Genomic DNA, 121,896 nt, shown 5'->3' with positions numbered 1-121,896 from the left:
TTATTGAACATATATCATGGCAGGCATTGTGTGCAGTCCTGGAATATAAAGATAAATAGAACAAAGTCTCCATCAGGTGGACACATGTAGAAATGTATAATAATACCGTGATGGACTATTGTGGAATGAGAGTGAAATAGGGTAAGGACATGATAGTTGGGAACACGGGCTCTGGAGCCAGACTCCCTGGGTCCACTGTGCCACTTATTATTTACTTAAGACATTTCTTATCCTCTCTGTCTCTCCATTTCCTCATCTGTAAAATGGAGAGAATATTTGGAAGATCGAATTGAGCTAATACACATAAAACACTTGACTAGCACTCGGTAAGTGTTCGCTGTTGCTACCGTGACTATGTACGAAACCCCAGATGACAAGGGGACACACAAGGCCACCTGCGATTCCTGTGGGGCACAGGGCAAGAGAAAAGGGAGTAACTCTTTTTTTTTTTAATCCATACCCAGGGCCTTTTTCCCATTGCTTTTCAGAGAGATTGGAAGAGGGAGAGAGAGAGAGAGAAAGAAACATCGATGTGTCATTGATTAGTTTTTCTCCCACATGTGCCCCAACTGGGGCTGGGGATCGAGCCTGCAACCCAGGTACATGCCCTTGGCCAGAATCGAACCCCGGACCCTTCAGTCCACAGGCTGATGCTCTAACCACGGAGCCAAACTGGCCAGGGCTGGGGAGTAACTTTAAGCTGATCCTTAGAAGGCGAGCTGGTGAGGCAGCCAAGGAAGCGGCACGCGGGGAGGGTGCGAGGCGCCGAGGGGGGCGCCCGGGACGGCAGTTCTCGGCAGCCTCTTGGCCTGTGGGTTGCATGTGGGTGACTTCTGGAGATGTGACTATAAAAATACGCAGAGGCTAGATCCTAAAAGGTCTAGTGTGCTTTGCTAAACAGTGTTTGTGTTAGTATTAGGTAGGATAACATTTTTTTTGCAAATGACAGAATACCCACCCACCTCAAAAAAGCTTAAGTAAAAATGGCATTTAATGAAAAGTCCAAACGAAGAGATGGCTGCAGATATGTGTAGATCAGGGTTCACAGGATGACTCCAGGACCTGTCTCCCACCTCCCTTATCTCTGTTTCTTTGCCTCACCTGTCCTCGGCTCCATTCGCAGATAACACTATGCTTTGTGATGGCAGGATGGCTGACCGAGGTTCACAGGCTCAAGTCCAGTCGAAAAGAATGAGACTCTCTTCTATAAAAGTCCCAGCAAAGTCTCCCCGGCTCCGATCGAGTCACCTGAGCCAGTCATTTTGGAGACTGGGTGCTCTGCCCTGCTAGATCAGGCCTGAGGGTTACGTATGGCGGGAGTCAACGCCAGTTAGAGGCCCAGAGGCGCAGCGTGTGCAGGAGGGTGGGCCTTCAGGGGGAGTGGGGGACGCGTGCCAGGGAAGCAGATATGGAAACCGGGCTCCATGGAAAAGCCCGGGGAAGTCCTGGGCACCTTTTTCAGTGTAGGCACTGGAGGACCCCTGCTGGCTTTCAAACCGTGGCGTGACATGACCAGATTAGCACGTTAGAAGGACAGATCCAGCCTAATGTGCGGTGTGGACTGGAGGGCTGTGGCTGAAGGCGAAGGTCAGCCAAAAGGTTTTTTACTAGTCCAGGGAAGGGATGCTGAGTATGAATGAAACCTCGGGATTGGGGGCAGAAAGGTGCAGTGATTCAGAAATGTCCACGTAGGGTCTAGGGACATAAGGATTTTATGCTGAATGAATTCGGTGGGGAAGGGAAGGAAGGCTTCTAGAATGGGCTTTAGGTTCTGCTTTGGGGACAGTGTGGGTAGGGATGCCGTTTACAGAAAGTGGAGCTACCGAAGGCGAAAGAGAGGAAGAGAGGAAGGTATAAAACAACAGATAGCTGACATCTAAAGTGAAGTTATGTCCACGATCATTTTCACAGGGTGGCAGAGAAAAAGTATATTCAGAATTTATGGAAACTTTCGCACCATAAATAATGTGATTCACATGATAAATGATCTGGACACGCCCTTGGCGTGGACAGGTACAAGGAAACACATGTGTCCTATAAGTGTGTAACACAGGTACGTGTGCTCCTGTACACGCAGCTTTGTATTAGCCTTGCTCTTTCCTTTTTTAGCTTTGTGCTGCTAATGTATTCTTCCCGTCTTTTGTCTATTTTTGTAGGTGGCTTTAGATCATTCTGGAATGAGGTGGCATCTAGTCAATAAATGTTTCTTAATGCATATCCATTGCAAGTCAGCCCTTACAAAGAATGATCGGAATGAGGCTTGGAACGTTTTAAACCAAAATTGCTCTCCTGTTTCCTTTCCACAAATATCCATAAATGTGGATAAATTCTATTCATTCTTTTTTTTTTAAGGAGTAAAAGACACCTGCATTTGCTTAAAAGTTTATCACTTTAATATTAAAATAGCTTTTCATTTTTCATGTTAGTGCTCTGAGCCCCGTCACCATCATATCGGGTACTTCAAAATGAAACTTATCTCTGGGCTTAGAACCAACTAGTTTTTAGTTTTAAAAGCTACTCAAAATAGGCTTTATAATGAAAGACACATGTAAAAGTTAAGCAAGTAAACAATGTCCCAAAAATAAATGCATCAATGGATCATGATAAAAAAATTTAATTGCATAATAATTGTATGGGTCATGACTATCAACAAAAACTTCTCCATTGCCAGTTTCTCCAGCAAATTCCACAGTCTTCAAGCGGCCCATGTTTCCACGCTCCCCAGATTGGCTTCTTCTGTTGGCTGTTTTTCATGTTTTCTAGCCTGGAATTCCAGGTTCAGGTGCTATCAGAGGCTGGTGACTACCTCAGAGCACCTTTGCTCAGTGCTCTGTCTCAGGGTTATTGCCCTTGGTCTGCCAGACCCATGTCTTGACTCAGAAAGAGAGGAACCAGTGGACAAAGGAGAAGAGGCAGAAGCAGGTGCTGGAAGCAAGACAGGCCTGGGAGGCGGGAGAAGCAAGCGTGGCCCTTGCACACAGCTCCTTGGTAATTCTGGATTCCACCTCTGGTCGTGGCGCCCGGCTCTGGAGCACACAGAGGCTCCACACTCTCTCAGGAATAAAGTCCCCAACCCTCAGGTTGGTGTTCAAGGTTCTTACAAATATGGCCCATGGGTTCCTTTCCTGGGTCTCTGTCCTCACTTTCACAATTTGTCCCATGATTACCTCTGTCTAAAGTGCCCTTTCCCTCATTTTGGCCACTGCAAGTCTCACCCATGACTTCAGGCCCAGGGAACAGAGAATTCCCCAGCTCTCCTCTCCTCCGAATTTGGGAGTAACCCCCCCCCCCTCCCAGCCAATTCCTTCCACAGCATTGTCTCTATCTCCAGGTTAGCACTTGGCATATTTTAGCAAGTTTGCTTTCAGAATTCTAGGTGTCTTGTGTGTGTGAGCATGTGTGTGTGTGTGTGCGCATGTGTGTATGTGCATGTGTGCACGTGCATACCATTGCCTTTCTTGTCTCCTTTCAAATTGTCTCCTTTCAAAGTTGACAGCAGGGCCTGTGCCATATTCGCACTGATGTTCCTTCGCCTTCAAAGAACGCGCCGCGGTGACCCACACATAGGAAGCACTAGGAGCTTTATTGAATGAATGATCAGAGAGAGGAACGCCTGGGAGGAGGCTGGAAGACACCAAAAGGGAGAGGATCTGGGAGCACTGTGACTACCAGCCAAGGGAGCGGCGATGACAGAGTTATGGGCGAGTCAGCCGAGGGACTGCAGTTCACTGGGGAACAGGGGGCTGACACTAAGAGCGTGTGGGACTAGGGAGGTGGGAGACTTGGGAGAGACAGACGCCTGGTCTCTCCCTCTCTCTTGTTCACTTCTCCCATCAGCTCACTCGTGAATCAGTGGGCATGTGCTTTGCTTTATCTGCATTCGATACCTAGACAATCCACCAGCCACAGTGTCCTTACCATAGTGTAAAGTAGTTTCCTTATTTGGGAAAGCTGAGAGGACAAATATTTGTCTTGGGAAACTATCAAGCGGACGGATTTAGGAGAACGACCTACTGGTCGGCCTCAGTAACTCGATTCTTTTTATTGCCATTTGGCCTCCCAGGCTCCTCTCTCTCCAGGTTTTCAGCCCTTCCTGATTGCAAATATCAGTGTGTTTTGAAGATGGTCGGGCAGAAAGCCACCCCTGAATTCTTTGTTTTCTTTGCATATCTCCCATCTGCTTAAAGACACACACCTTAGCACACGTCACATTTGTCCATGTTCTCTGGCCCCACTGAGCCAGTCTGTTTGCCTTGGTGCTCAGTGCTCTGAATGGGGACACTATACACTGGCCTGTATGAGGGGAGGGACTTGGTCTGAACTCATTAAACCCGAGCCAGCATCATAGTGTCTGGTTTACACAGGCTTCATTAAAGAGTGGTTGAATAAATATACAAGGTAGGGCAAAAGTAGGCTTATAGTTGTATCGACTTTTGAATACAATAATTAATAAATACATGACATACAAGAATAAACTTTGAGTTTCACGTGCAAGCACGAAGGAAGAAATAATAAAAAAAATTATGACTTCACTTTAACTTGCTTGGAATTACTCAGCATCACTTACCTTTGGTTTCTGACTAACTGCAGCCTTTTGAGAATTATCAAAGACTTTGTCTGGGAAGTTATGATTCTTTTAAATAATAGGCAAAAATGTAATTTCATAAAGATTTAATGAGACAATATCATTGCTGGCTAGTTTTATCACTCAGGGAATTTAATAAAAAAAATTGTTAACGTTGTCTTGACTTTGTTTAAATATTTATGAACACTGCTTTCAAGAGAATTCATATCTGGGGTTATTGTTTTATATAATTCACCTTGGTGTGGTTTCAACAGTTTGCTGTCTCATCTTGTTTTAATCGATGTTGCTAGAACTGCCTGTAAATACTCTGGAATCTGAGTGGTAGTGTCTTTGGATCTTGTTTCTGTGTGTTCCACCTTCCAGGGCCCCCAGATTAAATCAAAGAGTCTCCCAAAGGGTTTTGGCACATGCTGGTCAGCTGTCCTGGTCACAGCTCGTCGTCTTCTGATATGGAATCCAGATAATCTGTGTCAACGTATAGGAGAAACCCGGAGAACAAGCTGTCCGCCCAGCCTGGGTCCGAGAAGAGGCCGTTCTGGTCAGTGAAAAAGATCTCCAGCCAGACTTCATCTTCTGGCTGTAGATAGATGACCGTGGACCCAGAAGCCACGTCGTGGTTCCCTGTGTTGGCATCGAAGGTCTTTATCCGGTACTGCCCATTGTGTACCAGCCCGATCGCCAGGTGCTTGTTTGCCAATGTGATATCATAAGAAAAGTAATAGATCCCTGGGAAGGCGCAGATGAACTTCCCCGTGGCAGGGTTGTAGTGCTCTCCCTCATTGAAGAGGACCTTGTTGAATATAATCGGTAGCCTTTCTTCTGGGTAGCTGGTTGTGATGCCAACAGAAAAGGCAGATTTGAGCACGATGCTTCCACATCTACAAACTCCAGGCAGCCCTGGGTCTCCTTGTTCTCCTCTGTCTCCCTTCTGTCCAGGAGGCCCAGCTGGACCAACTTCTCCTTTCTCTCCCTCTGGTCCCATGGGTCCTTTCTTTCCAGTTTCTCCTCGGTCCCCTTTCTCTCCAGCAAGGCCCAGTGGTCCAGTCTTACCTTTCAAGCCTTTAAGAGAGAGTTTGCAGTTTAATGAACAGCTCTTCTAAATACAGAGTGACTAACAGCCCACATAGTCCCAGCATGCCCAAAATTTGTCTTTTCAGACAACTTTCAACTGTGTACTACTAAACAATGAATCTTTTACGTAAACACTGATACACTAAAATATGGAAATAGGAAATTTTCATCAGAATTGCAAGTAAATTTTCCAGAGTATGTGAGAAATCATTTAATCCTGACTAATTTAAAATAATTAACTATCATTCTGACGATGGATCTCCTGTCACTAACTTAGTTACAAACAGGTAGTCATTCCTACAGAAAGAACTGAAGGGGAGTGATGTTGGTATCATTCCCCAGAGTGGGGTCATGGGAGCAGACAGAACCAGGCGTGTCCTTAGAGGCTGTTTAATCTCATGCCCCATTTTTTTTTTTTTTTAAAATCCTCATCAGAGGATATTTTTTCCATTGATTTTTAGAGAGAGGGGAAGGGAGGGAAGAGGGGAATAGAGAGAGAGAAAGAGAGAAACATAGACATGAGAGACACATCGATTGGTTGCCTCTGGCATGTACATGCCCTCAAAGGGAATTGAACCTGAGACCCTTCGGTCCAAGGGCCAACTCTCTAACCACTGAATCAAACTGGCCAGGGCTCATGCCTCATTCTACTATTAGTTTTAATAATAAAAGAATTAATCAAAATGAGATTAGCTCATACTTATTGAATATTTACTATGTACCGGGAACAGCATTTTATTTACGTACATTACCTTCTTTAAGTTTTGCAACTAGGAATTATTATTACTTCCATTGTAGATGAAGAAACTGAGCCATGGAGAAGTTCTTTGCTCAAGGAGACAGAGCTAGTGAGGGATGGAGCTGTGATCTGAACTCGCGTCTGCCTGACTCTGGAGCCTGGGCATTTCTGGGCAGTGGCTACAGTGTAAATTGGAAAGGGCTCCTGGCACCTCGTGAGGGCTCAATATGCTCCGATATCCCAATAACAGTGACTGTTACCACTGCGCAGTCAGTCTTTTTTGGAGGAGAAAACTGAGCCCTGGAGAGGTGGAGCAAGGCCAGGACTGGAATCCAAGTCTCAGCTAATGATGCTTCCCCGTCATCAAAATCTCTCTCACCTTTGGGGCTGGAATCAAGAATCCTAAATTCTGTCTGGCTCTGCAGCTAAGTAGGCTGTATCATTTTTGGCAAGTCCCTTAATTTCTCTGGGTCTCCTTACATACAGAAAAGACATAATAGCTGTGAAAAGATTTCAACAAATTCAAAATCACCATAGTGGAATATTTTCTGTTTGTCCAATTTTTTATGTCTACAGATCAACCATAGGCTAACTGCAGAGAAATAGTGATAGTGACTCGAAAGCGATAAACAACATCTATTTAATTTTTAAATCAACTGTGTAACAGCAATGACTTAGTAGCATAAAAAAGGTCATTCAATTTCATGGCCAAATCCATTCCGTAAATAGTGCCTGTGTAATGGTACATTCTCAAAAATCTCCAAGTTATTGGTCATTTGTAATGTACTTTTGTAGTCAGGGAAAATATATTGTTGATATATGGTGCAGTTTATTCTCAGAAACTTTTATTAAGCAAAGCCTTTTTACCTTGACAGTGCTTTGATATCATCTGTTTGAATATATTACATGTGCATTGGTGTATGAGTTTGATAATTTTTCATTTATTTGGCAAATTTAGCAATAGAATGCTCTGGATAATGTACATTAGAAAAGAATTAGAGCTTTATTCTTAAGACATCAAATGTTTTGTTTCTATAATTTTGGAAAGACACTGTTTGACAATTAATGCTGCATAAAAGATGCTAGTAATGAAAGCAAATATTTTTTGGCAACTAAGATCAGCATTATTACTGCTTATAGAACTGTTCTCTAGCTGTAGACGACATTTGTTCTTTTCTTTCTTTTTAAAAATTCTCACCCAAGGATATGATTTTATTGATTTTAGAGAGGAAGGGGGAGAGAAAAACATTGATGCGAGAGAGACACATCTATCAGTGGCCTCCTGTATGCACCCTGGTAGGGAATCAAACCTGCCATCTTTGGGTGCACGGGACAGCACTCCAACAAACTGAGCCACACCAGCCAGGGTGACATTTGTTCTTAAACTGAAATTCCACTGACTCCAGCCAGAGCACAATCTGGTATTTATTTCTTGAAATAAGGTGATAATAGTCTGACCTCTTAATGATTGCTTTTTTTTTTTTTTTGATAGAAGTATAATATAAATATCATTTTGCTAATAAGTTAATTGTTGAATCAAAGTCAACAACTTCTAAATTGTCATTTTATCTTCAATAGGAGCTTAACTTTTGCCGTCTTCACCGGTTGACTTTTGATGCATCAATTTAAAAAAAGACATTTGGCATCAGTAATAATTTGACCATTAAGTTTCATTATGTACTCAAATCCCTTTGCCTCTGTGACTTTGGGAAAGTCAATTCTTGTCTGAATTTCAACTGCCCCATTTGTACTATGAAGAAATTGGATCCAAATCCACTCCAAATCTGGTGGGAAAAGCAGTAAACAGTGACTCAGCAGGCCAGGGAGAAGAGCCTCGTCCAGCCAGGAGTGAGGAGGATCTGACAGAGGGGCTTCATCTCTCCGGCTTCAGTTTCCCAGAACTGAAAATTCTTTGAGATCGAAGCATAAGTACTAAGGTGCAATTTTACAATGAGAAGGTCTTCACAATTTCAGCGTTTGGATTTCCTGTAGCTGTTTACTATTCTTCCTGCTGGGAGTTAGGTAATCGGGGACTAGCTGTAATAATTTAGTGAGTCTCCCTGCTGGGAGTTAGGTAATCGGGGACTAGCTGTAATAATTTACAGCGAGTCTTCCTGTTTGTGTCACAGATTTTCCCTGTGCTAAGGACTCATGAATAAAGAATAGAAAGAAGGGACAGATCATTCTCTCTCCCCACTCAGTCAGAAATATGACTGTGTAGAGAGAATTAGGGAGATAATATTACCTACGCTTAAGTACTGAAGCTTGGAGAGAAAGTATTTCTTCTTAACTCTCCGTGAGATGGGCTTACAAAGATTTTTTTTCAGTGCCATTTCTTTCTTGCATCCCACCCACCCATGGAGGACTTACGAATGCCTGCATGCACCTGGACCATCTAATGTTGACTGACCATCGCCACAGGCCAGGCACTGTACTAGGGGCTAAGTGAGACCTTGACATGAATGACACCTTGCCCCGCCTTCGAGTTGGCTGTCATTGTGTATTAGACTGTCATCTGCAAATACGGGTCTTAGCTAAGTTCATAAGTATCCAAAGCCATAGAATAAACCAGCATTATCTACTTCATGAGGGGCCTCTAGTGTTATTTGAAGATATTCATGCGGATGTGTATTCAGATTAAATTAAATGTTAATAATATGACACAACAGTAATTGCCATAGACCAGTAAAGGAGACACATATTTTAATGTAAAATGTATAATTCAGTATAATAAGTTCTGTACTTGTAATTTGGGAAAGTGGGCGAAAGTCATGCTTGATCCTGCGTGCACTCGGTAGGGGTAATTGTGGCAAAGAAGACCTTCGTGGGGTAGCAAACGCGGGAGGAGGGAAGAGAAGCTGCCAGCTCCGTTGTGTCCTGCTCCGGCCACTTTGAAAGCATGTCCCCAGAGCCCCAGGGCCTGTTCCTGCAGCGTGTCCGTGAGGTGTGCTTCCCTTCACCCATCACAAGGCATCTCTACTTTTCCTTCCTTACTGGCATATATCCTTACGTATGTGTATGTGGATATTGATTTAAACAATCTCAGGTTGGGAAAGTCATTTTAGTTTTAAATCTCCATTTTTTTTCATTTGTGACATTGTTATTGCTGATTATAATAATTGCCAATAGGGTTACAGTGGACAATGAGTATTAGTGTAAAATTTCTGATCATAGGTGTAGTGAGTTCTTAATAAATGGCTATGATGATGACATACAGGGTGGGGCAAAAGTAGGTCTACAGTTGTTTGTATGGAAAACAATGCAATAATTAATAAATTATACTACAAGAATAAACTGTGTTTTGCATACTCACAACTGTAGACCTACTTTTGCCCCACCCTGTATTGTGACTGTATTTTTCTGTCTTGGCCTCCCCCACCCAGTGCTTGCTTATGAAGGCAAGGCCAGGCCTTATTCAGGCTTGTGTTCTCAGGATCTAGAACCAGAAGCAATTTTGCATCGCCCACCGAGGGAGAGTTGGCAACATCTGGAGACGTTTCTGGTTATCACAATAGGCAGGTTGTCACTGGTATGTAGTGGGACACTGCTGAATGCCTCACAATGCACAGGATGGTCATCCCACAGTAGATAAGTTTTCAGCCCAAAAGGTCATCAGTGTGGAGGTTGTGAAACACTGGTCTAGAACAATCCTGGTAGCCATAGGTGTGCAAAAAGCTTATGGAATGAATTATACACCAGTTGGATGGGTGAGTAAGTGGGTTGATGGGTACGGGGTATAGCTGGCCTCATACGTGGTTAAAATTGTAGCAATCATGAACATTTGATGTAATCTGAATGCACACCCATAAACACATCTTTAAATAACCCTAGAACTAGCTTGTAAAACAGAGCACTCATTTCTAGTTCATTATGTAGCTTTGGATATTCACGAACTTAGCCATGACTCACATTTGCAGATCACAATGCCGTGGTAAGAGCAGCTAGCATTTACTGAATGCTTAGCACATGGCGCTCATTCTAGTGCATGTTTTACATGTATTATTGTCCTTAATCTTCACAACCACCCTTACTACCCCCTGTTTACAAATGAGGACACTGAGACTCAAAGAGGCTATTTGCCCAATGATACTAAGTAGTAATGGAAGGAGCCAAGATTTCAGCCTAAGTCTTTCTGACTCCAATGCATGCTAGTTTAATCACTATATCATTGCTCCCAGGCCTAGCAAACGAACAGGGTTGGCAAGACCTAACTATGACCCTCGTGTTGCGATGGTATCTCAAGGCCATTCACGATCATGACACAGCCGTACGTTGTGTTCACAGGTACTGCTTATAGAAGGATCTGAAAGGTAAGATTTAAGCTCCAATGAATGGTTTTTTACCTGATGTTGAACTTCCACCTAAAGATTCTTTATCTAATGTTGAACAGCATTCACGCATTTGGTAGCTACTGATTTGCCAAGTATTTTCAGCACGGCAAATTCAGAAATGAATTATTAGCCAATAATTTGCATATATATATATTGTTTCATATACTAGCACTAAATGAGGTGCAATGACTAGAGAGATTCACATTTCTTACATCTCTTGACATTGTCTGCCTATCTTTTGTCCCAGTTTTTACATTCAGACACGTGTTTTTGAAGATTGATTCTAAATCACTCCCTTTCAGGGTTAACACCGCCTCTCTAGAATTTTAATCTGTTTTACTCCGAAGGGTCACAGAATCTGGCAAGCTTCCCGGGCCAACTTGTTGTGGGAAAGAAGTGAAAATTACTGAAAGGCTGGGGGGCGTTGTGTTGCTGTAAAGAGCAACATGAAATCTAGTTTTTCTAGCTTTTACGGGACAGGTGTGAGAGTGGGAACCAGGAAAGGAGGCTACACAGTACTTTCGCCATTTCATCTTTGAAGAAGAAAACCTAGAGCCCCCTTTTTGTGTCTTTGTTCAGGATTAGTGCAGAACAGGATGCTTTGGGCCCCTAATCCTGCCTCCGCTTCATCTCCCCCCGTCCACCCGTCTGTCCACCCATCGCGCCCTCCCGCGGGCAGCCTGCCTGCCGATGGCCCAGCCCAGGGCGCACTGGCATCCGAGCTGGGCCCAGCTCTGCCAGGCACTAGCAGCGCCCGCCCTCGGCGGTAACCCATTTGGTCCTGGCGCCGCTCAGTGTCCCCATCTGTGAAACGCGATGGCTTCCACCTGGAGGGCTTGTTGTTTCAATAAAACGAGAGCCCACGAGCAGAGTCAGAGCAGCGTCTGAAGCAGCCCAGGTGCAGTCAGTCCTTATGATCGAGGAGGGTGAGCAGGGGAGGGTCTCAAGGGACAGTTCCCACAGGAAAAAGCCTCAAAGAAAGGGAGTTTCAGGTGGAGGGAAGGAGGGGTTACGGAACCCGTCGTTCGTTACCTGCAGCCCCCTTCTCGCCTTTCTCGCCTTTCCTGCCATCTCTCCCGTCTCGTCCTGGAAGGCCGATCCGACCGTGGGGCCCCGGGGAACCGCTCGCTCCAGGGGGGCCCGGAGGCCCGGGTAAGCCAGGGATGCTACAGATATATCTCGGGGAGTAGCTGTCTCCTTTGAACTGGTTACCTCGAGGTTGTCCACTTGCACAAATGGCAAAACTTGTGACATAGAGCAAGACAAACATCTTTGGCTCTGCAAGAAAAGCACACAGACATGAATGCAGCCTCTCAGGTGGGGCTTTAGTGTAACTGAACATGAGAACGGGCATTTACAGGCAGCCACTGCAGTGCTCACCTTTCCATGGATGTAAAAAATCACTGCTCACCCTCATAATTCCATTAGAAACGATTAACCAGTTACTGATCAAGTTCTCAGTGCCCCACACAGGGTTGGCGAAAGATTGATTTTAAAAGTTTCAAAATAATCCCTTTGTTGCATATTTTCTGCAGGAATCAATGATGGACTTTGCTAAAATGTTTTCTTTTTGCCAAAGTAATGCATGGTTTTTGCAAATTGGAGATACCAATGAATAAGCTAAACATGAATATATTCTCACCACCCTAAGATAATTACTCTTTACATTAAAAAAAATTATCTTTATTGTTGAAAGTATTACAGATGTCCTCTTTATTTCCGCATTGACCCCTCTACCCTGCACTCACCCCCTACCCAGCCTTCACCACACTATGGTCTGTGTCCATGGGTTGTGCATATACTCATATAAATTCTTAGGTTAATCTCTCCCTCCCTCCCGCCCCCCCACCTTCCCTCTGAGATTCGTCAGTCTGTTCCATGCTTCCATGTCACTGAGTCTGTTTTGATACCTACATCCTTCCAGTCCTTTTTCTATGCCATAGAGAAAAGTGATAGCGTGTCATTCCTGCCATTCTTCAACTTTTTCCACTTAACAAGATATCACGAGCATCTTGCCACGTCAAAACTGATTCATAACATTAAAAATTGTTGGATTGTCTCTGCTACCCTTTATGTACAGAATTCCCCACCATGGACATTTGTTTCCAGCTTTCTGCCAATATAAACACCACGCTAGAATCCTTCCATCGAGTCTTTGCATGCATCCCTGGTTGTTTTCGTAGAATTTCTGGGCTTTTTAAAGCAGGAGAAAGAGGTATTTTCAGGAAAACCATGTTTTTCACCAAATAATCACGTGCAATGCCAATTAGTGTTAATTGGGGTACTCTGCATGTCCTGAGGGGGGTCTCAGACTTTAATTTAAAATCTGCAGGATATAATGCCCTGCTGTCCCATTAAAGCTGTGAGCACCGGGACTCAATTAAAGAGCTGAGTGAAATCAAAGCATGCTTAGTGCCACGTGCTCTGAGTGAAGCAGGCGACAGGTCTCTTCAGCTGTGATCTGATAGGACTTGATTTTTCCCTCCATAAAGCCTGGCAGCTGAGAATGATGGATCATTTATTGATTGATTTATTTAAATGTCTTTATTGATTTCACAGAGAGGAAGGGAGAGGGAGAGAGAGATAAAAACATCAATGATGAGAGAGTCATTGATCGGCTGCCTCCTGCACACCCTCTACTGGGAATCCATCGAGCCCGCAACCCAGGCATGTGCCCTGACCGGGAATCTAACCTCCATCTCCTGGATCATAGGTCCACGCTCAACTGCTGAGCCATGCTGGTGGGGCTGATGGACCATTTATTACCATGACATTTGGCATATGGTCTGAGGGGTGGCCAGTGTAGGCTGGGGACACCTGATTTTCTATGCTAAATGGTCTTTAGCATCAGCAGAGTCTTGGATGGGAGAATGTATACATGTCATTCTGGGGCATGAATAAGTAGTTTTTAGGTAGTTGGGCCTCTGCTTTAATAGGAAATCTGTACAATGCTTGATATAGATGCCTGATCTATACTTACCCAAAGGAAAAAATTATACAATGTGGGAACAGCAATCAGATAAAGCTTCTTTGTTTTTTTTTTGATAGTCACATTGGAAAATTAACCAGGCACACTATACCACTTTTATGGTACCCATGGGGAATTTGAAACATCTTGGAATTAGACCCAGAAATTTGCCAGAACAAAGGAATGACAAACTGAGAAAAACAGTGTGCACATATGGTTTGAAACAGATCTGATTCCTAGAAATCTTATTAGTAAAAAACTGAAGCAACTTATCCAAACATAGGCTCTATGTCCTTGACCAAATCTCCATGTTACCAGTGGGCCCTCCCCCCAGCATCAAGGAGAATATCCTTGCCATACCCTGTCTGTTTGATTTGTCATGTGGCACAAACTCAAAATTACTGATCCAACTGGGATTAAGTCACTTTCTGAAAAGCCTAGAGGATCTGATAAAAATGTAGTCCTTTCAAACATGTCTCAGATGAAGGAAATGGAAAGAGCCTTCTAACCCCCCCCCCCTTGCCACAATTAAAACAAGATGCAATAATTACATTGCTAGTTCTTCTTTCTTGTAAAAAACAGATCAGAGGAGGCTTTGAGAAGGGTTTTGAGAAGATGCTCATACAAGACAGTCATAAAAAGGCCTTTCAACCAGACATTTGATGGGATGCTGTAGCTCCTAGGAGCTGGTTCTAAGAGGGACTTGACATTATCTGGAGAGAAGTCGCTTTGGGCAGTGGAATCTCAGACACTCTGATGAAGCTGACATCACAAGTTAGGGGCAAGTCTATGAGGAAGCGCGTGGTGAGGTCTAGGTTATGGTGGATGGAGAAAGCAGAAATTTTAGATGTACTTGGAAGAAAGGGTATTAATATTTCCAATAGCCAGACACCAAAGTGCTCAAAAGAGGAGTAAAAACAATGTAAACAAATGCATTCATGGAACAAATGGGCTGCTTTCATTGACAAGTGCACTAGGATATTTTCTGTCTAGTAGTCTAAATGCTGGAAGAATCCTCGGTTAGAGTTTTCTGAAAGGCACTCAGAGTGATTATCCATGAACAGTCCTCATCAGAAATGAGGAACAATGGGTTGTGGTGCCTGATGCGTGATGATGGCATGGTTATGAGTGGCCGATAGAGTCTTGGGACTCAGTTTGTCAGGATGACAAAGGGGTATGGATTATAATGGGAAACTACAGTGGCATCACCCTGTAATGGTTCTTTATTTCACTTAGAAGTCAATAGCCTCATGGTAGATGGTCTACAAGGCCCTACTTGGCCTGGCACTGTACCTCCCTCTTCCCTGAATTTATCTTCTATTCTCCTTCCCACTTTCTCAGCTCCAGTCACACTGACTTTCTTGATGTCCCTCAAATAGACCAGGAATGCCTTGCCTTAGGGTCTGCACACTGTCCTTCCTCTCTCTAGAACTCTGTTCTCCAGATGTCCATATGTCTCCCTCTCTTATGTCCCTCCTCAAGTCTTTGCTGAAATGCCACCCTCTCATTAAAGCCAACTCTTACCACCTTATTGAACATTGAAATCCACCTCCTCCTACCTCCTGACCCTCCCTCATTCTGCTGATTTTTTATCTTCTCTATTGTACTTGTCCTCTAACTCATTAGATTATTTTTTATCCTTAGTGTTCTTTTTCACACCATGTACTTTATCTGCTAGAATGTAAGCTCTGTGAGGGCAGGATCTTCGCGTCTTTAACGTCTCCAATCATCTAATACAGTGTTTGGCACAATCTCAACTCAGGCTGGGGGCAGAGGAGAAGATATTTTTGGTGGAAGATATGACTTTTGTGAGAAAAAAAATGAAACAAAAAACAAAACAAAAAAAACAACCAGAGAGAATGGGATATGATAGTATCACAAGAGAAGAAGAAAAGAGAGGGTTTAAGGAGACATTCCTGAAGTCTACGGGTCCCTTCTCCAGAGTTTGAGAAATGCAAATAAAAGACTTGAATTATTTTAATTTTTTATAATCTAAAGCATTTAAAATATTTTCAATATGTATTTTTGTATAGGTAGAACATGCACATTCATAAATTTAAAAAATAGAGTATGTAATGAAAGATAAACTTCTCCTTCCTTCCAGCCTCCCAGCCCTGCAGTTTCCTTTTCTCGAGGCAGCCGCCGTTGCTAGTTTCTCGTGAGCCCTCCTTCCCCATGTTGGCCTACGGTACGCAACTTTCTGTACTTTGGTTTTCCACATGGCGGGGATCTTTTTGTTATCAGTGTGTATAGTGTTGCTGTTTTGTTTCTGTTTTTTAGTGGCTGTGGAATATTCATCGTATGAATGTGTCGTATTTAACTAATAGTACACTGATAAATATTTGGGATATTTTCGTTCTTGTACTGTTACTAACAGTGCAATAGTGCAATAACTATCTCTGTACAGTGCAATGGGTATTTCCATATATATATTCTTTACACATTGTTTATGACATGAGCATGAAGAAGCTTTGCCTAGTTTGCCTTTTATTTTGTTCATGTATTTAAAAAAACATTTTTATTGTGAAACCACATTTTTGAGGTTCAATTTATTGTGTTTAAAAGACCCCCCTTACTTAAAAATAACAAAGAGAATCCTCCCACTTTTCTTTCAGTTCTTTTATTGTTTTATTTGTTCATATTTAAAATTTGATCCATTAGATTTTTTTTCTGATGAAATGTATAAGATAGGGATCCAACTTCAGATTTCAATTTATGTGGAATAATTCCTCCTTCACCCACTGCCCCACTGGTTTGCAATGAACAGGTTATTTTTGGTGGGACTGACCTTTGTGTGTCATGGCTTTATAAAGATCACAATACTTTTTAACAGCTTTATTGAGATTTAATTTACACAGCATAAAACTGACCAACTTAAAGTATACAACTCAATGTACATCACAATCTAATTTTAGCACATTTTCAGAAAGACTCCTTATTCGCATTAGCAGCCACTTCTCATACAAAATGCTTTGAGAGATTGCATTGAATTATGCAAATTGATAGACAATGTGCTAAAATGTATTTTTCCCACCATTGTGCTTCTTTGGAGTTAGAAAATCAAAGCTCTGCAGACATTGGCCTTCTTGAACAGATCTGTCCTTGATGTTAACTGTAAATGACCTTCTAGTCTACTTTTCTGTGGAGATTACAAAGTAACAGGTTTTTAGTTTTTTAAAAGCATATCGAAAAAAATTACTTCGTGGTACTGTGGATTTCAGAACCTTCATGTTGATGTGTGTTTTGAATCTGTAAGACAGGAATGCAGTATACAATGTTTTGTAGATATTTTTTAGTGATGAGACCCTTTGTTCTTGCTAAGCTAGCCATGGAAAACACTTGGAGAAATATTGAATAAGTCAGTGCAAAAATTGAACTTCTAGGAAATGTGTCCACAGATAGAGATACTTCTGTAAACAGCATTTCTTCCATTTATTTAAAAAATAAAACAAACCCACGCATGTAGAGTCAACTAATATTTGACAAGGGAGCCTAGAATACTCAGTGGGGAAAGGGTAGTCTCTTCAGTAAACAGTGGTAGGAAAATGATATTCACATGCGAAAGGATGAAACTGGGCCCCTAACTTAAACCACTCAAAAAGGTAACTAGAAATAGACTAAAGACTTCAGTGTAAGACCCGAAACTGTAAAACCTCTAGATGAGAACAGGAAAAAGAAATCCTTGACCTTGGTTTTGGCAACAATTTTTTTAACATAGCATGAGAAACACAGCCACGAAAGCAAAAATAAACGAGCGGGGCTACAGCAAACTAAAAAGCTTCCACACAGCAAAAGAAACAATCAACAAGATGAAAAGGCAGCTTACAGAATGGGAGAAAATACTTGTAAACCATGTATCAGGTAGGGCATGACTATCCAACATATGTGAGGAACTCATACAACTCAACAGCAAAAAACAAGTAATCGGATTGAAAATGGGCAAAAGATCTGAACAGACATTATCCCAAAGAAGACATACAACCTGCCAACAAGCACATGAGGAGATGCTCGGCGTCACCAACTGTCGGGGAGATGCAGATGGGAACCACACGCGGTATCACCTCGCACCTCTCAGGGTGGCTCTTATCAAAATAGATGTGAGAACGAGTGTTGGTGATGTGTGGAGAAAAGGAAGCCTCATGCATTGGTAGAGCCACTGCGGAACACAGTAGGACAACTCAAAAACTATTCAAAAAGTTAAAAATAGAGCCCTCACATGACTCAGCCAGGCTGCTTCTGGAATGAAGTGAAAACAGAATATTGAAGAGGTATCTGTGCTCCGTGTTCAGAGCAGTATTATTCACAGAGGCCCAGGTGTGGAAGCAACCTAGGTGTCTATCGACAGACAAATGCGTGAAGAAATGTAGTATATACATACACAGGAATGCTCTTCAGCCAGAGAAAGAGGAAAATCCTGCCATTTGTGACAAAACAGATGAATCTGGAAGGCAGTATACTAAGTGAAATAAATCATACAGAAAGACAACTACTGTATGATGTCACTTATATGTGGAATCTAAAAAGCTGAACTCAAAGAAACAAAGTAAAATGGTGTTGCCAGGGGCTGGAGGAAGGTATTGGTCAAACGGGCAAACCTCCAGTTATAAAATGAATCTGTTTTGGGGATCTAATGTACAGCATGGTGTCTATTATTAACAATCCTGTATTATATACTTGAAAGTTGCTTAGAGGGTCAATCTTTTTTTAAAAATATGTCTTTATTGACTTTAGAGAGAGGAAGGGAAAGGGAGAGAGAGAGAGAGAGAGAAACATCAATGATGAGAGAGTCATTGATCGGCTGCCTCCTGCACCCCCCCGGGGATCGAGCCTGCAACCCAGGCACCTGCCCTGATGGGGAATCGAACCTCCATCTGCTGGATCCCAGGTCGACGCTCAACTGCTGAGCCACACCCAGACGGATGAGAGTCAATCTTAATTGTTCTCACTATACACACAAAATGATAATTATTGGAGGTGATTTGATGAATGTGTTAACTAATCTGATTGTGGTAATCATTTCCCAATAACCAGGATTATAAATCCACAAGAGACTGTATCAAATCTTCACATTGTTCCTGTTACACTTACACAATGTTATATGTCAGTTATATCTCAGTAAAGCTGGAGAAAAACCTGTAGTTGGTAGATATGTACAAGGGCACAGCTGCTGTGCAAAACAGTATGGTGATTCTCGCAAAAATTTCATCTAGAATTACCTAGTTAAGACCCTGCAAATCCCCTTCTGGGTATTACCCCAAAGAAGTAAAAACGGGGACTCCTCAAAAAGATATCTGCACACCCATGTTCATACCAGTGTTATTCACAACAGCCAAGAGCTGAAAGCAACCCAAGGGCTACCAACAGATGAATGGATACACAGAATATGGTACATGCAAAACAATGGAACATTATTCCACCTTTAAAAGGAAACAAATTTTCACACATACTGCAACATGAAGGAATCTTTTGTAAAACTGAATTTATTGGGGTGACACTGGTTAACAAAACTATACAGGTTTCATGTGCACAATTCTGCAGCACATCATCTGTACACTGTATTGTGTGTTCACCATCCCAAGTCAAATCTCGGTCCATCACCATTTATCTCCCCCATCCCCTCCTCCCCTCCCCTCCCCACTCCCCCTGGCAATTGCCACACTGTGGTCCTTGTCCATGGGCTCTTTCTCTATTTTCTTATTTTTTTGCTCAATCCCTCCAGCCCCCTCAGCCTCCCTCCACCCTGCCTGCTCTCTATCTATGAGTCTGTCTCTCCTCTGAGGAAGAATTTTGAAGACTTTATGCTAAGACAAATGTTGTATGTTTCTACCTACATGATGTAACTTGAACAGTCAAAATTGTAGAGACCGGAAGCAGGGTAATGATCGCCCGGTGGTGGGGGAGGAGGGAGGGAGGGGTCAGTGTTGAAAGAGTATGGAGCTCTAGTTGGGAAAGAAGAACAGGTTCTGGGGATGGACGGTGCTGTGATGGTTGTACAGCACTGTGAATGCCCTTAATGCCACAGAACTGAACACTTACATGGCAAATGCTCTGTTCTGCATATTTTACCACAATTAAAGATACTAAATAAGAAATATTGGGGGGGTGGAGAAAACATACTGGTTTTCTTCTTACTGTGCTAGGTGTTTTAGAGACAACATATTCATAATCCCAGCACCACTTTCATTTTACAAATAAGAAAGTGGAGACTAAGAGCTCAAGTCCACACGGCCATAGACGCGGCCCAGGCAGGATCCCAAACTGAGCTCTTTCTGTTTCCTAGCACTTGAGTTCTGGCCTATATCACGTGAGGGAAACTGTAGCATTGCTTCACGACAACGGGCTGGACTTGATTATTAATTCAAGTTGAAAATGTGTTTTGTCTGGAAGTTGTTAGGAAGAGGAAAGGTAACCAGGGGCAGCCAAAATGAGACGTATCCTTGGCCTGCAGAGAGAGAGACTTCACAATAGCAGGCTTTTCCTTCTCTAGCTGCATGGGGGGTGGCCCTGGGAGAGAGCCAGGGTCGGGGCCTTAGGTGTTTGTGCCCTTCGGCCTTGTGGTCCCTCATCTCCGATTGCGAGGCTCCCGCTTTCCTCTCCGGAGCTGCTCCTCCTGTTGGCCACGCACCACCTCCCCTTGCCCTGTCACCACGCCTCCTGCAAGACCACTCACCACACTGTTGTGGCTCTTTACCTGCTTTTTCTCCACCCACATATCAACTCTGTATCACCAACCTCTAGGACAAAGACTGGCCTAGAGTAGAGGCTCCACAAAGGTTGAATGAAGAAAAATATTCATCAGCATTTATTTTTATCAACAGCGTTGGCTGCTTTATGTAAAGAGCCATGATGACACACACGGCAGTGATAAATATTGACATCTGCCCAACATATTGTAGTCAACAGAGCAACATTAAGTCCATATCATCTTCCCAAAGACCCTTTTGTGGTGGATTGGACAGGGAGCTGATGTCCAGGGAAGTCAGGTCACTTCCTTACGGTCCTAAAGCCAGTGTCAGACCATAGATTTGAACTCAGGTCTTCAGTTTCATGGCTTCCTCTTACAGAGCTGTCTGTTAAATACACTCAGAAGCTCCCATATGACACGGGCATGGTACCTACATTTGCAGAAATTCCCAAAGAAAGGACAAGCACCATACCTTGCGCTGGGATGGTGGGTCGCTCCAAGATTCTAAATCCACAGGAGACCGAGGATCTTTCATGAGAGCTCAGCGAGAAACTTGCTCTGGTACCAGACAGAAAAACAGATCCAAGTTCTCAGAGGTTTCCAAATAGTTGTGCTAAAAATAATGTTCTCCTTTAGTCCCAAAGAGTCAGAGGCCCTGGAAGTCATTCATCAAGGGAGGTGCAGCCCAGGGTTGGTTAAAACTACGGCTTTGTTTGACATAAATCTTGAGTGCCTGCTTTTGTTGACCAAGTTGAGAGGCGCCTTCATTGCTGTGTGCAGGGGCCCCCTGTTCAGATTTGTTTACCTAATTTTCCCAGCTCTTCATTTGTTTTCCACTGAGTGGATGTTTCAGGAAAAACATTACTCACTGACTGGAAATTAGTCATTAACTTAGAAAAAAAAGAGTCATTTTCTATTTGAGAATTTTCAAGGTAGGACCTTCAGACCCTGGGCGTGGGGCGGTGTCTCGGGCAGTAACAAGGAGAGGTGTCCCTATTCTGGTAAACGTGGCAGGAACATGGCCCTCGCTCTACATGCTGCAAAGTGAAGCAAAGTTATGAGCACGGTGCTGATGTTTTCTTTGTTCTCTGCTGAATGGAGAAATAATCGGGTGCTCTTAGCAGACTAACACGTCTTTGTTCCCCTAGAGAGCTGATCGGTACAACTCCCAGGCAGGCTGGTGCCTCAGATCCTTTGCCGACTTGTCCCTGATGCCCTCGATTTCTTCGTTTCCTTCTGATCGGTACTGAGAGCTCCTTAGCCGCAGCGCTACGTAATCCATGATGTCATTTATGGAAGTGAAGTGAATGAAAAATCTTGTTTTTATCTTGCTTTTCCCACCACTTTTTCTCAAGCAATTGAGAATGCTAATTGGGAGAAATATTCCCAAAGTTGGGGAAGTGGACACGGGCCGCAAATTTGACCCCGAAGCTTGGTGGGCTCCCCATTCCCACGAGCTTCATTTCCTTGGCTGTCCACCCTCCCCCTGGAGGAAACGGCCTCATGAATTTGTGGGCCGACCGCAATCTGAAGGCCATCACAGGGTGGCAAAAACAACCCCTTAAACACAGAAGAGAGGCACAGGTTTCTGCCAACTTAGAGTAAGGTCTTTTTTATTTCTTAATTAAATATATTTGACATGTAGCCTTATATATGTTTAAGGTGTGCAGACTGTCACCTTGAGAAAAATTTATATATTGTCACACGGTTGCCATTGTAGGCTGTTTATCACGTTACGCAATTACAGGACATCATTATTGTCGACATTCCTTATGCTGTGCATCAGATCCCTACGGCTTACTTACTACTCATTACAAGTTTGTGCCCTTCAACCCCATCCACTCATCTTCGCCCCTCACCCCCTGGTAACCACCATTTTACAGAGTAGGACCCTAATCCGAAAGAGCCCTTGGTGTGTTTCCTCATTGTCAAAATACAATGGCTGTCCTTGATTATGTCCAGCTTCCCTCACAGCTCTGAATATTCTCTAACAGAGCGCTTGTGCCTGATGCGGTAGGATTTAGGAAACGGAGGCACCGGTCTCCTGGAAGGAGATTTTTGTTGTTATTGAGAGAAATCCCTCCAGTGAGTTCTCGTGAAAAGCCCACCCCTGGAGTTTGATGTCTTATGTGATCACAGAAACTGGAGAAGTCTGAAGGCAGAGGGCTGCCTGGAGAAGGGGAGCGGCGTAGGGTCAGCTGGTGGAGAGACGCGGATGCATAAGTTTCCCCAAGAGGCAGGTGGCACCGAGGCTGGCAGCTGGGGTTGGGCCGTTTATGGGAACCTGTTGAGCCAAGAGGGAGTCTTTCCAGGGTAAGAAAGCCAGTAAGAAGCCACTGAGTACATCACTGAGTACGGAAGCTGAAGCTGGTGTGGGGACAATGCAAGGTGTCAAGGAGTGACTCACCCATGTCAGGAAACTGTGCAGGGCGGAGGTCCCCCAGAAAGCCCCTCATGACCCTGGGAATGTGTTCGACCAGAGAGAGCCAGCATTTAAAGATCTGGGGCACACAGCAGGCATCGGCAGCCAGGGGAGAGCCGTGCAAAGAGCAGCTATTCAGTAAAAGTACTTTGGTGATGTGTTTCTAATTCTCCTACCCCCATCTGACTCTAGACATGCACCAAGTGGAAGGAGGGTGGGAGAAGGTGAGCATGAAAAGCGCAGCACAGCCTGAGCTGAAGACATGAAAAAACAAAAACAACAACAGGCTTTGCACTGGATGTGTAACTGAAGTCTCAGCTTAGATTTATCGTTTTTAAATATCTGAAAATAAGTCACAGTTGACTAATACGATTGTTCATGTGCCTGAAAGCGACTAGATAGTAAGGAATTTGCCCAAGATCTCATGAAAAGGCAGGAAAGAAAGATCCAACCGAATTTGACCAGAAGATTGATAGGAGAAAAATGAAGTTGTTTCTTACTTACATCCTATGAGACCATCTGATAAATTCAGTAAACTCTGGAGAGTGTACTAAGGAAAAGCAAAGGGTGTTATGCGAGCATTTAGCAGGAAGACTTAGTTGAGACTATGGGTCCAGCTTGCCTAAAGAAAGGACATCTGACCTGAAACAAGAAAGAGGAGCAGGCGTTAGCCAGGAAGAGGGGTGGGAAAACGCCTCCAGGCTGCGGAAATGCCACACGCAAAGGCCCTGAGGTAGAATGGTTTTGAAAGAAGGCCATTCATTGAAAGGAACAAAAGAGAACATGTGCCTGGACCAGGCAAGGCTCTTCTCGCCATGGGAGGTTCTGGTTTTGATCCTGGGGGTAGTAGTGATACTACTGTAATTAACCAACTTATTAATTAATTAAGAAGAAAGGAGCAAATAGAGGCATACCATTTGTGCCAGAAAGCTGCAGTTTAACACTCCCAGGTCTGTTCCCTGCAGATCTGGGGGAAGGGCCTGGACGAAGGAATAATAGACACATGCCCGGTAATGAAGTTTAAAGGACCCAAAGAAGGTGCTTGTCTGTCAGTCAGTCCCACCTGGGAATGGGTCATTGGCTAGAACAGGTGTCGCCACTGCAAAGGTGCAAAATCTGAGATACATAAGCTCCTAAACCAAAGGAATTTCCTCTCTAGACCCTCTTGCTCCCTTGGGTCTCTTGTCGCAGGGGGTGGCTCTCACACTCGGCACCTGCCCACATGCCCACAGCCATGTGGACCCCCGTACAATGGGCTAATGGATTACAACTAGCCTGAAGCTCTGCCAGACTCAGCTTCACCATGGCAGGGGAACTGGACACGGGCTTTGCTTTTAGCTCTGCTGGATCCCCAGCTGCACCTTTTCCAGAACTGGTTTAAGGGAAATGGGACTTTGGAAACTGAGGGATATAACCCTACACAAATAAAAATCACCCATTCTCCAGTGCAAGTCTTAAAAAATTCTTTTTCTCAAGATATTGTATGAACCCCACTCCCATTAGCAACAGATAAATCCCACCCCTGCAATTCTCTGATCACAGAAGGAGCCCCTGAAAAGCTGTAAGTGAGGTTTTACGGGTCATGCTATCAACTCCCCCTTAACCCTAGTTCAGTTACAATAATGAAGGTATAAGTAGAGGTGATGCCTGTTTCCACTTTCCTGGCTTTTCAAGGTGAGTTAAAAAAGATATAAAGACACAGTGTGGTTTCTGAACGGAATCTGCTTTCATTGTAGGGGAAGATGTGAGTCCTTATGAGAAAAGCAGTTTGCATATTTAGAAAAGAAACTTCACCCATTCTTCCAATGAACAAATGTCACAGCCCTGCCATGTGCCAGGTCTGCCCCAGGCCCTGGAGATGAGTCGCTCCTCGAGGAGGACAGACTCCCCAGGCGCCTGGAGCTCACGTCCCGGGGGGATTTCACATCATTAGGGAAGGAGGAAGGCTCCGAGGTCATCGGCCTGATGTCCCCATTTTGTAGATAGGGAAACAGATTCAGTGAGAAATGATTTGCTCCAAGGTCACTTTTATACACAAGGCCATAGGTAGGTCTTGGGTCTCTTGTATTATTTATTTCTAAGATTCCTCTGCAGAGCAGAGCAGAGCAGAGCCTCTCCCCAAGACCCGATTCCTAACTTCACACGGACAAGACACCACAGTATCTATTTAAAGACATAAATATCCATTATTGTGTGCAGTTGGGAATTAACAGTATAGCATCATCCCAGATATAATACTCGATCTTTGTCTTTGTGCCCAAAACATCACTTCTCATATTTTATCTCATAAGAAATTTTTAAAAATTACAGACAATTTCAAACATATATCAAAATAGAGATCAAATGAACGGTGGGTTCCCATGAACCTCCCACCCAGCTTAGCAGTCCCCCACGGGAAGTCGTGTTTCATGGACGCGCCCATTTACTGGTCTTCCCTTTCCCCTCAAATCCCACACATCGTATCATTTATTCCGTAACTATTTTGGGAAAACCTAGACATTTTATCATCTTGGATAATAACAGAATGATGGACACCATCCATCTCTGACGGCCCTTGAGGCCTTTTAACCAAAACGATGGGCATACTTTTCAGATCAGTAAAAAAATGCCTTAAAAGCACTTTAACACAAGCTGCTATATTGTGCACTAAATGCTCCAAAATGTAATTTTATGTGGCTGTCAAGATGTGTCAGTGAAGTTTCCAGAGAGCAGGGGGAGCTCTCCAATGGCTTGTTGCAGAAATTCCAAGAAGACCCGGGTGCTGGGCAAGAGGCTGCGGAGAGGCCCTCAAGGTCGCCCTGTGAAGATGGGGCGTGGGCCCGGCGCTCCGGCTGTGGGCTCACCAACAAACCTGCCTCGCCGCCAAGGTTCTTCAGGAAACACTGCAGGACCGGGGCTTCTTCAAACTCCTAGGCAATCCTGGAGTCTTAGAATCAGAAAGCTAGCAGGAGCATTTTCCTGAGAAATGTTTGGCACTTGAGAGATAACTTTGTTTTGCATGTGTGTGTTCTTTATTTTTTAAAAAAGAGAGAGATAACCGACCTATCACATTATATTAGTTTTGGGTGTACAGCCTCTTGGGTTGATTTTGTGTACGCTGCGAAATGATCACCACAGTAAGTCTAGTTCCCATCTATCGCCTCGCATAGTTACGATTTTTTTTCTTGTGAGGAGGATTTTAAGATTTACCTTCCTGACAACTTGCAAATATGCAATACAGTCTTATTACCTATAGTCACCATCCCGTGCATTATGTCCCAATGATTTTTATAATTGGAAATATGTTTCCTTTGACCACCTTCACCCATTTTACCCCACTCCCTCAGCCCTCCCTCTGGCAACCATCCATCTGATCTCTGAGCTTGGTTTTTGATTTTTAAAAAAGATTAAAGATTTCGCATGTAAGTGAGATCATATTGTATTTGCCTGTGTTTGACATTTCACATAGCATAACGCTCACAAGGTCTATCCGTGTAGTCACAGATGGCAAGATTTTATCTTTTTTATTCAGACATCTATTGAGGGACTCTAAGGCTGTTTCTGAGTTGCTGCATTTTTTTTTATTTTTATTTTTGAGTTGCTGCATTTTTGAAGGATGAAAAATAAAAAGTAGTTAACATTCATCAAGGGTTTATCATGGCGAGACACTTTCCATGCATTTCTTCTTTATTTTTACCATGAGCCTATGAGGTAGCTGCTACTGACACAGTTGTAATTAGCTAATTATTAATAACAGGAAAAGAGCAAAGGGAAGGCCAGACATTACAGGCATGTTCCCTGCAAAACACTGGAGGAAGGGGACTGGACAAAGGGAAGATAGACACATGCCCAGTCAAGTTGGGATGACTGGGGATAGTGTTCGCTGTCAGGCACACCTGGGAACAGAGGTCATTGGCCAGGATGGGCTTGGCCACGGCAGAGAAGTAGAAATTTGGGATATATAATCTCCTGAACAAAGAGTTCTCTCTTGTTTCCTCTTGATATGCTTGGCTCATGGCTCACACTTGGTTTCTTGCCATTCTCCTGTGTGGCCCACGGCCATGTGGACCCCCTCCCCCCACAATCCACTAACGGACTGAACTAGCCTGATGCTGAACTGGACCCGTCTCCAACCTGGAAAAAAACTCTGGACCCTGGCTTTGCTTCTAGCTGTACTGAAACCCCAGCTACACTTCTATGACTGGCCTAAGGGAAATGGGACTTTAGAAATCCAGAGATTTAATCCCACACAAACCAAAATCATTCGTTCTTCTGTGTGAGTCTCAGAAAATTCTTTTTCTTGGGATATTGTAAGAAGTCCACCCCCAGCAGCACCCAGTGGGATCAAGGACCCCCGCCCCTTACCACCACTTTGTCCGATATCACTATGACTTCTCCATGATAAGTGAGGGGTCTGAGGTTAGGGACAGGTTGGCACCACAGGTAAGGGCAGAGGTGGACTCCAAAACCCTAGTTTTAGTTTATTTTTTCTGTCATTTTTTGTTCTCTCTGTGTGTGTACATAGATCTGTTGTTCAAATATTTGTAATGTTGCTCATATACGGTTGCTGTTTGCTTTTTCTTTCTTTTTTAAAAATTGAAATATATTGATACATAATAGCGTGCAATTTAAGGTATACAACACGTTGATTTGATATTTATGTATTACAATATGATTGCCACTGTAGCAATAGGGCCTCTATTACATAATTACCATTTCTTTTTTGTAGTGAGAATAATTAAGTTCTAGTCTCTTAGCAAGTTTGCTGATATAATACAAGACTGTTGTCTATATTTACTAAACTGGGCATTAGATCTCAAGGACTTATTTAATTAGTTGGAAGTTTGTACCCTTAAATAACATCTCTCCTCTTCTCACAACTCCAGACACTGGTAACCACCACTCTACTCTCTGTGTGTTTTTGGCTTTTTAAAATAGTCCTCATATATGTGATATCATGCACCATTTATCTTTCTCTGCCTGACTTATCTCACTTAGCATAATGCCCTCAAGGTCCTTCCATATTGTCACAAATGGCAGGATGGCCTTCTTTCTCAAGGCTGAATACTGTTCCATTACAGAGACCACCTCTTCTTTACCCATTCAACCGCTGATGGGCACTTAGGTTGTTTCCACATCTTGGCTATTGTGAATAGTGCTGCAGTTGACATGGGGGTGCAACTATCTCTTCAATACCCTATTTTCATTTCATTCAGATATATACTCAGAAGTGGAATTGTTGGATCATCTGCTTGCTTTTTTTTTTTAACCTAATATTACTTCATAAGCATTTCTCCTCTGTTATCTTCTGGAACCATGAATGGCCAAACAATATATCAATGTACTATAATTTATTTAATCTCTTTCACTCTTAGTTTTGGACAATTAAGCTATTGTCATTTTTTTCCTATTATAAATGAGATTACATTGAAAATTTTTGTGCATAAGCCTTTATTCCTATTTAGGATTATCTCCTTAGGATAAATTCCCAGAAATGGAATTACTAGGTCAAAAGATGTGGATATTTTATGTCTCTCTCGGTACATGCTGCCAGACTGCTTTCCAAAAAGCTGCATTTACACTGCCCATCCTGTGTGAAAACAGAATCTAGGGGCAAGTAAGCTTCGCAATAGGCAACAAGTAAGCTCCGCAATAGTCAGCCACATCCCGTGGCTCTAGAACACAGACAGAGCCACGGGATGTGTGGTCTGGAAGTAACTTCAGAGGTCGATGAAGCTGACCTCCACTGATGCTTGACCACAGATGTGTGTTTTGTGGAGTAAACATCAAAACTTGTTCCCAGAAGTATCGCCAATTGTACTGCCTCTGGGTTGGGTGGCTCCAAATTCTCTGCACACCCTCAGCCAGAGGTTGAGCCCTGTTCATTGGTAATTTCACAGAACTAGTTCTGTGCTAGGAACATTAAGGTGCTCAACCTACCTTGTCAGATTGGAGATAGGTGATGAGACACCCTGCCTGGGTTGAAGTAATCTCATCGTGTCCCTGGGTAGACAGCTCAGGAGGACACGAGAGGCAGCTTGGTGTTGGGACAAAACTATCACCCCCTGGTGTGGCTGGGGCTCAAGGGCACCAGAGACCCTCTGTCATCAGGCTCCTCTTCTATGGGATCTTCGAAGTGTGGAACATTATTTTTTCCCCCCTTACTATGTTTTTTGGTTTGTTTTTTATTCGATAAGTATTCTTTTTCCCCCCTCAGTTGATGGGTTTATTAAGATTTTTTAAAAATTTATTTTATTGTTGAGAGATCTATAGATGTCCCCATGAGTGGATAAAAAAGCTGTGGGATATTTATACCATGGAATACTATGCAGCTATAAAAAAGAAGAATCTCTTACCCTTTGGGACAGCATGAATGGACCTGGATAATATTATGCTAAGTGAAATAAGTCAGTCCGAGAAAGGCAAATTTCACATGATCTCACTTATATGTGGAATCTAAGGAACAAAATAAATTGATAAGCCAGATAGGAACACAGACATGACAGCGTGAAACAGATTGACAGATCTCAGAGGGAAGGCGGGAAGAAGGGAGGAAAGAGATTGACCAAAGAAAATGGGGGACATTCTTAAAAAGCTTTCCAGGAGTCCTTACTCAAGGATCAAAGAATCACATGACCAAGGAGGTGGTAGAATCCATTTCTATCTCTTCCACACCCAAGGTGTCAGCCCTACTAGTCCTCCAGTCAAGGCTCTGCACTGACCCAGGCCTACTGGTCACCTTTTCCCTGGACATTTGTTGCAGTCTGAACTTAGGCTGTCTAGGACCTACCACTTCTCCAGGTCCAGCTGAAAGCCAGTTCTGCTAACTCTAGGTGGTCTATTCATTCCATGCAGGTCTATCCAGCATCTCCCTGTCCCAGGCACTGACCAGGCGTGGAGGCCCAGAGTTAGATAAGATCATTCTGGTCCTCACACCTACTTCATTTTCTAGGAGCTCTGTGACTTTGCATGTTGTTGCTCTCTTTCAACCTGCAAGATCTTTCTCTCTGTTTCTTCACCTGGTTCAACCCCACACTCATTTATAAAATCACCATTAATCTTCGACTGTGTGCCCAGGCATTAGCCAACACCTTTGAGCAGACTCGACGAGGCCTCTGAGTCTGCAGTGGGCTAGGGAGCTAGACAGCAGTCAGGATTTTCACTATTATTAGTTTTGTTTTATACACAGAAAAAACTGAGGCACAAAGAGTATCTGTCTGAGACCACACAGTGTTAGACTCTTAACCACAACATTTTATGACCTCTTTTCATTAATTTTATACACACAAAAGACAGCAAGTTCTACAAAGAAAAAGAAGAGGGGTTGGAGACAGAGACTAAAAAGGGGGACCTAGTTTAATTTCAGGAATCTGGGAAGGCCACTCAAAGGAAGGGGCATTTAATGGGATTCCCTAGGATGACTTAGCCAGGTGAAGACAGCAGAGGAGCTCTCCAAGAAGGGAGAACAGAGCAACATGTGTAAAGGTCCTGGGGCAGGGGAGGGCTTTGGGAATTCTAGAAAATGAAAAGACAGTGGGTTGGCACTTTAGTATAAGGCGATCAGCAGAGGAGGTCAGAGAAGTAGGCGAGGTAAAATCACTTCAGTGCTTTGAAGAATGTAGATTTTATTTTAAGAGCAATGGGAAAGGAAATCATCATCTTTATGCTTAAAATGGTGGCTTTGGCTGGAGCACGGAGAATGGGCTGGGGAGGCTGATGCAGCCAAGCAGGCAAGAGATGATCATGGTTGTTCACTGGTGGCAGGAGATAAACAGAGACAGAGAGATTTTGAACATATTTTTGTTTAAGCTCTGATGGATCAGATAGTTTCCTATGGGAAGCCCCTTCTACACTCATCAACGCCAGCCACCTCGAGAGCACCTTCTCTCTGTTCTTGTGGCCTCCCACCTTAGATCTTATGGGTGACAATCTCCATTTATCTCGTCTGCTTCCTCTCCAAAGCAACCTCTTATGAGGTTTCATCCCCATTTTGCAGATGAAGAAACAAAGGCATGAAGGGCCAGTTGCCTTTATCTCACTCATGTAACTATAATATGCTAGACCTCTGGCTTGAATCCAGTTCCAAAACATTTTCATTATCCCCAAAGGAAACCCTGTACCCATTAATCTGTCCCTCCCCATTTGTCACTCCCACCGCCAAGCCTTGGCAACTACCAGTCTGCTTTCTGCTGGTGACAAAAGACTGAGGGAGAACACCCAGCTACGCTTTCTGTCTGCACCTCCTACCAGCTTGCACATTAGAGGAGCAGGGCCGCAGTGTGGATCATCACCGAGTTTAAAATCCTGGCACAATGCAGGCAGAGCAGGTGTGCAGGGAACTGCACCAAGCCGTCAGACGGCGGGACAGACAATGGGATGCTGTTCCGCCAGGAAAACAAACAGGGTGCTGATGCAAACTGCAGCATGGACCTCGAAAATGTTATTCTGAGCGAAGGAAGCCGGACACAAAGGCCACGCAGCGCAGGAGTCCATCCGTGTGAAATGCCCGCAGTCGGCGGATTGGCAGAGACAGGAGGCAGGCTGGTAGCTGCTGAGACTGGCGGCCGTGGGATGAGCAACGGGAGGGCCTGCTCCACGGGCCCGGCTTTTCCCTGGGGCTGAGGACAGTGTTTCTGAACCTGATGGGCGTGGTGGTTGTTCAACATTGTTAATGTGCCAAATGCCACTGCAGAATATTCACTTTAAGATGGTGAATCTTCTGTTATGCGAGTTTCACCTCAATAAAAAGTAAAGCATTGGAATGAGCTGCACTAGCTTCAGATTAGTGTTTGAGGAGAAAGGAAAGGGTCAGTATGGAATTTTAGCTAAGCCTATAATTTTTTATTTCTTTATAAATAAATAAATAAATAAATAAATAAATATTTTAAAATTTCTTTATAAAAGATCACAAGCAAGTCCCCCAAACCTACCATTACTTGGATTATCGCTGAAAATTCTCTGTACAGAGAAAGGTAGCTAAGACAGGATAGGGCGCAATCGCTGAGCGTGAAGGCCAAGTTGGCCAAATTTCAGCCTAATTCTCCTTCCACTAGAGCCTGTGATGTTAAAAGGAGGGGCTTCAAAGTCGTGAGAGCAGATGCGCTGTGCTGTGGCCACCCTTCCTGTCTTAGAAGGAACGCCACGTCAGGGTGAGCTCTAAGAAGCCGCAGGAATCAGCTTCTCATAATCAGTCTCTCTTCCCTCAGATGGAAAGGATGCGCCTGAGACGCCGGCGCCCCCCAGGGTGGAGGGGGGGCCCCCAGCTGAGGCTGAACTGAATGCCGTGGGAAGAGCTGGGCTGTGATGGGGGAGTTGCCCAGGCTTGCGGGGAAGTGGAGCTCAGGCACCAGCGCTTACCGAGAGGCCCCTGGACCCTCCCCTGTGCACCTGTCCAGGCAGCTAACTTTCCGAATCGCCTCTTGGGTGCGTGTGTTGTAGCTGAGAAAATAGAGGCTCAGGTGAGGAACATGGCCAAGGCCACAGAGGGACCAAGACAGAACTGGGACTCCAACCTGGCTTGCCTGGCGCCAGAGCCTGTGCTCACTGCGGCGCCTGCAGCCCGAGGACAGACCGTGGCACATAGAACGTGCTGGGTAAGCACCTGCTCAATGAATAAATGAATGTAGCGAAGTGAAATAATCCTTTAATGGCTCTGTAGTTGGGTAAAGATACACAGAATTCAAACCAGGTAGGGGGCAGGCATGTTCCCAGGTTATTTGTGCAAACACAAAGTGACACAATCTTTTAGCAGTGCACAATTTATATTGACAAATACGTATGAAGAGTCTGAAAATTGCGCAAGCCCTTTGTCTCAACAATTCCACTCTTATAATTTAATTTGAAGAAAATAAAAAGAATTGTAGGCAAAGCTACATACACAATGGTGATCACAGCATAACCTACCTTTTATTTTTCCCTTATAAATGATTTGTTCTATATAGACTGGTTAACTCAATGGCACATCAACTGAAGGACTATTTTACAGCCATTAAAATTTATATTCTGTAAGAACAGTTAATGATGAAGGCAAATGTTTATAATATATTAAAGAATAAAAGTAGGCTACCAAACAGTGTCTCTAGTGCTGGAACATTCATTCCGGCTTAAAAAATAATAGATGTATCAAAAAGATGAGAAGCCTCAATACCAAAATATCAATGTGGCTATATCACCATGTGAAGCGTTATGGATCATTTATATTTTCTACTTTCATTTCTATTGCTTTTCAATTTTCTGCCAGGGGCAATAAGCATTTTTCTTTGGGGTTCGAAAAGTCAACAAATGCTACATAAAAACAAACAAACAAAAACAACCTTCGCTCTACCCACCCAATGGACAATATCCTGTGTAAATGAAAAAATACCCTTTTTCTCAGAAGATAAAGCACTGATAATATAAAAGATCATTTTGTGGATATGTATCTCAGTGTATTTTCTCTCTCTTTCTTCCCCTTTCTTTCTTTCTTTGTTTGTTCTCCAATGTATAGTTTTAGCTCCCCTCTTCCTGTAGCCAGATTTAAGCATTTGGTGAGAGTCCCACATTTCTCCCCTCCCCCTTCTCATTAAGGAATCTGAAAGCTAATGGTCTTGGATTGTAGACGTCTGGGAATGGCCACAGCTTTGAATTTGTTTTGTGAAAAGATGTATTTGTTCAGTTGAGCGAGTGTGAAGCAAATGCTTTCAGCGTGTCTATTAATCTTAGTGGCCTGAGTGATGTAAGGCTATGCTCGCTCATGTTTTATGATGTTTGGTTTCATGAAAATATGTTTGGTTTCAAGGCATTGGCCCCTGTTCTCTGTTGACGGGAAACGAATTTGGAGTATGGAAGGCATCTTGATTTTTGCCCAAACCGCGTTTGGTTTTTAATCATCAACTGGAACTCTGTGATGGTTATGACTAATACATTTTGTGAGTTCATGAAAACATTTATTTTAATCAAAAAACCCCAATAGAGCAGCATTAGAACCGGAATGTTCGACACTATGTTTTGCCAAAAGACTCCCCCTGGAGGGTGTTAGGGATAGATTTGGACGCCTGTTGCTGCTTATCACTGAGGAGAGGTGGAGGCATCTCCATTTAGGCCGCAGATCTAAGGGGTAAAGGAGGGAAAACTAGGGGAGATTCTAGCAGAGCCGGGGAACGGAAGGCTGGTTTATAATGGCTGAGACGCAGGTGGAATTCTCTTGGAATTACACCAGAGTTGAGGTTACTAATGTGCATAAGGATATAAAATTTGTTTGTATCCCCAAGAGTCATGTTAGAACATTCTTTATCTTCAATCGGCTTCAGAAATATGAGATGGGGCAAAGCTCGTGTTACAGTGTTTAGTGAAAACGTCCTAACACACAAATATGCTCACAGGATTTTGTAAGGAGAAAAATTAAAAGAAAACACACACACAAAGAAGATCAGAGAGACATGTAATAAAATATTTTGTTGTATGATCATAAAAAATATTTGTTGCTCTCTACCTTTCTCTATTTTCTGAAATTTTAATAATCACGCACCCTTTTTTATAATAAAGGACTCGTTCATTCATCCAACAGGCAGGTGCCAATCCCTAAGGTTAGAGATTAAAAGTTGATTAAGCCCCTTATCTGCCATGAAGAAGCTTTTATTGCTCTTGGGGAGAAAGACAAATAGATAAGAAGTGAATGGTTACCGGGGTGGGGGGAGAGGTATATTTGAGGTCAAAGCGTGAATCACAAAAAGCAGTGGCCATTCTACTTATGTGCAGAGACAAAACTTAAAAATAATTAAGTACACATGACCATCATGACAAGGTCCTGTGCGCCTGAAAGAATATCATCCCTTGGAGTCTGGGTTGTTCTCTTTAGTTACGTGTGTTTCAGAGGATGCGACCTAAGACTGAAGATGACCCATTTTGTGGGGGGCTGAGGGAGGAGCCTCAGTTTCCTCGGCTCTGTTTCTCAGGCAAGCGCCCAGAAATGTGGTCCTTCAGCCCCCTGAAGCCTTTCTCCCTCTGCAGCGGCTGTCATTTCGCCCACCACTCCCTGGGTTCTGTGGTGTTGATGCAGTTACCTCGCCCCCGCAAATCATGTTTTAGGTGATCCTCCTTTGCAATCTTCACTATAGCTGAAGGCTGTCCCTAATGGGAGGAAGCTGAGTGATAAAGGACCAACAAATTGCTTAGAAGAGAGAAGAGGGATCTGGGCTGGGCCTCCAGGGGTCTTCCAAAGAGAGAGTGCATTCGCTTGGACTTAGAGTTGTTTATTTTGGATGGTGAGAAGTCTTTTTGGGGTGTTTGTTCATTTTCAGCATTCCATCCATCTTGTAAGCGGTTGATTTTGCTCACATGGGTTATCTCCGGGTTAAAGGCGTGCTCTTCGTTTCTTACACAAACATTTATTTAGTCTCTACTATGTCCCTGGCCTGTTCTCAGGGCCGGAGGGATAGCAGTCCACAGCAGATAAGGTCCTACCTTCGTGGAGAGATGGATGATAACTCCCTAGGGAAACCAGTGATAAGGTGCTGTGAAAGGGGTGGTGACGGAGGGGCTGCATGCGGAGGCCGCCTCCTCTTACTGTAAGTCCCCAGTGCTGCTGCTGCTCGTTTTCACCCGTTTTGGTGTCTGTTGTCTGGGTAGGTGGACACCTGGGCTTTGGAGTCAGAGCCACCTGGGTCCTAATCACAGGCCTGGTGCCCACCAGCATTGCTGTGTGACCTCAAGAGTGTCACATAACTAATCTGAGCCTCAGTTTCCTCATCTGTTTTTCGGGCAAGCATGCCCCCTGCCAGGTTAGCTGTGATGGTGAAATGAGTTCAGGTGGGTAAAGTATGTGGAACACATCAGGTACTCAAAACTAAGGGGGGTTGGTACTTTTTTTAAAAATGCTGTTTCCGTTTCCTATTGCTGGCTCTGTGGGGACTGCTGGGATTCTAAATATATCAGCTTTCTCCTCCTGTATTATCTCTAGGAAAGTAGCCATACAGGTACACAGTGTCTTTGCAAGCTGTCTTACAGCTTTATTCACGTCCAGGCACGGTAAGCTGAAGAGTGTCCACGGCCTAACCCCCAGCGTCGGTGAATATGTTACCTTGCGCTGCAAAGGGGCTTTGCAGATGCAGTTAAGGTAAAGATCTTAAGATAGGGAGACTCTCCTGGCTTATTCAGGTGGCACCCTGATCTTATAAGAGGGAGACGGGGGTCAGAATTATAGAGAGAACGTGATGTGAGGGCAGGGGCAGAGGGAAACAGAATCAGAGAGAGAAGATGCTACCTGATGGTTTGAGTGTGGAGGAACGGCCCGTGAGGCAAGCAATCTAGGCCCCCTCCACAAGGCAGAACAGGCAGGGAAACAGCTTCTCCCGAGGGAACCCAGCCCTGTCACCCATGTTAGTCTTCTGACCTCCAGAACTGTAGGCTAAGAACTGTGTTGTGGTAAGCCACTGTGTTTGTGGTGATTTGTTACAGCAGCGATAGGAAACTAACAGGTGAAACCAGGAGACCCTGCCTGAGCCCCAGGTGACAGTAAAAACGAGGGTGGGGGGATCTCTGGGGCTGGTTAACAATGATTTCTAGGTTGGTAGCCCTACTCTCCCACTTACTAATTGTTGATCTTGAGAAAATGACACTCTCTCTGTGCCTCAGTGTGTCTTCTATAAAATGGGATGAAAGTTAGCATACGTTTAGGATATATTAGGAAATTGTCATGTGGTAAGTGCTCAAGGAATATACATTGTTATTAATAGAAATGAGTTCTGGCTGAAACGAATTACCTTCTCCCTGGAGTAATGCGAGATGAATGAATTATTGCCATCAACTTGCTGGTAGAAACTTACCAGATAGTGGCTGAGCGAGATCAAAGGACTGTTTTAGTTAGTATACATGTTCATTTCCATGGAGACTTTCTTTTCATGGGGACCAATAGCAGTTTCTTTCCCTTCCTGTTCACATGTGGAAAAATATGCAAATTGGGTGACAGCCACAGATGCTTCTCAAAACTCTGTTTCGTCTCTTGGTTATAATTCAAAATTGATGTTGAAGCTGTAGCAGCCAAGTAGATGGTGTCCTTTGAACTTTCTGTAATTCTGTTCATCCCTGTTAGAGCACAAGCCGCCTTGTTGCTGCTTTGCTAAAAGTTATTCCCCTGATAATTCTGAAAACCAGGGATAAAGCATGTTCACGTGAAATCTTTATGACTTCTCTCAGTTTATCTGGTTAGGGCAAGACTGTTCTCTAATATAATTTTACATTTGAAAACCAGAAAAATTGCCATTGTGTGAATTTGGCCTAAGGATATAGTTTTTAATTCCACAAAAATATCTACATACAAAGACGTTCATTGCAAGATTATTAAAAACAGCAAAAAAAAAAAAAAAAAAAAATTTGGAATAAATAAAAATGTTAGAAAATAGGGAAACTGTTAAATATATTGCAGAACTGTCACTCAGTGGTTATAATTACTTTACTATAATAGGGAAAATATTTGCAATATACTTTTAAGAGAAATTGAGAGACAAAATTGTGTTCATTGTAAATATAATGCTTATAATGTTTATAACTCACATGTTAACAGACCAGCAGAAAGTATACCAAAATATGGACACCCATTGGGTTAAGATGGTAGAATTATGATTTTTCCCCTATTTTCCAAATATTTTGTAATGTACTGTTGTTATTTATATATCTAAGGAAAAATAGTTTAAGAAATATAAAGCAATAAGCCAAAGCTTCAGAATAGTGTGGAAAAGGTCCAAGAAAATTATGAATGCATCATTTACAACTTAAATGAAACTGCCTAAGGAATTCTAATTTCCTAGATCCATGCTAAAGCCAAGAAAATCAGGGTGGGAGATCTTGGCCATTAGTACTTAGCAGGGCATGTGGAGACCTTTTTAGCACATGTGCTTTCTTGCTTTAAGTTAACTGATTTGGCTTCATGAAATAAAGAGGAGTTTTGCTTTCCAAAATAACTCAGTTCTGATGGTATCAGTGACCTCCATCCCAGCACAGGGACTATTACGGAGGGAAATAAACACCCAGAATAATATTTATTATTTATTGACCGCTCGCTCTGTGCCGAGCTCTGTGCTAAGCGCTCTACATTTATTGTCTTCTTTCATCCTCACAGGTCTGTTAGGCAGGTCTTACTGTGTGAATTTTACAGACAAGAGATACTCAGAAAAGTGAACACTAGTTGTTGGGGGCAGAGCAGCTTCAGGGCCTGGGCTGTCCGACTCCACTGCTCATTATTGCAGCTGGACCTCTAGCTCGCTGGGCTGCCCGAGGCCCTCAGCTGACTCTCCATAACGCTCTATTTTAGGAGATCCAACAATATGTCACTATATTTGTAGCTGCCTACTATGGCTGTGCATGGGGAATTTTTAAGTTTAGGTTAGTTGTAAATACGCAGTACAGAGTGGTGTTTGAAAACGTCATATAATAAAAAGCATATTACTCTATAAATCTTTCTTTCACATCCACCCATCATTCCTCAGTCTGTCTTCCCTCAGAAAACCCACTGTAAATGGGGATCCATTCTCAAGTTTTAATGATGTAGAATCTCCTAGGTTTCCCCCGGAACCTGGACTTTTAACAAGCTTCCCAGATAAATTGGAGGCAGGCGTGGGGCTGAGGACCATTTGTTCAGTGATGCCCAGCTGAATTAAGAAAACACACCCAGGAGATTCATTTTGTTTATGTGAACAGTATCTCAGTCAGCCTTTCTGGAATATAAATGTTTAATGCGGAAGTTTACCTTTTCTTGGTTTTGTAAAATCAAACAGTTTTGGAAAGTGGCACATTTTAGTTGAAAATGTTTGTAAGCAGAAGTGGAATTGAAAATCAATCTGAAAATTCCATGTGTCCTTGGGCCCCAACTGGTGAACTGGAACGAGCGCTGGCCTGGGGGAGACAGGGTATCTTAGCTTGGGCTGCTATAACTAAACATCATAGACTGGGTGGTGCAAACAGCACACAGTTATTTCTCACAGTTCTGGAGGCTGGAAGTCTAAGATCAAGGTGGCAGACAATTGGGTTCCTGGTGAGAGTGTTCCTCCTGGCTTGTAGATGGCTGCCTTTTAGTTATATTGTCCCATGTGGAGAGACTCAGCTTTGGTATCTCTTCCTTTTTTTATATAGACACTAATTCCATCATGGGGACTCCACCCTCATGACTCATTTTAACTTAATTGCCTCTTAAAGGCCCCACCTTCAAATACCATCACATTGGGGGTTAGAGCTTCAACGTATGAATTTGGGGGGAACTTGTTCAGTCCATAACACTGGGCTTCTTGTCCACTCTGCCAATGTCCAGCTGAGTGCTCTTCGGTAAGTTATTTCAACTGTTGGGCTTTAATTTCTCCATATAAAAGGTAAGCTGGTTGGATCAGCTCAAGAGTATTCAAAGTGTTCCCAAGGAGATCCTAGAGCTCTCTTTGGGGCTGAGATGGAGTGAAGTGTTGGCGATTGAGCAATCAGGTTTCTACCTCAATAGGCCAGTTCCCTCCTCACCATCATCATTTCACAAGAGAAGCTTCTATCTATCTATCTATCTATCTATCTATCTATCTATCTATCTATCTATCTATCTATCATCTATCTATCTATCTATCTATCTATCTATCTATCTATCTATCATCTATCTCTATCTATCTATCATCATTGATCATCTATCTAATCTATCTGCTTACCCATCTATCATTATCTATCATCTATTTATCTATCTATCAATCAACATTTTAGTATTCAATTCCAGACTGTCTAGATTTATCAGCTTTTCCACTAGTGCTCTTTGCCTGTTCCAGGACCCAATCTAGGAGACCACATTGTATCTAGTGTCTTATTTGACTTTGTCTCTGGTTAAAATGTTGTTCAAGCCAATGGTTCCAGAACAACAACAAAAGTATATGTTTGATATCCACTGGGTTAATTGCTTGCTAGATGTTTTCCACTTGCTTGGGCTTGAGGCTGACATTTTATGCGAGGGTTAACTGTGGTGCGGAGGATAAGCAAGGTCTTCAGAGTCAGGCAGGGCTGGTCTAACTTTTACTTTCTGGAGGATATCAGACAAGCCACGGAGACTCCCTGAACTTCAGGGTTCTCGTCTGTGAAATGGGAAAGGAATATCTAAGTTGCATGTTCTGAAGATACAGTGTGTTTGACAGAAGGCGTTTGCTTTCTGGCTATGGTGATGGTTTCCTAGGTCCATATGGTGTCAATGGCCCTCAACTGAAGGGCTTCCTAGGCCACCCAATGGCTGTATCAATGGTACTGGCTTCCCAACACTCTTGCCCCATGCCTGGTTGAGCTTTTTAAACATTTGCATGTGCCTGGAGTGAAATTTAACAGCAGCCTGCTCTTCTGCTCCAAGGAAGGACCCTCTGATATGTAGTGTTTTGATCATACTGTTGAGATGGAATTTAAAACACACATCACAATTTAATTATTCCAAATTGGAAAAAAGACTACACTATTAATAATGCATGCTATTCATAAGAAAAATTAGACTATATGGATGACAAAAGGAAGAAAATAAAAACCGGCTGTAATCAGACCACCTACAAATAACCCTGTTATCATTTTGGGATCTACATTTGGAAGGGTGCGCATCTTCTCTGTTTCTTTCTTTTGAAATTGCACTATCCTATGAGTTACTGTTTTTGGATCTTATTGTCATTACTATGTACGTGATCATGTTTCCATGTAATAAAATACAATTCTGCAATGTAATTTTTAAATTGCATTATATAGATGTATTGAAATTATCTTAACTAATTCCCCATTGTAGGACGGTTGGGCTGTTTTTAATTTTTGCTTTTGCCAATAACATTGCAATAGGAATCCCACCGGTGAAATCTTCGTGCACCATTCTCCAGTTTGGAAGCCGGCAGCTGGCAGCTGGCAGCCGTCACAGTCTGCCCACACCTTCTTTCCCTCTCCCTTCTCCTTACAGAAATCCTGTATTCTTCTGGCTTCCTGCATGTGCCATGTTCCCAGGTGGACTGTGTGCTCCTTTGAGTGAGCACACGTTGTTTATCCAAATCTCTTCTTCAATACATAGCACCGTGAGGGGCCCTCTGTGTTTCTGCTCTCAGCCTGTTACCCTGAGCTTGCACCCCTGGTGCTAGTTCTGCTTGGATATTTGACATTTGGTTTCCTAACTCTGGTCCATACCTCAGTCACTCAACAGAGATCTACTGGGCACCTCTGACATGCAAAGCGAGGATCCAAGCACTGGGGAAACAGAGAGCAAGTAAGAGAGAAATTAGTCCTGTCCTCAGGGACTGGTGTTGTAGAGTGACGGGCAGACATCCACCAAGAGAACAAATGCAGAGATAATTTCCAGTGAAGGTAAGTGCCAGGAAGACTGGAAAGCAGTTAGGTTAGAGGGATGGCGAATCTTGGGGAGGAGATGAGAGGAGGTTCCTCAAAGGAGGTGTGACCAGGGAGGGAGGAGAGGTCCCTGCGTAGGAGTGGCTGCTGTAAGGACACTGCGGCTGGAACAAGCCCTGGAACAATCTGGCTGTTTCCAAAGCAGCAAGAAGGGGATGAGTGGGCCAGGGGGGAGAGGGGGAGAGGGAGTGGGAGCAAGGGCGAAGGTCTTAGGATGAACCCTGAGGGGCTGGAGAGGGGCTAGATCGCGCTGGGTCTCTGAAGCCATGGAGAGGAGTTTAAATGTTATTTGAAGTTCAATGGGAAGCTCTTAAAGGAAGCAGGAGAGAAACATGATCTCATTTTCATTTTTTTAAAAGACCACTCTGCTCAGATTTTATCCTGAACCCAAATTAGCCGGATGATAAACTCTCATCGGGGAAAGTGGTAGCCTCTCAACAGATATAGGCTGGGAGGAAGGAACATGGTTTCTGAATTTTAGTTTCCTGAACTTTTCACGTTTCTTTATGCAGCAGATACTGTTATTAAATCAATACCCATTCCCCTCTACCTTTGCTGCCAGAATTCCGATTTTGTCAGGTGGCATTATTATATGCCCACTTCCCAGCAACCTTTGCAGGTGGCCTGGGGAGGCCTGTGGCATAATTTTAGCCAACCAGGTATAAGAAAACATTACGTGGAGAATTCTGGAAAGGCTCTGGCTTTCCCGATGAAGGGACACAGACAACTGGCTGACAGAGGTGCTGTCTCAAAGCACAGGGCCATCTTGCTATCCTTTGGTGACAAGCATGAGGATGAAAGATAAAGCGCTAAGGGTGAGACAGTGCGAGGAGAGAAGCAGCCTGGGCCTCTCGTGGTGTAGTGAGCAGGGGGACCAACGTCAGCCACCCCCTGACATTCTGTTATGTGTAGAAATAAAAAGCCTGTTAGTTTAGGCGGCTATTGCTCAGGCATTCTGTTGATTGCAGCCAAAGCATTCTTAACCAATGTGTTTATCACAGAGGAAAAGTGGGAACTGACTCCATTAGCAATTCCACAGAATATTAGGCAAATCCTAAAAATTCTGACAATCTCAGTGTATTTTTAAATTGAAATGATTACTGAACCCAACTTGGGAAGCCTGTGTGTTGTGGATTAGAGCTCATGATCTCAATGCTATGGGGACGTGCTATTAAATGGTCACGTGATATAGGAAAGATTTCTATAGTGCTCTGCACACATGCTTTACCTGAGAGGTGAGTCCTGCCAAAGGTTTTGCTGCAAAGACGACTGGGCTTTCTTTCTCTCTCAGATTGCTTGGTTCCCATTATCTCAGTTCCCATGAAAGATGGAATGACACCCCTGCTTCAGGCACCTGCCCTGACTGTGCCAATTTAAAGTCCCAAGTGCATACCTGAGATCAGAGAACACACTGCTAAGTGATCCTGATCACTGGTTCATTCCAATACCTTCGAGTCTCAGCCATCCCCTCTTCCGTGATCAAATTACTGAAGTGGGTCCCCTGGATAATCCATCTAAAGTATAACTTTTGATATGAGCATCATAAACACCTACTATAGTCTAGGCAATTTATGAAGCACTTTATAAACATTATCTCTAAAATCATTTAATCTTTGCTATGATTTTCAGGCTAGAGAAGATTTTCCTGGTAAAAATCAACACTTACAAAAGTTGTCATTTGCCCCAACTCATATAGCTAAGTAAGTGGACAAAAAGAGCTTGAACTCAGATAGACCTGGCTCCAAAGCCTGTGCTCGTTAGAGATTCTTGGGCCCTATGCATTGTGTGAAACCCTCATCTAGGGGGCTTCTCAGTGCTTCCATGAACCACAGAAGCAGCACATGGTCTTGGTTTTCACATCACTCAGAAAGCATTTATAGGGGGTTGAATGGTGGCTCCCAAAAGACATGTCCACCCAAAATCCATGAGTATGGAAAAGGGGTTTTGAAAATGTAATTAAGTGAAGGATCTTCAGGTGAGATTGTCCTGGATTAGGGCAGTCCTGAAGCCCAATGTGTCCTTAGAAGAGAAGGGGAGAAGAGGGTGGAGGCGGAGATTGGAGGGATGCGTCTACAAGCCAGGGACTGCTGGTGGCCACCAGAGGTTGGGAGAGAGTCATAGGAGGGATTCTCCCTCAGAGCTTCCAGGAGGAACCAAATCAAGCCCAAACCTTGATTTTGGACTTCTGGTCACTGGAACTGTGAGAGAATAAATTTCTGTTGTTTTAAGCACGAAGGTTGTGGTGATTAGTTAAGGCAGCCACAGGAATAGAAAACCACACTACTTGTGTAAGAGGGTGAGACAGGATGAGGCCAACACTCAGCATCTGAAGTGAGAAACTCAGAGCTGAACTGTTGCTCACTACAGTAAGGAAGAGCTCTGCTGGCTCTTTCCAAGCGGAGAGGACTGCTAGTCTTATATAGGGTTTGGAGGACTCATGGAGCTAAGAAAGAGGTATCTGTAGATGCCTCCTTACGTGGTTGAAACTGCGGCAATCTTGTGAAAATGTGTGTGCTTTTTACAAAAATTTCAGAAAAATTTCAGGAGAGCAAAGGAAAAGCAAAGCAAAACAAAACTTCCATCTCTCAGAAACTATTTTGCTGACATTGATGAACATCACCCCACACTTCCCTCTAGGCACATATTTAGCTAGAAGCCTTGGTAGATGTAATTTTACAAAAATAGATTTAGGCTATGCGTACTATTTTTTATAAGAATTATTAAACATAAGTTTACTTGAATTTACCAGAATCGAAAGAACTGGAGTCAAACTGAAGGAATTGTTGAACGTCGGATATTTGTTTTTAACAAGAGATATTGGTTCCTAAGAGATGTTTCTAAGGTTAAAAGGCAATTATGAAACAAATATTAAGAGTTTGGCAGTATTTCACTTTTAAAAAACTCTGTTTTTGCTTAATACGATATGCGTTTACTTTCTGTCATAAAAAAGGATTTTATGCGCTTTCTTTTTCCTTCCACCCCAGCCTCCCAAGTTTTGCTAGTTACATTATTATTTTTGGATTGCCTGGAATTAGAACATTTATATTCTGTTCTGTCAGCTCTTTCCCACTGTTACTCAGTCTCCGTTCCGTGTTTAAATGGATCCAGCGCTTACTGCTGTCCTTTGTGGTGAGGTCTCCATTGCTGGGTGTTGAATTTTGATTTATGTCTTATTATACTGGATTTTATCATCAAATGTTTTTGACGAAGGGCTTTGTTACCACGGTCTCTTTCACAGTCGCAGTACAATTTAGCCGAGTGGAAGGCTCTTGGGTCACCCTTTCCTCCCTTGGAACCTGGCCGATGCTCTTGTCTCCTAGTGAGGAGTGTTGCAGCGAGGCAGGGGGACCCGGCGACCCTCGGCCCTGCACCGATGGCCTCGATATCGCCCCTTGAGTTTCAGTGTCCTCACGGCACGTTTACTAAAGTTGCCAACTTCGCTTGTTTTTCCTGGGATACGGCGTGTCCTTTAAATGCAGAGGTGTCTGGCTTTCTTTACTCCTAGAAACTGCTTTGGGTTGTCTTGTTTCCTCCTGTCCCCTTCTGCTCCTCTGTGCAGGGCCCCGATCCGTGTGGGCCGCGGCCTCTCCTGCGGCGACGTGGTCTCTCTGTCGTCGCCTCTATCTCACGGTTCCTCCCGTCTCCTTTCCTGTGATTTGTAAGCTCGGCACGTGCTTCCAGCAGGATTTACCTGTTCTCTGTTGCTTCCGAGTTGACTTTCATCTCTATAACTGCTTTTTTATAATCTTTTGTTTCTTTCCTGAGCTCTGCCAGTCTACTTCTCAACGGCTTTGTCTTTATTAGTTTTTTGATCCCATATTTCTTCTTTGCCCTTTTCTGCAAAGCCATGTTGCTGATTCGCTTAGGGGCGGCGAGACTGATCTCTGTGCTCTCAGGAACGGGTCATGTGTGACCTGTATGTTCTGCGCTCTGCTGGAGGCATTTCTTTCCCTCCCTGTTTGCCTGCTGCTATAACCCACGCTGGGGCCCTTGGGGCCGGGTGTATTATTTCACCACGAGCAGGTGCATCCAGCTGTTTGACCAACAGCAGTCCGGGGGGGGGGGGGGGGCAGAGAGGCTGCTTAATTGGGCTCCAATTAGCTGGTGGTCCCTGCCCTCCTATTCAACCCCGAAATACCTCCCTCAGGATTTGGCCTCCAGGGGCTCAGTGTGGCTGAAACCCATGAGGTTATGGGTTCTATCTCCCCAGCCCTATAGATCCCTTTTTCCACCAGACAGGTTCACCCAACCAGAGACTGTTCCTAAAACACAAACAAGCCGTGTCTCCCTGCTTCCTCCCGGTTCATTTGCCACTCCCGCCCCCAGCTCTCTGCAGTGTGGAAACAGGCTTTTACAGGGATAGCCCGACTTGTCCTATGTGAGACGCACAGCACTGGTGTCCGCCAGTGTTTCTGGTTCGAGCCTCTTCTGACACCTGCCCACCTTCCTCAGCAACTGTGGGTGGAAGTAGCCTGAGGAACCTGCCTGCTCTCTTCCCTTTCCGCGGGAGCAAGGCAGCCTCGTGGAATGACGGTGGCGCAGGAAGCTGGCAAAGTCGGCCAGGTTCCTGAGCGCCAACTCTATTGTCCCACGTTAAGCATGTTACAATGACAATATTGTAGCAACAGCAGTAGGTAGCAGTGATAATAATAAACAGTGCATAAACTTGTGCTGTTTTAAGCCACTGAGAGTTGGGATTTGCCTGTACTTCTGCTTAGCTTAGCTTCTTTGACTAGTATAAGGCAAGAAAAGCCAACTCTTTCCGTTTGAAACGTGAAGCAGCCTGGATATGAAGGCGATCGGAGGGCTGGCTGGAAGGTGTGCCTCAGGGCAGACCACCGATCGCCCGTGTGGGAAACGGACTGGCTTCAATGGCTTCCCTGAATGTCGGAGGGGAAACCTTGTAGAATCTGCAAAGTGAAGGCGCCTTGTTGCATCTTCTCTTGCATCAAATTGAGTGCTGTTGACAGCATCAGTTTCTACTTCTGAACAAGCTCTGCTCCTTTCCGATGGGCTTCACTGATCATATACCCTTCAAAGAGCCTTGGGAGCTGCTGCCTTCAGGGCCTCTTGTGATTTACAGCCCAGAAATGTTTTCTCTTTTTGAGTTATTTCTTTTCTCTATAATTAAAAAAAAATGTGTGCACAATCCTGCACATTTTCTAAGCGTAAAACCTTACATCTTTGATTTGCTGTTCGACCTCACGACAGCAGAAGATGGCCCAGCTCTGGTCTGGTTTTCCTAAGACCCAGCATGCGTATTAGCAACAGGGGCGTTTCCTTCCCAGAACCCGACAATCCAGGCTCAAATCCCTGCCTTGCCAGTCTCTAATGGCAATGGCCCTGGAAAAAACTGCATAAACTATCTGAGCTCATTTTCTCATCTGTGAAAATGTGATAACAGCGGTAGACGGTTTAATTCCACAGGGTTGTTGAGAGCAGCAGACAAACTAATGCATGGGGACGCCTCTGGAGCAGTGCCTGCTCCCACATGAGCCCTCAGTTCATGTTACTTGTGAGCACCTTGGGACTCTTGCAAGTGACATATCAGTTAATTTATCCATGAGCTTAACACCTACGTAGTTAACTATAGTTACGCAAGACATATATAAGGAGGTGAGAGTGAAATGAAGGGAACAGTTGGAATAAGTGTCACCTATATCCTGAGATGACAGTAATTCACATCTGAGTTCTCACTATGTGCTCAAGCACAGGGCTAAGTTTTTACATGGGCCACCTCGTTTAATCCATGCAACAGCTCTACATGTGTTATAGCATTACCAGTGCTCTCAAGAGAAGGAAACAGGCCTGAGCTGTGAAGGACCTGGCCCAGGTCACAGAGCACAGAGCTGGAAGGGGCACTTCAGGCAGCGTGACCCAGAGAGTATGTGATCGACCCTCATGTAGGGTGCCTCTGGAGATACTCACAGGGGCTGGGAGCAGGCTGCTGCCTCAGGATGGGTGGTGAAGAAGAACTTTTGGAGGAAAGGATGCCTGAGCTCAGTCCAGACATTTGAGTAGGGGTCCCACTCACAGGAGAACTGAGCATGAGCACAGATCCGCACAGAACAGCCATGCTGCAAGCAGCCTGTGAGGGTCAGCGTCAGAGGCAAGGCTGGAGTCCGATCAAGAGGCTTAGGGGCCAAATACAGGAGCCTGGACCAATGAGTGATGTTAAGCATTAGTCTGATATGATTGGGTGCAGGTTTCTTAGCTAAGGCCCTTTGGGTACCTTGGGTAAGAAAGTGCCAGAGCCAGTTTTATGGTTCATGATCCATGAACTTCCCCACAGTCCCACCTCTCATCCTTGAAATGTGAAATTTGGATCAACACATATTTTGTATTTTTTTAAAATGATAAAATAGATATATTTGCTGTAGAAATTAAAAATGATATAGAAGTGTGGAAAGCAAAATGAGTCCCTCTTCGCAAACTTCCTCCTTTGAACTTGAGATTTGGAGTCAGTCAGACCTTATCTTAATTTGATTCCTTTATGCTTCGGTTTTAAATCCAGAAAATAAAAATGGGGAAAAGAATACCTTCAAATCCTGCTGATTTTGAGGCCCAGTAACAATAGTTAATATGTACAGAACCCTTTGTGGACGCCTAGCGAGTTACCTGTATTAACACGTAATCCTCACAATTTTCCTGTGAGGCAGGCACCATTATTATTCCACTTTACAGATGAGGAAACTGAGACAGCGAGAGGTTTAATAATTTGCCCAAGGTCACGCAACTAGTAAGGAACACACCTGTAACTCTCACTACTCTTACCTCAATTCATTCTCAACAGATGGGAATTCCGAATATACAAGGGATCACCTGCCTTGACTATGTTAACAGAACAGAACAAATCTCTCTTTCCATGTGGGTAGCTTTGCCCGAATGGTGGGACTGTTCCCTGCTTGTTTTCTTTCTTCCTCTTTGCAGTGCAAACTCAAGCCTCACCTTAATAATAAAGCTATAATCATAGTAAATAACATAATGCTTATTATTTATAAGGCACATTTGCATATGTCTCATTTGATTTTTTAAAAAAATTATCTTTATTGTTGAAAGTATTACAGATGTCCCCTTTTTTCCCCCCATTGATCCCCTTCACCCCACATCCACCCCACCCTCAGGCCTTCCCCATACCAATGTCTGTGTCCATGGGTTACACTTATAGACAAAAAAGTTCTTTGATTACTTTCTCCCCACCCACTCCCCCACCCCCACCTTTCCTCTGTGATCCCTCAGTCTGTTCCATGCTTCTGTGTCTCTGGATCTATTTTGTTCATCAGTTTATTTTGTTTATTATATTCCACATATGATTGAGATCATGTGGTACTTGTCTTTCTTTGACTGGCTTATTTTGCTTAGCATAATACTCTCCAGTTCCATCCATGCTGTCCCAAAGGTAAGTGATCCTTCCTTTTCACAGCTGCATAGTATTCCATGTTGTAAATGTCCCACAGCTTTTTTATCCACTCATCTACTGATGTGCACTTGAGAAGAATGTATATTCTGCAGCTTTGGGGTGGAATGTTCTATAAATGTCAATTAAATCCATCTGATCTAGTGTGTCACTTAGGATCATTGTTTCCTTGTTGATTTTTTGTCTGGAAGGCCTATCCAGTGAAATCAGTGGGGTGTTTAAATCCCCTAGTATGACTGTGTTGCTATTGATGTCTCCCTTAAATTCCTCTAGAGGTTTTTAAAATAAATTTAGGTGCTTCTGTATTGGGTGCACATATGTTTATCAGGGTTATATCTTCTTGTTGGATTGATCCCTTTAGTATTATGTAGTGACCTTTCTTGCCTTTTGTTATGGTCTTCATTTTGAAGTCATTTTGTCTGATATGAGTATTGCTACCCCAGCTTTTTTTCATTTCCATTTGCATGGAAAATTTTTTTCCATCCCTTTACTCTCAGCCTGTGTGAGTCTTTTGTTCTGAGGTGGTCTCTTGTAGACAGCATATATTTGGGTCATGTTTTCTTATCCATTCAGCCACCCTATGTGTTTTTATTGGAGCATTTAATTCATTTACATTTAAGGTCATTATTGATAGATACTTAACTATTGCTATTTTAATTCTTTATGCCTATGTTTCTCTTTCTCTCTATTTCTGCTTCTAATTACAGCAGTCCCTTTAACATTTCCTGCAATGCTGGTTTGGTAGTGATAAACTCCATTAGCCTTTTTTTGTCTAGGAAGCTCTTTATTTCACCATCTATTTTGAATGATAGCCTTGCTGGATAGAGTAGTCTTGGTTTCAGATCCTTGCTTTTCATTACCTTGAATACTTCATGCCATTCCCTCTTGGCCTGTAGAGTTTCTGATGAGAAGTCAGCTGACAGTCTTATGGGAGCTCCTTTGTAGGTAACAGATTGCTTTTTCTAGCTGCCTTTAATAGTCTCTCTTTGTCTTGAATTCTTGGCATTTTAATTATGATGTGTCTGGGCGTAGGCCTCTTTGGATTCTTCTTTCTTGGGACTCTCTGTGCCTCCCAAACTTGTGTGACTTTTTCCTTCACCAGGTTAGGGAAGTTTTCTGCCATTATTTCCTCAAACAGGTTCTCTAACACTTGCTTACTTTCGACCTCTTCTGGCACTCCTATAATGCAAATATTGTTACATTTCATGTTGTCACACAGCTTCCTTAGACTGTCCTCCTGTTTTTTAATTGGTTTTTCTTTTTGGATCTCTGATTGAGTGATTTTTTTTCTACCCTGTCTTCTAATTTGCTGATCCAATCTTCAGTTTCCTCTAATCTGCTGTTTATTCCTTCTAATGTACTCTTTATTTCTGCTATGTCATTCTTAATTTCCTTCATAGTTTCCATATCTTTTTTCATGCTGTTGAGCATTCTTACATCAGTATTCTGAACTCTATATCTGATAGACTGCTTATTTCCATTTCATTTAGTTCTTTTACTGAAGACTTCTCCTGTTGTTTCATTTGGGGCTTTTTTTTTTTTTTTTGCTCTCCTCATTTTGGCTGCCTGTTTGGGTTTGTTTCTATGTATTAGGTAGATATGCTAGGACTCTCAGTCTTTTTGGAGGGTCTCTGGTACAGGCCAATGTCAGATGCAGTTTGTGATTGGCCCTGAGTACCATTTGGAGCTATCAACAACCCAAGGCTTGAGGTCCCCTCTATTGGGGCTGGGTGCATTTGGACAGGACCAAGACGCACACCAAAGTCTTCTTTTTCAAGGCCCAGTTCCAGAAGCAGATCAGGCAAAGACTCAAAGCACTCTGAGGTCTACCTCTGCCTGCAGGCTGATTAATCTGATTCTCTTAATGAGCCTCAGGCTGTAGAAACTCCACAGGGTGGGGCGGCTGGTTGTTATCAGTCTCTTAATGAGCCTCAGGCTATAGAAACTCCTCTGGGCAGGGCAAGAGGTTTTCCCCAGGATGGGGCAATTGCTTCCTGCCTCAGGCAAAAGCAGTAAATTGTCTGCCTGAGAAAGATGTCCTCTGCAGTATGGGGGAATGACTTGGCACAGGAATCCAGACGGTGCCTTCTGATCTCAATCTCCAGAGCCCACAAGCCTAGGTTCTCCTCACGCAGCTCCAGTCCACTCTACCCTCCCTCTGCTGGAGCCCAAGGTGAGTGGCTACACATGACACTTTGTGGGTTAGCTCTTTAAGAGGGTTTCTGCATTTCCAGCCATCTCTTCCTGGCAGACAGAAACCCAGCTGCTTTTCACAGCCAGATGTTATGTGGGCACCTTTCTCAGTTCTGGTGCTCTTGGCTCAGAGGCCCAGCCTGGGGTTTAGGCCCCAGAGTCCTCAGTGGGAACCCCCCACAGCTGAGATATCCCTCTGGACCTTCAGCTGCTGCTTGTGGGACCCAGCCAGTCCTCTCGCGCCTCCCCATGTCCTACCAGTCTCTATGGGGTCTCCACTTTTCCTCCTTGGTTATGAGAGTGCTCTCCAGTTCGTCTTCAGTTGCAGTTGATTATTCAGGATGGTTTTTCTATATTTTAGTTGTAATTCCGGTTTTGTCCTGGGAGAGTGTCAGTGTAGCTGTCACTCAGTGCGCTGCCATCTTTAATCTCTCCTATCTCATTTGATTTTTAATAATATTTGTTGTAGCCATGAGACAGACATGCTAAGTTTTGTTATTAGCCCCTCTTTACAGATGGGGAAACTGAGCCCTGAAGTTAGGACAGGACACCAGATGGGAGTCTCAGTGCTATTCTGACCTGTACTAGTTTCTCGACCTTGAGTTGGGATGTTCCTGTAAAGGCCCTGACTTTTGTTGTCTACTCAATAGCTATTCCTGCTTCTGGAATAGCGTCTTGGGGATCTTTTCTTTCCTCTTCTTAGAACTTGTGGGTCAGGTGGGGTCTCCCCAGCCATGCTCCAGGCTCTTGAGGTTACCAGATGGTTCTGATCACAAGGATTCTTTCATGGAAGAGCTAGTGACTTAAATGAGTCCACTGAAACTTAACCCTGAAACTTTTCTGCTCCAGGATATACGCCTGGAGCTGTTGGTGACCTCTGCCAATGTAAGGAGATACCTGACTAACAGTGAAGCCAGCTCAGAGAAGAGCAGAACCAAGAGATATAGGAAGACAAGAGTTCAGAATATATTCTTAGAGTACCTGGAGCCAATACAACCTGAAGCCAGCTCTATCCTAGACTTTACTTCTATGTATTAATGAATCCCCTCCCCACATACCACCTTGGTTTTTTTCTTTGCTTTGAAGCATCTTGAGTTGCTTTCAGTGGAAAGAATGGAAACTGATGGACTCCCTAAATGGGCTGCCTCTTGGGGAGGAGAAGGAAATGTGGCTATTTTTTTTTCTATTTTTATTAGAATGCTAATTAGGTGTCCATAAATATTTGTGAATTCATTAATCATGGATTCAGCAGAATTAGGATGGAATAGTTATTGGGAATTTTGAACTATTATTTAAGAATCCTTGCACACTGGACAGATATCTTCTTTCTTGAAACATGCAGGGAAGTTTGGAATAACTTTTCTTTGGGGTTATTTCCAACTTGCTTTACTTTCCACTGAGACCAACTGTAATTCACATGGACTTGCACTGGAGAAAGTCATATTTTATTTTTAGTACTGTCTGCTGGAGTTCTCTTCGAACTTTGACCACGTAAGCATGACCTGGTCTTACTGAGACTCAAGGTGAACCATCTTCCTCCTTTCTCTATAAAGTTCCATGGGTTCCTCCTTGCTCCTAAAAGGAACTCCCAGTTATGGATCTTCAGGTTTTAGGGAATATGCTGACGTGATCAGTTTTATGTATCAACTCAAATTTTATGTATCAGTCCCCAGTTTTTCACCAAGCACTCATCTAGGTTTTTGCCTAGAAGGTATTTTTTAGATGTGATTATAGTCTATAACCATTTGATTTTAAGTAAGGGAGGTTTTTGTAGAAACTCTGAGTGGGCACAATTTAATCAGCTTAAAGGTCCAGGAGAGCTGAGGCCCCCCTAATAAAGAAGAACCACCTATGCCCTTTGGCATTAGCTCATGCCTAAGAGTTCCAGTCTGTCCTTCCTGGAGGTCTCCCTGCCGATTTCAAGCTCTCTAGATAATCTTAAATTGCACAGTCCAATTCCTTACAATACATCTCTTAATGTGTATTATCTCCCACTGGTTCTGTTTCCCTGGTTGAACACTGACAACTGACAACTTCCTAACTCCCTGAACTGTAGACACAAAAGATATGAAGGGAATAGAAAGAGACCACAATCTTCATGGTTCCCCCCAGGCCCCTGTCCCAGCTCAAAGTCTAAGAACCCTGGTGTGTTGGGTGAAGGCTGAGGTCTTGAACACGATTCTCCATAACCTGCCTCCTACCCCATCCTGACCACCCCACCTGGCCCCTTCGTCCCACTTACAACCTCAACACCACCCTCTGCCTGGAGAGCATCCGGGGAATCTCATGACGCCCTTCACGTCCTTCAAGCTCGCAGGTTATCGTGCATCCTGTGGACTCTCATCCCTGTGGCCCCTTCCCTGGCCCATCTCCCGCCCCTTCCTGATTCCAGAAGTCCTTCCCTGGTGTCCCTTAAAACTCAAGGTCACTCATCAGCAGAGTGCTCTGCATCTTCACCCTTCTTCCCAGATGTTCTCCCACTCTTTTGTTCTGACTGAAGCCTGGCTGTCCCCAGAGGACCTCTCTGTCCCTGCAGCCCACTCAGGTGGTGGCTCTCCTCACTCCCTGGGGGATGCCTCTGTGGTTGCCAGGAAAGGCAGGTCCAGGGAGAACAAGCACTAATAGACAGCTTTCTTTCTTTGCCTTCCTTTTCTCTTTGCTTTCCAGGTCTGGTTTTGAACACAGCAGTCTGGTATTTGAGCTTTCTGGCTGGTGAAATAGAATGCCACAAATAGAAATGTTAGACCAATTGATTACATTTTATTGCTGTGCTGGGATGGGGTTGGTCTGTCTTCAAGCTGAGCCGCGGAATGTGAAATATAAACTGTAAAACTGATTGTCGTCAGACTTTTATGTATGTCCCTCTAATTCCACAAGCGGGTTCTTTATCACGTGAGCCTGCTATTGTTGTTGAAACAATAATAGGCCTGGCAAGCCTACTGAGAGCTAAGCCTTGCCTCTCGACAGTCCATTTTCCAAACAGCAGTCGGAGTGGTCTTTCAGAATTAGAGTCAGAACCTGTCAGTCACTCTCTTGCTCAAAACCCTGCAATAACCTCCAACATCTCTCGGGGTAAATCTCAGAGCCCTTGCAAGGCCCGAGATGTGCTGATGCCCACTCCCTTCTGACATCCTGCCCCATGCGTGCACTCCAGCCCCCGGCCAGCCTCCTGTTCCTGCGGCCGGCCCAGCACCGTCAGTCCTGCTTGTTACTGCTCAGCCCAGAGTGCTCTTCTCCCAGACGCCTATGTGGCTCATTCCTCTCCACTTTCAAAGGCCAGCTCAAATGTTGGCTTTCCGTGGCCCCAGCCTTCTCTGACCCACCTGTCTAAAGTGCACCTGCCCTCGCTTACCCCACTTCCTTCTTCATGGCCCTCCTCTCCACCCGACACACACATCTTTGGGTTGTCTTCATTGGTCTACCTCGCAACTGGACTGGAGGGGCCTGGCAGGAGAGAGTTTGTCTGCTTTGATCACAGCTGTGTCGCAAGAGCCTAGAATAGTGCCAGGTACTTTGTAGGTACTTAATCCTGGCTCCCTATGACTGTACAGGTGCTGTGGGTGACCAGAATTCCTAAGAAACAAACCAAAGAGACCCATATTTACATACAAGAACAGAGAGAGAGAGAGAGAGAGAGAGAGAGAGAGAGAATCAGTGTTCAAGAAATCCCAAACTCCAACCCCTTGTTCTTGCACAAGAACTCTCCTCTTGGGAGCCCCAAAGCACTGGTTGAGCCTGGACCTGGTCCATCCATGTTCATGGTCAAGGGCAAGGAGAGGCCTGAGCTTTCCCCAGAGGCCACTACCTGCTGTGGTCTGTCTGCCAGCTGCTCTCAAGTCTGAGCATAAAACAAACTGACCCTTATGATTTCAAACAAAGGAAGACAGGCTAAATCTGAACCATTTGCAAGCTAAGATCTTGATTTAGCCCAGGAAACCTGATGGTTATTAAAATCTTCAAAGGCAGTCCCAAACAATCCATGTTTTAGATTATCTCCCTAACATTTGTCGTGTCTGGAACCATTCTCACAACACTGAAATCAAAAGCTCCAAGAGTTCAGTGTTCTTCCGGCACACACCTCTTCGCTGGCGAGGTCCCAGAGCATTCTCCAGGCCTGTGGGTCATGGAAGGAGCTCTGTGTGGTCAGAGGGCTTCTCTGACAGTTGGCACCTGGGCCAAGTTATTTTCAAAACTGAGAAGAGTTTAGAGAGGTCATTATAGTTCTGGGTTTAAATTAAGAGTTTCAGGAAGGCTTCTATGTTTCATTTACGCAAAATATATGGTTGGTGTCATGGTGGCTAATTTTATATGAGATCTCTTAGAGATAAACATTTGCTACAAATGGCAGTCTTTCAAGGGGGAAAGAAGCGAATATAATTTTTTTCTAGTGTTTATGACAAAAACTGTGCTGGGTGCTTGCAGCACGTGCTTCATCAGCTCACTCTCCTTATCTTAAGCAATCTTGCTGTCTCAATCTCCTAGACAAAACCAGAGAGCGTCATCATGACCCCCTCAATTTCCCTACCATCCCTGATTTATTCACATTTCCATCCATCATCACTTGCTTCCTACCCATCTCAATGAACAGAGGCGCGAGTAAGAACCCAAGCTCTTTCAAGACCAAGCACTCTCCTTGGTGGTTGTTTTGAGCAACCTCTTTTCTCTCCTAGGTTACCTGACTTGTTGATGACTAATTGCTCTCAATCGGTACAAATGTTCAGGTCTTTTCCATTCCTAAGTAACCTTGACTTGGCTCCCTTGACCCACCTTTAACTACTATGCATCTCTGACCTTCCAAAGAAAGTGGACCTGGTAGGTTAAGGCATCTTGGAGAACCAGTAAGGGGTGAAGGAAACAAGGCAGCTTTTCCCAGGGATGCTTCAGAAGCCACTGCCATCCCTGACAGCATTTAGCTGTGCCAGGCCACTCTGTGCTTGGGAGTAGATGCTCATAACTATGTCCAATCTATACTGATTTAAAGAATTTTATTGAATTTATTGGGGTGACATTGGTTAATAAAATTATATAGGTTTCAGGTGTACAGTTGTTTAATACATTATTTATTTGTATATTGTATTGTGTGTTCACCACCCCAAATCAAGTCTCCTTTGATCAACATTTATCCCCCCCCCCCCCCCCACCCTCTTTTACTTTCCTCACCCCCCTTTCCCTCTGGTAATCTCTGTACTGTTATCTGTGTCTGTGGGTTTGTTTGTTTTTCTTTGCTTAATCCCTTCACCTTTTTCACCCAGCCTCCCAATCCCCCCTCCCCTCTGACAGCTGTCAGTCTGTTCCCTGTCTCTATGAGTCTGTTTCTATTTTGTTTGTTAGTTTATTTTGTTCATTAGATTCTACATATAAGTGGAATCATACGGTGTTTGTCTTTCTCTGACTGGCTTACTTCACTTAGCGTGTAATGCTCTCCGGGTCCGTCCACGCTGTTGCAAAGGGGAAGGTTTCCTTCTTTTTTATGGCCGAGTAGTTTTCCATGGTGTAAATGTCCCACAGCTTTTTTATCCACTCATCTACTGATGGGCACTTGGGCTGCTTCCAGATCTTGGCTATTGTAAATAACACTGCAATGAACATAGGGGTGCATAGATTCTTTTGAATTAGTGTTTCAGGTTTCTTTGGATATAGTCCCAGAAGTGGAATTGCTGGGTCATAAGGCAGTTCTATTTTAATTTTTTGAGGTAACTCCATACTGCTTTCCACAGTAGCTGCACCACCCAGAATTCCCACCAACAGTGCACGAGGGGTCCCTTTTCTCCACACCCTCGACAGTGCTTGGTGTTTGTTGATCTATTGCTGACAGCCCTCTGACAGGTGTGGGGTGACATCTCGTTGTGGTTTTGGTTTGCATTTCTCTGATGATTGGTGATGTTGAGCATCTTTACATATGTCTGTTGGCCATCTGTATGTCCTCTTTGGAGAAGTGTCTACTCAGGTCCTTTGCCCATTTTTTTAATGGGTTGTTTGTTTTTTTGGTGTTGAGTTGTTTTTTTTAAATTTTGGAAATTAACCCCCTGTTGGGTGTATCATTGGTGAATATGTTCTCTTGTTCAGTGAGTTTTTGCTTTGTTGTCTTTTCATTTTGTTGATGGTTTCCTTTGCTGTGCAAAAACGTTTTAGTTTGATGTCGTCCAATTTGTTTATTTCTTCTTTTGTTTCCCTTGCCTGAGGCAATATATCAGAAAAAATATTGCTATGAAAAACGTCTGAGATATTACTGCCTATGTTTTCTTCTAGGATTTTTATGATTTTGAATATTGCTTTTAAGTCTTTAATATATTTGAGTTTATTCTTGTGTATGGTGTAAGTTGTTGGTCTCGTTTTACTTTTTGCATGTACATGTCCAATTTTCCCAACACCGTTTCTTGAATAGACTATCTTTACTTCATTGTATGTTTTTGCCTGCTTTGTCAAATATTCATTGACCATAAATGGGACAAAACTTTAGATAAATTGACTAGATTTTATTGGTTTCTACAGTGTTCTATCTAAAGCCAGCTAAAAGTTGGAGCTTGACTGTTAAAGGTGAGAGGCGTGAGGGCAGGTATCTGAATGGTTAAGGGGATAGATAAGGAACAGTCAGTAGAAAGTATAAAATTGTCTCTATTCTCTGGCCAGGGACTGATTTTAAGTCTTTATAAAGAGAGTTGTTAATGTCAGATGCTAAAAGGAATTTTTCCGGGAAAACTTTTCAGGAAGACATTTCCAGTCAAGACTTGAGTCTCCGGGGAGAACACAACTACTTTGGGGCCAAGTGACTTGACATGGGGCGATGGCTTTCTCTCTATCTCTGTCTGGAACTTAGCAACACTCTGGCTGCTTAAAGATCAACTTTGGGGAAGACAGGAGAATACATCCTTTATGGGAATGTTACCGTTCCCAAGAAGGACACCATTCAGGTCCATGATTTGCACAGAGGACTAGGATTGGACCATGATTTACATAGTGACTGTTGCATAAAAATTCATGAACACGGGTGGGCACAGCGTAAAAACACTTGGGGGATCTCAGTGATAGGAGGGAGCATGACACTGGTGTGTTGATGTTTGGGTGTCCATATCAGTATGCCCAGGCTGGTGAGGCCAGAGGGCAGAAATGTAATCTCCAGGAGGGCAGGGATTTTCGTCTGTTTGGATTACTCCTGATCCAATAAAATGTATGCTCAATGACCTTGAAATGAGTCTGGCTGCATTCGTGTCTGGAAAAGGTGACACAAATTCAGTCCTGCAGAGAACTGAATATTTAGTCTCAACAGCTAGAATTGGGTAGAACGCAGGAAGAATTGGCTAAATTCAGATGAAGGGCGTGGAAGAGAGAAGGAAGGAAGAGCTATGGATTCTTGTCAAGATAGTTTGGCTGTAAAACTAAGGTGAGAGTTCAGATGGAAGTCTGAGTAGGTTTGGAGATTCATCATGTGGTATAGCACGGTACAAACTGCACTGTCATCAAGGGGAAAATCCAAAATAAGTTTGAGTGTAGAATTCGTTATTTTGAGTGGTGCATCTAGTACATTATCTCAATGACCTTCCTATCAACCAGGTGAAGTGGGAGGGGCAGGTGTGTGCATTCCTTCTTCCAGGTGAGTATAGAAAGAATTAGGTTCAAAAGGTTGCTGAAGGTCACAGAATTCAAGCATGAACAAGAACTGGTGGCTTTGCATTGCAGCCCGTCATTTTTTCCCGCCTTACCATTGTGAACAAATGAGATTTTGGCTGATGGGTAGATTTGGACTCTGCAAATCTGTGGACTCTTTTTGGTTTGTTGTATTTCCTCAGACTTTGCAATGGTGACACTGAGGTTAAGCTTTAAACATCTGTCTTTGACTAGAAAGGTCAGAGGGGCATGGGGAGCTCATGAAAATGGAAAGAAACCCAATTTAAAACCTGGCTTCAGGGGTTAAGATGAAGATCACGTCTTGAAACAGCTGAAAGTCCCTGCGTAGGCTTCATTTCACATCTCAACAACATAGAACAAATTGCACAAATTCTAGGAATTATATCTCTTGGTAACAAACACTGAAGTCACTTTGTAAGATGTCACCAAATGGCTCTGCTGATTCTGTTTTGTAACAAGTCACAAGCAGATGGCACTTTGAAGCGCACGATGCAGTTTGGAAAACAAGATCGCTTGGACATTTTCGTCTGGCTTGCTAAGATAATGTGCTGAGGCCCCAGATGAAAGGTTCTTGGCGTGCGCTGATACAGAAACTACACACCATTCAGAGAGTTTGTTCTAACTCTTTTGCAGTCAAAGAGCTGATTCCTCTATTGTTGGCTCTGGCTGAGTTGGGTTTCATGAAGATTTATGCACTTGCTGGCTAAAAGGTGCAAAGCAAGGAAAAAGAGAGCTACTATTTCTTGAATACCTATTATGTGTGAGACTCTTTCCATGTTATTTAATTCTAATGCAATTCTATGGTAGCCCTATTACCCCTATTTTAAGTATAAAGAAATTGAGGTCCGGAGACATTCCACACTTAATTAGGTCTAGAGCTGGAATTCGGACCTTGATCTGACATCCGGGTCCATTTCTTTCCACTACCCTGTGGTACTACAGCTAGAATGCTGTCCCTAACTACCTCTTATTACTTGATTTAAAAATATTTGTCTGCTCACAATTAAATATTAAAATAGATGCAGTTAGCAAAGGTCTATGTAAAATAGTCTATGTACGTATCAAATTCCAAATGTATTGCTTTCATATTGGAATCTATTGCACATTTTGACAAGTACTGTAGATTCACTCACCCCAAACTCATTCCAATCTACTTTTCCCCTGCCCTTTTTTATATTAAAGACTGCCAAGTAGAATACACAAACTCCCAGATTCCCTTGCAGCTAGGGGTGGCCATGGGACACAGTTTGACCAATAAGTTGCACATGAGAAGTCCCAGAAAAGGGCTTCCCTTCTCCACCCCCAACCCCCAGGCCCCCAAAAAGAAAAGTTTGACAAGGAGAAAGATTTTGCCTTCCTACTTGGAATATGGATTCAGCACCTGGAGGTGCAACAGCTGTCTTGTCACAATAAGGATAAAAGCCACATGCCAATCCTGGTGGAGCAGGAAGATAGGAAAGTCCAGCTCTCTGGTGACATCTTTGAATAGATACACCATCTTTGGATCACCTACCTCTGGGCTTCTTGTCATGGGAGAAAAAGAGACCCCTTAGATGTGAAGGAAACTAGGCTTTCTGATCAGATCAGTGCAACCCTAACTGTTCCACACAATAGCCAGAATAAAAAAAAAATTCCATTTGTGTGCTGTTTTGTTCCCAATATATAGTTCTGCAACATTGGAAGTACACTCACCAAATTAGATAAGAGTCATTGGAATAGAATTCCTTTGGTTGGGCACACACTGGCACAGAGTTGAGCCCCCCTTCCTGGTTGTGGGCCAAATGGCCAGCAGAGCTTGCGATCTGAGTGACTATGGATCTTCCATGAAGTCTGGACATCCCTTCAGCCAGAGTGATCAGCACGGAGTTGGGAGGGAGAGTAGAATAGCCGGGTTTGACACGTCACCACCAAGCTGCCTGGATGTAGACTTGGTCTTTGGTTGGAAGAATGAGAAAGGAACTTGAGGAATCATTTTGTCTATCTTTTCACCCTGGGGGGGACAACGCTGAAGTCATACTAGATGTATATAATAACCGACCTGGTTTAAATAGACCTCCAAAGAAGACATTTCACAGCTTCTTCTCTCAGGAGGCTATTTCAACATTTAGAAACTTGCAGTAGATTATTTGTTTTTAACTTAAATAGAATGTCTATTATATGTGAAAAAGAGAAAACAAGCCTACTATCTTTCTAAGGTAGAGTGGAACATTTATAGGTAGAGGAGTAGGGCAGTCCTGGGTTCAAGTTGCAGTTCAGGCATTTCCTAACTGCAGAACTTCACTGTTACTTAACTGCACTGAGCCTCAGTTGCTCATCTGTAAAATAAGCAGAGTAATAGGTATACTACACTTGGGTGTGGCGAGGAGCTAATGTCTTTAAAATGCCGGGAATATTATTTGCCATAAAAGTAAGTGAAGTGCACAAAAAATTCTCATTCTGGGTTGTGGATCCATCATTGAGGTTTACACTATGGTGATAAAGGCAACATGGAAGAGTAAGACCATTATCTGGATCGTTACAGTCAAGAATATTCTGACCACACATATGTGCCTGATTGAAAGACAAAGAGACCTCTGGTACAAGTTATCTGCTTTATGACCCTAACGTTGGATAGATGCTGTCTCAGACCCAAGTGATGTCTGCTGCACCATTTTAAGAAAGGAAACATTTCAGACCATGGATTGCCTCCTGAGAGAAGAAGCTGGATTGTTTTTTTAAGCCATACGCATGAATCTTGGCTAATAGAGTGTTGGATCGGCTGACTTTGGCAGCTTTGCCTGTTGGCTCCACTAACATATAAACAATTTCAGACTCGAAGCCACACATGAAGTCATTGTGAGGCTGCACAGATCATCCTAAACATCTGCTGTGTGGTGGTTCTTGTCTTCTCCAACAGTGTCGTCTCTAGGAGTTGTGATGATTTGGGCTCTTAAGGAACTATTCATTAATCTTCCTTTGCTTATAACCTAACTTATCTTTGATGAGGAAGAATATTTTGAAAACAATCCAGAAAATGGAATAAAAGAATAAAATAAATGCAGTACAGTTTGGTTCAGAGATGATTTTTTCTTCTTTACATATAATTATGCATAGCATAAGATGCTGAGCCGAGGAAAGAAATCACAGGCATAAAGGGAGCCCCACAGATTCACTCCAGCTCTCTGGTTTTGAGGGGATAAAACTGAGACCTAAAAAGTTTCAATGGCTAGTCTAGTGTCCATGGTTAGTTGCTTGACCATGGCTTTTGTAGTTTTCTTCTTGTGACTCAAGTCTGTGCTAAATACCACTTCCTCAATGAGCTAGTCCCTGACCACCTTAGCTGAAGAAGTGTCCCCTCCCCACACCTGCCAGTTGCTCTATCTCATTACCATATTTTATTTTCCTCCAGGCACATGTCAGTCTCCAAAGTTACATTCTGGTTTATGATTCTGTTGTCTTCCCCTTTAGAGGTCTGATGGCAGAGACTTTGGCTCTTGCTCACTGCTATCTCTAGAATAATGCCTGGCACATAGTAGGAGCTCAATAAATATTTGTGGCTTGAATGCTGAGTTGTTTAGAGAAGTAAGCACCATATCAGGGCCTTGCAGTTAGAAGTGGGGAAGCCAGTACTCAAAGCCAGGGGTATTCCACTTGGAATCTTGACATCTGACACCACAAGAGATTGTTTTCGGCATTCAATGGTTCCTATTCCACTACGCCCTCCATGACCTCTTTCCAAGGCATCTAGAGTTTCCAGTACATTTTTGGCATCTTCCTGCTGGCTCATAACCTATCTCTGTTGTGGTAATTCTTCAGAGAAGTCAATCTGATTACATTTTATTCAGCACAGTAAAGACTGCATTGCTGGTTTCTCTTTGTAAAATTAGTTGAGTACATTTCTCATATTACAGATATCATCCATGTTACTCTAATATGGTGATGAATTCTACACAGTTGTACTGATTCACACTAAAAAGCCTACAAAGGGAAAGAAATCTACCCATCTACTGATCATTGAAGCCTGATGCAATCAAAGGGGCTGATGTCAAAAAGTTCAGATGGCCAATGGGCTTAGAAATTGACATGTGCCAAAAGATGAGGAAAGCCCTGGGATATAAACAAGACAGCAAAATATCCAAAACAGCGTCGACTCTGACCACAGGGTAATCCAAAAATTACAATTGGGGTAAACGCCCAATCTCCTGTCTTTAACAAAATTTTCACTTTTTTCAGGTGAAGGTCAGATGGGATACAGCAATCCACATTTTCCTGGATTGCGGAATAGGCTGAGGAGAGTGACGGTCAAACTTGGATGCACATCTCAATCCTCTGGAGCATTATTAACAAAGGGGCGGGGGCTTGGGGCCAAGCGCTGAGGGCTTCATTGGCGGTGAGCATTATCAGCCTTCACTAGCTCACCCTGCCCTGCAGGGGGCAGGATGGGCCTGGCCCTTTCAAGAGCATGGAGTCAGGAAAAGAGCACTGGACTTGGGTTTTGAAAACCTGCGCTTAGCTCTCAGCGCTGCTAATTTCTAGGTGTGTGACTTTGGGTGAGTTAGTTCACGTCTTTGAGCTTCAGTTTTCTTGCCTGAAACCTTCATGGTCACTGGTCAGTAGCATTACCTAGAAGGCCACTGTGAAAACTCGGTAAAAGGATGCATGTGAGAGACTCAATACCAGGGAAGGAGGCGGTGGTTTAAAATGTGTACTTTTTCTGTTATGTTAAAGCCAGACCTTTTACTTCCAGATCCCACCCTGCCATCACCTGTGTGGCCATGGGGAAGTTACTGGGTCCTTGACAGCCTCAGTTTCATGAGAGAGATAAGAACCCTTTATCTATGTTAACTTTCATGCTTCACACGAGTCCTGCTGTCATTGTCTTTATTTCATAGTAAGGAAACTGAGGCACACAGGAGTGAAGTCATCAACCCTGAATCACAGAAGGACCATCTAGGACGTGTCCCCAGGTGCTCTGGCTGCAGAGCCACCACCTCTAACCAGTGAGTCACCAGCTCTGAAGACCCTATAAGACACAGGCAGTAGAGGGCTGAGCCCATGGCCGGCGCTCAGTAACGCTTCCTAGCATTTGAACAAGTTCCTTTCACGTTCCAAACGTGCGTCCCTCCGATCTATGATCCATTGCACCGCCTGTGCCCAAGAGCCAGCGCCCAGACTCATGTCATTGTTGCCCATGAAAAGGAAAGCTCGCGTGGGCTGCGTAAACTACAGACACATTTACGCTGGGGGGGGGGGGAGAGGGGGGACATTGTGTCACATTGGTTTTTACTGCTTTCAGAGCATTGGACATATATATTTGTTAAATAAACGGTAGGGTCACCTGAGTCTAAAACTAGAGATGGCTCGATTAATGGAGGGCTGCATAGGACACAGGCTGTGATGAGATTCTAATAACTAACATCCCTTCCTGCCTAAGGCCTCCTGGCCCTCGGAAGCACCTTACATGTGGGCTGACCATCACCCACCCATCGCGAACAAGACCAGTCCTATCCTCACAGGACGTTAAAGTGCAAACCAAAGTTATTCAAGAGAAGAGAGGAAGTCAAATGTCAACTAGAGTTCAGGGCAATATTCTTGTCATTTTGGGAGCTGTCTAAGGTCTCAGGAGAATACATCCCAGCCCGAGGAGACCGGGCCTTCGTATTCAAACCAGGAACCAGGCCATATTGGGAGAGGCATAGTCTGATGACAGGCAGAGTGTGGGATCTTGGGACACAAGTTTCCTGCAGCCTTAGGGCTCCTGATGAAGGACCCTGGAAAAGGGCACTCAAGTTCCTTGGCAAGATTTAGGGTTTCACAGAACAAAACTTGATCAAAACAAAACCATTTCCTTCAAATTAGCTATATTTCCACAATTACTCCCTAGTCCTAAACCAATGATTTGAAATACCTGTGAAAGAAACATCCTCTAGCAGAATGCATTGTTTATGCAATTCATTCATATAATTACAGTTAATACAAACCCAATTAATACAAACACATCTAGGCTGTGTTTTAGCAGCACAGCCTAGATGTTTACCATCCTACACTGCAAGGAATGCGTTTCACCCCCACAGCCATGTGGAGTGATCAGTACACTTGTTTTTAAAAATAAACAGTAAATGAATCAGCACCCTTAACCCAAAATAAACTGAGCCTGAGATTTATACTACAACAGGGAAATCTCCAAGGAACAGCATTAGTTGCAATGTGTTCTTTCCCTCTGTTAAAATCCTGCAGCCTATCAACTTGAAAGCAACACCTTAAATTTGAATTATGTAGGTGCAGACTTGATGACAATTCTGTTTTTCTGGGTGAGGCTACCGAGCCACTTCTGTTTGCTCCCACAAGTGTCCCTGTCAGCCCTGCACTCTTGAATATAGATTTATAGCCATGAAGGAGCCTAATCACCCAGGGTTGTTTTCAAATCTATCTCTTCCCAGCAAGGCCCATGCTGAAGACTTTCGCTTTCAGGGGAGACATTTCGTTGAGTAAATCCCGGTCAGTAAACACCCCCAAACCTCATAGAAGAACAGAGAAAGAGTAACACCAACCTGGGCCAAAAGACTCATCTCCGGGAGAAGAGAAGCCCGAAGAAGTTCACTTCAATCGGGACGGCGCTCTCTTTCCTATTTGCTTGCAAGACCTTCCAACAGCTGGAACCCTTGAACAGCTGTGGAGCTTTCGCTTGAAATCCCCTTCCCTTTTGGCAGCAAGGCGAGCTCATAACTCTTTGGGGCTTCAGACTGATAAGTAATTTCCTGATTTGTTTCAAAAGCATTCTCCCAGGCTTTGAGCAATGGCAGGGAGAGAGGGAGCACGCAAGGCCCACAACCTGCAATGACGCTGAGGCCTACACAGACCTCCTATTTGTTTGATGGAGTCCCAAAGAAGTATTTTTGATCTCAGGAGCAAAAATAAATATCCTGCTCTATCTGTTGGCTCGTTCCCCAGATCATATTTGAAAAATAACACGAAGAATCTGGATAATATTTGTTCTAAGTATGAAATTCAAGTTGGACGTTTTCTCAATTTTCCTGTTGTTGGGGGAAATCGGGGCACCTTTGGTCTTGAAGGCACATTGTGATTGCTTTCTTACCAGTCAACGGACAGAATGTTCCTAAAGACCCTGCAGTTTAGCCCCTCCCGTTTATGGTGCATGGAAATGAAGCCCAGGGTTTCTGGCCTTGACCAGGCTCACACAGGAAGTGAAAGGAAGGGTAGGAACCGAAGAGTCTCCTGGTGGTCAAACCAGAGTTCCATCCCCTACAGGGAAGGCAGAGACGGACACAAAAGCCTGAGATCCGGCTCTCGATCTTTAGGAAACATGTCATTAGATGAGGTCCCTAATATTTCAGTTCTCACAGCTGCAAAATGGGGATTATAATAAGTTTCCCCTGCTTGGTCATACAATGTGGTGATTGATGAGGAAGAGCTTCATCGAGGGCGAAACCAATTATGTCATGCGAAGGAATTTTTTCAATGGGTCCCAATTTACATCTTCTCTTTTCAGACTTTCACATTCCACTTAATCTCTTTTTTTTTTTTTTGTTTCCTGCAAGAAGCCATCAGGTGACTTTGGGGGAAAAGAAGAATATTGGTCAGGGAATGGGATGGGACATGGGTAAAACTTCAACCTTGGAAAACCAGATCAAGATCAGATGAAAAGGTATGTTTTGGCATTTGGCATGGAAAGGACACTGGGTCTGAAATCAGAAAATCAAGGCTTACCACTGCCCCTAACACCAGCCAAGGGAACCCTGTGTAAACACCCAAACCCATAGTGTCCTCACTGGGGGCTAGTCCCTGCCTGCTGTGCTTCGCTCATTCTGCCCGAGTGAGGTTCCAATGAGGTCTTAATTGAGATCACGCTTGTCAACAATGACAGGCTTTGAAACTGTGAAGTGGCACTTTCCAGCATCCAGTACAGAATTTCACACAGAAAACATTGTTGATGGCATGTGCCAGGACCATTTTCCATTTCATCTGTGGCGCTGGTTTACACCCCTCAGTGCCAGGGCTCCTGGGTTCTTGGCCTTCTTGCCCCCTCTTTTAAAGGAGTATTTTTCACCTTCCTTCCCTCTCATCCCAGCTCTTAGCACTTGTCTCCCAACACTAGTCTTCTTTCTTAGAGTTTAAATGTCCTTCTGTTCCTCATGCAACAGTAAAATGAAAAAAAGGAAGGAAACATTTGCTCAACCACACAGAAAAGCATCAGTAGAGTTTTGACACAGACGGGCTGTCTTTACCCTGGAAGTAGCCACAACCAACACCAAGTGTTTGAGAATGCTCACGCTCCAAATTCAGCACATATTTAATTATTCCATTCACTTCCTTTGCCCTTTTACAAATTCATCATTCAATTGTCATTGCAGTTAAGATTTGCACTTTGTTATCTATATGAGCAGTTATCTAATTCAGTCTTGTCTTAGTCGGCTTGGGTTGCTATAACAAAATACAGATTATGGGTTGAACAACAGTCCCAGGAAGCTGCCCTGGCTGCACTAGCTTAGTCTATCTAATTAAAGGAAAGTAAATTTGTAGGAAAATATTAGGTAAATACATGGCTCAGGTGATACTGTGCAATGACAAAAAAAATATGAAAGTGATGTGAATGGTGATATTTGGGAAACCCAAATGTAGTGCAAGTACCAAGTAAGGACCCTGATTTATAGATGGAAACCTTGCCGCGAGGGAGCAAACTGATTTGTCTCCAAAGTGGAGTTAGTTCTTTAGGACTTTTAATTAGGGCAATAAAATGCACATCACTCTCAAAGGTATCTTTCAGAAGACTCTGCTTTCCCCAGTGACAGCACTCCCTTGAGGACTATAAATTGTCTTCTTTCAATTTTTATTTTAAGATTTTGATAGAAAACATTCAAATGTAAGCCTGGCTTCAAAGCATAGTTTGTAACCAAAAAGGATTTTCTGGTTTACATTGCTGAATTAATAATGATATTGATTCAAAAGAAGAAAGAGTTTCCTAATCTCAAGAATTTTTATTTTTAGTAAATGCAACCTCTGTGTAAACAGTTAAACCAAAATGTCCCTCGAAAGAACTCAGTCTCAGGCTCTTCCAAGCTCTACTCTCCTCATTCCACAGTCATCATCTTTTTTGCCCCCACCCTCCCCAGTTTTTCATTCTTTCGTTCAGCATCATGACCGTGCAGTCTTAGGGACACCACCGTCATTGCACATGCATTTCTTATCTTAATCAACAATTAAGTTTCCACTTATTTGGTAGATTATGCAGGATAAGTGTATTTACCGAAGCCGGCTTGTTTTAGTCAAACAACACATAATAGCTCCTTGGAAGACCACAGAGGAGATCTAAGTCAGATGTTATTTGAAAGGTAAACATGTTGCCAAAGAAGAAAGTAGAGAAAAAAAGAAGAAAATGGAAGGAAGATTAAAAAAAGGAAGGAAGGGAGGGAGGGAGGGAGGGAGGGAGGGAGGGAGGGAGGGAGGGAGGGAGGAAGGAAGGAAGGAAGGAAGGAAGGAAGGAAGGAAGGAAGGAAGGAAGGAAGGAAGGAAGGAAGGAAGGAAGGAAGGAAGGAAGGAAAACAAAGAAAGCAGGGGAAAGGCAAAGCAAAGGGACAGATCCTGTAACTGCAAATGAAACAGGTGGCCTGTGCGTTTTCCACGGACTCCGTGGTTTTGGATGCACCATTCCACACCATCCTTCCATGGAGGCAGCGACTCAAAAACTGACTTAACAAGACCTCAGCTGCAGCTAAGATCTACACTTAGAAGTGCCATCTTTGGGCAGGGTGACCAGCTGTCCTTGTGTGTCTGGGACTGAGAACATTCCCCAGATGTGGAACTTTCGGTTTTAAAACTCGGACAGTTCAGACAAACCAAGATGATTTGCTTGCGACTGAGGAGTTTTCCAGGGCTTGATTTATAGCGCTAACACCAAGAAAGTCCTGGGCAAACTGAGAAAAGTCGGTTGTGTTATCTTTGCGTGGAACAGTAAATCTGATCTCTTACGTTTGAGTATCGTGTAAGATTCCAGCTAATTTTAGCACATCTTCTGTGGGCCAGAATCTGTGTTGACTGTTGTACACAATGTAGTAAACATTTTTTTTCCTGCCTGCCTACCACCCTGATATTCTTCGGGTAACTCTCTCCCTATCTTATGTGGTTCTAATTAGTCTTTCATGTGTAGTGCCCTTTATTTCTGCCACCTCCCCTTAGGTGAGAAAGGCACCCAGGCTGGGGCAAGCATAGTAGGCCATCTGATCCCTCTGGAAACAGTGAGTATTTGAGGGGTGAGCATGTAGCCCAAGAAAGACAGGCTTCGGGAAAGAAATGTCTATTTTGCTTCTAGTGAAGACTGTCATGGGTCACCTAGTTCATCATGTATGACAAAGTCAACAGACACAGAAAGAAGTAAGTGGGTGGGTGGGAGGGAGGAAGAGAGAGAGAGGTGCATCCTTTGAGCCCAGGATCCTGCCATGAGGAAGCTAACACCATTCATAGACTAGCAGTCACATGGGCTAATGCATTCCTCGTTTTCTTAAGCTATCTTGAGTTTGGTGTCTGTCATGTGCAACAAATGAGTTGTGACCAGCAGATATACACGGGCTTAGTCTTCTGTTTCTGAATTCAGTCCTGTGAAACAGAGATAGGTTGAGCCATATAAGATCAACAATGTTCAACTTCTTTTGACTTCATATATGGCAATTTCACTGGGTTCAACTTAAGTGTTATTTCCAGTTTACAGGTGAGGAGAAAGCTCTGGGGATAAGCAGTGTGCCTAGTGATGCTCATTTATCAGATAGCAGACCTGGGAATCAAATCCACGCCTGTTTGATTCTAAGGAATGCAAACACGTTGTCCACTGTTCATGCCGCCTGAAAAGCAGAAATCTCTTGAGAGCTATCTTTTGCTATCTGACAAATGCCTTGAAAAGACACTAGATTGTGACTCACACCCTATGTATAAACTTACATGTGGTGCCAAACACCTGCTTGTTGCTCCCCAAATTCCCGTTTCACTGGATGTCTCATGAAAAGAAGTCAGATACATGAGTGTGTCAATCAAGATGGGAAGCTGCCCTCTACTCTGGTGAGTATTGAAAGTTGGGTAGGGGTCAAGCTCCAGGTGACCAGGTGTCAGCTTTCTAAATTTACTCCAGCTTTAGTTTTTACTGGCAATCAAAGGATGTGATTTTTGCCTTACAAGGGAAAGATCCTTGACTCATTCTGTTCTTGGTACAGGAAGATTGTTCAGTTGTCCCCATAACTCAAACCTAATGCATTTATAATGCAGCTGTGTTGGCCAGATAAGCATTTGGGCTATTTTCTGTTATCATCACCATCCCACGTGCTTGCCCACTGATGAAAGAAAATGATACTTGGCCAGAAAACATTTATTTTCCATGGTGGTGTTCCATACATGCTCTAAACCCCTCAGAGTATGATTTGGGGAGATTTGTGGGTTTTTTTGTTGTTTTTTTTAGTATTTATTGTGAGGTTATTAAAATTTAAGATTGTAAATTTTGGTGCATGCTGGAGAAACAATGTGCTTTCCTACAGCATGGATGCTCCTCTGTCGTCAATGCCTTGGCATTATCTGCTGAGCATTTCTTTTCCGTGAATTTCCCTCCCCAGGACATGATGACAGGCTGTAGCCATCGGCTATTGCAGCTCTAATACTGCACCACAGTAATAAAAACTCAAATCTCAGTGGCTTGAATACCAAACATTTCTTTTTTTCTTTTTAAATATATCTTTATTGATTTCAGAGAGAGGAAAGGAGAGGGAGAGAGAGAGATAGACACATCAGTGATGAGAGAGTCATTGATGGGCCGCCTCCTGCCCAAACATTTCTTTTTCTCACGCAGGACAGGTTATGAAACTTGCCTAAGCTCACAGAGCTGGTGAACAGTGAGGCCAAGGTTCATTCATTCACTAGATATCACTGAGCTCCTACTAAGTGCAAAGCATTATAAAAAGGCTGATAAACCACCAAACCAAAGACTATTTAGGTTTTAGCTGATGAAGGTAAAAGTGAGAACAATTTCACTATAGCTTTGAAGAGTCCATGGAAAAGAAAGAACACATCAAGCAGGAAAGACCTGGCGGGATCTTGCAAAGTCTGCAGCGCTGTGTGTGCCATGGGTTGGAAGGGTATGGACAGAGAAGTAGCCACAATTATTAGATCATGACAAGATTAATTAGACAATATACACAGTAAGGCATTCTCAGTGAAGGCTGGTGTTGCTTCTCTAATTTCATTTGAGAGAGAAGACAAGGAGAGGGGAGACGTTTGAAACCATGTTGGGGCATCCTCTCTGTGCCAGGCAGTGGCCCATGAGAAGAATCCACATAGGAACCTTCTGAGAAAAGCACATCTCGTTTCACACTTTACAATTCTCTGGACAGCATTTTCTTTATGTCTAATGCATGGGAAGTGTGATTTCTTCCTTAGCGTGTCTCAGTTCATGCCTAACACACTGCAGGCCTCAGTGAGCAGCAGTTCTCTTGGCAGATGCTGCTGTTTCCCGATATCATTTTGTCCTATCTTACTAATAGAGGCCTCGTTTGTTTGGGGAGCCCCTGTGACCAGGTAAATAGCTACCTTCCCTGACTCCCTGTGGCCAGGGAAGGCCATGCGACCCCCAGTCTGGACAATAATATTTAAGCAGAGGTCGAATGAAGAGGTTGCTGCGGAAACTTCCTACAGGGGAAAGACAGCTGGTGTCTGTCACCTGTTCAGATTTTGTTCTTTGTATTTTGCTGTTCACCCAGAATGCAGTCTGGGCATTAATGTGGCACAGACATCTTGTGATCACCATAAGGAGAGCTACACACCAAGACTAAAGAGCAGAAAGGTAGAGGAACCTGGGTCTCTGGTGACACTGTGAAGCAATTGCACCCACCCGTCACTGCATAACTCCAACCAACTTTTTTTTAGATGAGAAATACCCATCTTGGTTTGGCCAGCTCACTGAAGCTGGGTTTCTGTCTCATGAATTAAACACATCCACCGACAGCTACCCCACATCTCCATCCTGGTCTCAATATGGCAGACTTTCAGATTTGTATATATTAATACTTCACTGTTGCAAAAGGTTTGGCTTCTTTCTGAACAAAATTTCTAAAAATACTCCATTTTTCTTACTAGATGTAATATAGCAAAGTTCTGCTTGAAAGAAAACACCAATTAAACATATCTTTAAAAAAAAAAAAAATCGACCAACACACAGTCATTACAACCTTCAGGAACAGCTTCAACCTTGCGGCCTGACTGCCGGGCTCCATTGTATCAACCATGCCAACACCAGAGGAAACAGAAAAATCAAAGCTTAAAATGAAAAGAAAATTCCAGTGGAAGTGATGCAAGCAAAGAATGAATGAGGCTTCTTTTAAGGTCTGCACTCTTTAATCCTATAGCTTTAGAAGTGACATTGGGTGGGAAAAGCACAGAATTTCAAGGCAGAGACTCCAAGTTCAAATCCCCACAGAGTCACTTACCAGAGGCATAATCCTGGGTAAGTCTTTTTATCTGTGTAGGTTTTAGTTTTTCACAACAAATTTATGATAATAACAGCACCAATAATGATAAAACCTACTTACAGAGTTGACGTGAAGAGTAAATAAGGTGACATGTATAAGGGACCTGTGAATATTAAAATATCACACAAGCTGTCATTGCTATCGAGAAGTAAAGAGACAAGTGAAATGTGAAATAGAGCAAGTTTGTCTAGTGACCGTCTGGCCAAGATGCATGGTCTAGAGGTGTGAGACTGAGAGGCTGAAAGATATGCAGATTGTAAGGTCTCTGCTGAAGGTGGGCAATGAAGGCCTTTCGTGTACTCTCAGAAGGATGAAAGTCTCCCTAATCCCAGGTTAAGGAGACTGAGCTCTGTTTATCTGGAGGGAAAAAGGGAATGGAACTTCTGGCCATTGAGACCGACATCAGCTCTTCATAGACACACCTCTCAGCTAACAATGAGGGGGAACATTTTGCCGTGTGGCTGGCATTGTACTAAACACTTCAAGTTATTAACTTATTCATCCCTCACAACAACCTTAAGCAAGTTCTATGATTTTCCCCACTTTACAGATGAGAAAACCGAGGAACAGAGAGGTTAAGCAACTTGCCCACAGTCATCCAGTTGGACTGGAATGGAGGCATCCTGGCCTCAGGGCTCTGCATTTGCGATGATGCGATTTCACCCTTCGAGGGGACAAGTAAATAAAACGGAACATCTGTCAGACAGCTGGGCTGTGGCTCTCGAGAACTCAGCTCCTGGAGAAACTCAGAAGAGCTCATGTGTTTTCTTCATGGAAGAAAGGCTGCAGCCCAGCCCAGAGATCCTTTTGGTGTTTCAGTGAATTAAAACGTAACCATCTACCCATAAATAGCAATGTCTCTCCTATCCTAACGGGGGATTTAGGGATTTGGGAAGACATCTGGAATCTATTTATGCCATTTGGGTTTTAAAATTTAATATTAAATTTTTATAATGAAAAAGACAAAGAAGTCAGAGTAGATCATATGTATTAGCGAAATCTGACTACACAGGGCTTATGTTTGCAAACCGGGCTTTAATGTCTAGTAAAATATTGCTCCCAACACCCTGGGTCATGCCTCTCAAAAGGGAATCATTTTGCGCCTCTGTATGTAAGACAATGGAAAGGACTATATATCAGGGCTCTTTTCTCCCCCAGATATTGTTGTAAATAGCATAAGTGACTAACTTGCCTGAGATTAAATATGGTACAGAGATCTTACGATGACAGTCCCAGTTTGTCACTGTGATCCTGGGGGCGACATCATGGGTTTCAGGGACAGATGGACTGGTTTTGCCATTTTGTGATCTGTGTAATTTTAGACAATCGCCCTGATCCCATTTCTAAACTGAGAGGACATCTCAAGTAGAAGTGGGGAAGCAGTGACACAAATCTGGGGAATTTCCGAAAGTTCATCATGGCCAAAGTGGAAAGTGCTTGCGAGGACTAGTAGAGAGGAAACCCAAGAGGGTAAGATTGTAAAATGTCTAGTTTCCCAAGCCAGGGTGTATGGACTCTTCCCTGAGAGCAATAGGGAACTACCAAAGGGTTGTTTTAATTTTAATTTTTTAAGCACCAAACAGAATCATTTTTCCATATTACTAATGTAATGGTTTATTGTAGGAAAAAATTGATAAAGAAGCAGGAAAACACTTGAAACAGACTCACCCTTTGAGAGCTTTTGTTAACCTCTTGAGAATGTTGTTCTTTCTTGCGGACAGATGTTTTAATAAAAAGTCTAGTCAGGTTGTGCCCACTCTTTGATAATCTTTGTTTGCATTCCGATTATGGAAATACCTATGGGAGTCAATGTAGACTCGTGTATTGTCATTTTAATGGCCACCTAGTATTTAGTGGCTGTATGGATGTGCTGTCATTTCTTTAATAGGGCTTCATTCTTGGATGTTTTGATTGCTTCCACATGTTGGAATTATAAAGAATCCAGCGATGAACATTCTCCTAACTAAATCTTAGCGTGATTATTTCCTTAGAATATGTTGATATGTGGAGGGATGTCCTTACTTTCAGGAATTTCAGGTACATTGCCAAATTAACCCCCAGTGAAGTTGTGTAAATTAACTGTCCTACCAGCTGATTTTGAAGCTACTTATTTTATTCCAGAGCCTAAGCAGAAGGTGGCAGTTAATTTCTGATAGATTAGAACATTGTTCCAAGAAAGCGACAGAGACAGTGGAATTATGAGGAATGGGGATGTCACTTATGGGCAATTGCCATCTTGGAGGAGGGGATGGGTAGGACCTCAAATATTTGAGAGACCACCACGTGGAAGAAGGGCTGACCTTGTTCTGTATCATCCCCAAGGATACAGCTCGGATCAATGAGTGCACGTTCCAGAAACAGAGTCTGCCTTCCTATCAACTTAATGCTAAAATATGAAAGTTACCAATCTCGGAAAGTTGTCTCTGTTTGGGATCTGTGTCCTTTTGAGGGGAAAAAACCCAGCTCTCGAATAAAACATTTTATTTTCTTTGACAACCATGGTGTCCCCTGGGCTAGTTAATACTTGTGGTTTTTAGATATAAATGAAGATGGTATGCATTGACTGGAGCCCTTACAGACCGTGTTTAAGTGCCAATGTTGGGTCTGATACATAAGTGTGTGAATGACTTTTGGATGCAGTCAGTGCTTGTCATTTGCAGATTCTGTATTTGCAAATTCAACCACTTTGTGAAACTTATTTGCAGCCCCCAAATCAATATTCATGGTGCCTTCTGCTCATTGGAAGATGTGCACAGGACTGTAAAAAATCTGGGTAGTCGCCGTGCACAATCCCAGTTGAGGTTAAACAAGGCAACGCTTTGCCTTCTTCCAGCTCTCATAGTATAAACAAGTATCCTTTTTACAGTCTGCTTAGTGCCACGTGTTTTGCATTGGTTGGGTTTTGTTGGCAATTTTGCTGTTAAAATAGCCCCAACCAAAGAAGTGGTGTCTAGAGTTCCTAAGTGGGTGTGGCCGTGTGCTGTGCCTCATGGAGAAAATACACGTGTTAGATAAGCTTTGTTCAGGTACCGACCAGTTCTAGTGCTGCTGGCTATGAGTTCAGTGCTAATGAGTCAACAATATGCATGAAATAAAAGTGTCTTTAAATAGAAACACATGTAAAACAAGGTTATATAGTGATCGATTGTTGAAAATGTTGTCACCAGAGGCTTGCAGGACCCCAGTCCTGTGCTTTCCTTACAAGCAATGGTTCAGTGTTGCTTATTCAGTCTTGAGAATGACTTTAAAGAAAACGTAGCTACCGCGAATAGCAAGAATTGACTAAATGTGCCTTTAAACTCCTTACTGTGAGTGCGATCCTGTCATCGATATAATTTCACCTGATCCTCGAGGTTTTATTACTGTTCTGCAGCTGAATGAATTTACTCACGTGAACTGAGATTCAGTTGAGTTCTCCAGCCCCTTTTCTACGTGGCCTTCTGGAATTTCTACAACCTGTAAACTGTTACCCCCACCAAAAGGCCTGGTTAGGACATTCCTCAGGCACTGACCTCTGAAGATTGCTCTGATGAAAGCAAGAATCCGGGGGTGCAGGTGGGGGTACTGAGCAGGGGCAGGGGGAGGTGGCGCTATTTCTATGGAAAATCCTTTAAGTACTAGCAAAGTCCAAGTGAGCCCTTCACATTCTGACGTTTCTGCTTGGGAGCTACTGTTGAATTTTGAGTCCCACAGGATGGGAACAATTCCTTAAGAGGCAATCACACTCATTCCCACAGTGGCACCCTCTCCATCTCCTGCTTCCTAAGGCCAGTATGCTTGTAGGGGGCGCTCCTTCTTTGGATGGGTGTCACTCTCTGCTGAAAGAGTTCTTGGAATTCACTCACTGTCAGGACATTTCACACCAAAGGCCACAGGACTTACGCCATTCAAAGTGAGTCCATTAGGTAGAGTACAAGCAGCCGAAAGACGCCCCTTCATCCCAACAGGACCCGGCAGAGCCCAAGTGGCACACAGGACGTGGCCCAGCCATGGCCTTCCGGACGTCCTGGAGTTCCCCCGAGGAAAGCCCCCCAGCTGGCCTCCCCCCTCCAGTCCCTCCCCCACACTTGGTCAGCGCCATCCTCGTGAAACTGTTTCCACCTGGCTCCACTCCAAAGCCTTCGATGGCTTCCCCTTTCCCTGAGAAGAAAGCCAAACGACCTCCCCTGTATCCTGAGTTCTTCCCAGCTTGAACCGGTATCCAGCCCTCATCTAACTTTTTATCTCACTGCTTTCCTTCCAGAGCGGTCTTCTCTGGGCAAGCGGGGGATCCTTGGCCTTCACTGAGGACCCTCTGCGAGTCTTTTTCCCTGTTCTCCACTGGATGTGGGTCCTGTCATTCCTTCGAGACCCTGTCCAAGCTTCTCTCCTTTGAAGCTGGAACCTTCTGGGCCACGTTCTCCCTGGGGGAAGGGGGGATTTGGCTGAAGATTGGCACAGGCACATAACCAGAGCTCCACAAACTGCTGTGAGGAGGGGCGCCGATGCTCCCGAGACCCACCGATGTAGGGGTGCACCTTGACTGAAGTGTTAGGCTCGCAGGAAACCTCAGCTTCCAACTTCCAAGGGTGGAATGGACAGGGGTCCACAGAGTCCTGGAAGAATCTGTTTCTTCTTTTGTTATGTTCCAGGATTCATTTGTTCATGGAATCAAACAGGTTTGGACAGAAAATAGTTTTAGCCACACTCGCCGACCCGTGTCGCACCCCGACTTTGCCCTGTTGTCTCACTCGGTGCCCTCAGCCTCTCTTCCTTTCCGCTGAGTGGAGATGATACCCCTCAAGGGGTGATGAAAGGACTGAGTGAGATCGTGTGTGTCCAGCCCCTAGTTAGGATGGATGGCACATGGCAGACACAGTGGGCATCCAGCAAACACACCACTGTTCCTTTCTTCTGGTGACTTCTGTGACCAATTAGAGCCACATAGGCAGGGGTCTTGTCTGAGTCACTGCAAACTCCCTGGACCGTTTGGGTCTGAGATATAAATTCTCTTTAAGGTGTTCCTGTCCTATCAGTGCATCACATGGCTTCTTTCAAATGTCTGTGTGACTAAATTTTGAAGAAAACCTGAGAGTAAGAGCTGAAAGAAAAGTTCTCAGCTGGTCCCCCTTTTTATGGGCATGTTGGCAATTTGTCCGTCCAAACTAAACAGTCTCTGGCATGGCCTTACCCAAGTTTATTCTCAAAGAATCTAAAACTTGTCCTGGAATGAACTTGCTGGCCAGCTTCTTTTAAGATACATTATTCAAATATTTTCTCAAGAGGCAACACAAAATGTCACTGGCTCTTTCACGCAGACATTACATCAGCAGGTTCCAGGCTTTCTGACTGGCAGGGAAAGCCGTGTCTTTCTCACTCCCTTATCTGAATGCAAAGAGAAACTAGTAATAATATCTACAGATGGCAGCCCAAATGGAAACCATCTCTTTGACACAGATTATATAGCTATTTGTCACTCATTTTAATGTTTTTATTAGATTTCACTCTCCTTTAAGCTAATATCCAGGAATCAAAGTAGCCCTCTGGACCATGTGTGCTAGGAGGAAAGCATGCTTGCAAATGGGTCTGAATCCGTTTTCAGGGGTCATCAAGGGACGTGGGGAATCAGTCTAAGGAAGAGAAGACCGCCAAGGGAGCTGACACTGGTCGGATGACTGGTCAGGCAGGAGTCAGCAAGGCCCCGTGCCCGGGGAAGGAGGGAGGAGTGGGCCCATGGCGGAGAGGAGCAGTGCTGAGAGTGGCCGGTCCCGTCCAAACCCCACTGCGCCTGGGCGTGCAGCTCAGGACGCTGCGTTTTCGGATTAGTGTCAGCTGTGGACAATCCCGATTCTGGCTGCCCCTCCACCACCTTCCTGGCCATCGGTGTCCATGATGACAAAGGCCTCATGCCCACCCCTTTCAAAAATGCTCTGCACCTGGCTCAAGCCCTTGCAACCAAAGCTGGAGCAGCAGCCTTTGAAACTTTTGTACTTTTTCATTCATTTCATATTTGAGGCCCTGGTGCTGGGACGAGACCCTCCAGGGCAGTTTTTGTCGTTTGGTAGGTTTCGATGGAAGCACAGAGCTCTCCAAGGACTCGATTGTGCTTTCTCTGGACGCACGTGGCAGGGGTAAAAGACCGTGGGTTTGGGGCCATTCAGGTCCAGGTCTGAATCCTGGTTTTGCCGGGACTGACTCTGGGCAAACCACCGAACCTCTGTACAGTTCATCTCATCTGAAAAGTCTCCTTGTCCATTTTATAGGATTTTGTGAGGATTAAGAGAGGGAATCGAGTGACATATTTGACACAACAGAAAATATAATAAATGGCAGTTAAACTAAAATGATCAGTGACGTATAAAACAGAGGCAGTGTTTGGTCAAGATACTGTGATGGACCTGACAGCATCGAGACGAAATGTGCGGGACCAAGGAAACACTTTTTCACTAATTTCCAACATTGAAATTGCAAGTACACAAGGTACGGCAGACTCGCCTTTGGGTGGAGCATGCTCAGGTCTCCCACGTCCTAAAACTCGATTACTGGGCTTTCGCTAAGCCCTCAGGCTGCCTCCTCACTGTCCCCCGCAGGCTCCAGGTTTGTGAAGCGTCAGCCATGCCCGCTGTGGCCGTGTCCTAACCATCCAGCCCTTCCTTCCACAGCCTAATTTCTGTTTCACAGGTCTCCTGAAAGTCCTTCTAGAGCAGCGATTTTCAACCGGTGTGTCTCAAGAATTGTTAAAACATGCAACACCTGACTCTTTAGTCAGGGGCACCGGCCTCTTTTCCCTGAGATTGTCAAATAAAAAAATGACAACAGCCAACACAATAGCCATCCGGTGGGAATGAATAAAGAAATTACACCTTTTTTTTTTTTTTTTTTGGTCAGATGGGCAAAAAATATAATATAGTTTTTGGTGTATTGCAGAATTTTAGTAATTAGTTTATGGGCCATGAGATGGAAAAGGTTGAAAATCGCTGCTCTAGAGTCAAGAAAGCCACGGAGGTGCTCACGCTGCGCATACGGCCTTGTCAACCCTGTGGCTTTTCACCCCGTCAGCCCCCACTTCCTCTACAACACTGATCTCAGGGGTTCGACAGAATTATTTACGCCTGGATCCCACCGCCAGAGAGTCTGATGTAATAGTCTTGGGTGCAGCCTGGGCTCTGGGATTTTTCAAAGCTCCCTCGTTGCTAAGGAGCAGCTAAGTTGAGAACCACCTCTAAACTCTCTCTCCCTGATTTATATGCTGTGGCATCGCTGCCTCTCCCGCTCGCCAAGCCTTCTGCATCTCTTTCCGGGGTCTCACTCGGACCCTGTGTCGAGTGCGGTCCTGTGCAGTAGAGAGTGCAGATGCTGGGTTAAGGCGCCTTAGAGTTGGAGCTGTTGCTGCGCTATCGTTAGGGAATTCCGCAGCTTGGTGGATGGGAGAGCTTACCGAGTGTCGGCTCAAGGTCAGCTGGCTGGCTGGGTGTGGGAGAAGGGGGAAGGCAGGCAGGGGGCAGGCGGGGGGAGGGACAGAGGGGCTCATGCTGTGTGCTCCCAACAGCTAAATAACCTTGTGTGTCTGATGCGTTCTCTTGTATTGTATTTCATTAGAAGTATCAGGAATATTAATCTTAGTGATGGTTGATTGAGCACCACATTCTAGCCTCACGTGGACGGACCACATGCATGCACAGCTTTAATGAGATGGGAACTCTTAGCCTTGTTTTACAAGAAATGGAGATGGGGAGAGCTAGTTGTCCAAGGACACAAGCCTGGAAAATGACAGAGCTGCGGTTTTAACTCAGGTCATATCCTCTCTGGATTAGAATCTTAAGTAATTGATGCCAAATGTTGGGGAATTGCTCAAGAAGCCCTACTTGAGGGAGATATTCAAATACTCGAAATCAATCTTGCCTCTACCGTCAGTGTTCCCCTCTCTGGGCAGGACCCTGCGATCTTTCTTCCTGTGCTTTGGTTTTAATGCTTCTCAACTTCTGGTTGCCTGGGCCACCCTTAGGTCAGCTTGACAATGGCCCTATTGGCATGGGTGTCCAGAGTGAGATGACAGCGAGGGTCTTAGGCACTGTCCAGTTATCAAGTGCGTTCTGGGAAAATGGCCAGGTCGGTAACAAAACTAAATTTGTGATGGTGGTTAGATTTCTCCGTTCAGGAGAAAGTGTTGGAAATAAAGCACTAAGTTTTCACTGGGAAGGAGTGTCCAGGGATGGAGATGTGGGTTTCTCTGCAGGCCTCAGAGGGAAGGCGATGGTGACGGGAAGAGGGAAGAGCGCAGTGTGAGGAAAGCGGAGGAAAATGGGCAACTCTAGGGGAACATAGAACAGGATTTAAAAAACCCTTTCCTTTCTCCCTCCCGCCTTTCTTTCCCTTATCTGATACCTTTCTCCCAGAACCACCCGGCTGTCACTTGAGCCTGCATTCAGCAAGCTTTCTGATTAATCAAAAATTTCAGATGTCCTCGAACAACACCATAGCCACAGCAACTGAAAATTGCCTTAATGATAAGATCTGCATTCTTCACTACACAAAATGACACTCTAAATAGGATCTGGGTGAGATTTTCATGCAGCACTGGATAGCCAGGGGGAGATCAGCACGGTGCTGAAGAGCACACTGTCAGACCGGGGGAACCAGTTGTTCAGGGCAGGACCTGGTCAGGGCGACAGCGAAGGAATCCAGTTCCTGCCCTCTGGCCCTTCACCCTGAGCTCAGCAGAGAGCCCCCGGGTCACTGTAGGTCTGAAGAGGCTCCGGGGTCTGGCTGCTGGAGGTGAAATTTCATGCTCAATCGCAGCCACCCGGCGGGGCCTTGTGCTTCACATATTTTGTTCTTCCTCGGTCTCATGGCTTTGATAGTTTTCCTTCCACTTCCACCGCTTCATCTTGAGCATTTCTCTGACCTTGCCTGGAACTGCGTGCGGAGGGGCCCCCAGCATTCTCGGGGCTCCTGCTGTGGGGCGGGCACTGCGCTCCAGCTCTCGGGGCGTGTGCACCGCAGGGTAGAGGGTGTCAGGACAGAGAGGGAGTTTCAACTTGAGGGGTCTCAGTGGAGAAGGAAGGGAGAGGGAAAGGCTTCGGAGGAGACGATGGTTTGGAAGGAAGGAGTCGGGAAGAGAAAGCAGAGGAAGAGAGGAAGGAGGCTCTGCGAACAGAGGGGCTCATGGACAGTGAGAAAGGAGGCGTTGTGGAGAATGGTACGAAGAGTGGGGTGAAAGGAGGGAAGTGGCTGAATGAGGGGGACCTGGGAGGTGAAGACTAAGGGCGAAGTTTGGAAAAGAGAAGAAGGCAGGAGGGGCTGATTCTCCATAGAAGGGATCTGGGGTGTTATGGACACTTAACTGTGCCCCCCCCCATTCATATGGTGAAGCCCTAGCCCTCAATATGACTCTCTTTGGAGATAGGACCTTTCAGGAGGTAATTGAAGTTAAATAAAGTCATGAGGGTGGTGCCCTATCCAAAAGGACTGGTGTCCTATAAGAGAAAGAAACGCCAGATCTCTCCTGGCCCCCCTACCCCCCAGGTATAGCTAGAAGGTGGCATCTGCAAGGCAAGAAAAGGGTTTTCACTAGGAACCAATCTACCGGCACCTTGATCTTGGACTTACACCCTCAGAACAGTGAACAGATTAATTTCTGTACTTAAACCACCCAGCGTGTGGTTATTACTTTGTTATGACAGCCTGAGTGAACTAGTACAAGGGATATGAAGATTTCCAGTGACCCAAAGCGTCCAGAAGGATCGATGTTCTACCGCTCGCCCCCTCTGGGGGTTGGCGGTGGGTGTGGGCAGTCACATGCATTCTAGACACAACATTCCTCTTCTGACACAACAGGCACGAGGGCACCGGCTCTCTTGGCAAGGGGATTACATATTCATGTACATTCGTGTCACTCCTAGCTGACGGTGAGTGTTTGGGTCTCATTTGCAAAGTAGGGACAAACAGTGCAAACTTTATAGGGATGCCGGGAAGGTTAAATGAGGGTTTGCCTACACACATCCCTTCTGTGTAGGGAGGGTGCCCTGCCAGCTCTTGCTGTTAATACCGTGTAAGCATGTATGTGCATGTTTATTCAGGACAGCTTTTGGAAGGGCAAGGAAAAGGTGAGCCACAGGCTCGTTCCCTCATGCCCGGGTCCTGCTTTGTCCTATGAGAGTTATAGCTTCGGACTTAGTATACTGCCTGGAACTGTGGCAATGCGTTGCTAATGAAGTACCCTGAGAAATGGGTATGTTTCTTTTGCAGGTAAAAGCAACGTAGATTTGAGTTAGCAAATGGTGAGCGCAAAGCACCTCAAATCCAATGTCTGAGGCCCTGGAGAGTTAAAATAAACCAGGGAGCGCCACTCTGGATCTGGTCATTCCGCCTTGAGGCATCATGGAAACACTTCCAGCTAGGCTGAAATTGTTCCCCTCGATGTGTTTACATTCACACGCAAGTCCACTCACTGTGTGTTCTTTTTTCCTGTGCATACTTTTCTTTTTAATCATCTACCAGATGTCAATTTGTCCAGTGAGAAGAAATCCCCTAAAACAAAGAGGTCTATGAAAATATTAGCCAGCTGGCTGGCCAAAAATATCAGGCTCTTACCAGCAACTGGCATTAGTATTTCACCTTCTAGCTTGTGTACTTTTTCTTATCTAATATCTCATTTAATACCACCGATGGGTCTAGTGAACTAGGTAGGGATTATTCTCATGTCAGTGATGGACTCCAGAGGCTCGGAGAGATCAAGTAACTTGCTCACAATCACAGCACCAGGAAGGGTTCGTGCTGCAGCTGGCATACAAATAGATTATAATTCCAGATTCTTGATTCTTTTTGGTTAACTACGAAGAAAAGCTGCACCATAACATGGGTGAAAATAGGCTTTGCTACAACTAAGTTTAAAAAAAAAAATCTGAGCGCCTTAGTTTGTCTTTTTATGAGATGAGCTTACTAGTAATGCAAATTTAGCATTAAGAAAAACAAGGTATTTAAATCAGAGACAGCAATAGTTCCCCTGTAGTCTGGGTGTCAGGCCGTATCCAGATCAGCAGCGAGAGCAGCCCTGGAAAGCACCTGGTTCTCCTTGGGTGTCACTAACTGAACTCTACCTTCTTTCTTACTAACCCGAGGCTGGGTTCAGGTTCTTTCTCAATACAGGGCTCACGATCCATCCCAGGAAGCTGACGTGGAGTGAGCAGTAGGTGTGAAGTCACCTGGAACAAGAGGGGCGCGGCTATTCCTGGTGAACCACATGGTGTCCAGGGGCAACTCCTCCCTGTAAGTCAGGGAGACCCTGGGGAGCTTTGGGAAGACAGACGGTGACCGTCTTAGGGTATTTAAAATGTCAGAAAAAAGAGGTGGACTTCTTCTTGCTCCTTTCAAAAGCAGAACAAGGACCCATAGAGAGACATTAAAAATGGCCAGATTCTGGTATAATTGAGAATATTCTGGCTGCCAGTTGTGTTTTAATGGAAGGGGCTGCCTTAATAAGTATGAGCTGTTTTGTACTGTTGGCATTGAGGCTGAACATGAGATCTGCAGTGTAGATAAATTCTAGAAGCCGGTTTGAATAGCCTCCCATCTCAGCCTCAGGGACAAACAGGAATCTGATCAACAATTTCTGTGACATTTTAAGGGCCAGGCACATAAATTGTCTTCAAGAAATGAGAGTTTTTGTTATGTCTCCTCACTATATTGGAATCATATAAATTTGCTATTTTTTGTAGGTAGTAAAATGGCTGAAGGTCAGCAGTTTTACATAGTTCAACATAATTCATACAAAAGCAAAGGAATAGAGTTGATTCTTTAGACTTGTGTTACACAGAGAAAAGAGATGCCCAAGGAACCGTGAGGAGTTCACTGTGCATAGGTGTTGTGTTATTCTGGGCTGAATTGTGTCCCCCAAATTCATAGTAGTGGGGATAGGAGCCTGATAACTTCTAAAACTGAATTTCCTGCAGACATAGACTCTTGGACTCAGATTCAAGTTGCATGAAAGAAAAGAAATGTGGCATTTCTTGCAGACCTGTGTTTTTAGATTGGGTGACACCTGCTATAGTTGTAAGGCACTGGAGAATCTAAAGATGAATGAATTTCTCTTTAGAAACTTACCACCTATTTGGGGCTGGAGGAGTTCATGAGACACCTAGTGAATAACTCTCATTCAGAGCAGGGCAAGGTCCTGACGAGGTGTGAACTATAGTAAGACTTCTTGGTCACAAGAGACAGACGGCTGAATGTTGCAAAAGGCAGCCAGCCAGGGTGATGGATAAGACTGTCTCCTGCAAGGATGTATTAAAATACACTCTCCTGATCAGCGCATGCCAATATCACATTATGTAACTGTCATAGCTGTAAGCTCATAAAATTTTCTAGACCCTAATGTCCTTTTGGAACTATTCCCTCTTGATGTGAAGGAGAAGTCCAGAAACTGGTGACGGAATAAAGAACTGGAGAGTTAATGATCTCCATAAAAGTGCTCAGGGCTTTATCTTCATGGAGCCTGAGAGCTGAGAAGGCCCCCGGAGGTCAGCTAGCTCTTCCCTTCCCATCTCTTCCCTTCCCCACCCCCTTCTATTCACAGGGCCTAATGGGATTTAGCGAGGCTATTTGAGAGACCGCTATCATGGACAGGGCCTTGGTATAGAGGGTTTAGAAGACTGGGCCCGATGTTCATTTCCACTCCTGAACTGCCGTGTGAACAAAGGCCGCTATTATCTCTTGCTTGAACAAGTATCTCTTCCTAACTGGAGATTTCATTTCTGCTCCTCTTGTACACTCATTAATCATCTTAAATCATTGTTCTAATGAACTGCCCAGGAGTTACTTTCTTGTTTACAAACTCTTAATGATTACTCTATTAAAAAAAACCAACCTTTGTGGTTTGGCATTCAAGGCCTTCTTATGACCTGATTCCAACCAAGTATTTTTTCTTTTTTGCCCCCCAATCAAGCCTTTGAAGCTTATTTCCCTTTGCTCTCTATGCCTGCACTTGTTCTGCCAGGGAAGCTCTCCTGCTACTCCCCACACTGGTCTCTCTCATGGTTTTCCTAATATTCTTCTCGCTGCTTGGAACGCCCCTGCCACCAATCCTTGTCTATCCTTCAAGGCCAAATGGCATGTTACCTCCTCTGAAGAGCTGCCCTGAGCATCAGATGGACCCGAGTTTGAGATCACCCTGTGCCACTTACTTCTTAGAAGACTTCAGGTAGTTACTGAATTTCTAGGGCTCAGTTTTCTCATCTGTGAAGTGGGTAAGTTAACCCACCTTATAGCCTTACAAAGTACACACGGGTTAGTCATATTGTAAAGTACTTAGCACAGTTCCTTGACCATGGTGAATGTCAAAGAATGTTGCACATTACTCTGATTTTTCCAGGGACCCGAAGTCTCCTTTTCTCTGAATTCCCATTCACTTTGAGCCTCTCTTATATTCTTTCTTGTAGACCTAATTTACGTTTTACATGTTTTATTTTCCCCATGGGAATGATAACTCCTTAAAGGTGGGATCATGTTTTATTCTGGCTGGTGTCCTTTGCAGGGCCCTCTATACAGCAGGCCCCCACACTACCCGCCAAGGCTGACCTTTAGGGCGTGAGACTGCGAATGAGAATTTGCTTAGCTGTCACTTTTCCTTCTAAAAGCTGGCAATGCTCGAAAAAAGCTAATTTCCTTAGATATGAGAAGCCCAGTGGTTGGGTTTCTGTTTTGTAGAAATACGGGAAGTCAGTTCGTGAAGTGCCTGGTGGAGATGAATAAGTTTTAATTAAATCTTGAGAAACGTCATGGGCTGGGAGGCCATGTGGCCTGAGCTCAACCTCACATTTCCAGCTCGCGCTCCACATTCCAAGGTGTGTATGACTCTCCTTGGGAGAAACTGGTTTCATGTTCTAATGAGTTTGGAAAACATTAGATTCTAATGACCCACTCACGGAAAAACAGACTTAGGAACCTCAGAGGGAAGGCGAGGGTGGGATTAACCAAAGAACTTATACGCACAGACGCATAACCCATGGACACAGATAGTGTGGTGAAGGCCTGGGGCGGGGGATGGGGGTGGAGTAGAAGGGGTCAATGGGGAAGAGAAGAGGAAATCTGCAATTCTTTCAACAATAAAGATAAATTAAAAAGAGACAGAGGACACATTAAGGAACAGAAACATGGGAAAATCAATAATGCTCTAGCATGTGTGATGATCAGAAAGCTTTGATTACTGGTGCACCTTATGAAGTTACTAACAGATAAATTTGAGATAAATTTGGGCTACAGTTTTCTCAAAGTATAAAGCAAAGATTACAGTAAAATCCGGCTAATGATAGTCCCAATACATTGTGAATTTTAAATGAAACTATTCAAATAAAGTACCTAGAATGGTGCTTGACACAAAATAAGCGGTCAATAAAATGTTATAAATTAATATGTTTTTATTAGTAAAATGAATGCAAATTAAGTATTCAAAACAATAAATAAAATAAAAAGCTAAAATGTGTGAGAAGTTCTCTGGTGAAGAAAGCAACATTTAATAGCCAATAAGAGCTCAAATTCATTGAGTTCTTACGGGCCAGATACTTGATAGTAGATCCTTTGCATGGATTCCTAATTTAATCCTCAAAATGCCTCTATAAGAAGAGATATAATTATTACCCCCATTTAACAGGTGAAGAAGCTGACGGTGGAATGGGTCTGAGTGTGCAGGGCCGTTAAGGGCTGGAGCTGTGTTGAAGTCAGATGTTTGTGACCCGAGAACCTGAGTCCTGCTCCACTGCGGTGTGGCGCAAGCTTTCCACATTTCACTGTTGGTTACCCTCTTATTAACAACCCATAGTAATAACCCGGGAAGCTGGTGTGCCTTGGGATGCACTTTGGGAAACAGAGCCTCGCTGCCCCCAATCTTCTTGGTTCATGGGAGCAGCCACGGTCTTTCTACCTCTGTGCCTTTGCTCACTGGCCTGGACTCTCTTGCCCCTCTTGCCTCTCTCGTGATGTTTTAATCCTACTCCAAGGTCTAGTTCAGACGCATCTCTACGAGAAGCTTTCTTTGGCATCAGCAGGCTGATTTCCAAAGCCCCTCTCCCCGCTCGTCCTACACTGTTGAGCATGGTTGGTCTCAGTCAAGGGCCCCATTCAGAGCCTTGGTGAGGTTTCTGGCACCGAGCGGACACTCAGTGAAGGGTGTCTCTTTCCCAGTCCCTCTAGCCTTTGATTCCTGAGCCCGGGGCTTTCCAGGTCCTAGTTCACAGACCTGGGATGTGAGACGCTGGCTGGCAGTCTGGGCTAAGCGGTTTAAATTCGAATGCGTTCCAGGTTCAGACCGCATGGCTCCCACACTCCCCGGCAGGTCACTGGTTAACGCTCTCCTCCCTCCCACCTCCCTCCCAGCCTCTCCTAGGTGAACAGACGTGATTAGGCCACTTTGGGGCCTTTCCTCACTGTCCTTTTAGGGACAACCGTGACCTGTCCTTTCCAGGGGCCCATCCAGGTTTCATCACAAAGTCCCCCTGGTGGCTGCGCCTCGGATGAGTCAGCTGGCTTGGGTTTCGTTAGCAACTCTGATTGCCTCTCGTTTCTGTCCTCACTGGGGCCTCCGAAGGGCCCAGAGGCGGGGCCTGGCGGGTCTGGCTTCCAGAGACGCCGCCAGCCTCCGTGGGAACCCGTGATGGAAAGTCCTCGCTCGGCCCCCAGCAGCCACGTCATGCCACACGGCGCTTTCCTCGGCCGCACCCGTCCCCGGGGTGCGCTCAGGCGCCACGGAACCGCTGGCCATCCCCGCTCTCCAGCTGCCTGCGATGAGGTCATGGGGTGGGGTCCTGGAGACCCCCTCCAAAATAGGGTGGGGGCTTCCCCAACTGGCCTGGGAACGGCTGAGAGGCACGAAGATACTATTCAGTGTCCAACCCACTGCTGCCTCTCTTGACACTGCACGGCCGACGTGGGTGGAAGTAGAGAAAAAAGGAGACGAGAGGGCAGGGGAAGGAGGGCTGGAGCTGGGAGCAGGGTTCCGCGTGCCCTCCATTAGCAACTGTGGGTGGAGAAAGGAACGAACGGGTCCCCTTGACCACCTCGCAATGAGCTGATTGAATTGCCGTCTCCCTCTCTACAGTAATGCCCTTCCTCTGATCTAATCTCTTTCTTTGCACCGAGACCACAAAAGGCAGGGGAAGCCACTATAATCCACGTTATGGAATCAGAATCTAACACAGAAGGCAAACTATCCCAGACACAGAGCAGCAGCTGGTACAGCAAAGACAGGTAGAGCCCTTCTCAACCCAAGCCCAGCGCCCTGGGGGGCACCCCACATGGCATTCAGGCCTAGTCTATCGGGCGTGTCTGCTGGTGTCTCTCCATCGGTGGGTTTTGCTGACCGAGGTTGCTTAGATGCCCCAAACCACTCAAAAGCTCGGTCAAACCCACAGGGCTTTTTTTTGTTTCTGCTCGAGAGCACACATGTGTGCGTGGAGGAATGAGTGTGCGTGGGGCTCTGCTGATCGCAGCCTGCTGGAAGAATCTGCAGACCTCCGCAAATAGCTAGGGTTTTTTGCACCTGGAAATCTGCCTCGGAAAGATGGGAACACTGATAACAGACTTTTTCAGGGAAATTGAAAGAACACATCACACAGTTATGTGCCCTTCCTCCTAAAACCACAAGAAACTTCTCATATGGCGAGCGCATGGAAAAACAAGGAATCCTCTAGCCTCCCTGCTCGCTACCTGATTCAAAGCCACCCCATTTGGAGAATAACCTTGTCGGTCAACTGAGACCTGAACGAACAAACTTGGAGTTGAACTCCCCTCCCCCATCCCACCCCAAGACATAACAACTGTAACCTCCTCTCATGCGGTTACAAAGGAAAAATCAAATGATTTATTTAACTTTTAAGAACACATTCTGCAAAGCGAGTTTATGAGAAGTCATAGTAACCATATTTAAGAGAATTTTTGGAATGTTATTAAAAGCTTCCCTGGGAAGGATTTCTGAGTTAATAGAGGGATCGTAGCTCTGGAAGTTGAGTTGCATGTAAGAGAATCGGAAAATGTAGATACTCTGACCTTGCAATATGTTCGCCCGTCGCCACGCTAGCCCATGCCAAGCACACCGGGGTGGAGATTTTGAAGACCTGCACACATTTTCTAAAGGAAATGGCATTTTTTATACAATCAAAAGACACTTCACGGAGCTTTGCGCGTCAAGCAGAGTAGAAAGCAGGAGAAAGCAATCTCTGATCCATCTCTTTGATATACTTCCTACAAGTATCTCACTCCTTCACAAGCAGCCGTCTTAAGCTCCTCTAGTAAATATTTTTGATGAAGGCCGAACAGGAGGGAGAGAGAAACAATGCAGTGAAAATGGTAGCTTACCTTTTCTAGGCATTGCTGACATCACACGTTCCCCCAGAACATGAGGCTCTCTGGCTTTGGTTATCCCATGAAGTTAGAAACCCTTAAAAAATGCACAGCAGGAATACGTGCTTATGATTCAAAGCTGCTTCAAAACAATATAAAAAATAACCTGATGAGAAACGAAGCGCTCGTCTGAGCACGAGAGCGCGTTTGAAGCCCGGAGCTCATGCTGTAGGAGGTTCTGCAACTGTCTTCCTCGGTTTAAACAACCTCCTGCTCCTCCCAGGCACTTGCCAACTCCTGTAATTTAAAGCAACTGCGATCCTTCCCATAATACTCACATTTCAAAGAGCTCAATACACACTCCCGTCCGCAATGAGCAGGGGTGGGTGACGTTCCGCTGCAAACCCCGGGACCGAGGCAAGGGAGCGGCAAAGGGTTCAGGTGTCGAAACACTTCTGTTTCCTTCTTTTCTTCCAGGGATCTTCTCACCGTGTTACTTCCAGTTGCTTTTGCCTTTTCAAGCGATGCCTGGAGACCGAATGGCATCCCTTCCCTGGAAGCAAAAATCACGTAGGAAAGTTTATGTCCCAACTCAGGGAACTAGGATGCGAGTGAAGTTGTGTTTAGACGGCGCTTTGCTATCACAGTTATTTTCATGCATTTCTTCCTTATCTGTTTGAACATTTAAAGGTAGCATACATTATATTTTTTAAGAGGGGAAAGTACTTAAAATGATATCATTTGCATTGGTCTTATTTTAACCTTCATCCTGTTCGCAGATCATCACCTCCAGGAAGGTTACTTGCTTTGCAGAGTCTGTCAGCGTAGCTGAACGAGTTATCTGACATTTAGTCTAACCGATGTCACCGATTTTACTATTTCCGTCACCCTTCCCCAACTGCCATTAATCTCTCTCTCCTCTCCCTCCCTTTCTCTCTGTCTCTCTCTCTCACAGACACACACACACTTGTGAATTCAAATTACAGACAACTTAAAGTGTGGTCAACTGAAAATGGTGATTAAAACATTTTTTATAGTATACCTTTTAAAAAACTTTTACAGTGGCCGGACAATCACGCATTCTACAGTGTGCCCCCCATTCCAAGCACCCCCCTGGCCCCATACATAGCCATTACCATATTATTGACTCTATTCACTATGCTGTGACGACTCTGTAACTACCAACTTACACTTCTTTTTTTTTTTTTTTAACTGTCAGATTCTGTAGAAAATTTCCACAGCATGATTTATTACATTAATTACAGTCATGTGGTTTGTTTTTTACTAGTTTAACACATCTTTTATTTTTATTTATTTATTTATTTTAAATGTTATCACACTTCTTAATCCCTTTGCCTTTTTCACCCAGACCCCAAACCCCCTTCCTCTCCGTCAAATGTTAGTCTGTTTCTCTGTATCTATGAGTCTGTTCCTACTTTGCTTGTTTTGTTCTTGAGATTTCCCATATAAGTGAAATCATATGGTATTTGTATTTCTTTATCTTAAAGCAGGCATTGCTCAGTACATAGTAAATAATAAGTGCTCAAGAAATACTTACTGAACGAACAAAAAATTGCATAGATTCAGACCAATCCACACTTTTGATCACCTTGGTCTGCAGATATGTTCCCACCAGACAAAGTTAATATGTCAAAGCTTCTACGGACAGTAAAGGTCAGACAGTGTATATCCTTGTTAGATTTAATGAATGGTTATGATATAATGAAACTCCCTAAATGACTATAGAAAACAGTCATTAAATAAATAAAACCATTTGGTGGAGAAAAGAAATGTCAACACAGGCACAATCTATTAAGTGTGCTCACTGTGTATATTTATGCAAACACGTTATAGCACAAAAACCTCATTCATCAATTAAAAAGCTATAGATTATTTCCCACGGTGATTTTTGAGTCACCCACAGGAACTATTATTCTGTGGAGAGAGGATGACACCTGCGGTTGAAATAGTGCAAAGAGAAAGAATCCCATCCTACTGGGAAAGGTCAGGTTTCAGACTTAATGTGCTACCAAAGCAGAGACAAATGTGGAGTCTGTTTTTGCTCTGGCTTCTCCTGGGGAGATGTCTGGAGACACAAGCATGGGCAGGGTCCTCGACCTGGATCTGCCACACCCCAGTTATGTGATTTCCTATGTTACTTAATTTCTATAAACCTTGGTTTTCTTAGTAGGGAAAGATTTAATGCAAGTATGTAAAAACAACCTATTTACATATATATCTATGCATATGCATATATATCTACATAACACTGCATTTATTCAACAAATGTTAATTAAGCACCTTATTGTGTATTTGGTGCCTCCAAGACCTATTTGTTAGTCACACTGCTCACACAAACCTCAACTCAGTGGCACTGACCTGGTAGGAGGTGAGAGGCAGGGAAACTGATACCACAGGCTGGAAGGGTGAGATGCACGCTTTGCAACGGTGAGACATTTGGTGCGACTGACATCGGTGACCACTTGGGAGGCCACATGTGCCAAGCAGCCCCGTAGGCCCAGGAGAGAAGCATGCGGAGAGGTGGCGGTGTGTGTCGTATCACGGACGGCGTTTGCCAAGGTCTTTCGAGAACGAGATGAGCCTAGGAAAGGAATGTCTAAATCACGGACAGAAATAAAAGGGGAGAGAGAGACAGCACATAAATTTGATGGCTTGCAGAAGCCTGCTGATTTTTGGCAGGACTTACGTTGCTAAAATAGCTATAAGCTTGTACTAAAAATGTCTTTCAGGACTGAAAATAGCTTCTTCCTCTGCAAGGAAGTGGACCGTCGGCTGCATGGAGGGCCAGCCCCCCAACAGGCACCTCAGAGGGGGGCTCGGGGAGCCTCTCGCAGGGAGGAACTGGTGGCCACAGAGACGATGGACAAGGGGGTTTCCCGGAGAGCAGAGCCAGGGCCACGTCCAGAACCTTCTCCTCCCGCAGGGCCGGGTACCTCTGCTGTGTCTGCCTGGCCACTCGGGGCATCAGTGGCTGCTGGGCATCTCCTGTTCTTTGCTCTCATTTTCTGAACGGGATGTTTCGTGGGCTGAGGTGGCCCTTCTTCTCTCCCCTGCCACGTGGCAGGAAGCAAGTGGCGTCGAGGTGCTGGAGCCCCGTAATCGAAGGAGCCCTGAACCCTGAGGCATCCCTTAGGGATCAGGCCTTATTGAGTAACATACAAACCTATACTGTGTTCCCTCACTGAGTTTGGGGGTGTAACTGTCAGAGCTAATGCCAGTTGCTCTAGTACAGATAGCTACCTAAAAGATGCTTGGAAGGTTAAATTATATATAAAGAATGCAGAACAGGCCTGATACAATAACTGTTCGAAAACGGTAGTTATTTTTCTACTAACCATAAATTCCAACTATTTTGCTCTAGCAAAACTAATCTAGCTAAATTCCAGTTGCGAGTACTTCTATAAATTTAAGTTTATAAACTGCGTGCCAGTGGGCTAAGTAAATTGAAAACCATGGAAAGATTAGTGACAGAAACAGATGTCGAAAGCAGAACTTACTACCCATCTATCAAATACTTGCATTTATTAAGAAAATTGCCCAATGGGCTACTGTCAGATTTTACAAGCAACCTGCAAAGCAGGGGCTAAAGGAAGTTATAAACTTCAAGGTACTAGTTAAGCTCTCTCCTTAGCATCTAACTAGTATAAACCCACCTACCCGAACATTTGTCTTCCTGTGTGTGCAGAAGAAGGCCACGGTCCTGACACTGGCTGCTCCAGGCCGCTCCTCAGCACAAAGGGGTAAACATCCATTAGTGCTAGCCGAGCACTGCTCTTTCTAAAAACTGTCCTCCACTCAGACCATGTGTTTTTCCCTACTGCTTTGAACTGCTCTAAAAGGAGGGACAGAAGGTAATAGTTTACACATTTTGTTTCTACCTCAGGCATTTGGGCACTTCCTACGAGAAATGTGACTTCCTTCATTCCACAAACTCTTTCAAAAGGGTCAGACCCTTTTCTCTCCTATGGTTTTAAAGCAAAAATGATAATAATGACATTTGTTGAGCATGAACTATGTACCAGGCACCACTTTATGTGCTGTGTAACTATATTAACTCATTTTATCTTTTCAACAATTCTCTGAGGTAGACACTAACGTTATCGTCATTTTACAGATGAGGAACCTAAAGCACAGAGAGGTTAAGGGACTAGCTCAAGGTCACCCAGCCAGTAATCAGCAAAGCTGGGATACAAACCTAGGTTGTCTGGTTCCAGTATCTGAACACTTAAATGCTGGTTAAAACACACTCTCCATGCCAAATGAAAAGAACATGTTTATACTGTGCATTTTCCTTACCGTCCATTGCATCTGAGATGATTATAGATTCCTTCTGAAGCGCACTCTAACCTTATCAACAGCACGCTGTTTTTTTGGAAAACATGCACTTCCCCTTTCTGAATGCAATTGTGAAGTTCGAACATTTTTCATTCTTAAGCCTTGTGTTCCTATAGCTGACTTTATTTCTTCTCCTTTGCATGCATGAAGCCTCCAAGTTTCAAATTATATCCTGAAGCCCAGGTGGCTTCATCTGGATTTTATGACACAGACTTTTGCGAATTCTATTAAACGTGACAACGTCGAGGAAGGGGCCAACGGAGGAATGAACCTGGCTGGGAACTTCATCCTTTCATTGGGAGAGGTTATTAAACATATAAAAACATCAACTCTCTATGTGGTACACCTGAGAGTCATATAATATTGTATGTCAACTATAGTTCAATTTTTAAAAATGTTTGCAGATTGGAGATCAAATAAAATGCTCTTTATTGAGAGTGGTAGGAAATAATATAACCCGAACTTCAAAGTGAAGCCATTCACAAGAGACTGGCCCTCCTTTAAACTGTCAGATGGTACAAGGATGCCTACTGTGTGTGCTCATCGCTGTTGGGTACCAGGGGCTCGAAGGGGCAGAGGCCATTTCTTTGAGTTTGCAGTCTCTGGCTCACCTTTCTCAGATTTTGGTCATGGTGAACAAATCTGAAGGCCCCGTTTTACTTTCTTGGTAACTTAGGGAAGCAAATCAACTTATTGAAAATAGCCAAAACTAGGAAAGGAGACGACCTATTTGTAGATGGCTGGGCCATGGATTTGGAAGAAGACTTGCAAGTGTTCTAATTCGCTCTCTCTATTTGTGATCCATCTGTGTAGCCTGGGCAGATGGCTATGCCACTCCTGCCTGCTGGCTCCCAGGAAAAAAGGGAGCCACAACTTCACAAAACACAGAAGGATTTTCTGAGCAACAGTGACTATTCCTGCGCCACCTTTCACACATAAGCGCTTTTACAATATCTGAAGGCAATGCTTCGACTCCTTCCTTCCCAACAACTTCATCTTCCTGTTTCCAAGTTGAATGTGTCTGGCTCTTTCAACTGTTCTTCATGCAACATGATTTCAATTAGGTTGTCATCTTGGTTGGTTGGCCTCCAGTGATCCACTATTCAATTAATGGCTAAGTGACTCAACAGCTTTGAGTAATGGTCTCAACTCTGCTATTGGCCTTAAGAAGTCATTTTCCAGCTCTTGGCCTCTGTATGTCTGGCCCACCTCTATCTCAGCATTTTGAGGTGCCTCCCTTGGCTCTGGATTCTCTTCCCTCTGCAGGATACTCCTTCACAAGTTGTCATTCACCAACTCACAAAATCTACAGAACCAATCTAACCACTCCCCTCTCCCTGGCATCACTCTTGTCTTTCTAATGCCTGCTGGATTTTACTTCCTAGAGATAGCACATTCCCGTCAGGTTTAATATTTCTAAAGCAAAACTATTTTCCCTCAAACCCATTTTCCCTGAGTTGCCTAATTCTGTCATTAATCCCACAGCCCTCTCAGATTCTCAGGACTTTAAACATGTGTTGTTGCTTTTACTCCCTCTTCTACTTCCCTAAAACTTTCCACCATCAAATCCTGATTGTCCTTTCTTCATCATGTCTCTAAAATCTGGCATCCTGGGGCACTTACGTTATCGCAATTTATTTATCCCAGCATCTCCCTAGACTGTTCTTGGAATTACATTCTGAAATGCTCCATGGAAAGAGAATATATAATAGTAAATAATTTTGGATGATACCGGTTCCATATGGCAATTTTAATCTTAGTTATAAAATGTCATCACAAAATACCATAAACAGGAGGCTTGAGCAACAGACATTCATTTTCTCACAGTTTGGAGGCTGGATGTCTGAGATCAGGGTGCCACTATGGTCAAGTTCTGGTGAGAGCTGTCTTCCTGGCTTTAAATATCTACCTTTTCACATGGTGGGAAAGAGAGAGCTCTGGTCTCTCCTCCTCTTCTTGAAGACCCCAATTCCATCATGAGGACCCCACTCTCATGACCTCATCTATACCTAGTTATCTTCCAAAGACCCCATCTTCAAATATCATCACATTAGGGGGAGGGCTTTAACATATGAATTCTGGGGTAACACAATTCAGTCCATAGCAATCTCCAAGAAGGATATGTCATTGAGCTATTTCTATGCTAAAGAAACAAAACTTAGTGGCTTAAAACAACAACCACGTATTATTCCTCAAGAATCCGTGAGTTGACTGAGCAGTACCATTGACCTTGGCTGTGCTGGGCTGGGCAGTTCTTCTGGTCTTGGCAGTGGCTAACACATGTGCCTTGCAGTCTGCTGGCTGTGGCCTAGTCTAGGATGGGCTTAGCTGGGGCAACTGACTCTGCTCCATGTATCTCATTTTCCATAAGGATGGTCTGGATGCATCCTCAGAAAATTATAAGAGTTCAAGAGAAGAAGTGGAGATGTTCAAGTGCTTTTTAAAGTTTTTGCTATTGACCCACTGGCCAAAACAAGTCACATGCTCAAGTCCAGGGTCAGTGTGAGCTACGAGAGACATGGATACAGGAAGGCATGAGAAAACCGTACTATGGGTACAATCAACCTTCCACTAAAGGGTACAATATTCTGTGTTTTCCAAGGAAATACTAGATTCAAACACTTTTATTTTGAGTCACAAATTATGGTACAAATCTTGTGTAGAGCACATTCAGGAGAGGCTGTTCTAAGGTAGTGACATGTGTGGGGAGAGGAGGAAGGTTTTGTCCCTGCGCTCATATCTCCTCTTCAGCCCACAGGAGAAAGACAATGCAATTACCTAACTTCCCATAGTCTTTCTTTCCTTGTATAGTTTCTCTCTAATGAAGAAGGAGCTATAATCTACTTAGTGCAAGACTGAAATTTACTGGTCTCAGTTCCACTAGTGGGTGTAGATTCAGCCTTGACAGCATGTAACTTTTCTGGCTGAGCCCCTTCTGATTTTAGGGTAGACCAGGAATGACTTATCTCCTCAGGGCTGGTCAACGACAGTTCTCTTGTCTACCCTTTCACTTCCTGTGCCCAGGAGAGGTGTGTGACTTTCAATTTCTGCATAGTCACAGGCAAGTCATCTCCCCACGTGGTGGGTCAACCATTCTTTCACTGTGTTTTAAATTTTTGGTCCATAAAGTTGGTTAAGTAAGTGGACTCGGTGTTGAACTTGTGAATTTTGGGATGGAGAGTAGCAAAGGTGACTCTGAATTGGGGCCTAAACCTATGTTTCACACCATGAATCAGAAAAGATCAGCCTTTATTCCCTCCAGCCAGAGGGTAGCTTGAATGGGCACTTGCAAAGCTATTAAGCATCATTTTATCCCATACTTTGCTAGTAACTCTTGCATGCACGGTTCTCCTGGCAGGGAAAATCCTACCAGGACCCTCAGTGCTTTCAAGCTGCAGTCGATCACGTTACTTACAGGGTTCTTACCAGTCTCCCTTTTATGTCATCATTCTTTATGTGAGTGCCTTTTTTCATACTAAAGTTGAAGTTTTTCAAAGGCTGGGATTATGTCTCAAGCTTTGTTGTAACTTTTATTATCCATGGTGCTTCATCGAATATCTTGTGTTTATGTACATACTAAAAAAGTTGCCAAGTGAAATCACATAAGGACACAGCCACTTGGAAGTTTATGTTGTGAAAATGTGTTCAGAGTTATGAAGCAAATTGAGGTACCATGCATGCATGCATTAATCCATTTTCAAACAGTCATGAAGAGCTACCAGATAGAGTGCTGGAGACTCGATGTTATCATATTGTGACTCCTAACAAGGAAAGGGGTAGACTATGTGAGTGTAAAATTGTTACATTCTGGTGGAAGTTTATTGCCAGGATGAGAAAGGAAAATGGGAGAAAGTCAAGAAAACGTGTGCTTGGATTTGGCTTCAGGGATAGACAAAATCCCTGGCTCAACTTTTATTTTGCCTTCGTGGAGAAACTTGTACCTGATTATGAAGTGTAATTTTTTCAGTTCATAAAAGGTCAAAATAAAATGTTAAAGGATAAATCTTCAAACTTATTTTAGAATTGGCCGGAACTTGAAATAATATATTTTCATTGAAAATAGTGGTTCTTTAAGTTTGCAGTGTGGTGTATTTTCCACTAAGATATTCATTCTTCAGTTTCATTCTTCAAAGCAAAATACTAGACTGGAAGAGAGCTAATAGTTTAATAATATGATGCATATAGTACTGGGTAGATTTGAATGTTATCAGAGTTTATAATAACTGTTGCATGAATGTGATGGGGCCTCTTTGGGGAACTTCTGCTCTTGATACCTGACTTACAAACACAAATGTGATTTCAGATGTATTGGTTGAGAAATGGAGATTTACTTCAGGTTTTGTGAAGACATAGAGGAGAAAAGTATATCACACACTCAAAAGCAAAACTTAATCCAAATTACAGGGCTTCTATGGAGTATCCCCAGTTTTTAAATGTATATGCTGAAACCCTAACCTCAATGTGATGATATTTGGGGATGGGGCATTTAGGAGTCAGTTAGGTTTTAGATGAGGTTAGGAGGGTGGGGCCCTCATGATGAGATTAGTGCCCTCATAGAGGCAACAGAGAGCTTGCTTCCTCTCTCTCTTTCCATCTTGTGAGGACACAGAAGGTGATGCCAGGCAGAGAGGAGTCATTGACCAGAACTTGATCATGGACTTCTTAGTCTCCAGAATTGTGAGAAATAAATGTATGTTATTTAAGCCACCCAGTTTATGGTATTGTGTTATGGTAGCCCAAGCCGACTAAAATAGGGGTGCTATTGGTAATTACATTAAAACACTAGGTATAAACCAGGGCTGTCCTAAACATGCTGGAATAATATGTTAACTCTACCATTAGCCTTTTCTCTTTGCACCTGAGTCCAGGTACCCTCTCTTCTTACCTTAAAAAATGTCTTAAGTGCTCATATCACCAGGGAAATAAAAATAAAAAACACAGTGAAGTAACACTACACACTTCCTATCATGGCTAAAACGTACATGACTGATGGTGCCAGGAGTCAACAAGCATGTGGAGCAACTAGAACTCTTGAACAGTGCTGGCAGGAGAGGAAAACAGTGCAAACACTGTAGAGAACTAGTTGGCACCTTCATGTAAAGTTAACAATACCTTTATTATAAAACACAGCAATTCCGTTTCTAGGTTATTTACCCCCCACTCCCCAAATGAAAAAATTTATATACAAAAAATATTCATAGCAGTCTGTTTCATGATATCCAATAAATGGAAACAAAATATCCATCTATAAGTGAGTGAATAAACAATTTGAAGTATATGCATATGATAGAACACTACTTAGCAATAAGACTGGAGACAACCCAAGGGCCCATCAATAGGTGAATCAATAAACCAATTATGGTAAATTTACACAATGTAATACCAGACTCACACACACAAAAGACGAAGGGCTGATATATGTCACAACATAAATGACTCTCAAACACTCTGCTGAGTCAAAGTAATCAGATACAAAAGAGAATATACTGTGTGATTCCATTTCTAAGAGCTTCTAGAGCAGGCACACCAGTCTATAGTGACAAAGCAGATCAGTAGCTGCCTGGACTGGGGTACACGTGGGGACTGAAAGCAAAGGCACTGCAGGGAAGAGCTCCAGGGAAATATGGGGGAGTAATAGGAATGTTCTATATCATGACTGGTGGTTACAATGGCTGACAGTTGTCATGACTCACTGAACCATTCACATAAAATGCTTGCAATTTACTGTATGTAAATTTTACCTGATTTAAAAAGACAAAATACTAAAAATAATTTTTGCAGTTATTTTGAGAATTTTGACCCTTCAGCTTGCATAATCGCCTTAAGAAATTGAATGCTACAATTAGGCAAAAATTATGACTATTTATTGATGTTCAAACATGCCCTGGGTTGTTTTCAGTTCATTGTATCATAGATATATGTCTGGTAAATGTTAGAGAGTCTTGAAATACACTGTGATTTGGAACTTGTTTTATTATCTGTAAGCTGACTTTATGTTTATATATTTATTGACATTTATTTATCTAAGCACAAGTCTCTAAACTAAAAATTGTACAACTTTTGTTGGCTTCAGCCACCCTATCCTTGGGATGATTTCCCTAATCCACCTTTACCTTCTTTCGTTAAGACTTCTGTAGTCCTGGATTTAAATGCCACGTAATAATAAAAGCCCAGCTTGGAAGTAGCTAGGCACCAATTTAAGTAAGGATGGGTGGTGAAATTATCCCAGCTCTAAGCTGCCAACGCAACTCAAGGGCTGAGGACTGGCATCTGGTGGCCAGCTGTTCAGACTCTTTAAAAAACAACAACAGACTTTAAAAGTCTTCCAGATGAAACAAAGTATGCAGGTGGCATCATTTAACTGGATGACATGACTCATCTGCTTTAGAAACTGGGTCCCCAAGAGTTTTCCATTTGAGCTGTTAAAATGTCAAGGGAGAAAGTGGCTGATGGTGGGCATGGAGGATCCGGGTCAGTGACTTCAGCAGGACTCAGTCCCCCAGCTGGAAGCGACCCACGCCGTACCGAACCCAGCTGTCCTCCAGGCCTGTGGTGGGACCGTGTAGAAAGTTGTCAACAGCAGAGTTCCCCCAGGCCACTCTTCTTGGCTCACTCTGATGCCACCAGCTGTCCTGGCTTTTGCTCAATGATTTACATCCAGCTTTCCACCCGGCTCTGTGAGTTGAGAGCAGAACCAGGGCTGGGATGTTTTCTAAGACATGGTTTCTAGGTATTTGGTCCCCTCCTTTCAAAAGCTCCCCTTTATACCTCACTGCTGTCTCTAGAGCAGCATCTTTGAACAAGAGGATTATAGAGCTATTTTATCCATCAAGGTTTTCCAAAAACTGAGGCTCAGAGCTAGTACATGATATTCTCAATGGCAGCTGCTGATGCCGGGTTAAGGACCTGTGGTCTAGGTCCCAAATTCCCTCCAAAGTTTTTTACCTTGTACACACAGGTTCAGCAGTATGCCTACATCACCCCAAGTTGTGGTTTGAAGGATTTCAGAGGAAAGGTCCCCGATCTAAAAACATCTCCTCAAAAATACTATTTGGGTGCCCTCTTTTTGGATTGCATAGTCATTAATTTGCAAGGCACTCTGGAAGGAATTCCCAGCCTCTTGGATTAGATTTGAAGCTCTCACTGGCACCCTGAGCCCTCAGCTCCCGGAGTGCCCTGTCTGCTAGCTGTTGACGTCCCACTTCAGTGAAGACAGATATTACAGTCAGCCTTGTTCACCAAAGGACAAGCCTGTCACACACCAGCAAGTCACTCACTAAATATTAAACTAATTAATTAGTCAGTCTGTCAGTTTTTTGTGCTTCAGCAAAAATGAGCTTAATACTAGAGTTATTTTTTTAATACTAGGCGAATGCTAGCCCGAGTGTAGGGGAGTATTATTTGGAGGAAGGAGGAAGGGAAAAGCAGGCTTGATGTTTAAGCAGGAGTTCAGGTTCAAATACCAGCGTTTTCATGTTCCTTCTGTGCATGTAGCCTTCGCAGAACACCCAGGCCCTCTGAGTCTCAGCTTCTTCATTCCCAGAAGGGAAGCTTCCATCACACTATGCAAGCTATTGGCAGAATTAAATGAGGTAATGCACATGCAATATAAAATGAGCTATATATGGCTTCTTGGCCATACATTTTAAGAACTGACAGTGTGACTCACAATTCTAAGTAGTCAAATTCTCTATCCATCTATCTATAGATCTAGCTAAATCTATATAGATCTATTAATATATAGATCTCTATATAAATAGATAGATCTATATATAAACATATATACAGAACAATATATTACATATAACTATATTTGTATTACTTGTATGTACATATATACAGTTATATATACATATATGTATGTATATACACATACACACAGTTGGCTTTGAACAACGGGGTTTGAACTGCTTGGGTCCACTTATATGCAGATTGTTTTCAATAAAGGCTATCAATGTATTTTCTCTTCCTGATCATTTTCTTAAAAACATTTTTTTCTGTAGCTTACTTTAATGCACGACTATAATACATATAACATAAAATATGTGTTAATTGACTATGTTATTTGTAAGGCTTCTGGACAACAGTAGGCTATAGTAGCTACGTTTTTGGTGGGAGCCCCCAACCCCAGCATTGTTCAAGGGTCAACTGTATACTTATGGACATTGACACAGATATAGTTTTCTTTGGGTTCTGTTTCACTAGAGAACCCTGACTGATACACAGGGGTTAAGAGAAATAATGGCGCATTGGTGGCATGAGTAAATGTTTATTATTATTTTTAATTTGTATCTGTCCATGTAGCAGTAAAACAGATGGAGGGATGTACCACAGGGAGAGTTTATTTTGGATTCCCATATTTCACCCTCTTATTTGGTCACATCTGTTGGTGATGTGGTTAATTCTTTTCCTATCCCAGGGGTGGGTGGTGGTGGAGAGAGTTTTTAATAATTAGATGATGGAGGTTATTATAATTGACATAAACAAATTAAGGATCAACTTATAATTTTTCTGTGAAGGGAATCTGAAAGCAATTCTGGGGCTGGATGGGCAGGAAGGAAGTCCTTCTTCTGAAATCTTACCGGGACTGTGATGATGATGGTGCCGGTGTTTCCCTTTGAAGTCATGTCTCTGATTATCCACATCTGCCTTCCGATGGGCTTGTCAACAGCTTTCGAAAACTGAAGAAACCACAGATTCGTTGACAGTTCTGGATATGGACAGAAGAATCACTTATGTGGGAGGAGACTGGAAGTTCAGGGACTGAAAAAGAGCAGCAATCTTGTGTATTTGTGTAGTTTTTGCAGCATAAGTAGTGCTTTTATTTCCATGATCTCATCTAACTTTTACAAGTAGAGTATTGCTGCCTTCATTTAGATATGAAGGCATGGAGGCGCTAGGCTTTGACTGCAAGCCAAATGCAAAGTCCCAGTCCATCTGGCTTGGGGAAGAGTCCCTTTTCCTCTGCACGAGCCATCTCGTTATGCTATAGGTGCATTCCAGCAGGTTGCAAAGATCACTGACATCCAGGGGTGACAGAAACTCTTTGATCTCTCCTGTGGTGAGTGGAACAACCTAATAATTAGAGAGAAACTCTTGGAACATGGGCCCTTCAATGTTGGAGCCATTGTAAGGTGACCGAGGATAAGAAGGACGTGATGTTGGCAGAGAGGATGATCACCAGCGAATACATAATAAAGCTAAGTTATTTGTGCCCAAGAAATGAGGTCAGTTATGATAGGAGCAGGATTATGAATTCTTAATGTAGACCAGACAAGGATTTTCAGAAATTAATCTTCTTGGTGATGAGGTGCATTTACTTTTATATATCTAATGCTTCTGGGGGCCAGGAAAGTAAGATAAGTGAGTGAGCTGGCTGTGTACAGGACAGTGAAGAACCAAGGCTTCGCTGGAGAACCGGGGAGTCTAGCCAAACAAGACATCTGAAGGCCAAGTTTTTGGGAACACTAGTTTTCTATCCCTATCTCTAGAACCAAACCTCCCCAGTCATGAAGCAAGAGCTCATGTTCGCTCTCCCCGAGGAAACTGGAAGACCACCAGTTGGAGCTCAGCTCTCCCCGCTAAGTGAGAAAGGGAGACAAGCCTATGACACTGAGTGGATTCCTATTGTTACAGAAATTTGTCCAACACAAGAACATGTCTAAGGGAACTGAGGCCTAAGTAGTGAAAGCTCATCATCTCAATGGTTTCAAAGTTGAAGAGGCTTAATCAGACCAAAGGCTCAACTCCTGGTTCTTCTCCTTCCCCTCCACTCAGAGCCCCCAACCCCTCATCTCCAACTGTGTACAGTTTTGATATAATTTCTGAAACTCTTTTGGAGTTTAAAATTGGTGTCAGTGTCCACTCAGTTCGTAGAATGGTAGTAGAGGCAGTGTCCTGAGTAGGTGTCTGACATTCCCCTTCTCTTCTGGCTTGAATAATGTCCCCCCAAATTCATGGTCACTCAAAACCTCAGAATGTGACCTTTTTGGGAAATAGGGTCTTTGAAAAAGTACTTAAGTCAAGGATCTTGAGAGGAAGAAATCATACCGGATTATTCAGGTGATCCCTAAATCCAATGACAAGTGCCCTTATAAAAGACACACAGAGGGGAGACGTAAGGAGAGGAGGAGGCCATGTGATAAAGGAGGTAGAGATTGGAATGATGTGGCCACGAGTCAAGGATTCCCTGTAACCACTAGAAGGTAGAATAAGCAGGGAACAGATTCTCCCTTAGAACCTTCAGAGGGAGCATGGTCATGCTGACTCCTTGATCTTGAACCTCTAGTCTCCAGAACTGTTAATAAATGTCTGTTCTTTTAAGACACACAGTTTATGGTAATTTTTTATGGGAGCCCTGAAACAAACACACTTCCTTCGTGGTCATCACAGGCAGGAGCCCCAGTCTCTCTGTGGACGCCTGGGCGGTGGCAGGCGTCACCTGCTGGATGATAAACCAGGTGAACGATCAGAGATGAATTCCCTCCCAGACCATCTGGGCCAGATAGTAACTCCACTGCTTATTTAATATCATTGGGCTTAAGTTTCCTCATCTTCAAAATAACAATAATAGGACCTGCCTCCTAGAATGGGCCCAGAGAGGCCAGAGCATGCTGCTGTGACAAACCCAGCCCCACGGCAGAGATGGATATTTCTCTGACAGTACGTCCTCATGGTGGGTTGGCTGGGGCCTCTGCTTGGCCTTGTCAGAAGTTCATTATTATAATTACTTTGTTTCTACAGAGTAGTTTTTTAAAAAGGTCTCCAGCCCTGGCCAGTGTGGCTCAGTTGGTTGGGCATCAACCCATGCACCGAGAGATCAATGGCTCAATTGCCCGTCAGGACCCATGCCTAGGATGCAGGCTCAGACCCTAGTAAGGGGCTTGCAAGAGGCAGCCTATTGATGTTTCTCTCTTTTCCTCTCTCTAAAATCAATAAAGACATATTTAGAAAAATGCCTCTAATTATTATCATCCATGTGACCTTGAAAAACACACTCAGTCTCTCTGAACCTTAGTTTCTTAGTCATGAAGACAGAGGTTGTGTTGGAGGATTGAGGTAAAGATAAAATGAGAAACTGTTTCTTAATGAAGCGGTTGGCATCTCAATATTGCTGGTATCCGTGGGTCTGACAATCAAATGCTCCTCCTGGAAGGCACACATATTACTTTCCTTACAACTGATAGGTCGGAACCAGCCACACGACCTGCCTGACTGTGGGGGATCTGGAGCTGCCAGTAAGGTGGAGAGCTGGAAGTATTTGGTGAGCATAATTAGTGGCTAATGCACAGGGCTGTTTTGAGGAAAAAATGAGTCAATACCTGTACAACCTTTAGAACAATGCCTGATACAGAGCAAACGCTCGATGGTGTTTATCAAATAAGCTCTCTCCTCATCAGAGGCCACTCCGATGGCACAGAATAGACAGAGCTGGGCTGGTTGTGTTAAGGACAGGAGTCAGTTCCAGCACCACTTCTCCTGTGCCTGTGGTCCTGAGACAGGGCTACGAGGCCCATGAACATGGGATCTATGCAGGTCCTTCCCTTTCTGTGCCCTGACGTCTTCTCGCAGTGCAATGAGAGGGTTAGGGATCATACACCCTGCCGGGTCCTTATCAAATGGGAAGTTCAAGGTCCAGGGAGTGAATGGTGTCCTCCAGCTCTTTTGGGAAGATATGGGATTTTGAAGGAATTTCAAAGGAATCAGCAGGAAAAAAGTCGGAGGTCAGAGCTTAAACAGGCAGGGGGCCCACCTGAATGGCTAACTGGTCACATCTGCAGAGGTTTGCAGTGGAACCCACATCCAGAGTCCAGAGAGGGCCGAACACCCAATTCCCAAAGAGGTGATGGACATAACATCACAGGGCAGGCCTCCTGTGTTACCCGGCCTGGCTGGCTCTCCCAGGGGACGTGCCCTTGGGCCAATTTTTGCTTTCAGTGAATAATCTCTTTGATTTCAAAAGTATTATTCGCTGGATTTGAATACTTGATTTCTCAACTTTTTTTCCTAAGAATAACTTCCCTTGATTTATCTGAAGTCACGTTGCTGTTGATTAAGGGACAATGGCTGTGCATGTAAGTGCTGATGGGGGGAACGAGGTGCTGATCCAAAACACAGACGGACTCCAGTTTGTTCTTTGAGCAGGACTGCCAGGAGAAATGCCATGTTCATTCGTCAAGGGGCTGCGATGTTGACACAGTGTTCTAGGAGCTGGCGATCTGGCAGAGATCACACAGCCTCTTGTATCTCACCCTTCCCGGCAGTGGTGAGAGGGAGGCAGGGAGACACCCGGCTGCATGCAGAAGCCCGTGAATTCACGTGGCACTCTGTGTACACTGCTGGAGGGAGCAGCCGTTAAACTCAAATTTGGCCAGAAGCTTGGAATTCTTGGGAAGGCTCATCCCGATAGAACTGTGATAAACCTCCGACCCCTCTGAACTTCTAAATAAGAATGATTATTTGTCTTTTCACTTGTTTGTCAAACAGTTATCAGCCACTCATCTCGGGGCAGGCTCGGCCCTCAGCTTGAGATACAGCGATACACAAAATAAACAAGGTTCTGCTCGCCCGGAACGGATGTGCCAAAGGACAGAGGCAGACCTTGAAGGGGAGGTGATCAAAGACCCAGTTCCTCCACGTCTTAGATGAGCATTTTCAAAGTTGCAGCAATAAGAAGAGAACTAGAAAATGCATGCATCTGACGTATGTACAGACACACAATGTTTAACAAACAAACAAGACCTGGCTTTGTCGCATTTACTCGTTTCCATGATATTCCCCCTGCGGTTGATTTTACGCTTCTCACGTGGAGCTGGGGACGGGTACAGTAACTGCAGCTAACATGAAGAACATGGGTGATAGTGAAACGCGGTAAAAAACGAGCACGTTATGCCTCTTGTATATTTGTGACCTTTATTTTTAATATGATTCGTTTGATTTTAAGTTTATATAATTTTAGTGACGGTTGGTTAACAATGGGCTCACAGAATGCCTTGAAATTTAAAAATGAGATTTCATGAGCCAGGACGGCTGTTAGCGTTGTGCCACATACACACACACACACGCACACACACACGCACACACGTGCACGTACACACGCACATACCCATGCATATGCACATACATGCACATTTTGGGGATCATGAGTGTACACTGACTAAACCATCTAAGTCCCAGCCAGTGGTTGCTTTTGCCTTCGCCTTTCTCTACTTAAATTTCTCGTCTCATATGCTCCGAATGTACAGGGTGGGGCAAAAGGCGGTTTACAGTTGTGAGTACACAAAACACAGAGTTTATTCTTATATTGTTATTTATGAATTACTGTATTATTTTCCGTATGAACAATTGTAAATCTACTTTTGCCCACCCTGTATTCCCCCTGAAATGTTCAGTTCTAACTTTGAACATAATATTGATTGTTGTCCTATTTGTCCCTTTTATCAGAGAAAAAATGGAATTTCTGACTAGGTGTTCCTCTGTAAATTAAAGAGGATCTCAAATTGTCTTTAGAGGAAAGGTTTAGAATATTCATTACTGGGAGAAAAAAAGAACAACAAACTTACAGACTTTAATCTAAAGAACATAACAAACTAATGAACAAAATAGATTCAGTGACATAGAAGCAGGGGAGAGACTGATGAGTCTTAGAGGGAAGGTGGGGGAGTAAGCCAAGGAATTTATATGCATAGAAGCATAACCCACGGACGCAGACAATAGTGTGGGGAAGGCCTGGGGCGGGCGCTGGGGGCGGGGTGGCAGGGGTCACTGGGGAGAAAAGGGGGCATCTGTAATATTGTTAACAATAAAGAGAAATTTTTAAAAAACTTACTTTAAAAAAAAGAAAATCCCTGCCTGCATTTTAGAACTGCAGAGTTGTCTCACTGGTTTGTGTTAAAACACTTAATAAAAATCACTACTGTATGGGCCTGCACGGTCCAAAAGGAGTAATGAAAGCAAGCTGCCCGCCCTGTGGCGCCCGCGTCCCCCTTCACGGGCCACAGCGCCCTGGCCTGTAAACTCGGGCGTGAGCACCGCCTGGGAGGAGAGGCTCCACTTCTAATGCTCCCATTTATCACTGAAAAATCAGGAAGACCATTTATCAGGAACTTGAATGGCTCCGGGAAAGGAAGCCCATGATCTGGTTGTTTATAGGAGTCGCTGTATATGAAATAAATTTTTTCCCAAGGGCGGTGGAGAGGGATCTGGGGAATGTTCGCAGCAGTTAAGATTGTCAGTTTTCGAGACAGATTTTGCTTGAGTTCTGGCACTGCCTTTACTAGTCGTGCGATTTTAATAAAACTACCCCACCTCTTTGTAAAAGATAGATAGCGATCCCTACGATTAGCTCTGTAGCTGGTGCCAGAAGTATGAAGGGTAGGTAATAATCCCTGCAGTAGTAATAATAACAACGACAACTGTTATTTTAACAGCAAGTCCTTCTTTAGCCCCTGCTCCCTGCCAGGTGCTGTTCGAAGTGCTTCATATATATTTTTAATGATCTAATTGTCTTACAACCCTGTGCGGAAAGCTTGGCTCCTTACTGTCTCACAGGTGAGGAAACTGAGACATATTATGAGAGTTAAGTAGTGTCGCCAGAATGGGCGCTCCCTGAAGGTAAGATCCTTTGTGCCTCTCTGTTTCCCCACTGTCGTGGCCCCGATCCTCACACCCGTGCCCAGCACCTAGTAAAGGCTTCGTAAAGCTCACTGAGTAAATGTGCGCTTCAGCAACCTTTGGAAGACTTGTCTTGAATTGAGTGCCCAGTAGTTGGCTAGCCCTGCCCACCCCAATGTCCACCTGGCTCTGTTGTCTGGTGGTCATTGAGTGGCTCCTATGGGCCATGCAGGGAGCTAAGCGTGCTATCTTTATTCCTTCATTTAATTCTCGCTGTAATTCTGTGCAAGTGGTGTTATTTTCCCATTTTGCAGATGTGAACACTGAGGCCCAGACATCTTACTTGTCCAAGATCACACTCTTAACTAGACACACAGCCAGGACTCAAAGGCAGGTCTGTGACCGCAGAGTTCCTGTCCCCTTTACCATGCAGCAGTGTTGTGCCAGGCTCTCATCCTTGAGATTGAAAAGACAAAACAGAGCTCAACAGAGACGAACATAGCTAAGCACTGATGGGAGGAAATCTTTAGCTATGTTTTAGTTTGATGGCACATGTTCTCTCCCTTTTCTTTGTGTAGCTCAGCTCTGACTTCAGCACCCTGTGTAAAAGCCCTTCCGTGACTACACGCATCCTGACCTACTGTCTAAAACCCTTAGCGTGCTTTCCAAACGCTTCACAGAGTAGCCACAGCCAGCTCACTGGCATGTTGCTGGTGGCCAGTAGATATTCGTTTCATGAAGCGACCTAGTCACTCAGTAAACTGATGCCTCAGTTTCCCCACAGGCAGCCATGGTGAAGTCAGCCTCAAATGCATTGCGCTCACCTTAAATCCCTTGAGGTGACCAGGACAGGGCCTTGGGGACAGCAGGCCTTCATTAGCATTTTTTGAAAGAATGATAAATTTGTAAACTCTGAATGTTCAAATGTGTTCTGATAGTAAAGTTCATTCATTTATTCATTTATGTGGTATTTATTAAAACCACATTATTTCAGATCCTATGCTTGCTAGTAGGAAAAAAGGGATGAGTAAAATATCATTCTTATCATCTACTTGCTCAGAGCTACTGTGAGGAACAGTTGACTAAATAATAAACTTAAAAAAATTTTAAATTTGAAAAGCCCTAAGAGAGATATGAGCATATACTGTGAGCGGTTTCAGCAATTCAGTTGTTACTTCTTCATGAAACTTTCTTTTAACTGCATCCTGGGCCAGGACTCCTTACTTTGTAGAATGGTTGACTCAAGACCATCCAAAGAACGTTTCCAGCTTCTGTACTCTGCAGGTTCTGTTTGCAGTTACACAAAGGAGGGAAATTGCAACCAGATTAGATATTTTGGTGAAAAATCTTGTAAATAGTAATATATATTTTCCCTATCTGAGCAGCCAACCATCTACCCAAGCACCCCTCTATCCATCTATACATCCATTCACCCATCCATCCACACCTACATCCATCCATCCACCCGTCCATCCAACCATCCATCCTATAAACCAGGAGACCGAAGCCAAGAAAGATAAACAGTGCCTGGCATATGGTGATAATCATTGGCTGTTTTTATTATTAACTTAATCAGTCAACCTTTACTGAGTACTGCTGATTACTCTGCTATGCCCTGAGGATGCAGAAATTTGCCCGGAGCTGAGGAAACAGACATGTAAAAACTTCCTGAGAGTGTAGTAAGCACAACAAGGAGAGGCACTTGCTCTTAAAGGGTCTTCAGAAGACCTAAGGCCTTTGACTTCTCTGAGACAACAGGCTAATTTGTTTCCCAACAAGCCTACCAGAGAAGTAAGGGTTACCAGAAAGAACTAGGGCCTTGGAGCAGGGAGACCTGTCCTCACCTTTTTAGGCCATGTGACCTTTGGCCTCAGTTTGTTCACCTCGGAAGGAAAGGCTGTCATCCTAACAGTAATAGAAGAGACCCTCACTCGTTGGGCTGCTGCCAAAATGAAATGAGATAAAGTATGTGAACGTCCTAGGGAACCATGGCAGACAGCAGGTGCTGAATACGGGCTACCTCCCTCCTGTTAATATCCTCATACTTGATATTTGGAAGAGTGGAGTGTGTGGCCCCAGATTATCACTCATGAAGTCACCAGATTTAGCTATGACTGATTTTAATTATTTCCAAAGATGAAAATGTTCCCTTCTCCCTGCCAAATTTCAAGCTCTTCTGTTCATAAGCAGACTCAGCAGAAGTGGTGGAACTGTAAGGAAGACAGCCACAGAAGCATGCTAAGTAAGTGTTGAGAGATGGCAGGGCCATTTTTCAGCAGGACTGTTCAGCCCCCTAGACTGACTGATCTGAAAGAGAAAACTCATGTGGTTGTGCAAAAGCTGCTGTGCTTATTAACAAATCTATCATCTTAAAAGCTTCTAGGCTTTCTAAGCCCACCTTTGCAACTTTATAGTTGTACCTATGACCGTAAACAAGTTTCTTTGCCTCTCCAAATCTTAGTTTTCCCCACACATATCAAAAAGGATTTAGCTTAAAGTCTAAACATTCCAAAGAGATACCTCAGAAGTAACTCTGGGGCTGATAGTAGAGGGATGTGGGCAGGTAGATTCTGGGACCCACACCCTTCCCCTAATTGAGATGTTCCACTTTCATCTCCATTATATACAGGACTTTTGATAGGATTTCTTTTCAAATTGAGTTCTGGTCGAAGTGTTTGAAGGCTCTCAGAAGAGATGATCTTTAAGTTGCTGTCCAGGTCTTGACTTGAGGAATTCTGCTACCGGTGTAAACAGATGCTGACTGACTTCAAGGAAGCAATCGATGTAATTAAATTTTAGTATAACTTTTGGTTGTGGAGAACAGTATAGCTCAAAGTTTAGTGTGTGTTTGAATCATTTGCAGATCTCATTAAAGTGCAGATTCTGAGTCAATAGGCCCCCTGTCATTTTCTATTTCTTAGTAGGCTTCTGTGTGCTGCTAAGGCTACTGGCCCACAAACCCTACTGAGCAGCAAAAATGTGCGCTGAGCTCACTGAGCTGGAGAAACAGTATTTCAGGAACATTTCCTGAAAGGCTTCCAGCAAAAAGGGTTTTCTGGTCAACCTTCAGTTACTCAGAAAGGACTCCAAGTTCCCCTCTCTGGAGTAATTTCTATTAATCCAGGCTCCATCTTTAATCCTGAAAAGATTAATTGTGGGAGTGTAGTGGTTTTCTATAGCTACTGTGACAAATCAACACACACTTAGTGGCTAACAGAACCCAAACCTGTTATTCTACAGTTCTCTAATACAGCAGTGTGACACAGGCTTCACTGGGCTAAAATTAATGTATCAGCTGGACTGCATTCCATCTGGAGGTTCTGGAGGAGAATTGATTCTTCCTTTCTCCAGCTTTTAGAGCCTGTCTGCCTCCTTATCTATGGTTGTTTTTCTCCATCTTCCAAGTCAGCAGCCACACTTGGAGTCCTCACATTGCATCACTCTTGCTTCTTTCCTTGCTCTCTCTTCCATCTGTAAGGACCCTGGTGATTACATTGGGCCTACTCAGAAAATCCAGGATAATCTTTCATCCCAACATCCTTAATTTAATCACATCTGCAAAATCCCATTTACTATGTAAGGTAACATATTCATAGGTATTGGAGCTTAGGTTGTGGACATCTTCAGGAGGCCATGATTATTTCAGCCTCATTGAGTAGAAACACATGAAATATCAATAAGTTACAATTGAGAGAAGAAGGTAAAGATCCAGGCATAAGGGGAAATAGTGACAACTGGGCTTGAAAGAAGTGGAGAGTTTGGACATTCAAAGCCAGAAAGTGATTGAGAGGCCCTGGGTGGTAGAGCGAAGTGAGAGAGCTTCCAGGGTAAGGTGGGGAAAGCCACACCGGAGGGCCTTCCCCTGGACTGGATGGAGATGATGGCGGGAGGACAGAAGATGCCCAAAGAACAAACAGACGGGAAGAGAAAGTGCTTGCTGGTGTGAAGGAGAAAGCATCATGGGAGAAGAATAACTGCACTTGGCTCAGTAACTGGGTTTTCATGGGCTCCAAAATGAAAGGCCACCTCTCCTCTCACCATCAGCAGAAAAGCCCAACCAGTAAATCACAACCAAAGTGCAAAACGAGAGGGGAGGCCTTGGCAAAGGAGACCTCTGCGGTCATTTTAAAATTGAAAACTAATGACAGAGACAGAGTTGGAAGTTCAAAAGAAGGGGCTGTGGAAAATAAGATGATTTTCATGTGAAATTGCGGAAGGAAGGCTAAGCAAGTACATATTTCTATTTGAACAGGTAAAAGAGGGAGAACCTGTCTAAATTAGGCCTGCAGCCCCCAAGGGACAGGCCCTCCTGCTAAGAGGCCTGGAGGGTTCTTCTGCAAGTGTTCCAGATGTTATAGAATAAATACAGACTTGAACCTCAGTTTCATCCCTCACCAGTTGTGTGACCTTGATCAGTTCATTAAATCTCCAAATCTCTAATTTATTAAGTAGTGCCTAAAGCACATGGAAATTATGAGAATTAATGAGGTTAAAGGAGCATATATATGAAGAGCTTACCTTATTACATTATTTGACATACAACACATGACAGTTGACACGTAATCCGAGCATGACTTCCCTTTCTCACATTGCATGTCACTCTTCTATTCTTTCTTTGTCCCTTCATCTCATGCTTGTTCTGGTAACAGTTTCCTTATTCCAGTGTCATGCCATTCATGCCAGTGCCCAGTATGACTCCTCTCCCCTCCACCCAGTAAGACACAGGATCACCTGGAGAAATTTCTTTAGAAGCTCCCCGTAGCCTTCAGGTTAGAAATCTAAACTTCTCAGACCGTGTTTCAAGGTCCACCGCTGTTTGAGCACAGCCTTCCTTTCCCCCCTCACTGCTCCCAAGCACCAACCTTTGACTTGAGTCCAACAATTAAATCCCTGTTGGGACCACCTCTCACTCCTACCTGCATGCTGCTCCTAAGTCAGCAGGTTCTCACCTTCAGTCAGGCCTTGGCCTCTGCCTGGAATGTGTCCTCTGCTCTCAACATCATTCCCTTTGTGACACAGGATGACATAAGAGGACAGGAGGGAAGGGAGGATTAGCGATCGTGGCAGGAGAGAGCGTGCGTGGCGTGGGGAGATCCGCTGGCGGAGGCGTGAGGGTGGATGGTAAAGAGCAGGAACAGGTTCGGGAAGCAGGGATTTGTTATTGGAAGGGCAGGTGTGGAGAGAGGGTAAAGAAAGTAAAAAGAGCGCCCAGGAGTAAGTCTGGGGTAAATGGGACATTTATAAGTTAGACGGAGGTGAGTGAGGGGCTAGTAAAACCTGCCACGGCAGAGGCAAACCTTGGGTGAAATCTGTGCACACCCTAATAGTTTCTCTCTAAATTCATGTATGAGAGAGGCTGAAGGTTTTCATCTGTGCAGAGCTGCTTCCAAGGAAAGCAGCCACCACCTTTGGGTTTCCCTGGGCACACCCTACAGCTGAATTTACCAAGGAGCCAGTGAGAGGATGTACAGATTCATGTTCAAACAAACAGACAGACAAACAGACAAACAAATAAAAAAACCTCTTGTGTGGGTGCAGATCACAACATCTTTTATCTAAACGGGGTCATCCATAAAGCCAAGAAAAGGGCAGCGGAAGAGCATCCTGCATTACTCAGTTTTTTAATCTTCTTTATGCTTTCTTGAGTTTGTCCGGTAAGCCCCTGGGGGTCACAGGTTTGTATGCCCATTGGCATCCCCAAGTGCCATCCCCAAATGTGACTTCTGGTTTAGAGTTGCAGGGGCTAGGAGCCTGGTGGGTGACTTTGTTTTCTGGGGTCATTTGTAGCAGAAAACTTATTTTCTCTTTTCAAAGGTGTCCTCCCCATGACTTCTCTGACCCCATATAGCCAAGGACCACAGTGTGGCCATCTTTTGGTCCCGAACACCCAGCATAGTGCTTGGCACGTGGTGAGAATTCTAGAACTGACCAGCAGACTGACCATGTACTGAAGTAAGCCATGCACAGGTCTGTCTGTCTTGTGAGGGTGCGGGTTCCCTAACAGTAGAGGCCAGAGCTATTTTATAGCTGTTGGTTACTGAGCAGCGAAGACTCTGGCACAGAACCATGAAAACAAAAAGAGCAGCAAACATAACAGTGAGCACGTTTGCCCTATGCCAGGCACTCCTGGAAGCACCTACGTCTATGACATGTTTAATCTTGACAACAACCCTATGGGGCAAGTTCTCTTATAGTGTCTATTTCACAGCTGTGGACACTGAGGCACAGAGAGGTTAGGTAACTTGCTCAAAATCACACAGCTGGAAGGTTGCTATTCTAGTCTATGGTCCCGATAGTCTATAGAGAGTAAATGCTTGCCATAAAATATGAATGAAATAAGAGGTGGGTGGCTTTCTGTACTTGGTTTGATAGCAATATAGCGTCTTCCTTATCTTTGAGGACCCTGGGACTAAAGAGTCACTGACGTGGAAGCTGAAGTCCAGGACCCCTTTCTGAGTGTCAGCTGGAGCTCCTGCGTGGGCATACAGTGAAGACGTGCCAGTGGGTCCCTTCTTGTGCCTTTTAGACAAGTGGCAGCATCATAGTCATAGGTGTGAAGAAACTCCAGCCATAGCTCACATGTGGAGGGCTAAGAACAGAACTGGGAGGGAACAGAACCTGCTGAGGACCACGCCCTGGGGTATATCTTCTCTGGGGAGAATCAAAACCTAGCACAGCCCACAGAAGTCTCAGGGATTGCCCAACGTCTTCCTCTCATTATGAAGATGAAAAATAGGACACAGAGAGGGGCTCGCTTGGTTTCATCTCATGGCCTCTGGGGAGTGTTATCAGAACATATCTGTCCCCAGGACAGGTCAGAGGAAAAATAACTCACTTGCTCATGGAAGAGAAATGCCATCAGCTTCTCTTGGACACTTTACATGTGCCCAGTACTGTGTTAGACTCTATACCAACCTGATTTCATTTGCTCTTCAAGCAAACCTAGGAAATCTGAAAGATCATGTTTCAGATGCAGGAACCCAGACTCTGGGCCCATGTGCCCAAGCTCATGCAGTTAACATGTATTTCAACCAAGGGATTTTGAAAATGTCTATTTTGTCTAGTGTTTTTTAAATTTCCAAGGTGGAACAGTCATTTGGCATGAGACCAACTGCTCAACCAGTGAGCTTTAGTCATAATAAAGAAAATTACTCAAAAGGCAATTAGTTTAGTGTTTCTATAACAATAAAAAAGACCCCGACTCCTTTTCTTTCTGAGAATTTCTTTCAACAGCTAAACGCATTGACTTCTTTTACTTTAAATCATAGATTGGCACCCTTCACTAAATCTGGACATCCAGTCCATCTCCAGTACAGATGGAGAGTGGCCTGTTTAATGTCCTAAAGCACACAGCCCACGAAACCCAAATCCATGATGTAATGACCCACCCCTCCCTAGAAATGCTCTCTGTGAATCCGGAGACATCTAGGGTCCTGATGAGCCAGCAAGCTCAGGGCACGATTTCAGGCACAGGTAAGGTTGCTTTACTTCTCTCTGCAGAAGGTAAGGTTGGGCAGATGGGGGCCAAGGGCACATCTATTTCCAATCTTCTAGAAGCCTGTGGTGCTCTCCTTTGGGTCCTGCCTGTTTGGCCCCATTCTCCAGGTTGGGAAAATACAGATTTAGGGTGTGGAGGGGGGGAGGCGGATATTCCTGGACCAGTTTGGTGGGCTCTGGCTTTGGTCCAGAGTATCTGTTTGGGCCAGGAATCCACTCTAAGTTGCCAGTTTAGTATGAGCTTTTATAGTAGATGCAACAATCTCCAAAAAATGCATAGGGAGAAATTTAGCTTTATGAGAAAAGAGGGTGAAAATTTCTCTTGACAACATTCCTAAAGAGGCCAAGAGGCAGGCATGCTCCAGGCCACTGAAAATCAAGGCTCTTACCAACACTGTTGTACCAGAGTGTCTCCAAGCAGCATGCTGATGGAAAGAGTGAGGGAATGGGCGTATTCTCTGGAGGGGAAGTGGGAAATTTGAGCTATGTTTTCTCTCTATCTTATCTAGAATTTATTGTTATCTTCAAATCACTTAACTTCACATCTCAGACTGCTTAACTATCAAGAGGAAAAGATGCCATAGGCCCATCCTCATAAGGATGTTACTAAAGGCCAATTAGTTTAAACCTAAAAATATTTTATGATTCTGAGACGCTGCATGATAGAAAAGGGATCGATACTCTTTTCATTTATGTAACAAACATTCACAAACTACTTACCAAGTATAAGGAGTTTTCCCAGGCACTGAATTATGGCTGTTATGTTATTTTATGCATGAGAATTATCTTGAGAACTTTAAACATGTTTAACTCAGTCTGTTGTTTGGCACCCACTAGCTGATGGGAATTCAGGGCCCTAAATGACACCATCTCTGCCCCCCACTTTTTATTCATTTATGGCTGTAACCTGGATATTACAGAATCTCTTCTAAGCCATCAGTCATAGCTGACAGGCTGGGCTGCTTTCCTGAGCCCCACTTTTCCATTTCAGTGAAGTCCAACTCATGCCAAAGAGCTGCCGATGTACAATAGCACCATGAGAAAGCTAACCTGTGACTTGTCATCAATGGCACAACTATGAACAACTTGAGGCTCGCACTCCCTCCTTCCTGTCCCTATCTTTCATTTTGGGGGACCGGTCTCAGGGATCCAAATGCACGTGCATCCCAGAAAATGGGATGCATGGTCCCTCCCATTGGCACAGTGTTCCCCTCCCACACAACACATGTGTGCGTCCTCCTGGTGACACACTCCAGTGGCTCACGGAGGGTGTGGTTTAGTCTTCATTTTCATCCCAGACCTGCTGTAAAAAGTTGAATGCTAGCCAAGTCCTCTGGAACACCACTTGTCATCCCCCCACATGCATTTTTCCATGAACATCATCAGCCATTATCTGCCAGGGAAGACCCAGCCACCAGTCTTGGGGCTCCAAGACTCACATGGCTTTCCTGTTTGGCTACATAGCTTTTTGAAAGTCAATCATAATAAATTTGATAATCCCTTTGTCCACTCAGCCTCAATTATACTTTTGTCCATGTGCTGACTTATAGATTAAGGGGTCTTACAATTTATTTTGGGAAGGTCTGCAATAGAAACTGAATTCAAGCCTTTACAATTGATCTGAATTGACGATGTTCTAAGATTACGGTACAGGTTCCAAGACACTTTTCACTGAAATTCTTTCTCCAAAAGACAGCAGGGATGCAATCACTCATCCACTCAGGCCTGTCAGGAAGGAAATTGCTTATGAGAGGAAGAGAGCTGTTATGTGAATTCCCATAAGATTGTGGGCCAGCACTATTACATGTCACTGCTTTTCAAATATTAAAAAAAACACCCTATCATTTCTATGGCTAAATGCAACCTGCTCTTTTATTTATCCATTTCACTAAAGAAATTGTATTCAGCTGCTTAGAAAATTACAAGACAATCTACCAGCAAATTCTATATTGGTATTATGTTTGGTCTGTGGGTACTGGCTCATGCTCCATGCATGTGCTTGAACTCACTCTGCCAGATGGGGTTTGAAGTATCCAGGGAGTAGGGAGGGTGGAGGGGAACATTCTCAATTAGTGGCTTCATTCACCTATTTTAAAAAGGGGGTTGCATCCTATAGTTTTCCCTGCTACATAGTCATTCTCTTTTTTAGGTAAAGTGTCTCTTCCTTTTGGAAATCACTTTTCCTCACTCTAAGGTCTAGGTACCCTGCCCTCTACTCAGAGATGCTAATCTGTCTTATGCCAATCAGAGGACCATATTGCCCTGGCCACGGTGAATGGTTTAGAGATGGACGTATGAGCCAAGCAGGGCCGATCACGGTCTTTACTGTGATTCATATATAGGATTATATATATGGTACTCCTCCCAGTACCATTAGTGAATTGCGAGGCTGGAGGCCAAGGCTCTGTGGCCACCTTTTCAGCCATGTGAAGGAAGAGAACCTGTGTTGAAAAGAAGGTAAGAAAAAGCAAGTAGAGCTGGAGGGATGGAGAAAAGGCACAGTCCTGGCCTCCTCCCTTGAACACTGACTTCATCAGCCAAAACAGACTTGAAGTTGTCCAGAGAACCCATCCTTAGAAGGATGCTTGGTTGGTGAAAGCCATATGCCAAATCAACTCCACCTTTCATTGACATGGTCTGAATTAGATTTCTGTCACTTGCAATCGAAGGAGACATGCCTCAAAACATGATTACATGCCAGGCAACGGGCTAGACACCTTTCTCTCTGTATTTCTCTCAGTCCTCACAGCAGCCACAGGCATGAGAGAATAGCATTCCTGTTTTGCAGAGGCTCAGAGAAGAGTGAGAACTCACCCAAGTTCCCATGATCAGCTTGACACTCAAGCTATCTAAGCTCCCCCCACCCCACCAGAGTGTCTCTGAGTCATTTCTCCTCATTATTTTACAGTTTCATCTCAGGGAATCCAACTAAATTGGTACATGTTGGAAAGGCCAGAAGGAAATAGAAGCAAGGCTGCCAAAGTTGAAGCACACTTCAGAGTATGTGCTGCCTGAAGAGACACCAGCTTCATTTCCAGACATCAACATTTCGTCTCTTCCTCGGACTCCTATCTGACTGTGTTTCATGAAAAATTAATGAAAAAAATGCAACATGTTCTTTTTAAATTAGATGAGGGCAGCTTCATAAAATATGTCTCGAAGAGTTGTTACCCAGTGATAAGGAGAATAAATCATTTGGAACTAAAACCATTCCTGCATAACTAGATTAAGACGGATTAGGATTAGATTAGGTAAGACAGTTTTCAGGGTCCCCTTAGTATCAGAAGCATAAAACACAACCCACCGAGAGCTTTTGGAAAACTTCTCTGCATCTTTTTGTACCTACCTGATACCATTTTTCTAGCATTTTGGCCAATAAACATAAACCTGGAAATAGGAAATGCTAACGTGGATGTGTAGGCATATGTGGCATCTAGTCTACTCTAAAGTCTCATGTTCTACATGAAAATGACAACAGAAACTTCTAGACTCTGAAATTGCTATATGTGTTAATTAGCAAGCTACATTAAAAGTAATCCATTTTAGATTTACCTAGAAATAAGATGAATGATAGCTACTTCAATGAGCACCCAGTAGGTACTATATACTTGCTGTTTCCTAAAATCCTTATAAAGACCTTTCAAGGTAAGCATTATTGCCCCCATTTCATGGATAAAGACATTGAGGACCAGAAAGGGTAACTTCCCAAGTGAAAAATGTAGGTTCAATCCAAGAGCTCTCTGATTTCAATGCTTGGGCTTTTTCTGCTTTGCCTTGTGACCACTCTGCCCAGCTGCTGACCCCTGACCTGTCAAGTTCATTACTGAAGACATGACTTCAGTGTGTATACTGACAAGGACATAAACTCATGGTCTGAGGTACCAGCTGTCTGGTCAAAACCAACCTCAAGTCATGGGCTTTGCCATTCCACAGATGTAGGCCAAAGTCCTGGCTCTGAACTTCAGCTGCTTGGCCTTGGGAAGCATCTGTCCCTTTCTGACCATTGACTCCCTTATCTGTAAAATGGGGATAATCAGTTACTTCACAGAGTTGAGGAAAGAATCTAATGAGATGACCAAGTCCTCAGCACATAATCTGTCACAATGTAAGGAAGAGTCTGAATTCATTTTTGGTATTTGGCTGCTGACATCTTTTAAGCTTCACCCTTACCTTTTCCCTCTTTTGCCCCACATCTGGGCAAACTGATAAGAAAGCCAGGGTGGTCTCTCCTTTGGAACTGATGGGAGATTCAAACTACACAAACCCCTGAAATCCTCACCTAGACCTGCCCCCTAAAACCTCAAGCCATTTTCAGACCAGCTTGGGAAGCTTGCTCTGCTTTCCCTAGAGTCTCATCATGTAAGTAATAAAACTTTTCACATTGCCTGGGTTTGTGTGTGGTGTCATCAGTCTTGATGTTACCAGAGGAAGACCGAACTGAGGCGGGTCTGTCCTGGCACAGGATGGAAATAGGGTTCTTCTGCAGTGTCACAGGAAAGGAATTTCAGGGACACATGCATAGAAGAATTCTGAGTGATAGTGGTGAGATCTATTAGTGTGAAAAGACATAGCATGCCCTCGGAAAGACAGAGCAGGTGGGCTATAGCAGCAGCTGCGTGGATTCAGGAAAGGAAGCTACAGAGGCGAAAGGAGAGGCCTCTGTCACTGCTGCTGCTCCCCTGGTTGCAAGTCTTGTGGGGACTCTTAGAGTTTAAGAGAAAAGAAGGAAAAACCTATGTGCCTGAGAGAAGGGCACAGGCGTGCTCCAAGGAGGGCACACACTGGGTTCTTTATCTAGCTTCTGCATATTTCCTTGGGTTTGGGAAAGAGTCAGCTTGCTTTCAAACTATCCAATCTCTTTCCTGGTTTTCTCGGGGCTGTGCCTGTGTTCCCCCCACCCCCAACCCCCATCCAATCACCTTCCTGGACCTTCCAGGGTTTCATGCTCTTATCCCATCCAATCTTTTCTCCAGATTTTTCTAGGCTAGTTCCTTCCCCCATTATGGTCACCATTTTGGCTTCTACTGTGCATGCATGCAGTGAAAGGAATTTTCCTTCGCCCTTTCCCCCTCCTTCCCCCATTCATCCAGCTGAACTCCCTGGGGTGACTGAAAAGCATCTTTCCTGCCAACTCAGATGTCTGGATGCCCAAAGTGTCCTTTCCTAGCTAGTCTGGCTTAATCAAATGTCTGTTTCCACTTGCTCCCTTCTTTTGTGTTGATATTTAACTAACGGCCTACTGTAACACACAGAGTATGTAAGCTATCATTATTTTTATTAAAAAGTTGGATTTTGGGTTTTTAAATTTTATGCAAGAACCTCATAGTTAATAGTATTAATTTGAACTTATATATTTACTTGACAGAGGTCTGGAAGTAATGGCACTTAAAGAGTTAGGGGGGATTTCAAAGAGGCTGGTGGGAGGGTCATTGGACAGATGTGGACCCAGGATGTGGAGGAGGGACAGGTGGATGTTCCTGGGCTTGCTGGTGAGTCCTGGCATTTTCCTAGAGTGGCCAGAAGTTGACTGAGATAAAAACCCACAAACATTGCTGATTTAGTAGGAAAAATGGAGATCAAGACTGAAGAAGAGGTTTCCATTGCCACATCTAAGGGGGTTTAAAAGTCTATAGCTAAGAGAAGCTATAAGGGGTGAAGGACCGAGGAAGATCAACAGTTTAGGAATCAAAGTGTGAGGCTGTCAGAAGCAGGATGTTAAATTCACAGGCTCTCATTAAGGCGAGTTGGTTGGTTCCTTACGGATCTCCTCACTGTTTCCCTATTGTACACCACACTGGCTTAAAGCAAAAACAGCCAGGTAGATTATTTGTATGTTTTTTTCTCTAGCTATATATTAAACACTTAGCAAGTCATTCTCTTGAAGGGAATTTGGCCCAAACGCACCAGTTCTTACAAAGTTTCTGGGGCAATAAGTCTGATTAATTTTCCCTCTCCAGAAATTAGACACTGAAACATCCTAAAAGGATTTTAACCTGCCCCAAATCACCTGGCCAAACAGTGAATACAATTTTGTCCAACTGACAATATTTTTTATTTATTTAAGTGTTGTTGAAACACAAAGAATATAATTTATGTTTTTAGTCAAGTCAACACAGTAATGTGAAGCAATTTTGATAAGCTCTACATAAACAAAGCTATGGGGTTTGGGCTCAGAGTGACAGAGCTAAAAATGTAAAACTTGGCTGCTGTGTGCTTTGTTTGTGTGCAAAGACTCATATTTCTCGAAA

At 43.9% G+C, this 121,896-nt stretch overlaps 1 protein-coding gene across 4 annotated transcripts; it reads right to left on the bottom strand.

Moving 5' to 3' along the window:
* Positions 1-3,566: 3,566 nt before the first annotated feature.
* On the bottom strand, positions 3,567-89,592 carry C1QTNF7 (C1q and TNF related 7). 4 transcript variants are annotated; one of them, XM_081149415.1, is made up of 3 exons: positions 20,852-21,186; positions 11,759-12,004; positions 3,567-5,644 (listed from the first exon to the last, which is right to left on the bottom strand). In XM_081149415.1, exons 2-3 carry the CDS (start codon positions 11,994-11,996, stop codon positions 5,013-5,015), a joined length of 870 nt encoding a protein of 289 aa, XP_081005541.1. In that variant the 5' UTR covers positions 11,997-12,004; positions 20,852-21,186; the 3' UTR covers positions 3,567-5,012. The 4 variants fall into 4 exon arrangements, with proteins under 4 accessions (XP_081005541.1, XP_081005543.1, XP_081005540.1 ...); XM_081149417.1 differs by lacking the exon at positions 20,852-21,186 and adding an exon at positions 89,521-89,592 and having other exon boundaries at positions 4,656-5,644; XM_081149414.1 differs by lacking the exon at positions 20,852-21,186 and adding an exon at positions 89,198-89,461 and having other exon boundaries at positions 4,656-5,644.
* Between the last annotated feature and the right edge of the window lie 32,304 nt (positions 89,593-121,896).

The sequence above is a fragment of the Miniopterus schreibersii genome (genome assembly GCF_964146895.1).
Source record: "Miniopterus schreibersii genome assembly, chromosome: 1".
Classification (NCBI taxonomy): Eukaryota; Metazoa; Chordata; class Mammalia; order Chiroptera; family Miniopteridae; genus Miniopterus; species Miniopterus schreibersii.
The sequence above is the reverse complement of the archived record's forward strand: the minus strand, read 5'-3'. Positions and strand labels throughout refer to the sequence as shown.

What these genes read in the sequence shown, in the direction of transcription:
- C1QTNF7 (XM_081149414.1), bottom strand. Translation starts at nt 89,219, where the DNA reads ATGTCAGCAATGCCTAGAAAAG. An exon ending in GTCAGCAATGCCTAGAAAAG is followed by an intron (nt 12,005 to 89,197) that starts GTAAGCTACCAT and finishes CTTTTCTTGCAG; the next exon opens with AGCCAAAGATGTTTGTCTTG. An exon ending in AGGCGAGAAGGGGGCTGCAG is followed by an intron (nt 5,645 to 11,758) that starts GTAACGAACGAC and finishes TCTCTCTTAAAG; the next exon opens with GCTTGAAAGGTAAGACTGGA.